Below are 144,179 nucleotides of genomic sequence, written 5' to 3'. Positions count from 1 at the left end.
GGAAGGCAGTTGCTACATGAGACAAATGCTTTGGAGAACATTTTGAGCTGCTCTACTGCTACAACAATCTGAGTTTACTAGGTGCTTTGAGACACACTTGCAAACTGAACAACCTGCAACAGTTCCATGAAATAGGCAAGACATAGCAAGCCAAAAATAGCAACTGATCTTTTGCTTGGAATCATATTAGGAAGACTTTAGCAAGCACATGGTGAGCTATAACAGAGATGGTTCAAGCTTTTCCTGCATTCTGCAGGACTCATGACCACAAAGACAAGGCTTGCCTTGTTTAAGCAAAAGATAGGAAAAGATACACTTACCAAGATTCTTGGTATGAATCAATGAGTGTAAAAACACAGTGAAATCACAGTAATATACAATTCCTGACAACATTCACCCAGATATTTCACCTAAAGAGCTGGGGAAAATTGAAGACATGAAAAAAGTGACTTCTGGAATCTTTGTGGTAGGTTTTCATACTTAAAAGGTAGACTTTCTCAAAGAGTTAGGTAATTATAGTCATGCCGTCTTAAAATCTGAACTTGAAGAAGATGATATCTACTGAAGAAATTATGGCATGATTTATCATTTGCACTGTGTAGGACACAGAAAGGAAAAGAAAAAGAATAAATAAATCTGCCCTGTTCATTCACAGAAATGTGGGCACCTTTCTCTGAGCATTACCTGAATGAATGGAAGCTTTTGTCCGCCATTCTTACTCAGGCACCAAAAATTGTCAGACATCTAAATCTTTGTTCTTAATAGGAAAACTTCTTTATATCTCATTTATAACAGGTCACTACATAGGAAGCCTAACTACTACCAGAAACAAAACTGCACTCTGCATGTCTGGATGGTGCCTTGCAGGGCCACAAAGTCCTTTTTGTTGGATCTACACTTGTCCATTATCCCAGTGGACATAACAGAACCTCAGTGCCAACGACACAGAAAAGACAGACTATTCAGTTTTCATTGGATTATGCTGAGCTACCCATCCTTCTTGAACAGCAGGCTTAGATTCATATCTTGATGTCATCATCTGAATTATGGGCACCATTTGAAAGAAAATTACTTCATTTAGTCAAAACTGGAGGTTGCCTGTGATTTGCTGAAGAGACAGGACAGTGAATGTCCATGGTATATCTAAGCAATTGTTTTGATCCTCAGACTGGAAACACAAATGAAGACTAAGTGATTTCCACTGTTTCCATAGGTTGGAAACATTCTGCTTACTGTCTTATCACTATTATAGAATGGAAATTGTGAAAAAATAGGATAAATATCAAGTTTGATGAGAGTCATTAAGACAGGTTAACATCAAAATAGTCATCCATCAAGTTGTCTCTTTGGTCTATATAAAGATTATCAAATACATGGTATTTCAATGTGCTAATCTCTGCTTAAGTAATGCCTTAGCAGCTGCACTGTATTCCTAGAAGAAGATCCTTATTTCCCAAGAGCTCAGGAAAGCATCCCAATCATGTGGGATGCTTCCATAGTCCTATGCTGCCATTGGACTCTTTTTCTCTTACATCTATTGAATCCATAGTCAAAGTGGAAAGTGTGTGAATGTTTGCTCTTAACAACTTGTGCAGGATTTTGTCTACAACACCTACAGAGAAGGTCAAAGGGAGATTGTTACATCTGACTCAGGAAGGAAAGACTGAATCAGCTATGCAAACAAAATAAATCTATATTATGGGGTAAAGAGATTGACCTTTAGACGTAGCAATGATAGCAGAATGGAACAGTCATAAAGCTGTTAACCAAATGATTTGGTCTCATAATCTTGAATCAAACTGAAAAACCTTTTTTAATCTTTTTTTTCTGTAATTCTTTATTGCAGCATTGTCTTTTGTGACCAAGTTTTAAATTAGGTATCTAAAAAACAAAAAATCCCACATTTGTTACATAACAAGTCCAGAGCTGGTTGGACATCTCCTGGACTTTATTTCTTAAATATAATAATTAGCAGAAGTTCCCATAATTAAAGATTTATAATCTTGGGCATTGTGATAAATTATTACAGGCTTGAAAATATGAACTTAGATGAAATGAAAAATTCACTATGCACAGCAACAAAAAAACTCTCAGGGTTTTCAGCAAAGTGGGACTTTAAAAGCCAAATTTATAACTCCTTTGATATATGGAGTTATATAGTACCAGTGATATATGGACTGAAGTACATTTTCAGTGCAAACACACCTGAATTTGTTCCACAGCACTAAAAGCACAGTGCAGTTTACCCTTGAATCTGATCCATAAGAGTCACTTTAGATCTGAAAACATCATGACAATGAACAAGGAGTAAATATTAGCCATTGTCCAGACACTTACTAGGAAACCTGCCTTGCTGTAAGGAGTCTGCAATACAAATAAACAAGATAGGGAATGACAGGAGGAGATAACATTGAGGAAGTGATTTGTCTAAAAGAACAATGGCTGACTGCAGTATAGCATCTGCTCCCCACCCTTCATGAGTTCAAGTCACAAGTGTTTTGCCCATTTTACAGACGTGTTCTGATACTTATTTTAGAAGGAATATCAAAACATAGTGTTATTTGCTTCTCAATGAGATTAAAACACTATCAAACATCTCTAGTCATTTCACATACCTAGTGAGAAAACTACTGTTTACAGACTCTTGTGCTCCAGACACCAGTGGACTGTCTTTATTCTCCCTCCTAATGAGTGATTAAATGATCAATGCAAAGAGGCATGTATCCTGTCACCTGGGAAACTTATGTTCTTAAATGATTGTTCATCTGGACACTATTAGTCAGAGTACCATGGGTCATGGAAACACTTGTGCTTCCCAAAATAAAAACAGAGTAGCCAGAGCATTGATCTAAGGCAGTTTGTGTCCTCTTTCTACCAAGGTACAGTGCAGGGTGCTTTCAGGAAAGATGCCAATCCTCTTATAATGGGTAATTATTTTAGACTATTCTGTCATTTACCACTGCTGAATCTCATCTTAATGGCAGCTTGAGATATGTGGTCTGCTACATAATAGGATATTATCTCAAAAGTTCATTCCTCTTTTTGCTTTCTCACTTGGCTTTGGGGAATAACAGATGCAGACAACTGACAGACAAACATTTTTACTTCCTTTTCTCTTTCTCCTCACCCAAAAGAACTGCTAGGAAGACACCCATTATCTGAGTTTGCAAACACACAATTGCCTCAGTCAACTGAGTAAGATAGAGAGGAAATGCTAGGGTAACGCAGCAGTCTGAAACATAAGCTGTCCTTACTCTGGCTGGCTACTTGGCAGAGATGAAAAGCTATCTGAGAGGGATATGAATGATATTTCAGTACCATGAGCTCACCAATCATTGTCACCTCTCTAGTGCAACTGGAAAGCTCCTTCTAGTGATTGAACTGGTAGGTCCAGTGCAATGGGACTAGTTTGGAATTACTGGCTCAAATCCAGGACAAATGTATTTAATCCTGAGCATATCTCCTCTTAGTCTCTTGACTTTGTAATGTCTTTAAGTAGGAAACTCCTGAGTAACTTTTCCAAGAAAGTCATGCACCATGCCCAACAAGTTTCCAGCTCAACACTAATTCAAAGACAAGCATTAGATACTAGTTGATTTGCTCTTCTGAGCATTTTCCGTCCTTAAGGGAATGTCAGAAAATATAATTGTTAAATGAATATTTTTTCCTAATACCCTAAATTTTCAAGGTGATTAGAGGTTCTAGACAATATTATGGATATATCTAGAGCAATGCCAGCAGCAATGCACAAAGAAGCATTTCATCCAAATCAGTAGAGACCTTTAACCAAACACTTGAGTCTTTTAACTATGAGGAATAAAGAGATAGAGGCATGATACTGGAGGTGAGAAGGCTACTGAAGTCGTTCTTGGAGATGATCTTTTATATTCTCCTAGAAAATAAAAGGCTTCAAGTGAGAGGAAACAAAAGACCTGAACAGCAGGAATATTTTGGGACTAGAGCCAGGAAAAAGAATCAGTAACAAAGACTGGTAATTTTGCATGAATTGCTGTTTTGTGTTGTTGAGCACCAGGACACAGCTGGTGTACTGGTGAACCTGAGGTTTTGTATTAACTGTATTGAAATGATAATGAAGTTTTTATTTTATGATTGCAGATGTTAGTGGATTATTGTTATTAAGCCTATTAGTGTAATAGTACAAATATGAGTTTCTTTTTCTTGCAGTCTTATTTGTTGTAGGTTAAATTAAATTTAGATAGGTATTAAGTATTTTAAAACAACATAAAAGTCAATTAAGGAGATAAAAACCCAGAAGATAAGGTAGAGTAGTTTGTTTCAAATTCTTGAGAATTTGGAGTGAACTTACTGCCTTCTGCTATTACACTCCAGGCATGTACTTAGCGATTCTGTATGGTGATCCCAGGTACAGTTCATGCAAGAAAGTTGTTTCATGAAACATTGAAAGAGCAATGGTCTGTTTTGCAAATTGTTTTCTCCCTGTGCCTCATTTGGAAAAAAAAAAAAAAAAAGAAAGAAAAAACCCAAAACAACTGGAACTGCAAAGTATCTAACTTCCTAGGACATCTAGATTTCTGCCTGTCTAATGTGGAGCATCTCAGAGCTGCTCCATTTTCAGAGAGCACAGTCTTCCTGTTCACATTTTCATGAATTAGTCTTTATCTGAGTATCACAGCTGAATACCCAACAAGCTAAGCAGGATTGTCAATATTAGCCTATTCCATAAGTAATACATTTTTCAGCTAATTCAGAATAGAATCATAGAACAATTAAAGTTGGAAAGGACTTCTAAGATCTTTGAGTTGAGCCATCAAAATACATCACTTATTATTCCATTTATTTATTAGCATAATAATATGTAACGCATTAGTCACCATGGGTATAATATAAAACACATCAAGTGGGTGTACCATAAATTTGACTCTCTGCTTTAGGTATGCATTACTTACATTAAGGCAATTCACTACCCTTGTGAGCTTGCAATCTCTGTGGTCATTAGAGAACAGTTAAGGATTTTCCCTGCAAGACCCAGTGGTCGCTCCTCCCTAGGCAACAGGACTTTTAAAGACAATACTTTCTGCCAAGTCACACTTACAAACATGAATCTTTGTTTTTCAATACACCTTTCCAGGCTGTTATAAGGGGCCTTTGGCAGCTAACCAACCAGGCAGTGACTGGTGGTAGGGCACCAGAAGGAAATCATGCTGCACAAGTGAGTGCTGCATTCTGAACATGATAATCTAATATATGAGTCCTCAACTGTGTTCAGAGCAAAGAAAATTGCTAAAGGATCATTCCACCCCCTTGTTTGGCTACAGGCATTTGACTGTGGATGATCTAGTATCTGCTGATGCCCCTGAAGCCTTACCTAGGGCACAACATCCAGAGAATGTGTAACTGTTACAATGAGCCTCTCTCTTTTCTCGTGTGTGTGTTTAGCCAGCTCAACCACAAAATCATGATAACTGATTTCTCCCAGAGAGTGCTATGGTTTACTTTTCCTCTGAGCTGTGACTAAGGCCTCTGCTTTCAAAAGGAGGAATAAACTGTTGGCTTTGAAGACTCTGGGAAAGTACTTTAAACTCTTGTCTGTCTATGTGTGTGCTTTGAGACATATAAACAAAATAAAACAGTCATTGAAAACCCAGTCCTTAGAAATCATAAAATAAGTATGTTTCACTTCCTTTTAACTATAGGAATTTATCAGATGTACTTTGTACTCATGAAGAAAATTCATAATGATAAATATGTTGAAAAACATCTGGTTAGACACAAGGTTTACAATTCTTAATATTCCTACTCTGTTATTAGCTGCTCTGAATTAGTTTTATTTGCATTGTCATGAAAATATGTTATCCCCTCCCAGGAAAAAAAAAAAAAAAGGAAAAGGTTGATTGAGAGGTGATAGCTGTAAGGTGCAGAGAAAGACTGGTGAGACTTTTGTTTATTTTCTTGTGAATCCATTTAGGAGCAGAGCCACTTATGAGAGTCTGAATGTGTGTGCTGTGCACATGTGTGCATGCATTTTATATATAATTGAGCATTTGTATAGATAGGCACACACAAAGGTTTATCCTTTCTTAAAAAAGCTGTAGCACAGTTTCCTACTTGAAGGCAGTCAGAATAAAGTGTAACCATTAATCTTCCAGCACAGCATAGGCAGTGACAGGGTAAGCTCCCACATTACAGTGCCAACAAGATTCCTGGACTGAGAAGACCTTTCCTTTTTTGTCCTCTTGGCTGAGCCTACCTATAGACATGCCAACAAGCCTTAAGAGTTATAGTGATTTCTGTTATGACACCTGACTCATCAAGGTACCAAACCACCTTCTTGATTTTGAGCATGGGAAACATTTCATTATTCAGGCACATTCTCAACTCCCATGGCTGAGCAGACATGGGATTAGTCAGAAAACATAACTGGCAGGACTTACTCTCTCATTTCACATAGACTAACAAATGGTGACAGCAAATAGTCACTGCTTTCCTGCCTTATATGTAAATTGTTGCATTTGAGTTAACAGGCAAATAAACATTTTCTGTAAATCCTGTACTCTCAGGTTTTTTTATACATTCATTTTAATTCAGGACAAATTTCCATATCCTGTATGTACATACAATTCCCATTGCTTTATACGAGACTGTATTTGCAAACATGGAATGGACATATTTTTCACCTCTTACTATCAGCAATGTTGAAGATGAAATTTGCAGTACTAAAGCTTATGGCTGTTTAGCAGGTGAAAGCCTAACAGTAAAGTGTTATAACCTTAGTGAGATCATTTTAAAATGCAAGTGGAAATGATCCTTTCCTTCAAACTACAGAAAGTTATATAAAGATTAGTGACTTCAAAAATGTGGACAACATTGATCTTCCCCTGAAGTATATGTCTGTCAAGGGTCATGGCTGAAAAGGATTATATCAATTTATTTTTTTCACACAACTTAGTACTGAGAAGCAAGGTGCTGCTCAAAATGGTTCAACAATGAAGAGTAGCTTAGAATCCCCACAGTGCAGAAAACAAAAGTAAAACAAAAATTGGGAGATGAACTCTAAGGTCATGTGAAGGGATTCTGTTCAGTATTTAAGGTGCTCTTGTATTTGTATCAATGGAGCCTTGTTGATTTAGTATGATTATACTGATATATAATGTAGTTGACAGTAGTTTGGAGCTAAAAGTGCCTTGTGATTTCATGCATATCAAAGTATTGAAGTAAAGCCAACAGAAGATTCACATAGCAAGCAGTTCTGCAGAATTAAGTTATGTTGGTTCATTTTGGAAGTCCAGAAGACATTCAGTGAAAATATAAGGACTGCTTTCTGAAGCTGATGTTACATGACTAGAAACAGCATGTATCAACTTTAATATCAAACCCACATGAATGTTCTCTATCACCATTTAAAATTATACTGAAAAGCTTAAAAATTAAGATCTTCCAAACAAGCCAAAGTAAAACCTCTACATTAAGTATATAGCTATTTCACTCTTTGGTTGTTTTGTTTATGGATGGTAGGACAAGAACATGAATATGACTAACTAGAAATAAGTGGATTTCTTATTAAAACACAGAACACAGAAAGTTCTGCAAGGAGCTAAACATGCCCAAACACATTCTTCACTTGGGCACATACCAACTAATAATTCAATTCAACAAGAAAATTATTTGTACAAGAAATTAACCTTCATGGAACAATCTCTGAAAGCAGAAATTCCAATTTCATACTATGGCAACATAAACCAAGGGACCACCCCTTTACAGGTATGGAGCCACCCCATACCTGTAATGACAGTGCTGCTCTACCTTTATCCTTAGCAATGACTTCTCTTCTGCACAGGGTTTATGTTTCAGGGGGTTTGCTTCTGGCAGAGTTCACTGCCTAGCTAGAAGTACTATCTTCCACGACAAGGATGATGCACATCAGACTGCATTTTGTTCACTACCTATTGCCCTCAAAAGACCTAATCAAAGTTTTCAGATTGATATTACATCTTTGTCCGATTTCTACTAATTACAGTAGAATAATTTGCTTTACTAGCAATGCAAAATTAATCTTATGTTTGAAAGAAGAAATATTACATATTCAAACAGATGCATAAGAATGTTCTATGTCATATACAGCTAACAAATTTATCAAACAAATATATGTTAATTGTCTTCTAAAAACTGCTTTAATCATAATTTTAAGCAAGTACAAAGCAGAAAATTAATGAACAGCAGCACCAACAACCATTAAGAACTGGGGAAAAATACTTTCATTATTATTTTTTCCTAAATTAGCATAAAAAATATAATCCAGCTTTAAAGAACAAGCCATAAAATACCCAGTGTATTGTGTTCTTCAAGACCCAGGATTCCTCAGAACAGCAGCCAGCTAAAAGAGACAGCACCCTGAGATGCCATAGAGATCTGTATTTACTTCTTCTCTTCCTGAATAGAAATTTCACACTGGATATGAGTTGCCCTCCTAGCAAGCCCATTTTACAAAAGAAATGCATTTTATGGAACGCATCTATTTTCTATCCTGATAATCTAGTATTTTCCAGTTTTAAAGCATTCCACTTACCTGTCTGCAGTTCAGCACAGTTTCTTATAAGAGATTCCATCACAGTGCCAAAAAACCAATCAAACATGTGGCCACATCAACATGGCACCAGACCAATAATCCTCAGGCCAAACTTCAGCCATCAGCTTAGCTGAAGTCACTGTGACATCTAACCTTTCAAAAAATCACCTTTCCTTGTTAAAATAGAGAGGGTAATATGCTACCCAATTCTCAACAACTTGACAATGACACTGCTTTGAAAATTTAATTCCCAGGATTTTGTATAAGTATCTTTATATCCCCAATTCTTTGGAAAATTTTAATTTATTTAGAAGTAATCTATAAATTTTCTTCTATTTCTTCCAGAGCTGATGATACCATAAGAGCTACTGGATATGTGTGAATTTTTACAGTTTTCTTTGAGCAGTTTCTGAAGGTTGAGTTTATTTTGTTGACAAGAGACTGAGCATGTGCAGATGTTAATGTTTTATATGAGTAGCAGCTTTAGAGTGTTAAGGCTAAATCCAGTTGTCTGAATGATATAGAGAAAGCAAAACAAAATTGCATTTTTTTAATTCACTGCAGGAAAATTGCTACTGACCTTGAGGAAACTGTAAGAAAAGTGAATTTGTGGGAAGTCATTTTTACTGAAGCACCACGTGTAATTCTGCTTACACTACTGCAGAACCCTCGGAGGAAGTCAACATGAACCAAAATTTAATACACAATCTGAGAACTATTAACATTTAATTTGGGATTATTTTGTATAGATTAATTTTGTAGCAACAGTAATGAGTGGTTTTTTTCAGATTGTGGCAGTGTTTATTCTTCACTGTACACTGACTGTAGGCTGATTGACAACTTCAAACTAAATACCAGTAGCCCAAAATAATGTACTCTCTCTCTCAGCTTGTGCTTGAATATTCAAAACTAAAGATATAGGAGTAAAATACAAGACAGAGAAGTGTAAAAAAATTCAAATTTTACTGAGATCCAAGGTGCTGAATGTTTGACATAGTCTCATCTCATTGAACTCTCTCTCCTTGGATAATTGCAATTGGACATTATCATGCCCACAGAAAGGTTTCAAATTTAAGATTCTAGGCTTGCAAATTTTGTTCAATAATAATTACCATAGAGTAGACCAATGAGGTACTATGCTTTTCTCACCCACTGTGGATTTACTGGATTAAATCATGCACATGCATTTTTAAGAGACTCTTAAATAAATAAATAAATAATCTGATTCTTTAAATCAGAGAACTCAGTGAGGCTGATCTCTTCAATGTGAGGTTTTTGACCAGAGCTGTATCATATGTGCATCATATGTGCATATGCCTCTCCGCATGTGCAATAGGCTGCAACCACAACCTTTAGTCCATGTTAGTACGTTAATATTAGGCAATATTGATACATGAAAAATGAGTTTAAGGCCCTATTATCTCCATTGCATAAGCAAACTATTTGCTTGTGCAACAGTTTACCATCTGGTTTTACAGCAATAATAAATTATTCATGTTCATTACTGCACTACTGCTATGGATAAAAAAGGAAAACCCACTTCAAAATGAAGACAGTCTGCAGTTACGTCTTAACAGCCATACACTTAGCACAGAATAATCTGTGATACTTACCACTTCTGTTGAGTAAAATGGAGGCTACTCAAAATGAAAGAAGAAATGTTCCCCCACCCTGTATCATGGCTAATCACCTGGACAAAAGGCTTATCAGACTTAAATTTAGTCATTCATGAACGTGGAGCATCAGTCAAAAGCTACAGCCTCCCCCACTGAAAATTAACAGATATTTTTGTACATATTCAGGCTGTTAAGTTTTGCAGAAGATTGCAGAAATAGTATCAAGTGACTTCAGAGATTCTGTAGACTCCATGGTCATGCAGCAAATATGGAATATTTGGTTCTTTCCAATCTTTAGTTAATATCTCCAGGAAATAAATGTCAGCCTGTAAAGAAAAGGTAGAAACCAGGAAATACAATGAGCGTGCCATGGATTCCTTCTATGAATTATTTTATCATGTTATGGAGACTCATAAGACATTGTGAGAACCATAAAAATAATTTCCATCAAACTATTTTTAGACTGCCATGAAGTATTGCACCTTTATGCTTTCATCACAAAGAAAAAAAATATTAAAATGCTGACCTGAAACAGATTTACTGGTTTCTTTGACATAGCAGTATGTGAGTAGAATAAGAATTGTTTTGCACAGTAAGAAAAATGCCAGACTACTTCATTCCCACTTCTGTATTTCATTTTAGATTTAGGGTGACTGAATATTCAGTACATAGAGAACATGAAAATTACAGGTCAGATTATCAATATATGTTGTCTGGCCACAGCCCAGCACAATTGAAAGTTACTCCAATTTACACTAATTTAAAAATATGTCCTAAAAGTAGAACTATCTAAAAGATTGATATCTCTGTGTCAGTGGCAGAGCAGAAAACAAATAAGAAGTGCAAAATGGATTGTGGTCAGACTTTTTCTGCCATGTAAAAATTTAGTGAACAAAAGCAAAATTTTCAGAATGGGGATTTTTTCCATATCTCAGAGCATCTTTAATATAGAATTAAATAAAATTTGGAAACCAGGCTAGAATTACAACAGAATAAAAGAGAAACTCATAAGAGGGAGGTGGCAGAACTGTTGATGCTGTGATAACTCCTCCCCTGGAGCCATGATGAGGGTCTAAAAACCAATCAAGCAAGAAGCTAAATGTTCAATGGCCTAGATAGCCCTATGGTAACCTTATGTAAACTAATTTTTCTCTCTATAGTGAGCACTGCTAGATTGTTTCTTTTCTTCACAGGTATGCCATGATTTGGGTGATAAAAATAGCAATAACCAAGCTAGAAAAATAGGAGACCAGGCAGGTTGATTTTCCTCAGGAAGAAATTGTGGGAAACAAAAAGATGTAAAAAAATAAGCAGTAATGTTACCATAGAAAATTCCAAACTAATAAAAAGTTAAGCATGAGTACATGAGTCCATAGTACAGAGTGTTTTATATTTACATTTGCAGGGATGCATTCCAACCCTTGCAGACACACCTAGTGTAATTTTAAATTTTATTTCAGGTCCTAATCTCAGCGGTAAAAGAGGCAGCCACCAGCCCAAAGGAGGCTGCAAAATATGCCCCAGAAGCAGACAAATACAAGGGCAGCTAGCTTGAGCTCTCATGATGATGATGTTAGCAGGTCCCAAATTAACCACCTTACAGCAAGATCAGTTGTTTGACCACAACAAACATATCTAAGCATGTGAAAAGGCCAGTACAGCTCAAAATCCACTAGGCTACAAAACAATCCTTCTCTCAACTAAGTACTGTTTTTACATTTTGCTCAGCTGTTGGGTTTTCATAATGGTATGTATGAGGAAAAAGGAAAAAAAAAAAAGGTCAACTTGAGGTAGAAAATTGTGAAGGATTAAAGACTTGATACTGTAGATTTTTAAGTTCAAAATATTTGCTTCTTTGGGTCTCTTTGAGTAGCAGTCCCTTGGTATGTGAGTTAGCATGTATCTTTGCCTTGTGCAGTCCTGTATTTCAGCATCCTCGGGGTAAGTGGTAGAACAATGGCAAGGCAAATGATCTGCAACTATCCCACAGGTTGTACCAGGCACAAGAATCCAAAGAAGAGTTTCAATGCTATATGGTATGACAATGCCAGAATTTCTGCATCTGTGCCGGTAGGATTTGAAAGAAAAGACAGCTGAAGAATGCATGCTCTCCTACACTGTTAACTTTGTTCTGAAAAACACTCAATTACCTTTTTTTCCAAAATTAGCAAAAACAACAACAGCCAAACAAACAAACTAAACAACAAACACCACAAAGGGATGAGATACAGAAAGAGAGCATGCATGTCTCAGGAATGATCAGTTTACAAACAGGAAGAACAAAGAACCAGTGTCTTACATATACAGCTTTAATAAGCAGACTCCAATTCTCATAGTTAATTTAGACTTGTCAGTGTACTTTAATTCTTCAATAGAAGTGTGCATCAGCTCTCTAGAAGCACACATCCTGATTCAGTGGGTTTGAAAATTAACACTAAAGCACTCAGCTAGCCTTCTTTTTCCTGTTTTTAAGAAATATTCAATCCTGCATCTCCCAGATATGTGACCAGCTATCTTGAAACGAACATAATTCTTAATTATTGCACTGACAGGTTGATATTTTTAATGAGTATGATATTTCATTTCCATTAGCCTGATGCACTGAGAGAGGCTATGTCTCATCTTTATGTCAGAGAACAAGGGTCATCATCCAATCACCAATACATCCCACACATAGTTAAATAAGTCCACATCAGATCTTTCTCCTATAATTATAATTCAAGGTAACTATGGTAACGATAGTTGGAAAATCTTGCCTTTTAAATGGCTTCTGTTGCACAGGTTTTTATATCTTCTTCCCCCTCCCCCTTCCTACACAATTTTCTTATTATAACAAGAAGATATGGGTAACTATTATGAGATCTATGGATTCCTGTCCTCAGCAATACTGAAGATCATGGCTTAATCAAGACTTGCTATTGCATTTAACCCAGTCAGTTTAGATAGCCTTCATATTTTATGTTCTCAAGAATACCACAATCCAAGATTCCTTCTCACTAATAGCTTTACTACGTCAATTAATATTCCCCTTTTTCACCAAATTCTAACATTACTGAGCTGAATCAGCTTCAAACAAGATGAAAGTCATGACATTTCATGAATGTTTGGCATCTCCATCTTAGAATTAAAATGCATAGAAATTTTCCTCCTTATAATTTATATAATTATGGGTGTTCATACTCTGTCTGAGCTAAGAAAAACTTAAAAGAAGGCTACTCAATTTCTGCAGAGTGTTGTTACTTACTAGCATTTATATCTACAGGGAAGACTGTGGTAAAAAGCTGCTGCACTCAAAGATCTGTGTTGCCTGTGAGCTCACTGGCTGCATCTCCCTTCTCAGCTGTTTTTCCATTTACTCACCTTTGATTTTTGGCAGATTCTGAGCACATTATTCATTATAACACTGATGATGTGATCATAGTATAGATGGCACTACTTGCTTTTTAGAACAAAACAGTATTTTGTTCTTCTGACTAGTTTAAGATGCATTATGATTCTTCCATCTATCAAATCACTTCATTTTAATCCTGAACAGGATGTCAAATTGTGCTTAAAAACTTTGGCTGTACACTACCTGTAGCCAAAAGTACAAAAATTCAAGGACTAAAAAAAATATTTATATTCTAATTATAATATGCAGTGCTATCAGTTATCAGTACAAGGTTATCAGTTGCTCAATTATTGGAAGAGTAAAGCTTAAAGACATAAAAATAAAAATAGAACTCCAGTATGCAAAGAGATATGGGGAAAAAAATAGGTACACAACCTGATCTATTGAATTATCTTCATATTTGGCATTTTTAAAGGCTTAAATCACAGTGATAAAATTCCAGTGGGTTAAAAAAATGAAATCTACAGACTAAATTCAGCTGTGATATAAATCTAGACTAATTCAACTGTAAGCAGTGGTGATGTTCCAGATTTACACCAGTGTAATTGAAACCAGAATCAGCATCATTTATTAAACTCTAGAGGCCATGTTCGTCTCTCAGTATGTTTATTTAAGTCTCATTAGCTACTGACAGGGAACTGTATACCTAATGGCATGCAATGGATAGCAGGCATAGAAGCAGCGAAGGCAAAGGGATTTTCAGGGCTCAAGAAAGTCAGTCTGCACCCCAGGAAAGGGACAGTTGACCCTCACGTTATCAATCACATTATTTACTGCCATGGTTTTGTTTGGAATAGAGATAAAGCTGGTATAGTGTGGTAATTTGGATTTAGTATGTTTATTTAGTTGCCAAGTAGTGTTTAGACTAAGTCAAGGACTTTTCAGCTTCTCATGCCCTGCCAGTGAGAAGGCTGGAGGGGCACAAGAATCTGGGAGGGGACACGGCCAGGACAGGTGACCCAAACTGTCCAGAGGGATATTCCATAGCATATGGCATCATGCACACAATATAAATGGGGGGAAAGCTGGCTGAGGGCTGCTGCTGCTTGGGAACTGGCAGGTCAGTGCACCACTGTGCATCACTAGTTTTGTATATTACTATTATTAGTAATTTTATCAACATTATTATCTTCTTCTTCTTCTGTCCCATTAAACTATCTTTATCTCAATCCACACATTTTCTCACATTTGCCCTTCCAGTTCTCTCCACCATCCCACTGGGAAGCACAGTGACTGAGTGGCTGTTCGGGAAATAATTGCCAGCAGAGCTTAAACCACAACATTTACAGAGCTACAGTAAAATAGCAATAGCCACAGACAGGGAGATTATAAAGTTACAATTGTTATATCTGCATGTCCAGGCCAGTTATGACATCAAAGTGTAGCTAAATAGTTCTTGTTTACTTTGATGGGACACTGCCAGTGAATGGTGCAGCCTTTTTCAGAGGACTTCAGTCTCTTCTACCTATACCTCTTTTATTCAGACCTGTGGACACATGTGTTTCAGTGCATGTTGAGAACAACCTCTGGGAACAGGACAAAAAGTATAATATAACAGTTGCTAGGTAGGCTCTGTACTTTTAGATCTTGCTGCTATAGTCATGGCTCTTAATAAAAGTTAAATAGAAATAATTTGAAATCTGCATTAGATACAGAAACAGCAATGGTAAAAAGTAGCCTTCCTTCTTTTTGGAGAGAACACAGAGAAATGTAAAATTAACAAGCCTATGTGGTTAAAGAAAGACTCAAATTTATAATGAAAAATAGTGCAGAGCAATTTCAGAGCTTTTTATTTTATGTACACAGAGACCTGAATACCTGTATTTGTGGTGTAGGTCTCCATACATTGAAAATAATTTCCTGAATTTTGTAATTATACAAATATTTTATAGCACAATCTGAACACAAAACTGGGGAGATAGAGAAGCCTTTTTCTTCTTCATACCCAAATACCCATGTTCTTCTTCAGCCTGAGATAATCTTGTCAGTCTGAGTTAACCTAAAGATCCCCAGATGCTGTTGCAGAAGATAGGTCAGTCTTGCTCTTTCTATTACACTAGCCAAAAGATCACTCTTCTCTGAAGATCTGGAAACCTCTGAGAACTAAGTTTTTCATTTGTTTTGTGTGAAGCTCAATATCTATTGTGTCTCAGCAATGCACTTTCCCTTCCTTGGCTTAGTACCAGCCATTCAGGAAGAATCCTAGTTTATTTTACTCCATGCATGACAAGCTGAGGGGTTTAGTATATATTTTTCTGAGCACATATAATTCCTTAGGCACAAAAATTAAATACAGTCACAGAAGCCAAAATTAAGTCTTGCAGATGTAAATACTTTGAGGTCATTTTACTTTGCTTTTTGCACAGGCATCAGAAATCAAAGCCCCAGATCTGCTATAAACTACTCATGTTGATGAAAGGTCTCAGAAATTACAAAATATACATACATATATATATATATATATATGTAGGCAGGTAGGTATGTATATATATATATATATATATATACACACACACACACACGCACACACACACATATTTTTAATCTTTCCTTTCTTCCACCGTCTCTAAAAATTACATTTCTGGGCAGTTAAGACTTATTAGCTAGTGGTGGCAGAGCTGCATTTTGAGTTGCCTTCTAGCAAGGCCTGATGAGCAGAGAAGAAAAAGACCAATAGGTCTGGGTCAGGAAAGCCTTTGGTTCATTCTAAGTCCTGAGCTCAATAGAAAATTCCTTTAATTTCAGTTTCTGCAACAGGTATAATTCATCTAAAATTATAATCTGGCCGAGCAATACAAATAATAGCTTTTAAAAATACAATTCCTCTAACAAACAGTTTGTCAGAAAAAAATCATTTTATAAGATATTCAAAATCAGCATCACATTTAATTCAAGATTCTTTCTCAATTTTTAAAAGCTGAAATAATATATAATAAGGAGAAAAACTATGGACCTCTGTACAACATGTAAAAGTGTCAAAGCTGCTTTTTCAGTTTTGAAATAACAGCATAATATCTTAGCATAAAGCTGGTGAGTCATCCACATTCTAAACATTTGGAAAGTCCAGATGCTCTTGGCAAATTTGTTTTTAATAACAGGAAAGATTTTGGGTTTTAAATCTTTTTAAACTGGAAATAGGAATGATTTCTTTTCCCCCAGGTTCTGAACCTAGTTCACTGAGTTGTTAATTTTTTTCCTGATGTATCCTAAGCACCTTCTACCAGCACTTGAACAGAAACTGAAGCCATGCTGAAGTCTGCCTACGAAATGCAATTTTTCACATTCACTTTGACAGGAATAACATCAGCATCCAGATTGAACTAGAAAAACATAATAATTTTTGTGTTCTTTAGACAGTATTCCCACTTAATAATAGGAAGTTCTGAAGACAAAAGTATGCCTGTGAATGGATGTTTTGGTGCTATCTGCAACACTCTTGTTTCAGCAATCACATTGATGACTTACCACACATCTTTCACATTGCCAAAAATGTAACTGGAATATTGCAGGACTCATAGGCTTTGGATTATACTTACCCAATTCTTGATTAGGCAATTTTTCCAATTAATAACAGAGATGTACAGATAATGGATGGTGAGAAATAAGATAAACTTTTTAACCTCGGTACCTACACTGTACTTCTGTTACATTCATCATTAATTATTTCTGCCTTCATTAATTAATTACTTGAGACAGAAACATAATGTCCAGTATTTCTGGTGCATAGGCTTCATGCAGAAGATAGGCATAGCCTCTCAGGGCTCTGCTCAAGGCCTGACATGATCAGCCCAAGGCTGCCATGAGTGACTCCAATTCTGCTGCATGGCATGACACTCTATCATGTTACATGGCTGGTGTGTGCCTAGCATTGCCAGAAAGACAAACTTATTTGGAATTTAAACATTTTACTATTGCATTTATGATGGAAAGTTTATTTTTTCTATGGTAAGGTATTTCTTAGATTATAAGAGAGTGGACTATAATCAAGGAAGGAGATACCTTCTCAGTGACATGGACACAGGACACAAGTTGTCTAGACTAAGGAGATATACAGGGTTGTAAATCAGGCATGTTTTTCACTCACTCATACCCAAGCCTTTATTAACATTAACTTTGAAAATGGATGCCTTTCAACCATAGGTTTGAGAGCTGCTTCAAATGGTATGTCAGGATTTACAGGCATTTTATACTTTTGGAGAACTAACAGGAAGAGTTTCTCCAAGCAATTTTGGGAAAAAGAGAATGCACAATTCTTTCAAATAACCTCTAGGTTTTCTCAGATTCTAACAACTATTTTGGTTAATGCTCCAGAACTTAACCATCTATTTATTAAAAAGTCAAGCTAATATTTTCTACTAATGGTAGATGAATTAACTACTTTCAGATGTTCATCACCATTCATCTTTTGCATTACCAAATTAGAAGAGAGCATCATTTTTATACATGGTCATTAGACTTAGCATCTTCAAATGCCAAAGCTGAAAATGAAACCTTATCTACCAGAATACACTGTACATGATATCAGTATCTCTCCTTTACCCTTAGGATACAGGTAGAGGGAATTGTTTTCCCTGTTAAGTATGAAGCACAGTAAAGGCTAAATTGGTTAATGGCTTGAGGTGACACATTTTTCAGATGTTCTGGATGACATCGTCACTGAAATTCTATTCTAGAGGTCAGAGTCCCTTTTTTCCTTATGGTAAATAGGCAGTGACTAACTGAAGAACAAGGATAACACTCAGGTTTGTTAGGTGTTCCACAACTACTTGGAAAATGTTTATATCTTTAAGTCAGTTTGATGGTGTCTGAAGCCAGTGATCAAGCAGAGGGTCTGGTAATGCAGAGTGCACTCTGGAAGAAGAGCATCACTGACTGGAACATAAGTGATCACTTGTAATTCTAGCAGAGGAACTGCAGTCATCATTCAGTCAATTATGTTTATTATTAACTGTGAAGAATGGGCTTTAGGCAGCAGAGTGGGAAATCACTGTGGCTGCAGTGGAAGTAAATGAAGATTTTTGTCAATGCAAGATAGGTTCTTAGCAGTTTCATTTAGATATTAATTTTTATCCTGAATAGAATAAATAATATTAAATTAATTCTGGCTTCCTATAAATATAGCTGCTATGCTGTGTTCTGTTCCTTTTCTTCATCAGCCATTTATTGCTCACAAACCCACTGGCAAAATAGGATTGATAAATGTAGTATAACAATTATGGAACAGTAAAATAGGAAAAAATTTCCTTAATTAAGAATAATTAAGTATTAATTTCCTTAATTAAGTATAATTATCTACTGTAAAGATAAGAAAACACAAGATGGTCTCTGCTTTGGTGACACTGTCAGCAATTTACTATAAGTTTTGGGAAGGTACCTTTGTTTTTTGCCTCTTTCTTAAGCCATATACTATTTACATCTAGTCCACACAAGTGCAATCCATGAGTGGGGGACTTCCAGATGACTCTAGAAGGTACAAGCAAACCAACAAAGACGATGCACATTTTCCTTGAGCCTCTGTCCTTAGGAAGCATGAAAGTCAACTTGTGCCTGTGCCTCATTCAGAATCATTTTTCTTTTATGCTCCACTGTACTCTGAACAATTTCAGTTATAATGTGATACATTTTCTCAAAGTCAAGGGGACATAAAACAGTAAGTGTGTTTCTTAACAGATAAATCCTTCCCACTATAATGTCATATTAACATTTTGGTTATCTACCCAAAGTTCAGGGACCTATTTAAATTGAAATTATCCACCTAACAACGTATTAATCACTGGAGAAGAGATACCAGGATCTAATATCATTCCAATTATTTCATGTTATAGCAGATTTATTGCAAAAAATATTTTAAGTGCAAAGGTTATGGTCTCAGTGAAAAATTCTGTATAAAAATTTTCCTATTTATGTTTTAAACATTACAAATAAATAAACATTATAAACCATATAATTCATTTATAGCAAAAATTATTTATAGCATTATAGCTTCACAATTACTAAGCTGCCATGTTGGCAGATATTCTATAGCTATATAAAACACACAAAGATATAAGAAATTATAAGATTTGACCTCAATATTTAGCAATTATTCATCAAAAAATCAAAGCTATTTCCACTTCAGGTTTGTGTAAAGAAATACTGCCCTAACCGGAGTCACAGAGTTTGCTATGGAGCACTTTAAGTATACCTTAAATTAGATGGCTTCTCTAAGTTGCACCCAAAATCATATGAGTTTTCACGCTGCCATGTGATTCTCTCACAAAAGAACAAAGATGGATGGTTATTTATACAAAACTTGGGAATTACTTTAGGACTACAGTCTCAGGACTTAACAAATCTCAGTCATTATACCAAGCACATGATCTGAATAAAAATATATCAGATGTTTCCTAAGCACGTGGTTGACAGGCACCATATGGGAAGTGGGCTTGCCCATGTTCCCATTAGTTTCCATGGGCGTTTTGTCCCTTGGTTTCAACTGCAGCAGGGGGAGAGCCTGCTTCAACAAGCATGAGGAGCACAGCACAGCTCGTGTCCTTGGGACACTTGTTGATGCGGCCCAGTTGTGTCTAAAGCTGGAGCCTAAGGTTTCTCAGCCCCTGCAGCTGCTGATGAAGGCCACTGAGAAGTAGTGGAGGTAAGCCATGACCGCCTCCGGCAGACACACCTCACGTCACCCACCACACAGGTTTTGCAGCATGATCTGCACTGTTCCATTTATGCAGCACAAAGCCAAGGTCTCCATCCCACTCCAACAATCTGTGCCACTGCTGGTCAGTCTAGTCTGTGGCTGCTGACCAGCCACTGGCATCACTGAGCAGAAGCAAATATGCTGACCTGTTTAATCGATGCATACCTATGAAATTCAACCAGGTCAAGTGTAAGCTCCTGCATGTGGGTTGGGGAAATCCCAGGCACAAATTACAGGCTGGGCAGAGAATGGATTGAGAGCAGCCCTGAAGTGAAGGATTTATGGATGTTGGTGCATCGATGAGAAGCTCAGCATGACCTATCAGTGTGCACTGGCAGCCCAGAAAGCCAACTGTGTCCTGGCCTGGCAATAAATGAAGTGTGACCAGTAGGTTAGGGAGGTGTTTTTCCTCCTATGAGTCCCTGCTTGGAATACTGCATCCAGCTCTGGCGCCTCCAACATAACAAAGATGTCAGCCTGTTGGAGCAAGTCCAGAGGAGGGACATGAAGATTATCAGAGGGCTGGAGAACCTCCTCTATGAAAACAGGTTGAAGAAATTGGGGTTCCAATCCCTGGAACAGGGGTTGTTCAGTCTGGAAAGCAAAAAGCTCCAAGATAACCTCATAGCACCATTACAGTACCTGAAGGGGACATACAAGAAGGCTAGAGAAGGAGATTTGACAAGAGCATGTAGCAACAAAACAAAGAGAAATGGCTTTACACTGAAAGGGGACAAGTTTAGATTAGATATTAAGAAGAAATTCTCAGCTGTGAGAGTGGTAAAATGCTGCAACATCTTGCACAGAGAAATTGTGCATGCCCCATCCCTGTAAGTGCTCAAGCCAAGTTGGGCTTTGAAAAATCTGGGCTTGTGGACAGCATTCCTGCTCATGACAGAGGGGTTGGAACTAAGTGATCCTTAAGGTCCCTTCCAATGCAAACCATCCTACAATTCTGTGCCTGGACACCTGCCTAGAGGGTCTGGCAGGCAGCTCTGTGAATGCCACTTTAGCTGTGGCTGCCCATTTATTATAGCTGAGGTTTTCCATACCATTGAGGCAGAAGCAATTTTTTTTTTCAGGATGTACCAATCTGCCAAGAGCCATGGATGCAAACTCTTGAAATGTGCCTTGAAATGCCAGCTTTCACTCCATCTATCAAAACTGTATATATAAACAAATTCGTGTTTGTTCAAGATGCATAGCTGCAGTATGCGGAACTTGCTCAATCTGCCAGAAAACATCTCAAAGCAATGAGAGCATATGTGACAAAATATGTTTGGCATGAAGAGCAAAATCAAAGATTAGAGACCCTGTAGCACCTACCCCTTTTTTCTCAAAGTAATTGTAAATCATTTTGCCTTGTTTTATAAATCCATTCAGGTATCAGAAATGTTTTTTCTTTCCAGAAACAATGCTGTTGAGCATATAGCTGTTGAGCATGTTTTTGCCTTCAGTATGATTTTTGAGAAATTGCTTTAAATATAAAGCCTAGATTAAAAAGATAGGCATTTGTACCAGCAGCTATTTCTTCTCTCCATCTTTTAAAGAATTGCCTGTTGAAAGTACATTGGGCCTCTATTTTGTTGCACCTTGAGTACTTAATCATAAAGGAAGCTAGGTTTTATTGGACAGCTTCATGGAGGAAATATGTTGGCACAACAGAGGTAGAAGCAGTACTAGGAGAGGGACATATTTTATAGAATTTTAAGAGAACTGAGACAGACACAGTGAATACAGATACTTCCACTGGCAGGTTCATTTACAGCTTTGCCAGCTCAGGTTGTAAAAAGCCCTTCTGAAGCTGAATTCCCTCAGTTTCTCATCTGCCCTTCTACTCTTCTTTCTTAATGTCATATGATTGTGATGTCCGGTGAGGGGACATTTGACCTACAGGCTGTTTCGACACATCTGACTGGGATGAGTCAAGGCACATGAGCCAGGCAGCAGCCACACCATTTTTCAACCTCATCTGAATTTTACTAGAATAAAGAAGCAAACTAGATGGAGCTTCTGCTCATCTTCAATTGTCTGCATGTCATGTGGCTTCAAGTCTGAAGCAGGAGAAGAGAAGCTTATATAAACCTTTCTGGGTTTGCATCCTTTCTTAAGGATGCTGAGGTAGGTACCACCGTGGCCCACAGGAGCTGATCTCTTCAGCACTGGATGATTCCTCAGGAGACTGACAGCAGTGCTTCTTGCCAGCACATTTTTCATTCACATGTGGTATCTTCACAACACACACATGTGCATCTCATGCTTCATTGGCTTAAATATTTTTTTTATCTTTTTTGCCATTTGGCACTAATGCACAATGTCTACCCTCTGAAGTCCCTGTAGGGCTGGACGAAACTCTCTAGCCGAATGGCAAACTCCGTGGGTAGCAGACAAGCATTTACAGCGCAAAGGAGGTTTCTAAAAGGCTGCCAGCAAAATAACACTGAGGCTTCTTCCTCTGCATGTGCTTAGATTTGCTTCCCACAAGGCAGTACAAGTAGTGGTGGAGTGGGCTGGATTAAGAATGAGCAACAGTGAGTCACTAATCATTGTCAATTCACTGATAATCACCAGAGCACCACTCCAAAATGACAACCTGGCATTGCCATTGATGTCTCGCTGTTGTTGAGGGGATCCTTCACAGGACTGCAAGCAGCTTTACTGAAAAAATCAGGTAGCTGCAAAGTAAGATTAAAAAAAAAAAAAGCGGCACTTTTCCTAGCCAAATACAATTCAATTATAATGAGTTCACTTTGTGCGCCATTGCTAAAGGAAAGAACAGTCTGCAATGTGACACATACTGTATCCATCCTATTTAGCACCCTAAGATTTCTGGTTAGTCTTCCATTCTGATTTTTTTTTGCTGTTGTTTATTCTGGTTTTACAGTAAGTGCATGATGAATATACCCCCAATTAAATGATCTTTAACTGTCCCACAAAAAAATTAGCTACTCTTTTAAAAACACTTTCCTGGGATCCTAGCCTTTATCCATTCCGAATTTAACATAAACTCCAGTCTCTCTGATGTCATCTACTAAACAGTGTCAGACTGGGGCAATGCTTTAGTGAGAAACTTCCAAGAAAAATATAAGTGCTGCAGTGACTCATTCTCTTCCCTCTGACTCAGTACGAGATTGCTCTCCTAAGATGCTCTCCTGGAGGTGTTATCTTTCAGATGAGATAAAAAAACTCAGATTCTGACCACACATAGAATTTTTTTTTAAACAGAGGGAGGAGATGTATGCTGCATTTTGCAATATATCCCCCATACCCAAAAGGAAAATAACTCAGAAAGTGTCTGGAGTGGATAGGAGACTCTCACCTCAGATGTTTGTTTCCACTCCCCCATTGGAGGGCTAGAGGACAGAGAGATAGCTCACATACTGCTTAATCTCCTTCAGCCAGAGGCAATTTTAAAAAACAACAGTAGTTGATTGTTAGCTATTCCAGCTTCCTTCGGGAGAGTCAGATAGGGAGAGAATTCACAAGTCCTCCCACAAAGGGAGACCGGGCAGGACGACCGCCAGTGCTTCTGAGTACTGATAATGTACTGATAATGGTGCAGAACAGTGATGTGAGAGATGTGGGGATGGGTGTCGCTCTGCAGCCTCTTAGGTGCATCCTAGAGGAGAGTTTCTACTGGCTTTGATTTCTTTGTGATAGTACATCACACCATTCACGTAATTTCTTTCCACAGGCAATCTGCGAGTGAGGAGTTGCATGATCATCTAAATCATAATAACTAAATAGATTTCATTTTTGCCCTCTCAACCCATATGCCATTTTTCCTTACCATTTATAATTTGCTTTTCACCCAAGCCCTCACAAAGTACCTTTGCTATAAACGTAAGTCTTCCAGACCAGACCTATTGGGCCAGATCACAACACACCAATGAGCTGCTGTTCAATGAAGCTTCCATTCCATGGCCCCTGATTATATCTTATTAAAAAAAAAAAAAAAAAAAAAAAAAAAGAAAAAAGCAAGCAAGCTTTTCTCCTCCACCATCCCAGAGAAACTGAATAAACTCCAGCCCTCAGAGTTATGGAAAAAAAAAACTCATGGTCATTTTAGAAGTCAACTGATAAACTGATACCTTTAATTGCTGTTAATAGGCTGAAAAAAAAAACAAAAACAAAAAAACACTCTGAAAATGGAATGAGCTACTCTAGCCAGCACAATAGGTGACGATGATGATAATGTCTTGACTTTTCAGTCCAGGTTTGCTAATCATTGTACATCCATGTGGGAAGAAAAGAAAGAAAAAACAGACCTCACAGGTGTCTACAGGTTCTAGCTCTTCCCAGAATTTTTCAGCTGGGGCAAGCATTACTATTTTCCTTTACTGCCCTAAAATTTTACCCAGGGCAGCAATGCAGGTGAAGAGCCTGGTTCATGGGTGCTGCAGCACTCTAGAAAATGGAACAATACTGATGAATCCCCTTTCCCATCAGTGCCTCAGGGATCAATCTCTGCCCTTCTGAAAAGCAGCCAGAATATCTATTCACCCTGCTGTGTGTGACTCCTCAAACAGGCAGAAGAGAAAGAACAAGCAGAGTTTGGCAGGGTAACCCTGCCATTTGCACCTCTCCCAGTTCAAACTTAGTAACTATGAATGCTGCATTTCTGCAATGAGTAATGACGAGTGTGCTGTACACGATGATTCATTTCTGGCCTGCCTGCAGCTTTGAAGTCTTTCATTAACTGTGTGATACACATTCACAGATTAGCTAAATGATCTAAGTATTATATAATTAATCAGCAGAGTGTAGTATACCCCATCTGACATTTAGTTGGGAGCATTGAGGTGCTTGTGTTTTATGGCTTTCTACAGGCAGCTCAAAGCAAATATTCACTAAGTGAATGAAATACCTTGCCTAATTAAAACAGGTCTGGTAGAACTCCTAACATATCACATTGCATCAGTCTGATGTCAAGCACAAGGCTAATGTGATGTAATGGTATGCCACAGAACACCTTAGGTACAAAATAATTAATTGTATCCAAGGCAAATAATAGGAATACTTTCAGATAAATACAGCTACACTGTGTGGGTAGGTAGAGCCCTTTTCCAGTTCTGCATTAAAGCAATCTACTAGCAGCTTCACTGGTCTCCAAGGAGCCTGGGGGAAAAGTGTTTCTCTCATCTGCCTCCAGTTTTTCTCAGCACAATTTTATGAATAATGGCCTTTTAGGTTTCATGAAAAAGATTGGTCCAGACTGGCTCAGAACGCAAATATGTTTATGTCCTTGCTTGTGGAATCTATTTTCTTTGAATAAAAAATATCTTTAAAATTAAAAATTTGCAAAATGTAAAGATTTACAGACTAGAAAGGTATACATAATTCTTTAACTATTGAAACAAGTATTTTGGGCTCTTCTGTACCTTCTGAGACTCTTCTGTGAATTTGACCCGTAATTTTGTTCCCATTAACATTCCCATAGTAATTTTTTTGTCATAGACATAAAAAATAATAATAATTCCTCTCCTACACTGGTTTTGTGAGGCATAACATGACCTCTAAAAATTACATAATCCTTAATATTCACTATTATATTAGATTCAGGCAGCTTTAAGAGAGTGAAAGAGAGACTGAGGAAGAGAGAACCATTAAGGATTTACTCTTCATGAGGAGCAAGTGGCAGTCAGGAATTAACTGTTCCCATAAGCCTCAAGCCACATCCCTCCTCCTGAGATTAGTTATTGAAATGACAGGAAGACCTTTAAATAGAATTAAGTTTCTAAGGGAAGCAAATTCCATCACAATATTTTGTTGCCTTCATTCTTAAGGGAGGCTTGTACTATATTCTACTAATTGCTACTTATCACAGTCTTTCAAGTAAGAGGCAAATAAAAACTGCAGCTGGACAGATGAACGAGGAAAGAGGACTTATCCCTGAGAACAGCTGGTCTGGAAGCAGGTGTTCCTCTTCTCATCTCAGGTCAAAGCCAGCTCATGGCAGAGCCACCAGAAGCAGCAATCAGCAGAGGTGTCAGAAAGGCCACGGGCTCAGAGCATGGAGACCCGGCTGCCTGCTGCAGCCAAGGGAGGCCTCAGAGCATGGGGTGAGAGCTGGGAGGATTGAGACAAGTCCTCTAAATTTTCCAACCTTGCCCTGTTCCTTCTTGCGGTGCAGACCCTGCTCTGATTGTCCTTCCATTATGCAGAAATTTCCAGTTTTGCCTCAAACTCAGAAGCTGTGACTCAGCTCTGGTCCAAACCTGGCATGCACAGAAGTAGCAATTTATACACATTGACTGAGGCCTCTCAGAAGGTACATTTTCTTCAATCCTTGCAGATCTAACACTAAGTAAAAGGACTGAGTTGACAAAATGCAAATATCTATAACGAAAACCTCCCTGTCTGAGCTTGTAGGCTAAATAGCCTTTAGAGCTAAGAGGGAGAAACAGGCACTCAGAGGGTATAATCTCTCTCATCTGAAATGAAATGGCTAAAATAGGGTAGTTCTTTCCATTGGCTGTGACAGGAGTAGCATAATTTGGTCAAAGGAAATATCTACAGAGTGGGTGTTTACAGTTAGGTGAGATGTCTCATACCTCCATCTAATAAAGAAAGATAGAAGAAAATCATTTATTTGAGTTGCAAAAATCATCCACACTTCCATTCCCTCCCCAGGTAAATGAGTACCCTATCATTTCAACTTTATGTGTTTCTTTAATGGTATTGCCCAGGTTAAAGCTTTCCACAAAAAATTTGCTGTCAGGAGAACAGTAACAAACACTGGAATGAACACAAAGCAACCAAAATCATCTCTGACACCTCACAAGCCATATAAAACCTTAACAAAAAGCTGTCATTTCGGTATGAAAGTAGTACCCTGTGTAAAGACAGAAAAGTAGATGCTAACAAGAATGAAAAGAAAAAACAAACAAACAAAGCAAAAAACATAGAAAAATTAACTACCTTGGCACAACAAAGTTACATTGCAAATTTGCAGTATCTTTTTTTAACTATTCATTCATGGGATATATTATTTTAAACATTAATCAAATTGTTTGATATGCTTATTTTATCATTTCTGTCTTCAGTTCTGCAAGGGCACAATTTGCCACATTAGAATAATACTTTTTTTGCTTAGTTTCATGATAGTATTCAGCTGTTGTTAAAAAGGTACATTTTGTATGGAAAAGTAGTGGGTGAAAATTAAATAGCAGGATTGCACTGAAGCATTGTTCATAATGAGTACTCTGGTCTCTCTCTGCGTTGTTTGTGTTGGTAGGACCTAGGACAGACAATCTGTCATTAAGAACAGGCACACTTTTACAATACTGCCCTTACTTGAAATGCCTTTTTTATTATGGTAATGCCTCAGGACAAACCAAGTTCTCCATTATTTGTACAGCACTTAGCTGCAAACAGTGCTCAGAGTATACAATCCAAGTAAACAATACAAAGGTGAGGAAAAGCATGAGGTATATAAGCAGAGCTAGCAGCAATAGCAACATCAGGTCAGGTGGTTTTGTGGTTTTTTTTTTTTTTTGTTTGTTTGGTCAGTTTGATTTTTTTGGGGGGGGGAAGGCGTTTGTTGGGTTTTTTGGGGGGTTTTGAATTTTTTGTTTCTTTGGTTTTGTTTGGGGGTTTTGTTTGTTTGTTTGTTTTTGGTGTTTTTTTCGTGGCAATGATAAACAAAATGAAAATTTGTTCAAGAACTGAAGAGACTAAGGAAATATGGCAGGTCAAGAAGGCAAAAGAAGGACTGAAAGGGTAATAGTGGGGAAGTTTGGATCATAACATCATTCAGCACAGGGCACAGCAGGACAAGGTCTTAGCAAGCCTTCATCTTCCTTCTTCAATTGCTCATACTGCACATTGCTGGTATCTAGAGTACTCTGCCTTCACATTTCCATCAGAGGCTTTACTGGCAGGGGACCCTAATGCCACTGATGGTGAAGGGAGAGATAGGCTTGAACTGTGTAACCTTTCCACATAGAATCGAGTGTCTTCTGCTTTAATTGTTTCTGAGCAGCTCCAGCAGGTTAAACATACCTATTTAACCAGGTGCCTGTTGACAGGTTCGAGTACTTTAGCAAGCATAAATTAGCATAGTTTTACTGACATTAACAAGATGGGACTGATTTACAGACATTAAGATGCCTCAGCCTTGTATCTAAGTAGCCAGTAACATTCCTGAACCTTGCTATAGAAAAAGAAGGCTTCTCTGCAGGAACTCCTTCAGACACCATTTGTCAGAAAAGAATTGTTTTGAATGTTAAAATGTCTAATTGTTTTTCAGAGATAAAGGGAAGACTGACAAAGCAAAGAGATGTACAGCAATTTTTATTGTTCTGTTGGTTCACTTTGTGTGTATGAAATATGTAGGTGACGGGTCACGATATCTTCATTGACATGTAAGTTTGAATTAAAGATATTTCAAATTTTATCTGAACATATGACTCTTTTATCATAATTTTTGTGAATGCTCTAAAAACAATAGCAATTTCTGTCCCTCCACTCATCCTCTCACTCTACATTTAGCACAAAGAAGTGCTGCAGCATGTCTCTGCCTGTGTGTGTATTCCAACAGATGAAGTGTAATAACGGGTCAGTTGCACAGCAAAATTACTGTTGCCAGGATAAATGTAATCAATGCTTTCATTCCCGTTGGATGGTGAGGCTCAAGGAGCAGATAGCCATCTATAGGCACAGCACAGGGGATCTTGTGCAAGCACCCCTGTGCTAACCTGCAGCAGCTGCCCAACGTGGACTAGGAAGCAATGTCTCTGGAAGGAGACAAACACTATCAGACAAGGATTCCCTTCTTGCATTTCACACAGCTATGTAGGTGTTTCATTCTGCATTATCATAAAAACCAAGGAAGAATAAGGCTTCCTGGATCTATGGCTAAGACTGTTAACTTATTGTTTCCACTTACACTAGTGGACAACATGCAAAGAGTGATCTTTATTCTTTCATAGCAGCAAAACCAAATATTCACAGAAGTCCCATACAGATATTACATTTCATAAACAATCATGGCAACTTATTAAAAAAAGACACTTCATCCATTACTGTTGGTACTGTTAACCAAATAAAAAACAACACGTGGAGACATTAGAGAGTAAAACCTCAAATACTCAAGGAGTTAGAAGGCAGAATCTTTGAGAGTGACCCTTGAGAGTGGATAGCAAAGAAAGAGGCTAGGTGAACATGAAGCATGTTTTTCTACTCACCCTCAGGAGTCTGGGTGGGTGTGTATGCCACTTAGTAGTTTGCAAATCCCAAAGATAAGCTAAAGCCAGGACATTTTAGGATCTATTGCTATTTGTCATTGTTATTTATTTGACAGTCACAGCAGTTTCCTATCTCTTTGTAAATTAGTAGTTAGCATCTGAAAAACTCTTGAACACTGTGTGATTCTGAAGAAACAGGAACGGGATTGTCATTGACAGACTGATTCCTCTTTATTCGTTCCTGGGAGCTCATGGGTTCCTGTGATTATGGATGTGAGAGGCGAGCATTAAAGTTACGGCAGCCATGGTGTGTGTCAGAGCCCACCTTGTGCCTCTGTACTGCCAGTTATCAGTCTAGCCCGCAATCATTTGGCTCTTTTATCACAGCAGACATGAGTTCCTCTCACTTTGGAGTCCATTCAAGTTATCTAAGGGTGCTCGATGCTACGGATGCACATGTGCTTCTTGATCTCACACTGCTCCGGTTTTATCTCGGGTACTTGGAGACACATTTCATATGTGAGCACAAAAAAGGATCAGAGCAGCCCTGCACACAAAATTCTGTGTTCACACATACCTCAAGCACATTGCTGCTCGGAGGTCTTGGCAGCCAGCAGGCTCCTTTCAGGCAGCCCCACTCAGGCAGCTGCCTTCGCTCCTGACATCTGCCATTCAGAGTTTGTCTTATCTCACTTGCGTGAGCTTGGCCAGTCACTGCAGAGTCTTAGCCAAGACTGCTGCTTGAGAAAAGGCATTCATGTTGATAGGATATTCATGCAGGAAGAAGTGAAATTCTTTTACCAGACCTTCATCATTAAACAAGTTCTATGCAAACATGACATTTCACCGCCTGTAACAAAGCAGATGCATAAGTATTTTATTTTGTGGTCAGTAGCCTAAAGTAGTGTTGGAAAGCTCATTCAGTTCACTGGATGGTTTTGCAAAATGCTCTCTTATTGATTTATTCACAAAAAGAAAAGGAGAGTTTCTTTTCAGCTTCCATCCCTATAACCCTTCCCACTTCTTCTGTAATGATAAACTTTTTATACATATATACAGTATATAATTTCTTGCTTTCTACATAATTATTATTGTATATTTGTACTTTCTAAGGGACATTTTTATGTTTTTTAAGACACTTCTGTTGTTGAGACTCCTGAACCACATAGAATTTATTGACAGAGATCTGTAAACAGTCAATCAATACTCACTTGACTGCATCTAGAATGCAATGTGTTTGTGATTTCTTGCTTCAGCCATTGCATTATTTGCAATTTTTACAGCCCATATTAGTCAAACACAACTGTGTACCCATACTTTTTGAAATTAAAGGGGAAACTGTATTTCAGACTGTCACTATTTATCTGATTGGGATAAACCATGGAAACTTTTTATGTCTATATATCAATATTCTCAGTAGACTGATAATGTTATACAGCAATAACAAACTAGCAGTAAAGGAGAAGATTGACAATTTATATCAGCCCACAACATTTTGCTGCATTAGAGGATCCTTGACTACACAATCCTGAGTGATATATTTTGAATAACCATTTTGTCCACCTGCTCATCACCTTATATTAAGGTGTTCATCGAGGGGAAAATAGGTTTCAGTGACCTGAAACATTATAAGGAGGGTTCTCAGCTATCACTTTGCTAATAGCAAAGGGGAAGTTTTTATCTTCCAGGTGATTCCAGGCTATCCTAGGCAGGAGCAGTGTGATTACAATTCAGACAATTCCATGGCATTATCAGCAATGATGTCTCTGTATCTAGAAGGCCTTCCCTATGTAATGAGAACTACCCCAATGAAGTGTCAATCCATGATCTTCCCTACCCTCCACATACATCTTGTCTGGAAAGCTGTTAGGGCTACTTGTACTCCATGTGAGAATCCCAAAAGTAGTTTTCTACTACCTCTTTCACTACTGAAAAATTCTAGCACCACATGGTGAGACCTTGATTATTTTCTACTCCAAGTGCTTGATGTTTGTGCACAAAATCCAGTGTAGAATACAGGATAAAGTTTCAGTAAGGCTAGTAAATATCTAAAATCTACTTTACTGCCAGCTTGCAGTGTCACAGATTGTCATTTAGTCATACTAAGGACTGGGAAACACCTTGTCGCCAACACTGAGCTTGATTTGTTAATTCATTTCATAACAGTGCCCATCTTTTGGAATAAAGCTGCACAGCATTTCAAACTGACAGAGCCAGAAAAGATCTCTCTGCTAATGAAGTAAAAAAACATGGTTTAGAAAGGAGCTTAGTCTGGATAAAGTTTAGGAAAGTTTTAATACTTCTATATCTGCCATCCTCCTTAATGTTTAACTTATCTTTTGACTTAATTACAAGTGGATCCATTAGCTACATATTTTAGCTCCCAGACTGACTGTCAGGGATTTTAGTTTTGGTTTGCAGACATTGAGGCAAAAGGTATATTCATAATTTTAGCTTTCAAAGTGTATTCTTTATCAGAAATATTGTTTGGTTGACTAATTTCAATACTGTCATAACACAAAACCATGAAAATAAGATTCCCAAGATTTCACTCCATTTCCCTGGATTTCTTCAGTAGGCTCTTAGTGGCCCAGAATCCAAGTCTGATTTGCACACATTGCAGTAGAATGAAGATACATTTAATTCCAATAAAATTGTACAAGACATGTTTCTAAATGCAGCACCCATCTGACATCCATCCTTGACATCCTTGACTATAAGTCTCATGTATGCACCCGGTACTAAAGCATTGGTGCACCACTGGTCTCACCTTGCAAGGAAAAGTGAGTGAGTCAGTTTGTAGACCTTCAGAGGCAGCTTTTGGACCATTCCTCATGAAAGCACACTAATTAATGCTATCTAATCTTCAAATGCTAAAAGAAAATTCTTCCAAATGCTCAGTGTCGGCTCTTTCCTTTTAGCTATACTTAAACATTATTTGTGGAATAAGACCCCAAAAGGTAGGTGACTATTCATTAGTCATGCTAGATCAGAACAGATGTTGAAATCCTGGCATATCATTCAATAACTGCAACATTAAAGATAGCACATTCCATATTTATAGAGAGGGACAATCACACAGATCTCTTTTCTAAAATGCTTTTAGGACAACTTTGTGTAAGCATCAGGTATTATGTCTTTAGTAATAGATAACCTGTGTAACAGGTAACCATATGAAACAAAATTAACTATTCTTTTCATCAGACCACCTCATGGAAAAACTTGACAAACCACATGTTGATTACACACCAATTTAGTTGTTGGCCAGTAGTGCATACTCTGTGTCAAGGACTTTTCAGTTTCCCATGCCCTGACAGTGAGCAGGTGCATAAGATGGCAGGAGAGAGCATGGTCAGGACAGCTGGCCTGAACTAGACAGGGAACATCACACTCAGCATCTAAACTGCAGGACATTGGCAGGAGGGGCCGATCACTGCTCAGGGACTGGCTGGGTATCAGTCAGCAGGCAGTGACAAATTGTACTGTACATCGTTTGTTTTTCCTGGGTTTTATTCCTCTCTTTTTTGTTATCTCCATTTTAATTACTAGTATTACTAGTATTAATATTATTATTCTTTTTGTTATTATCCTTATTATCAGTATTTTATGTAATTTTTAAGCTGTTCTTAACTCACAGATTTTACCTTTTCCCAGTTCTCTTCCCCATCCCACTGTGAGGCAGGGGAGCGAGCAAATAGCTGTGTAGTACTTAGTTTCCAGCTGGAGTTAAGCCATGACACTACATTTTATTAATTTGATTATAAGAAATACATACTTTTGCTGCAAAAATAATTTCTTTCATGATATCTGCCATCTCCAAAAGCACAGGGCTATTTAAATCATCTAATCATCTTGTCATACTTTTCAAACTGAAGCATTAGTATCTTGATCAAGGGTTTGAATGCAGCTGAGACCTTCAGCCTTGATTTAATCTGACTCCCTGCTGGTACTGAATGGAAACACATAAATCTTATTAGGCTTAGAGTGATTTCCTTCAATCATGAATTTAATAAAGCAGGTTGTTTCTTTTAGCGTGCCAAAAACTGTAAAGGTCCAAAAGCTAAGTATCATTCTATTAAGTAAACAGAAATTTAGTATGAAGGGGTATGTATAAAAGTCTGCTTTGCAACACCAAGGCCAGAACTTGAGGCATCATTTGCAAAACTCTGAACCTACTATGAAGTTAACTTCTTGAAGGGAAATACTTATGTATTGGCAATTAAATCTTGTTATCATATCTGGAAAGATGCTAATTTTTTTATTGACTGTGCAAAGTTAGGCTAATGTTAAAATATAATCTTACCTACACAATTGTGTGCACCATTAGAACAGGCACACAAACGTTTCATACTCATCTGTAATGTAAGTAGCAGGACAAGTTGTGCATTCAGTGAACCCAGTTCACTCTGGTATAGTGTTGGACAGGTTTTCCCTTAACTCTTGGCCCCTGATATCAATGACCTTAGGAGGTCATGTAAAGGCACAAAATGCTGGCTTGACTGGAGCTGAATTTCTTAATGGAAAACAAAAGCCAACAAACACAGAAGTGAGGAGATAGAGAAATTATACTTAATATCTTTTTCCCTTTAACCTCAACAGACAGTTGCCATTCGTGTATTTGTGACAACTATATCAGGTGACAAGAGATTGATTCCTTTCTGCTGCTTGGTCTGTTACTATAAATGGTTCTGTATCTGAACTTTTAACTGGAACAGTTAAAGTTAACCTAAAAATCCTTACAATTAATTATTAGAGGATTAATTTAAATCTCAGGTGAACTTCATAAGCCCCACTGAAATCGGATGTATGTGTCCCAGAGGAAAGCTGTATCCTTAGCTAAGTACTGCTTTTATTTTCCAGAAGAGCAGACCTACTGACAGCCAGAAGGAACAAATTCTTCACAGTTCATGACCTCAGAAAAAATGTCTGATAGATTTACCATTACAACTTCTGACCTATTTGAATGGATGCTTTAGCAGAAGTTTTATCAAATCTGACATAAATGCCCTGAGCAGTTTTCTTTATCAGGAGCTGCTGGAGCCACTGTGGATCTAAGTGGGTGAATCCTACAATGTCTAGTCAGATTACAAGATTGCTTTCATATTCTGGCTGCATCAAAAGGGGCATGGCCAGCAGGTCTAGGAAGGTGATTATGACTCTCCATTGTGCTCTTCTGAGACTGCACCTGAACTATTGCAACCAGCTCTGGGGTGCTAAACACAGGAAAGCAGTGGACCTGCTGGCTTCAGAAGAATGATCAGAGAGATGGAGCACCTTTCCTATGAGTAAAGTGAGATAGAGTTTGGGTTGCATAGCATGGAGATGAGGAGATTCCAGGGAGACCTCATTGCAGCCTGCCAATACTTAAAGGGGCACATAAGAAGAATGGGTGCAGACATTTTAGTACAGTCTGTAGCAATAGGACAAGGGATAATGATTTTAAACTAAAGGAAGCTTGATGCAGACTAGATATCAGGAAGAAATTTTCTTTTATGAGGGAGGTGAAACACTGGAACAGGTTGCCCAGAGAGGTAGATCTATCCTAAACTTTTTCTCCCCATCAAATATCTTAGAAGATGTATTTATTAGCAAATGTGTAAAAACAGGACTGCATAAATGTGAGAACACATACTCGTGAGTGCTGAAAGCTTGAATTCAATATAAAGTGCATTAGACACATTTAAAATGACCACATACATTGCATTAGAACATGATTTTTAAAAATTTGCATACAGTTAGGTTTATATAAAAGTATGACTCCATTGTTGAAACAGAGGTACTATGCTATTGATCACTAGTTACTGTCATCAGTTGTTTGTTATTTTTAATGGCATTTTCAGTGAAGAGAAGGGGCACATATTGCAGAAGCTATCCATGAGGTGGGTAGGACCTGATGAAAAACATTAGCTAAAAAAATCAGTAGAACTCTTTAAAAGCCAAAATATTTTTGAAAAATTTTTTTTGGAAGGGTCATAATTTTTCTTTGCTTTCTATGCTTACAAAATAAAAGAATTTCATAGTAGACTAAAGTGAGGAAGAAAGGGTTAAAAATCTTAAATGGCCCACAACCAAATGATATTTTATTTTATATTAAGATTTTTTTTTTTTTGACTGATATGAAAATGAAGCAGCATGGGATTTCCTTTCATTTTGCAGAAATCCTCCCTTATCATACAAAATTTATTTTGCCTTGAATTAGCTTCATTTTTTCAATGTTGAGGGTTCAATGACTATATTTATTTATAACAGTGAGCCATATCACATTAGCATTACAAGACAACTCTAACTGAGTAGTAAATTTAATATCTTTGAGAGTATAAAGATTAAGGAACTACATAGTCTTCATTCTCTTTTCTACTGTTTTCCTTGGACTACAGAGATTTGCTTTTTGTTTTATTTGCTGTTTTATAATATAAGTGAGAAATAAGTACCTCAGACACTTCTTCAGAACCTTATCTGTTTTAAAATATATATGTATTAGTTTTCATAACGTGCTAAGCCTACTGCCATCAGTCAGAAACAGTTGAATGCTGTTCCAAAGTGCCCACAATCTAACAGCCAAGAAGACGGAGAGAAGGATGGGAAAAAGGAATTTCCTTTTTAGTATGTCCACTAATTTTCCTTTAAAGAAGGAATTTTCCTTCTTTAAAAGGAAAATTAGTGGACATACTAAAAGTGAAAATATAAACTGCATCATATAAACTTCCTCACTTTACATATGAATGTCAGAACATCTAGTTTCAGTGAAAAGGTATCAATGAACACAAACATCAAACACCTAAGATGTTACGAAGGCAAAACTGCCCTCAAGTTGGAACAAAGGAAAAAAAAGAATAATCTCACTATTCTGCTGTGGGGATTATGCAAGTTATACTGTTAGACAGCTACAGCCAGATTCAGGCCCACAGCTCCTCTGGCAGAATTTGACAGACTGAGGGAAAGGAAGTAGCAAGTGAGTTAAATGGGAGCAGTGCTTGTGAGCCTGAGCAGATACAATGCCTCAGTGATTCACACGTACTCCATATGCACACACACACATAGAGCATGTAAATCCCAGGCCAGATCCAACTGCAGCAGCCATGTGCATGCCATCAGCCACCACACCATTTTATTCCCAAGGCATTTCACAAACTGTGCCCATCAGATCTGTGTGGGTAGTGCATGTGGAGGAGGTTCTTTTTCTTCCTAGCTATTGGTATGGCAACAGCAACAGTTAGTTATATCTTGGTTGCATTCACAAAATGATAAAAATTCTTTGGCTGGATCACAAACAGGCAAAAAATGTGACAAATGTTATAAAGTTTTTATCAAATAATTTTAAATTGGATAATAACCTACTGCATTATGGCAGGGAACTAGTTTTTTTCCCCCAAATGTTTTTAACTTCTTGCTGAATAGTGTCACCCCTGTGACATAAAAAGACATGCCAACCATTTACTGTCTTAGAGTGTCTATTGATAGAAAATGTTTACATCATACAGATAGTTTCCTTCTAAGATTCACAGAAAAACAAAATTAGATAACTTTTCCACTTTGAACTTAGGCACCACTTGGAAACCATGAAAGAGAGTATCCAAGCAGAGTGAAACCAGAGTTTCAGCTTCCTCCCCTCCTCATGCAATGCTAATGAATCGAAGCAAATCCAAACGTTCCAATGTTATAAGAAACTGAGCATTTTTTATGCCAGAAGTAGAATAAAAATCCTCACAGAATCATAGCAGATATATGATTTAGGAATAAGGTCTCATAAAGAACTCTGTTCTACATCTTGCTTTCTGAAGATTCAGTTTTCTGAAACACGCCTGCTGAACAAGTCTCTTGAACAGCCCAGTCTGAGACAACAATTTGAAACACATGACTGTCATCAGCCCTGATGGAACTGAAACAAAACATCTGTGAACTCTGTGGAAGATTGGGTCCAGGTACAAATTCTATCACTGAGAAACAGCTATGCTAATTATTGCCTAGCCAAGCACTGATAACCACAGTGCTGTAAAGTGCAAAGCTTATGCAAGGCTACCTTCCCTTGACCGTCAGGGCATTTATTTATTTCCATTTATAACACTTTGGGAAAGATGAATCTTCTCCAGTGATTACATCCTAGATCTTGGGATATATCCAAGATGCATGAGCATGTATATGTGTATAAGACATTTAATCTTAGTCTCACAAGCTGTTCCAAAAATCCTTTCTTAATAGCATGTTCTATCTGCAAGGAATCGTCTTGCTTTCTGATTCATTCTGTGAAACACAGATTGACTAATCAAACTGTAGATTTTTATTATATTATTGAGGAAGCAGTCCCTTGTTATTTATGCCTAATAACACCCTTTTTAGATGATGCAGTAAAGTCTACCCTCAGAATGAATCAGGAAATAATGAGGAAAATAACACATAGCTTCTGCAATGAAAATTCTTGTTCTGAAACAAGCTGTTTATGGCATTATATATCTTTTTAACCGTATGACCTTCAGAAACAAACACAAATTTATTTTCTTCTCCAAAAACATCCAGCACTCCACATCACTGGGTGAATTCGAGGTTTACTGATACTGTTTCTAGTACCACTTCTGCCCTGGAAAGCATATTTTTTAAATGTTATTTCCTAGAGAAAATGGTGCTTATCTGCTACCACCAAGTCAAAATCATAAAGGATGACATAATTAGTTGGATTCACAAATTTTGCCAATTAATCTTCCCAATATGTAAGATGGATATATTATTTTTAGAGAAACACTTTTTAGCATATCTAGTTATTCAGAACATCATGGACTAAAACTCAAGTGAAAAATAATCTCATATTTCTGAGAGCCAGATAATGAACCTAGATAGCAGTGATCATGACAAGTAAAATCCATGTTTAAAGAATCCTTTATTTCCTGCAGATTTCTTGATCATCTCTAGCTATAATAGTAATTCAGCTAGCCATCTGCAATGTTCCTCAGATGTGGTTTACAATTTTTTGTTGAGTGGATCATTGCTTTTTATAGATGTTAGAGGGTGGTTGTGAAGAGCTTGTAGTGAGCAAAAGTTATTTCCTAAGCAAAGCAGAAATCAAGAGAGAGGTCATACCTCAGATATTTTTCAGATTGTTAGAGCCTTGACTACACATGCTAACAAATACAAGTTCATAAAACAAGAAAAAGAAATCAGGCTAATGGGCAACAATCATGCAGGATGGCATTAGTTTGGTAGCAAAAAGGATTGATGAGGTCTTTACATCTTTCTCACATGGCAAGATTGTCCCCAGTTCTCACAGACATTACTGACAGACTTGAGGTAGGTTTCTGAAGTGATTCAAAACATGATATTTTCTGAAGAGCTTGTCTGTGTAACCCACACAGAGGAAAATCTAAAACAGCTTCCCATGTGTAACGTGGCTTGTAAGGGTAGTCTGAAGGGCACAAACTCTGAGGTACATTACATCTGATAATGGCATTGTTTTCTCCTGAGCTATTTCAAAGCAGCTTGGGAGATCACTCAGGTAACTGTAACTGACATTCATATGTTTATGAAGTATTCCTTCCTTATTCCTGTAGACTGATTGGTCTCTTGCAGAACTGGTTGGGAAACAAAATTTTGTTCCATAGAAAATTAGTTTCTACTTCAAGGTAGGATGAAAAATTGGAGTATCAAAAAAAACCCCCAAAAAACCCAAAAAAAAATCCCCCAAAAACCTAGGATGAAAACTATAAGAAGTTTCAAAATGAAAATGTCAAAGTGAAAAGTTACCAGACCTCTGATTGGAATAAAGTTTCCTGAGCAACCTAACAACTTGGCCTGTTTTTTTGTTTGTTTAATTCAAGTAACTATTTGGCATAGAAAAGTATCTTTGTTTCAAACTATCACTTTGAAACATGGAGGGCTTTGTTTTCATTACCCGAATTGTAATATTAAAAATATGCATTGAAATTGACATTTTCTCACAAAAAGTTCCTATTTCAGCAAAGCCACATTTTCCAAGAGGAAAATTTTTCAACCTGCTTTACTTGCTTGCCAGGAAATATGAAGCTGTCTAAAACCAGCATCTTACTAAAATTTTTCCAACAGGAAAGCTGCTGCACTTTTTCAGTTGAAACTTTTAAAATGTTCTGTTGATGAAGAGAATTTTGCCATGAAACAGAACAGTGCTTATTATAGCACCAACGCACAGAAGTTAGCTAGCACACTTCATGGCTATCACATGTTCAATTACAGTGGCAAATTCTAAGCATGGGTCAAACACAAATAAAGCCAAGCATTTAAATTTCTGCTTCTTTAAATTTTCCAGATGTAGGAGTTTTCCATTTGCTTCACCTCAGTCAATTGAGTTCAGTGTGGTGGGATAATTAATTCCCTCAAGTGTTCTGCAAATATTTTAGCCCAGATACATCTTTACCTCTTTGTGAAAGTGGATATACTTTTTAACAAAGGTATAAGAATAAAGTGATCTAAATCCAACTGACAGATTAGAATCAATACAAAATATTACAAAAAGTTGTAAAAAAGTAGAACATAAATAACATGCTTTAGAAATGTTTGTTACATTTTGTAGTAAATTAAAATGTTTGTTAACTACAAAATGCAATGCTGCATAAGCAAGATACAGTCTTATTTGCAATAATTTTATGGGCACTATTATGTAATCAAGCACAACCTGATGCTTTCATATACCTCAGTGTTTTGGTATCCACACTGAAAAGTTTTACAGATGTCAGTTTTCCATAAAGTGATGAAGATCTATTCTCAAAAAATAGGTCTATTTAAGGATCTGAAAGTAGTTACCTCAAAATTACAAACAGCATCATTCTTCCAATTTTAAAGTTTTGTTTGTTCTCAGTACTTTAGCTCCATATAAGTGACTGACCAATATTATCACAAAGAACTTAATTTTAAAAACTAGACTAATATTGGAAAATTTAAACTCTGAATTGAGCATTCCAGTAGTTACTTAGATACACTGAAATCCTTTTTTAGCCTCCTTTGTATCAAGGTTTATAATTCCACCGCTACTCAAAACCATGTGAATATCTTAATATGCACATGCACACATTTGCAAAAAAATTCTGCCAGTATGAATTCCATCCAGAACTTAAGACACCAGTATAGGAAAGAAATACATATTTCAAAATAAAGCTTTGACATTTCTTGACAGAAGCTCATGTGTCTTCTACATTGAAAAACTGCCTTTGTGCTGTGTTAACATACAAGGTTAAAGAAGGGCTTCTCACAGTCATTTAACATATTTTCTGCAGTCAGAGAACAATTACATGGGCAATTCAGTAATATATTCCTGGGAACACTATGTGTGTTGAAGCCTTGGAAGAGATCTTAAAATAAGAATCCTATGCAGCATAGAATATGAGGAATCCTTTTTGTCTCCAGGATACTGATATTTCTCACTCTGAACCGATTCTTCCCTCACAGTTGCCTTAATTCTTCCTCTCATGAAGTCATTAGGTAAACCTTTACAGCATGAATAGAGGAAGAGGGATCTTTGTCAGCAATAATAAGCACAAACCCTTAATTTTAATTGTGCAGAAAAAACCATAGAAACAGAAGGAATGAAGCAACATTAGTCTAGGTAATATCAAGGTCATCTGGTTCCAAAAGCTTTCATTTTCTGCTTCCATAGTATTAAAAACTTCATGAGGAAAAGGGTGGAAGAGCAGTAGCAATGGAATACGGCATATGGGGGATGTTGACTACTTTCTCAACTTGTCTAGAATTACTTAAAGAATTATAATATATTCAATAGCACTATAGCTGGGGCAAGTTCTACAAACAGGTAAAGGAGTAAGTTGTTCACAGTAGTAGAGCCAGGGCAACAAATGGGTATTAAAAATCATAGAAATCCAGATCTGCAGGTCTTGCTAAGAATGAAGTATCAGAAGATGCTTTCACCTGTGGCTGCAATCACGAAAGTATGGGACAACCTGGGGTTAGGAACAGAAATGTAGGTGGCACCATTTCCAGACAGAAGATAACACTGGCAAAATTGATACGTTATTTAACTTGCATTAAAAAAAGGTGCACCAACTTCAAAGCTCTCCTCTGGCAGCTTGGAAGACCTGTCCAAGTCTGATGCTTCCAGGGGATGCAATTCAGATATTTCCACATTCCTGAAGAACTTTGAGCTATTTGTGATTGTGGTTTACACACGAACAGGCTCTTAAATCTCCTTTTTGATCTTCCTCAGTCTGGGATCACCTTGGGAATAACGTGTCTCTGGCTGCCCAAGACTACAGCCAGAGATTCATGAGGACCACTCCACCAACCCAGAATAGGATGAATCCATAAGGGTGGAGCTCAGATTTCCTCATAATCCAAATCTCCAATTAAGATAGTTCTCTTAGGCTGAATCATGGATATGAGTGCTGTAGGAGCTGTCTATTCCCGATTTAGTATTTCTGGCTGTAAGGAGAAGGGAGTAGGAGTCTGTAACAACAGGGATTAGATTGTACTAAAACCAGATTCCTCATTGTCTTGCACTGCTTGAAAACCTTGGGGTGACTGGACATGAGCCCAGGGACCTGACCTTTAAGCAAGATTGAATATCATATAATTACTGCTCTGTGTAAGTCCACTGCTTCTCCTCTCACAGCTTTTTCACAAACTTGGCTGACTAAGGATCTACTTTGAGATATAACATACATTAAAAATATTGTATTGTACCTTACACAGATGTTGATTTACTCACTTTGACTAACTCATGTTCATATTATCAATTTGCAGGTCTCAAGCTATCTTCTAGTTGGACTGCTTTTTAGGAATCACACATTTACAGTTGGAGTATAAACTAGTTTGCAATTGCTAACTAATGATTATATATATATATGTATGTATGTATATATATATATATATATATATATATATATATATATATATATATATGAAAGTAATGGTACAAAATAAATTGTTCTGATTTTGCTACCTCTGGCCATACAACTATGTGCAACTCTGAGTATATCAAGACAGAGCCTTCCCCCAGTGGACAAGAATTAAAAATATCTACTCAAAAAAAAGCATGCAAGTAACTCCAAAACATTCAGAAAAACATTTGGAAATTAACAAGTCAGAAAAGTAAGATCAATTTAAATTGCTATCCCTGCCTAAAAAAAAATTCTTTGAAATGTCTTTAAGTTTTTAAATTATTTATTTACTATCCAAAGATAATGTAGAGAAAAAAAAAAGAAATAGCAATATATGAAATTATTATTATGAGTTATACAACATTAAAACTCAGTGCATTGTCACCTCGTTGAGTTAAGATACGGAATATCTTCTCCAAGAACAATAGCAAAGGACCAAATAAAGTACTTGTGGTTCAGGTCTCATCACCAAGACTATTAATTGAGACTCATATCTTAACTATTAATTAAGGACATGTATAACTCATAAGTCCCTAACTCATCGGAGGAGCCTACATTCCGAAGAACTGGCCCCTTGTTAAATTACTGAACAGCCTTAGGAAGCCATTGCCTTAGTTTATGAGTCCAGGTTGGAGCATAAGAAGCAAACAGGCAATGAAAATTTTTGGAGCCAGTCAGACTTAATGAGTGCTGTCATGTCAGCTTTTATTGCAAGCCCTTGGTGAGGCCAGCACCATTAAGGACAGAAGGTGGTGTAAGGCAGTGGGCAGTGCTGGAAGGAGTCTGTCCCTTCTTTGAGAATCCATCCTTTATCTCCTACTGTTATGGGCTGTTTGTAGCCTCAACTGGATTCAGAAATTTTTTTGGAGGCTTTTACTGTAATTCACAATTGAATTACTTTCACAAGCATAAAAAAAACCAAAAACAAAAGCAAAAACACCCAAAAAACTCCATAAAACTCCTCTACCAAGAATCTAAAGTGATTTCAGTATTAAAGACTACTTTGTTGAGCCACAGCAACATCCTGCTCATGTGATCTGAACTGGGTGGCATCTGCTCTTTTCTGCATTGTCTACAGATGAAGAAGCACTTGTCTAGCACCCAGATCAGTGTATTAATCAAGTGTGTTAGTGACAGCACTACTAACATCAAGCATGCAAAATTTATTAATTGCTTCTCTCAAAAAAAAAACCTAACTATTTTTTAAATTATGTATGTGCAACATACTTCTTTCATCTATCACTTTCTTAGCCTTCAGGGTGAAACTCTGCATTGTTTTCAAGTGTCTCTTTGAAAGGAGAAGGTTAGGAAGATATTGGTTTTCTGTTTTAAGAAAATTTGAAAATTCCAGTCATTGGTTTTCAAGAATTTTGCGGCTGAGAAAAAGACATGCAATGTCACTCAGACCCATGATGAAATATTAATACTTGCTATTGCTTTTGTAACAACAGAAATTAGGAGCTGATGTCTCTTCTTATTCTTCAGTTCTATCACCCCAATGAGCTGAGTAGGAACAGGATTAGCATCCCTCACTACTCCCATATTTCTCCTTAGTATAATAAAAAGTTATGCAAGCTAGGAATTGTCTAGCAGTCCACCAAGTGTAATGACTGATATTTCTGATCCCTGCTAGGCTACAGGACTTTTCCCAAACTGTTTCTGGTTTAATTACAGCATATTTAAAAACAAAAACCAAACAAAAACAAAAACCCAAAACAAAACAAAAACCAAAAGAAAAACCAAAAGAAAACAACAAAACAAAACAAAAACAAAACAACCCCAAAAACCAAAATAAAACAAAAACAAACACAAAACAAAAACAAAACTCAAAAACAAATAAGCCGTCTCATAAACTATTTTCTATTTAAGCTTTAGTGATGAAGAATCCACCTAGGTAAATAATTCTGATACCTAAATATCTTTTCTCAAAACAAAACAAAACAAAACAAAAAACACAAAAACCCACAAACCCTAAAACCGACATGCTCATTAATTCAGAACTGAACACATTTTACATCAAACACAGACAAAGTGCCTACTGAAAACTGCCTTGCTAACACATTTATTATCCTCCCAATAACTCTTCCTTTCCCTTGTTCTCAGTTTCCGATATTTCTCTTGACTTCCGGACACATGAAATGGATGCATTATTCCAGTAGAAGTTGCTTGCACGAGCACTGAGGTGATAAGAGTCTCCATAGCTCCATAGCAATGGGGTTTATTTCTTTCATTTATTTCTACTGTTAAGAGCCACACCAGTATTTTTAGCTGCACTGTCACAATGGCAGCTCATCTTCAATGCCTATAATTCCATGTAAACACAGCCCACTCTGCCTCTTTACCATCCCTCCCCTTCCTCCACCCAGGTTATCAAAGCAATCTCCAGGATGATTCTAATAATTTCTTACTTTACTTGATCTTTAAACATAGTATGATTCTGTTGCATATTATCTTTAATTAATTTGAATTTCAAGTGTAGGTCTTCAATTACAAAATCAAGATAACAATATCATTCATGTCATGAAAAATTTCATATACACAAAAAAAAGCATCTCTAAATAGCAAGTTTTATTTTGCCTAAACAGTTGTTGCATGGATGGCTAATCAAACTTATCACTTTTCATATGAAATTGCATATTTGACCTTATTTTGCACTTAAAGCAAAGTACATGGTGAAATTCTTTAGCATAGCTCTCCATAATGACTTTGTAAATTTCTAAGACAGAAGCCATAAAGCGTCTTAACAAAAGTAATTACTAGCACAGTTCTCTTCAGTTTGGGTAGCAGCTGTTCTTCAAATTGAAAAGGAAAAGAAAGATCACATCAGGTATTTTGGAAGTTGAATGACATAACATATATTAGCAGAGCACCTCTATTGCACTGTAAAAACTTGTGTTTAAGCCAGCATTAACCTACTACCTATTTTAGTTGACAGTAGTCACCTCAATAGTATAGCATGGGGCTCAACATGGGACGCATGATAAGGTAATTAGATTATTCTGAGCGCTGTGCTTCTGTGATAGGTTTTAAAAGAATGGGAACAAATACCTGATGAGGCAAATAAATAAAACGCATTCTGTGGCAATGGACAAGACAATCAAATACAAGGTGTTATGGATCAGCTGTAATGAGAAGAAGAAGAAACAATGGCTTTCTTCATCTCAGCAGGCAAAGCATTTGGGCGGAGGAGGTTCTACAGATTACAGGCAGAATAGAAATGGTCAATGGTCAGAATAGAAATGCTATCAATGCTATCTGCTATTTCCCCCGTGAAAGTAAAATGGACAAGAATAGTTGTCAGGTCATCAGGTACTGACATGAGGGTAGCTTAAGGAAGAAACTAATTCCATACCAGAATGGGCAAATTTCAAGACTGTAGAGTATTACTGGAGATCCAGTGAAGAGACAGGTGGCTCACATTATTGAAGAGGACTCAGTTAACAAACAAGGAACAATTGCATTTCTGTTTTGTTGCATTTTTTACATATGGCTTTCAGTGGGTTTTAAAACTAAACAGAGGTTAGCATGTGTGAACCCAAAGATCTCTATGTAGAGACATCTCTAAGGAATGTCAGCTAATGAATTTAAAGGCTTGGCTTAATTGAAATATGGATGTCATATGTCTCTAATAACCAGCCATCTAGCTAATCATGAAAACTCTACACAGGCAGAACAGTGGTTTTTATGCATTTGCACCTACAAGGAATGAGATACTAATCCTATTTTGAGTACATACACTATTCTAATAACTAACCATAAATATATATGATTTTCACCTAGAGCTAGAATAAATTGGAAGTACGTTTTTGATAACAGGGGTATCACAGATGAGGAAATATAAATGGTTGGCACAAGTTAGCCTTTCTCTAAAATAGAACATGATTTGATCCTACTGTTGAACCAGTCTTTCTGGTACTTCCAATAATGCCTCTCTCAACAGCATTGGTAGTGCCAGGGAAGGCCCATGGATAATATGAAACACAAGGATAATATGAAACAGTTTCTGCTTGTATATCTTAATTATCTGATATAAGATGGGGTAGAGGTAGCAAATATAATCAGCAGTTCTTAGGCAAGGACAGTAATGCAGCAGCAACAGGATTTCATTATTCCTTTGGCTGGCAACCAGTATCAGCCAAGTTAGCAGCAAATAAACCAAACCTGATTTGATTGAATCAGTGTCCCTCTTCAGTTGTATGATGGTTTTGTTAAACTTCACTGTTGACCATTTAACATCTAACTGCTCACCATCAACCCAATCCAATAGGTGAATTTTTTTGTTCCTCTGGATTAATTCTTTAGGCACAAGTGGTCCTATTCCCTTTTAGCATACTTCCAATGAACTCAGCTACCAACTGCACTTGAGGAATTTATGTTCACATGTTTAAAGATTGTATATACTTCTCAGTAGTTAAGATGCTGACTATTGCAACAATAATAATTAAAAAAACAGTAAGGGGAATTACAGCTTCATATGAAACTCCTGTTCTCATGCCTGTCTTGTCCATGGACAATGCTGCTGATGTTAACAGAAAAAAATAAACAAGGAAGTGAAGATGAGAATAAGAGGAAGAGAATGTTGGGTAGGAATAAGATAAGTATTGAACTGCTTCATAAACACAAGGGCCATATGGTGCAGACATAAACAGTGTGAGCTTTCTTTACCAACATTATGCAGTCTGTAACTGCCCTTTCAGATAATTCTTCTCTGCCAAATGTTTTTCTTGTCTTTAATACTGCAGACTCTACAGACATGCATGCTTGTATACACCAAAGCTAGATTAAGCAGATAAACTTTCCTAAACTACATCCAATTTCTGCTGAGTACCGGTAACAGCTGTATTGCTTAAAAAAAACAACCAAACAAAATGTTGCCACTTTAAAAAAAAAAAAACCAACCAAAAACATTAACTTTTACTGAACTTAATGTTTAATGTCTATTGAAGATATATATTTTTTTGCATAGGTTTCAATTATAATATAACCATTGCCAGACCTGATGTTTGCCATGGATTGCAACTGCAGGGACACATTAAGATTTTTATCTGGTTTTACTATACCTATGGGTTTGAAAATGCATGCCTAGCTATTTGGCAGCCTATTTTTGATCTCTAGATTTTTGTGGCTAATTTGCTTTAATGGCTTTTGAAGACCCAAGGATTGCAGGAGAGTACTTTCAGAAGCAAATTACATGCCATCTCAGTCACTATGCTGATAAATATATAGATGATGATATTGAACTATCAAGTGTTCTTAATGTAGCAAGCACCTGGTTTTAATTCCATCATCTAATACATCATTTTGTCATTAGCCCATCTTTGACAACTCATTTTAGCAGTATGTACATTGATACTTCGCAAAATTAATGTAATAATCTTAAAATGTTTTGGCTTTTTCTCTTTCTATTGGCCTGCTTGCAATTTTTTCCAAGAGTTTTGCAGCAGTGCAGACTTCTGCAAGAAGATTTTCTTTTTCAAATGCCACCTGCTACATAAATCAGCCTATTTCTATTTCAGTCAATGAGTGTCATACCTGTTTGCACAGTATAATAGCCTGCTGCAAAAAATGCCCTTTTAGGACTGTTGAGAAATGTCTTATGCTTCTTTTACTGTGCTGGTAAGAATGAGAAGACAGCTCTACAGTGGCACTCCATGTTATTACTGTCTCTCTACAGACAGATTGAATAGATAGATGTCTTCATCCAAGTCTGATAGCTGTATGGTTGAACACATCGTGACCACTGGATAACGAGTCAACACTTTCCCTGCAAGCAAGTAAATTTTGGGGATCTAGTGAGGCTTTGTATAGTTTGAACCCTCACAAATCTAAGCCATTGAAAAAGTAAAGTTTTGCTAGACAGGTTCAGTACTTACACACACCCTGACTGCTTCTATTCATCCTTCTGAGAGCAACCAACAAACTTATCAGTGACTGCAATGAGGATAAGAACAATCTGGAAATACCATTAGGATTTACACAACAGTGTCTGTGACATTTTGTCCTGTTGCCTTACTTTCATTTCAGCTGCTGCTCCATTTTGTTTCTAAATCAACAGCATATTGTTTGAAGGATTACTATATCATCTGTTTCCAGGAAACTTTCTGAATTTTACATTACTTTTTATTCCTGCAATGTACCCAATGGGGAGCTGAAGCTGAGTAGCCCCTTCCCTCTCACAGGATATTATGTTAACTACCAAAATGCATGTCCCTGCATGGTACTTTTTCCAGGAAACTTAAGTTCATTAATAATTTGAGGACCCTGTTCAGGTCATACAGGTCTATTTCTATATTCTTTATTTTAATTTATTCTATTTAGTATAGATATATGAGCCTACACTGCATTTCAAATGCCAAACTTCTGATATTACTCTTTGTGTCCATTTTTTCAAAGGTACTTTATTTTCAGATTGTGAAATATTTGTAAGTGGAGGCAGCTGTACCATGCATACTGAATGCTAAGTACATCCAAACCATAGTTAACCTAAAGGCCAGGGATGCTCTAAAGATGTTATCAAGGTTCAAGATACTAAGAATATTCAGGGACAGTTGTGCACAGTTTATGTTCTGCAATTGCTACTTTAAGACATCTTTGATTCCTTTCATTCCCTTTTCCCCTCAAAAAATGCAGAGCCAAATCCCATTAATGACCCAATGAAATTACAGTAAGATGTAAACATTATTCTCATTTCCAACATATAGAACTTTACTTACTATTTCAGTCATTCCTTTTCCTTTTTGATTAAACTCACCAATTTTTCAGCAAAACACAAATTGTAGTTTAAGTCTCTGTTCACCTACACAACCATTTCTAGAAACTGTACATAGAAACTACCTCACAAAACACTGAGAACTGATAATAACATAAATCCACTTACCCTAACATTCATTATATGCTCATATCCTGTAACCATGCAACCAAATAAGTGTTGTCAGTTTCTAACCACAGTTCCTCATTTATGTTTTCAGCTTTTTTTAGAAGGCAGGAAAGGTGCGGTCAAAACTGATCAAACAGCATTTTGCAGAAAAGAGTTCACACATCTGCAAAATGAATTCTCAGTCAATGCATGTTTTCTCTATTCTTTCTAGCACAAGTGCTCAAGAATAAAAAGGCCATTAAAGTCACCGAAGCCTTAGTAACTTGAGTGTTTTTTTGCTTATGAGCTTGCACTGTGGTCTTATTTTACACCCAGCTGCCTCTCCATTCCTGCATGCTACCTTGAAGAGGCCACAAACTGTACACTTTATGTCTGAGGGTAGGCATTACAGAACTTATTGCAGTCAAGAAATTATACTAATTTCTATACGACTTACTGTGTACTGTTGTAGGCAAAGACATATGAACATTCAAAGGTGACTCAAACTCACAATTCTGTATTAGCTCAAGTCTCATTGCTTTCTTCATGGCCTTTATTATGATAGGTAAATCACGCCAGAAAATAGGAGTGTTCCCCTTGGGCATTGAGCAATGACACATCTTATGTCAGTCAAACATAACTGCTATAAATATATTTTCCATAGTCTCTTTAATCTAGAACAGCTTTCTGACTGCTCTTTTCTCTCAAGTCCAAACAAAATCGTGTGATCTCTTCAAGTAATGCACATAGTAACTGAAATTCCCATTGCTATCACATGTCTTAGGATGTATTCCTAAGAGTAGGGAAACATGCAAACAACCATATATTACAGGAAAATGTGTCCTGTTATATCTTTTAAATTATTATCTTAGGTATTAGTTTTTATCAACTCTAGCTTTATTTTATTTGGCAATATAAAGCAGTGTAAACCCAGATTAATCAACCAGTTTTGCACTGTTGAAGAGTAGTGGTCAGGCTGGCTTTGTACATTAATTTCTATACCTTACTTTTGTCAGGGTCACACAATTGTAATACACTTACAGAAACGTGGTTTAACTTACTGTTGAAAGTGACAAAAACATATTCATCCAGCTGAAAAGAAACTAGAACTGCATCTCTTCTTAGGCTGATTCCTGCCCTGTCATTGTACTCTGAATGTTGCTGTCTGATGTTTCAGGGAAGCATGAAAAAAGAAAAGCTGAGCTGCTGAGTTTGCATGCTACATGCAGTCAGAGAGGATTTTCTCCCCACAAAACATTCGACTTAAGAAACAGATGCAAGATATCTCTCAGCAGTGTCAAACAAAAGCCCAAACAACTAATTAATGAACCTAGAGATGAAAGCTAACATGCAAATAAACCAAGTACATGGAATTAATGACAGACAAGCTAGATTTGTCTGCTCTGTGAATGATGCCCCAGCTTTCACCCTGCCTTTCCCTCTACCCCTTTCAGATACATATCAACAAGTGGAAGGGATGGTGGTTGTCTTCAGGGCATTAGCTATACTAGTTATTTTGTCCAGTGGAAAGACTGGCTAAACAACCCTCTTTGTTTGGGTGCCCAGATTTCTGTGACTCCTGTGCAAGATGGTTAATTTATTGCCCATTTTTTCCTAGTACAGAATATCCAGGCTTCACTCAGCCTTCTTTCTCCTGCTTTTCTCAGGTCTCCTGGCTGACACAATTGATATTCAAATGTTAGGCTTCTGTTAGGACTGTAAACAGATTTGATGCTGGTGATGGGTCCTAAGGTCCAATCTGGAGCCCAGAGCAGGAGCACCCCTGGGAAAGCAGTGTATCCTGGCATCCCTCCCTGCATGGCAGCATGCAGAGCTCAGCCCCAGGCAGAAGCAGGTACACACCTACCCCTGCCCTGAGCCTGCCAGTGGCATGCAAGCTCAGAAACCATTTTATAACTCATTCCATCTTCAATTGCTGCATGTGGGCATAAAAGATACAATGGAAAAACTTACTCATGAGAAGCTATCAAGTAATTTTTTCCCTCCACCACCAGTCATTGCTGTGGCGAACAAAATGAACTGATAATAGTAACTCACCTTTACTCCTTGCTTTTGATATCAAGACTCCGTATGAATACTTTCAATTTGGAACAGTATTTATGACTTGCTTGTGATTCACTGCAAACCTGTGCCAGTTTACACTGGAATAGGTGTCCTGACTTCAGGGATGATTTTTGCAGTTTGCATTTATGCTTAGATTTATTTTACTTCAATTACATTGATGCCTACCTATTCTTTGCATCTAGATATAAGCAGATTATTGCGTAGACTCTGTTTACAAAACAAATATATTCACAATGATAATCTAGGTCATCAATTTTAATCCAACTAATTTCTGGAAAGAGCTTTTGATTGAACTACTTTTATGTCTATGAAACAGAAAAACAGTCTGTAAGAACTGAACAGAAAATCCACTGTCTCCTTTGACAAATTATTCTAATAGTCCATCAAGCTTTCTTAACAGATATCTCTGTATCTTGGATTAATTTTGCCCTCTTAGGGAAAAGTAGTTAGTCCAGTCCAGTAGAACACAGAATGTGGACGATGGCCGTAGCAATTGGTGTGCCTTCTGAAAGGAGGGTGGTAGGAGGCTGTGGTTGCATAATATGGGTGTTTCTCAGTTGTATAATCTGGGTGTTACTCAGTAACTTGAAACTGCACCATATTCAACCAGCTTCCTTTTAGTAAGTAGGTAACATCTCCCAGCATCATCTGTATATAAGAAGTGGTTATATGTGATGTGACATAGGCATCCCTAGTGCTGCAGATGACAATAGGGTTAGCCAATACTGTATGCACACAATGGAAGCAAGAAGAGCTCTGACTGAGTAGCTATGGGAAGATAGAAAATGGATTTATATATGCCTATGCCTTCTAACATGCTTTCAATGTCAAATGCCCTTGAAATAGGCATTCATGATACAGCTCCATGCTCTCATCTCCGTGGCAGTCAGAACCACATAAATCTACACTGATTTAGCAACATGCAAACTTTATCACCATGACACATGCACCGCCTCTCAAATTGCTGACTGTGAAGGTATCCTGAACTTTATGCTCCCATGAACTCACAGGGTGCTGATATCACTGAGAAGTGAAAAAGTGCTGATTTAATTATCTCTCCTGTGATTTTATTAGAAGAAAAATGGGGAAGCACCTCAAGTGAAACCTGTCTGCAGTCATATCACAAGTTACTTCAGTTGTGCAGTTCCTGCATGTCCATCCACGGGGCAGCAATAGCCAACAGCAGCCAACTCACTTGTTGTAAGATCCTTAAGACAGGATCTGACCTTGATTTGGAAACCTAAACACACAAGGAGGACATTGCTTATCTTCACAATTCCAAAAAATGGTACCTTAAAATTGTTTTCTCTCAGCCTTCTTTCTGCCTTTCCCTAGGCCCTAAAGCAAATACAAACGCAAATTTATTAATTTATTGAAAACAGGAAAATCAAACCTAAGAACTATACACACAAGCAACTTTTGATTTCATTTAAATCACCAGAATATATTTCACTGGAAAGAAAACACAATACTAACAACTAGAACAAGACTGCAGATTAAATCCATTTCAAATGTTGGTGTCCTTACTGTTTGCACCCTTGTGCATTGTCCACACATAGCATGACATTATGCAGATTATTTATTGGGCTATGATTTAATTAGAAGCATCCTTAAGGTAACTGGAGTCAGAAATCTGATATAAAGAACCCACAGCTTTTAAGCATCATTAACAATACCAGACTATATCCATATTGTTCAAAAGTCACTGACAAACTCCTACCACATATAAACAAGTTGCTATGAACTTCTGACTTCAACACAATCTGCAAAAAATCAACCTTGTTTAAAACCTAGAGGAAGCAGCATGCAGTGTAAACAAAGATGATGTTTGAATATCAATATTTAATGAAAATGTAAAACCTGCCAAGCCAGGTCTCAGATCAATGTATTTTTTTCTCCCAGCTAAAACGTAGTTGCTGTTCAAGTTCTGAGTCACAAGTCTCTGATCTCAACCTTGTTCATTTTGGTTTCATGAACAAACAGAAAAAAATTGCTTTTGCCTTCCTCTATCAGAAAAGAGAAAAGACAGACTAGAATTGGTACTGCCTAGTGGCTTTAAACACAAATATTGAAATTAATGTTTAGTACATAACACATTCCAAAAGGAAATAAAAGTGGAGAATGACACTGAAGAGCCAGATAACTGAAGAGATGGACATTCTGACAGGGTAAAACACAATACATGCAATAAATAATAAGTGTAATAGAACTGTAAAAGTTCAAGTGACCCTTTGTGTCCCTACACTCAGCTTTGGTTTCTTTCCTAATTTATTTTATCTTTCTGCCCCTTTCAACTTTTCTTTCTTTAATGCTGTTTCCTCTGTCACTCATTGTCAGCCAAACATCTTTCTTTGCTTTCAAGGCATATCTGAAATTCAATACTTCACTGCAGCCTTACTATCTCACCCAGGTTTTGTTCACACCTTCTTCTTCCTGAACTTCTTCCATCATCTGTACTGCCTAAAGTTTACCTTTGGAAGACCTCCATGTTTGGAACTATGCTTAGGGTTTTTTTGGTTGTTTTTTTTTTTTTTTTTTTTTTTGCAAAGCATGGAAGAAAAAACCAATTACTTAACCTTCTGGGTACTTGAGGCTTTTTGTGGAAGCATTATGCTACTCACATCATCTTCCTGAGATAAGTTGCTGTGCCAGTAAAGGAGGAAGGGAAGTCAACTGGTGCACATTTTTGCAGGTAAAATATTAATTCATCAGACCAGCTAGTGACCTTTTTTTCCCACTTCTCCATTGTTTTCCAACATCTATTTCAGGATGAGCAAATTGACAGCAGCTACCCTGTGGTCTCACAAAAATCTTTGCACAGGCTATAAAAGAGACATTATTTGCTTCTGCCACAGCCTTGTCTGTCTTCTACAACCATGTAAGGGAAACCAAGATTGTCTCTTTCTCATCTTCCTTCCTCCTACCCATATTAAGTATTTTTGCAACACAGCTGAGATAATACCTACAATATGTTGCCAGAAATTAAATGCTGCTTTAGTACCCCCCAAAACGTGCTTAGAACTTTTCTGTTTTCAATCATTGCACTAAATCTAGTCAGAAAAAAAAAGTACAAAGAATAAGTGAAACAATAACACCATACATGGTAGTGGGAACTTAGCAACAAATTAAACTTGGAAAAAAGGCAACTGCAGTACTTTGAACTTGGTGGAGTAGCAATACAAAAGGTCAGTGACAAATAATTTCTATGTAGACTAAATCTCCATTTTTAGGAATGTTATCCTAAACTTGAAAGAGAAATGCCAGTTGAACTGAAATGAGAATTTCCCCAAGAATCTCTTTTAACAAGCTAGAAAAAATTCCAATCAAGCTATTAAATTTTACACTCTGATAATGTTATGACAAAATATAGTGTGAAAGATACACAAATAACATAAAGAAAATGAAAACTTAAAATAGATTAATATATTAATATTAAAAGATAATAAATATTCAGAAAAAGTAAGATAAAAACTAAAGCAAACATAGCAAATCAGATAGGCAAGGTATTACCAAAATAGCCAAGAGCTTTCACTAAGGTTTGTGTCCTTATTATCTTATATTAAAATATATTTTTATGTCATATAAGATACAATAGAAGGCACTATGCAGTTTTCCAGTTCTGCTTGATAACACATTTCTTTAATCTCTGATTCTTAAAAAGAAATTTTCTACTTTGCAGTACAACGCATATTGAAAAGAAACCTGGGTTAACAGTGCAAAGCACCATGTGTGAGGATTTACAGATCAAAATATGATTTATGTCACAGGGAATACAAAGATTTTAATAGAGTTATTTATGGGTTAAAACTGTGCAAGTGTGTTCTGACACAACTGAAATCCACAGGACTATATATGTATACAGTCTGGTTCATTATCTACCTTAAAGTTAGGAAGAGCAGTTTGTTTACTAACTTTTAATTTAAAAAATACATATAATTGTGGATGTGACACTCAACAGCAACATACAATCATTTTCATTCTGCTATAAAAGAAGATTTGCGTTACATCATTGATGATGACTAATGGCAATTTTCAAATTGTAGCCTCCTGCCTGGATAAAGATTATGATCAGGTTTTCTTCAGGGCCCACCACATGACACCCCTTGCATTCCTTCCAAGCCTCCTATGGTTCTTACCATCATCCCTGCTCATAAGGAGAAGTTAAATGTGTTACTACACTCTGTTAGCTGCAAGGGCTCTAAACCATGTTCAAAACCCAAAATCTTGACTGATTTGTCTACTCAGTAAAGCTGGGAGCTATAGTACAGCACAGCACAGCAGCCCTTTAGCATTTTAAGCAGTGTTGATTAGGTCTGCTCTAAGTAGATAACAGTGTTGAAAATTCTGGCAGCTTTGTTTACCCCATGGCTCTAAATGCTGCCAGCACCTGAGGACCAATACAATTGTTAGCAGCACTGGGACCAGTTTGCAGCATTTCCTTGTGCTGAGGAGAGCTAGATCTCTGGCAGTATTTGAGCCACATCCCTCAAGCAACCTCTGCTACCACATTGGAGGAGAGTTAATAGTGCCTGCAATCCTTTCATTTAAATTGGACTGTCTTCTCCGGTTCATTTTGGCTTTCCATGAAACCCTGATTGCTTATTTATATAAACACAAGGAAAACAACCAACCTATCCCAAATAATAGTAATATTCCATAATACTTAAAAAAAAATTTAAATCCTCTTGTCATTGCAAGAACAGAGCAGAAGAAAGTCGCTTCTGGGAAACACAGGACAAAGAAAATCTCATATCCTTTGTGAGAAGAATGAATGAACTGAAAAAATGAAGCAGCCCAAGTAGAAAGAGCCTTCCTTATCAGCCTGGGATGAGAATCACAACATGTGCTCAGGCACCCATCAGTTGTGTTGGCATCCTGGATGTGGCCTCACCTAGATGAACACTAGTATTTCCACAGAATTACTTTTCTTTCTTAATTTTCATCAGAAGAGGCTACAAGAACCAAATATCTCAGGGGCTGATATTTCACCAGGAAGTAAAAGGCTGAAATCTTCTAAAAAAGGAAACCAGAGTCGTGCGTCGTATCTAACAGGCGAGAGGTTTAACCATCAGGTTAGCAGTTAACGGAGATTCATCATCACAGCTGGGGTTTAAAGCAGGTTTTATTCAGTTGCATTCTTTGAATACATGCAGTGGGCTAGGCTAGATGATTTGGAAATCAATTTCTAATTTATGTATTCCAGTGACCCTTTCAGTCCTGTGAGCTTTTCAGTATCTCTGAGCACACTCAGGTCAGACCTACTCCCACTTGCAGAATTCTGCTGATAAGAGCAGGCAACACAGGTGACAGGCAATGGCAAGTTTGAATTTCCATATTTTGGAATTAAGTACCTGCTTTTGCAGCCCATAAATAGCACTTCAGCATTGATCCACTTTCCAAACTCCACCAGAACAAGGTTAGCCCCTGGGGAGGACATTCACATCTTACAGAATGAAGATAGACTCTGCTAGAGTAAACCTTAGTATGGTTAGTATGGTTTTTAAATAGCTACTAGATGCAATGTAAATGGCTACTAGACCTTAGCTGGAGGTCACCAGAGGGGTCAAATGAACAATCAGTGAAGACACACATAAATATATGCTTTTCTGGATCTAGGCTCAGGTAACACAAAGAAAGTGATCTAGTTAAGATAATAATTGCATAAGATGCTCATTACTACAAGCCCATTTCAAGTCTGTCATGCTACATACTATTTAATACGTCTATAAGATAACTGTCATGTAACGGGTTCTTAAATTGAAAGTTTCTAAGTTATGGTCTACATGTCCTGCTTAAGCTGCTACCAGTGTCTTTAACAGTAGCAAACTGCTTATTGACAGCTTAAATCAACTGTGCAAAACCTACCCTGCCAGTAGAGCCAAGAGCACAAACAAATAGAGGCTGAAAACCTTTCACATGGGTGACTGCTTTGGATCACAGGCAGGAGGGTATGTTCAATCTGACATTCCAAAACCTGTTTAAAAGGGGTTCTGACTGCAAGTGCTGAAGATCATGGTATCTTTTTATCCACTGCATAGAGAAGACAGTCTACTCAAAGCAAGTGTTTTTAAGCATGATCACCAATGAGATTGCCACAAAACTTCAAAGCACCAGGAAATTAAAGTAATTTAATCAATGCGTATATACCTAATTAGAACATATATGCATCAAATCACCCTGCATATTAAGACTATTTTAAAAAAGAATTTACTCTTCCAGAAAAGGCCATTAGTAGACTAAAGGTATCTCAGACTGACAAGATGGATGAGTCCTGACCCTATCTATTTTGTCAGCCATGAAAGCCTGTGCAGTATGGCTAACAAGGTTTCAGGCTGTCCTTACCTAACCTAAAAATTCCATTTAAAACTGGTTTAATTTTCTTTTCACCTCACTATTGGCCATTTTCAATGATCTTAGCCTTTGTGTTCACTTAATTCTGTCTGAAAGTTGTAAATAAGAGTATGTACTAACCCTTCAATCTGTTATTTCAGTCAAACATTCATTTCAAATTCTGTCTCAATTTCTTCTTCAGGATAGAAATTTTAGGTCTTTTCTTTATCACCAATACAGAAATACATCACAAATATTCAACTTTCAGTTGTTCTAATCTAAAAGTAAGTGTTACTACATAGGTGGACAAAATGTTGAAGAAAAATACATTCATCTTTACAATAATTTTTTTATCAATATGAAAAAGTTATTATTTCATTATTACATGTCCCATCTTACATCTCAAACTATTTTTCCCATAATTTCATGTTCAAAAGAACAATAAATTTGCTTTGCCATTATATGAGAAGACTATGTAGTCTTGGTCTATTAACCCTAACTTCCTGAAGGCTATGTTTGTGCTTAAGTATTTACATATTTGAATTGTCATAGTTTCCCTAATTTTCTTTAGGCCATTTCTTAATGCACTTAAGCTATTAACTTGCTTCTTCTTGGGAGTGGCTCACAAATAACCACAGAGGAGCAGGTCCTTGGCAGAGAAAATACCACGAGAGCATAATCTGTGTTGTTTTCCACTATAGCATCCAATAAAGTGCCCAGTTGTGAACACTCTCATGTAACTGAGGAGATGCAGTTAGTGACCCCCATTTTGAGACTCCACCATCTGAGTGGAGTCCAAGTGCTACTTTCCCAGATAAGGACATAGACCAACTATAACATTTCCTCTAAGAGCCAAAACTCAGATATGTCTACATAAGATCCAGTTCCAACTACCATAAGCTTAAACATACATTTCTCAGGGAAAAAACAAACAAACAAACAAAACAACAACAACAACAACAACAACAAAACCAGAAAATAATTATGGGGAATTGCCCTTCTGCATGACTGTTACAAGCTCACAATTTTACCTGCTCAAAGGAGAAAACAAACAGCCAAAGATTTCTATATAAGTATCAGGCCTACATACAGGAATTCTAAGCCTATACTCCTGAAGACCCAGCAGTCAGCAACAAGACAGAAACATTTCCTCTTCCTTCAAACTGCTCTAGTAGAAAATTTCTGCTTAAATAGGCTGAAAAAAAAAATTGAAAAAGTGTTTGTATTTACATTCACTCCTTCTGTTCTAAGCCTTTCATTCTGTTTGTCAGAGAGGACCCATCAGATGATCACAAAGCCCTCCTCCACAAATCAGTTGACCAAGTAGTCTTTACAGTTCTACTTTATGCTATAGAAACTAACTCATTCCCATATAACAACAAGGTTTCAGTTAGCTACACCAACCATACAGATAATTCCACTGAAATTTTACTTCACTGAAATAATTGAAGCACCAAAGGAAAACAAGTACAACCATACAACCCTAATGGACAAAAGAGATTTTCAGTCTGCAACCCAGTTGTGTACAATTTGCAGTATTAGTGACACAAATCATCACAGATATATGCTTTTATAGTTGTACTTGAAAATTAGATGCAGAAGAAAAAGAAACCAAAAACTAAGGATGTACATGACTAGTGGAGATACGAACATAAAACTGAGATCCAAAAGGGAATTTCATAAACCCAGTGATAGAAGAAGCAAAATATATGGTACAATGAGAGTTCTCACAAAGGACTGCTCATCCAATTTAACTGCTCTATTGTACCTTGTAGAGGAACTGTCAATCAACCTTTCCATAAAAATTGTAAGTAGGGTAAAAGAAGACATAGCTTCCTTACAATAGCGAAGAATGTGCAGATACAAGCTGCTTGCTCTTTCCCAGGAAAATTGATCTTAAGATTGCTATGAAAGAATCACAATGCAGAATTTGGGAAGTGGCAAGCAACCAAGAACACGTTGTAGCCCGCTTTGCTGTGTAATCCTTCTGTCTAGATGAATAGGAATAACTAACATCAGAATAGGCTTTAAAAAGTAGGTTGGGAAATGCAAAGTTATCCTATTAAAGAATTAGTGATGCAGAACTCAGAATGAGGCATATTATCCTCCAGCTAAAAAGTACTATGTTTTTTCCTGCCATGCTATCAATAAAAAAGTCCAATTTTATGAAGTTATTTGTGAAGTTATTTTTAGCACATTGTGGTGAGAAATATATTTCATTGCTACTGAAATATTGTTTCCATGGAAATTTTCTCACTCAGTGTCTCTTTTATTTACCCTTACACAGAAGAACAATTCCATTAACATATAGTTGTATAGTTACAATCAGTTCAGTAATCTTACTGAATTCCTTAGTAGTTCTACAGATAGGGAAGAAGAGAAGAAAAACAAAAAGAGAGGAAGGGAGAAAGGGTGGGACAAAAAGGAGAAAGACAGGAGGATAAGAAGAAGGGAGAAAGAAGGGAGAAAGAGAAGGAGGAGAAAAGGTTGCTTTTAGACTGGTTAAATTTCAATATCCTTCTTCCATCTCTACAAATGAAAAGGAAAAACAAAAAAGAGCACAGGTGTGGTTACAAGTAAACAGTCTTCTCTGTCTCAGTGGTCTATTGCCATGCCTGATGAATTACTCAGCTGGAAATAAAAATACAAGAAAGCAGATAGTAGCTTGAAGAAAACATTAAACCACACTAAATAAGAAATAAGATCACAAGACCTAAGGAAATGCAGAAATTGAAAATGAGACCTGAAAGATGGAAAAGTCATGGAATTTTCCTGTCACAGATAAGGCATATCAAGCAGAACTCTTATGTAAAGCCTTGGACTCTTTCCTCTTTAATGTGGTTCTATTTACTGAAACTATAAAATCCAGGTCAACAAGTTCATATAGGATTCATATGCGGTACTTGAAACTATGGATTTCAAGTACCTGCTGTGCACTGAAGTGCTGTAGAGAAAAGAATGATAGTAGCAGCATGGTTCAACTGCCTCTGTAGGATTTGTTTTTCATGTCCTTTCCAAAAACTGGGAGAAGAAAACTCCTTAGCACAGCCAGTCCTGTACAGTAAGCATCCTAAGGATGCATGGGCACCAGCCTAGAAGGAGGGCTGAGTTTGTGACTTGCTAGCTGGGCAAGATTTGTGCCTCTTTGGTTGTGGTGGGTTGATCCCAGCTGGATGACAAGTGCCCACCAAGTCACTCTATCACTTCCTTTCCTCAGCAAGGCAGGATAAGGGCAAAACAAATTAAGCAGAAAAAACCTCACAGGCCAGAAGAAGGCAGTTTATCATAGAATATTCTGAGTTGGAATGATTCCAAAGGATAACTGAGTCCAACTTTTAAGTAAATGGTCCATACAGGGATCAAATCAACAACCTTAATGTTATTAGCACCATGCCCTAAACAACTGAGCTAATCTCAGGGTTGATAAAGAAAAAGTAAAGGTCATGAATAGTAATGAGGGAAAAGAAAATATTTCTTTTCTACTTCCCATCAACAGGAGATGTCCAGTCACTTTCTGGGAAGTAAAAGTGGTTCTTCCAAAAGACCATACCTCATAATAAATGCCTCCATCCCCTTTTTCTTAGCTTTCATTGCTGCGCAGATGCCACATGTTATGGAATATCCCTTTGGTCAGCTGTCCTGGTTGTGTCCCCTCCCAAGAACTGGCCCCTTCTCTGCCTACTGGTGAGGGGAGAATGTTGGAGACACAGCTTTGGTGCTGTGCCATCACCACTCAGCAGTAGCCAAAACACTGGCATGTTATCAACACCTTTCCAGCACCAAGAGGCACCACGGCACCAGGGGAGCTGCCAGCAGGAAAAGTAAATCCATCCCAGGCTGACCCCATGCAACATTAAATCCTGTCCTCTCGTACCTACGGGTCAGCCAGACTGAGTGCAACTGAAACACTGCGGGCAAGGGTAGCAACACTTTTAATGCCTTAAAACACAGGAATGTTGCATAAAGAAAACAAATGTATCAGGCCAAGGATACATAAGCACAGGTTGAAATTGCTGCATTTCACCAGTTGCAAGTTCTTAAAGTGTGTTAAAGTGTTTCAGTAGTTCAGACGTCCTTTCCGTATTTATTTTTTCTCCTGCGTCCACCCATTACACAAGATATTTAATTTAAAAAGTCTAAAAGAGTCCTCAACAAGACCTATTAGAACTCTGGCAATTCAGAAAAAATACCAAGGAAGTTAGATTTTGTTTTCCAAATTTGCAAGAAAATGAAACAAGAAGTTAAATGAATCAAAGACAATATATCACAAGACAAATAACTTGCAACGCACTATTTAAATCAAATGTAGTATTTCACAGGTAAACAGTAACTATCCTAAACTGCATGGAATAAAAGGACAAAAATCTCATCAGTGACACTTTTTTCCCTCCCCCTATTTTAAATATATGATGAAAAGTGACAGAGCCATTGTTTGTGTAGAAACAATGATATGTGCTTGTTAGCTAAGCATGTAATAAAGAGGTTATGGTTTCCCAGCAAGCTGACAGAAATTTAGGTGTCTGAAAAATACATTGCAAGTTGTAGCTATGAGTTTTCATTTCAGTTTCTTCTTTCTTTTCTTTGCCCATGATAACTGAACATATGGAGATTAAGTGTGGGAGTGACATTGTAGATGCCTAATTAATTGCCCTAGAAAATAAAAAATGTTTCTGCATTACCCACAGAGGCAATTTGTCTAAAGTAGTGCCTTATATTATCAAAATTTGGATGTAATATGCAGCCTTTGATGTAAAAACTAAGCAAAAGGCAGAAAAACTAAGAGCCCATCCTAGCCATTAGCAAACATTTCAAGTTGGAGTAGGTAAACTGTGCTGATGTGTATGTGTTCTGGTTACTTCTTGTTGGCTACTGAAGAACTATGAATATGAACAGGTACAAGTAAAATAGCAATGAATTTATAAATAGCCAAATGTTATGGTCAGATAGACATATAGGTGAGTCTTCCTTCTCAACTTTAGCAGAGAATGCTTTCAGGAGAGGTAAGGGTGAAACAGAGCTAAGGGTGGTTTGTTACCCTCATATAGCTCAGTATACAAGGGATTTACTTTCAAGATTTAGGTTTTTATGCTTTTTCAGTTCTTGCCTTATTCTTTCCCTAGCATTTGTTTCCCCATAACATAAACAATCTGGCAGATCATTTTTAGTAAACAATTCCCAGAAAGCTCTTCAGTGCAATGTCACCTACATGATGGGGTTTGTTGGGGTTTTTTCTGAAAAGGAACTGATGGATGTTGCCACTGTACAAGCCCCCTCTCCTAAAGGGAATACTCTAAAGATTTTCAAGCTGCTAGGATAGAAAAAGGTTTTTCATGGACAAAGCTCTGACAACATACAAGGAGACAGTGTCTCTGAAAAACCTCAGAAATATGCAGTGGTCTCTGTCAGATAGGCTGTGATGCTGATGTGACACAGTGCTCCAAACCATTATACTAGTGGTACTGACTACAGATTTGATAAGCAGACATTGCACTACAGATAGGACACTTAAATGACTATGTAAGTTAGTAGAGAGATATTACAACACTGAGTAGTAAAAGACCACATAATTTATTCTATAAGAGAGGTACAATTAAAGGAAGACAACCATCCATCATCAAAAATGGAAACTTGAATTATTGTCCCATAAAGCATCTCATCATTATCCTGCAGAGGCATAGCCCTCATATGTTTATATAGGCTATGAGAGACAACTCATATTTGATTCAAGTCTTCAGAGACATTATTTTTTCTTATGTGTTTTCCATTTCCAAAGGGCAATGCCTAACAAATCAAATGTTTTGGACCTTGCAAACCTGTCATCAAACATCCAAAGTTCAGGAGAACACTTAAGTGGGCATTAAATAAAAGGATAAGAGAATGTGATAAGAGAGTGTTTCACCAAGAAACTGGCAGCAATTCAGTGGACTAAAAAAAAAGACTGTATCACAGAGACCTTTTGCGGGTAAAGCAAATTGTTTAATTGCAAAGTTACACTATCATTAAATAGGGAGTAGCAATTATATCAAACTATACTAATAAAATACAACACTGTTATTAACTTGTAAAATTAAATTTAATGAGTCAACAATATAAAAAACAAAGTGTAAAAACAATAACTAATATCACTTTGTAGATTAGATTTTATCTGTAAAAATTAGGATTGTAAATTTTATTAAGGACATTTGAATTTTTTATATTAGAGAACAATCTGATATTAATGGTGGATGCATATTTCCTTTCATTATATCTTCTCTTTGTCAAAGCAATATTAAACCCATTGTTAGGGTAAATATTAACTATGTAGAACAGCAAAGATCAGAGGAGAAAATAATAAAATGTGGTTATTTTTCTCACAGCATTTATTTGGACTGTAAGAAGCTTTACTCTGCCATACTCATTCTGGCAAATATTGCTTTATTTATTTACCACCTAAACTGGTACTATGTAGCATTTAGATAATTTGCTTTTTTAAAATCTCTTTCACTGAGAATCCATTAGAAGGCTCTTGCCTTTTTAACCACACTAAAAGGTAAGCATATTTGCTTACCAATGTACATAAACATTATTTAAGCTCATCTCAATTCTCATGAAACTTTGATATGTCTTCCACAATTTTCACAAATATTACCTTTTGCTCATTCATGCATTTCATTTTGACAACATAAAGCTCCTCCTTCATCAGGGACATCTGATTATATTTTAATTTTTTTTTTTTGCTTTGTAATCTGATTTATGCATAACAGATATCATAGTATAAGAACACTGTAGAATAATGAAAGTACAAAACACTAAAAATTATTTCTCCTAAGACATTTAATAAACAACAAATATGACAACTATTCTTTAATTATTGGACTAATTAAACAGATCCTCCAGTCATCAGATGAATGTACACAATTTAGAAATAACAATAGAAAAGTAAGCCAAAAGTAGAAAACAGTCAGTCTCTATCACAAAGAAAGAAGCAATACATAACCAGCGTGCAGAAGAAACCTCATGACTCATGTTTAAAAACAAATTGTCGTCATCATCATCATAATAATACCCCAAAACTTGTGCCAGTAAGGCCAAGTGGAAACATACCTTACCATACAGATTATGGTATACAAATATTTGTCTTAAACACTAATAAATTATTTTTGATATATAATTTAGATACACTTGGATGCGTCACACCTCTTATTTCACTGATGGCTCAAAATACAAACTAAAGTAATTGGAACACAGGTGAATGCATTTTATATGATTAATTATTTGTACTTTTTGTTCAGTTAGTTTTTAATTCCTGTAGACTGATAAAGTTACTCTAAAAGCAGCCCTGAAAAATAGGAGATGGCTGTATTGCACCAGTCCACTAATGAATATCTAAGATACAATGACTCAGGAGCTGCTTGAGATCCATTACCTCTCTAATTTCCACTTACTCTTAAAAATTAATAAATGTCTTTCCAAATCTTTATACTCCAATAGGTCAACATATTCAAAGTGCTAGCTGAGTAAGGGTGTGTGGAACCAGGACTTCATTATTTAATTTTCTTCCTTCCTCCCTCCTTCCTACCACTTCATTAAAGAGGTGAGCACTCAGAAAAGTTGTTCATCCTTTCTACCCAGTGGGCCACAGGTAAAAAGTGGGGAAGCTGAACAACAAAATAAGTTGGACTTGCTTGGTGATTTCTATTTTTAAAAACACTTGCTGATCCTTGTAACCCTGATGAAAATGATACACACCATGAGGCTTCAGATCACCATGCTTCTTTGTTGTATTTCAGGCCTGCAATAAAATTGAAATATATTAAGAGGAAAAAAACCAACAAACAATCCTTTTTCTGGTAAGGATGAGGTAAGGTATATGAGTGCACTACTTTAAATTTTCAAAGGACAGGTTGTAGTTTTGGAAATTACTTTTAAATATTGTATATGGAAGATAATGTCTATACTGAGAGATACAGAAACTCCCTGACACAGCACAAGTAATATAATTTTGTGAGTTCCTTTAGGCAGTTTATGTCCTAAACCTGTAAAGGCATGCACAAGTTCAAGTAATCTACATGCCTATTCTGTTTGGAGCTTGCAAAAGAATGACAAGAAAAAAGTCTGATCTAATAAAAGTATAAGATTCGTATTATTTTTAGTTGATATTTATTTAATTAATTTTATTTATTTATTTTATATGATTTATAATTGTTTTTTCTCACATAGCTGTATTTACTTTTGTCAACCATAAACCCAAAAATATAAGATTACATTCCAATGTGGAGAACACATCACAGGGGAAAAGAGAAATGTTGTAGTAAACTATTTAAAAACTACTCCTCAGCCTCAAAACAAAAATTTTTGAGGGGAGACAAAAAATTATGTGATTTTTATCTGTCTCAGTCAACAATGGGAAATTCCACACTCTAAAAGTACTGCAGTATGGGGTAAGAGTATTGTTATAGCTACATCTCTGAATTTCCTGGCATTATGGGTTTAAGAGAGGTGCTTTATCTTAGCTTTACTTGCCTGCCAATTTAATGTTTCATGGAGTTTTTAATCTAATTCAGAAAAGAGGAACAGATCAGAGGAAAAGAGAAAAAAGCCAAACAAACCTTATCTGTACAACACTATCTTTTTTTCTGGCTACAGAGGTCTTAATTTACTCTTGCTGATTTCATTTCTTGTGGTTGAATTCCATCGTTTACCATAAGAGTTCTGGTTTCTTTTGTAAAACAAATAAATAAACAAATGATACAAAAAACAAACAAAAAAACCCAGCAACATTTTGTATGGTTCCCATCTAAAATCATCAGATCCCCTTTTTTTCTAAGATGGCTATTTTTGTTTGTCTTCACAGCAAAACTCAAATGGATAAGGATATATGCATGAGGAAATAAACAGCAATAAAGAAAGGAACAATTTTGGCTTAGGTAGCAAGGTGGATTTTCTAATACTGACAGAACTTATGGTCATTTTACTGTTGTCTTACAATTTTTAAATTTTTGTTTTGCTAATTATAATACTGTTCCAGAGTTTTAGCCAGACATCTTTTCAAATTAGAGTTTCCTTCTAAAGCAAGATCTCTATATGTATATGTATGTTTTTATACTTATTTATACATACCACATCTTTGAGAGGTATTCTTGAGCCTTTTCCAAGTGCTTATATTTCCCTGTAATTTGACAGAGCATCATGAACTTCATCAGAACCACATGAAGGTGGGAGATAGATAAACATATAGTATTTACAAAGATCAAAGCTTTTGACATTTTCAAAACAGGTTGTGATAGTTCTGGCACTTTGACCCTGCAACTTGTATTCTTAAGAAACTCCATGAACCACATCTGTTAATGGACCCACAATCATTTTCTTCCTAAGGCCAGCTGGTCTTGCAACATTTTTAAAGGCCACTACTTATGCTGTCAAGGACATCTCATACAATTACTCCTAACTAGTTTCACAGAGCAGCTGTGGGCTCTTTCTGCTGTCCTGGTGGACAATTCTGCGTGAAGACTTCATAAAAAAGGCACTGCCAGGGCTTGGGGGCTTGAACATGAAAGACACAGAGAAGTGGTTGAACAGTGAAACGGCCCGGTTGTTTTTAACATCAAGCTGAGTGAAGCACAATAAATAAACAAATTTAGCTATTACTGTAGATCTAATATTGAATAGATATAAAAGCCTTTTACATGTGATATTATTTTAAAATATATTTTAGTAATCCAAGATATTTTTACTAAAATAGACATCAGCTTTAGTAATAACTAAGCATGTGCAGCTCTCACTGAATCCAGCATGTCACGAACAAAATATTTTTCTATCTTTTAATGCACTTCTCTTGTAAAACAAACTGCCTTTACTTCTGCCTAACATGTTGTAGCCTGAAGACAACCCACAGCAGTACTGTTACTAGAAGTACCCATAACATGGTATATTCAAGCTCCAATAGCTCAAGACAAGGCTGCCATATTATCCTATTGACAAAAGGGAACTTAGAGGAAAACTCTATTGATCTTTTCTACTGGTAAATAATAGAAATATGGTTTGCGCTATAAAATCTTAGTTAATTTTCTTCATTTTTATGAGTTGACAAGCAACATTTTGAATTATTTTTAAAAGTTTGTTTCTAATTACCTTAATATATATGATTCTATTATCAACTGATAATAGAAACAACACTCAAGGCAAGACTTTCTTCTTTTGACTGCCCATAGTTTCCATTTAAAAACTGCAAGCATACTTGATTTTATATATACACAAATATAAGCATTTTTTAAATACTTTTGCTATAATTTATACTGCTATGGAGAATTATTTGTTTTGAAGCTTTCAGACTAGATACTTTATCTCTACTCCTTTTCATAGATCTCCAAATTTTGACCTTGATAATTGTCAGATCTGTACTTGTAATCTGCAAAAGATTATTCCTGAATAAGTCTTGCAAGCTGAGCCCAGAGGTTTAAACTATTAAAAATGAATGTGAAGTAGGTCATTAGTAATATTCTTCAAAAGCAATTTTAGGTAGGTGGGATGATTTCCTTAGTATCTTGAAACCAGACAAGATGATTTAGAGCTGTATGTGATCAACAAAGTAAACAAATAATAGTTTTTGTCTAAGTTCTGGTAGTTATTTATTATTTGAATTATTAATTTTTGACTAAGGTAGTACAAATAAGGTAGTGCATATTTTCTGAAAGAAATGCAGAATGGGAACTGTTACCTCTAATGACTCTTAAATATTTCAAACTCATCTTGAAAAATTGCCAAGGAGGAGAAATGCTAATGTTTGCTGAAGTAACCCAGCACTGATGAGATCAGGGAGGGTCTACATTTATTCTTTGTAAGACAAATTTTTGTGAGTCAGAAGTGTGAGTCAGATTGGCCAGTGATGTTGATGAGAAAGAGATAGTTTGGTTACTCCTTTTACTTCTTATCTTGGGGAGAGGAGGAAAAAAATTAAGTCCCTTTTTACAATTTACAAACAAGATATTCAGTCAGCGTGAACTGGAATAGGTCACAAAAAGGAGTGAAATCAATGAAGCCTCACAAACTATTTTCAGCTGAAAAGAGGCTTTCAAAGATAAGGCCACACCTTCATCAGATGAGTTAGAAGGCTTAAAAAGTATTATATCTAAACCCACCCAGAGTATCATCAGCCTAATGAATTAACATTTTTATTTCAATCCAGAACTGTACATACCACAATCCCCCAAAAAGACTTCTGTAGTTTGGTAAGTACAATGGACACTCCTATCATTTTGAGTCTTGGGGTGATAGGTGAGCTGCAAGAGCAATGTTTGTCCATACCAAGGACAGGTATTGTGAGTTGATGCTTAAAAGCATTTCCTGGGAAATGAAAACAGTAGCTTATTTTTAACAAATCCTTCTAGCCAACTGGACAAAACTGCTTCCAGTTTCTGCAAGGACAGCCTTGCTTGAAACTTTGGCCATCCTTTATGAATTCAAGAATGGATTTACCATGGGGGAGAAAGTATTAACTCCAAACTGGGGAAGTACTACATAGGAAAAGACACTTCTGTGGAGGTGTCTGGATGCATTTTTAGTAGTTATTTACTGAGTGATAACATACATCCATTCACAGAGAGGCCGCCATGGTAATACTATGTCATCACCATCACCATCTGTGTTCTAATTATTTATGCTTATCATGAAAATCTTCATGAATGTTTCTTTTTTTTCCCCGTGTTCTTTATAGATGTGTTATCCTACCAAGCTCTATTTCCCCCTTCTCTCTCATGCCTGCTTGAATTTCTTTAACTGATCAAATTTTTCATCAATTCCAGGATTTATGCTTTGTTGTTTTGTTGGTTTTTGGGTTGGTTTATATTTGTTTGTTTGTTTGTTTTTAAATTTTCATGTAGACATCCTGCCCTTGCTCAGGATGTCCTTTCCACTCTTTCATCAGCTTTAGGACTGCTGAGCTGCAGAGGTGCTTGAAAAGAACAGGTAAAGCAGAAACAGCTAATATATGAAGTCCAGTGTATCTTTTTCTGATATATTTAATATACAATATACATGAAAACCGATTTGTGTAATAACTGTTACTCCTTGCAATTCTTTGTTTATTCTTTTAATCTTTAACCCTCCAGACCCTGCAGTATAACAGTAGAACATAAAACATAAATTAATGAAAAAAAAAAAACAAAAACCAAATGATCCAAAATTGTTGAGAAAGAAATTGAATAGAGAAAATAAAATCAACTATTTGAAATTATCATATGCATTATCAAAAGGAAGCGCATTATGCACCAATCCTGAGTTCCCAGAACAGTCAAGAGGAAGAATTTTGAGCTGATAAAAATGCAAATGTTTACAGATAGGCCTCTTTCCTAAGGGTGGGGTGGAGGATTTCAGGATGAAATGGAAATACTGTTTTGTTACACAAGGTTATTGCTAGGCTGCATGGGTGAATGATAGAGCAATTTGGTCATTGTGCCATCTAAGGATGAGTGAGTGGTCTATTGTTTTCCTATCTAGGTGGCTGTTTAGTGTTTTAGGCAACAGATTGATCTTTTAGAGTGCCTCAAACAATCACAAGATGTAGCCTCCATGGCCTGTTAGGAACGAGCTCAGGGCATGCCAGGAGCATGGAAAACAGGAGTCTTCTCATGGTGGACTGAAGAGATTAATCAAAAGTAGTACTGAATTAAGAATGTTAACTGGGAGATGTGTACCTGTACAGAAACATTTGGTTCTGCAAAACCTGTGGAAGCTTAAGACACTCATATTTCCTTGCTCACACAAATATTCCCCTAATTTCTCATTATTTGTCTGCGCTCTCCACTTCCATCCAATCTAATAAACTGACTGAGTTTGAACAGGATCAGCATTAGCAAAACAGTCAACAGTTTTGATAAAGTTAAGATCTATACACGAACTATGAAAAGCCTGTTTTCTCTCTTCTCAGAACAAGCTCATAATGGTATTTTGCCAAAAGTCCCCTAGTTAATACAGGATGGTGAGGTGGGCATTTAGATCTGATCACCTTAATAATTTTTGACCGAATATTGTAATGATCCAAATACTCTAATTCTTACCCTTTAGTTAAAAGTCTCATAGTAAGTAGATTAGATATAGGCAATCTACTTATATTTGCTGTGACACATTTTCTGTGTCTATTAAAATGTTTGATGCTTGTGTTGTTAGCATGTTGGTGATGGAATAAGCTGAAGTACTGGCACTGATTCATCAAATCTGGCCTTTCCAAATGGTCTGCAAACCACTGTGAATTTTCTTTAAATGGTACTGTTTCTTCAAAAGTTAAATGAAAGATTTCCAGAAATATTCCTTTCTGCATCTTGGTTTTGCTTGCTTTATACTATTGGTGACCTACATTATAGGGAATGCTTTCTGTTAGTCAATTATATGTCCTAATCTTTAGAAACAGCAGGAGCACCTTTTTTTTTTCACAAAAAGAAAATAAAATTTAAAAAATCATGAAGCATGTTGGATACTGAGTATTAATTTGGAAAAATTTTAAGTCCTCAGGGAGAAGATTCTGTGGAGATATAAGAAATTTCTCCTTATTTCCAGTCAATGTGTTGCATGTTTTTATGCTATCCCTGTGTATCAATGAAGAGGAACATTAAGTGACTATTGTGTGCCTTGAAAAATGTATCCACTTAGAGAATTCTATTATAAAAGATAATGATGATATTTACCCCTCCCACCTTTGCTTCCTTCCTGTGAAGAAAATAGGATATTATTCCCATTTCATAGAAAAAATACTGAAGCATAACCTACCTGCCTCCCCTCAAGACAAACGGAAGCAGGTACAGACATGTACCCAAACTGTATTACTTTAAACACATAATCTCCTTCTTAGCTGTACCAAAGCTAATTTTATCTGCCCAAGAGCCAGGAGATATGACAGAAATGTGCAGAACACATCTGCCAGTCTTACAAAGCTGTATTGAGAAATGCAATTTCCAAGTGCCTGGGGAAGGAAACCTCAATGAGCTACAGCCATAAGTGCAGAGGAGGATGCTGAACTGCAAACAGAATGCAAGAGAATTTGTTTCATATATGTTCAGATAGATTTATATTCTCCTTCTGGGAAGAAATTCAAGAAATCTCCTGAACAGAGAAGAGGAATCCAAGCAGTCTGCAGGATTGCTTACCTCATTATTTTGATTTTTCAATTGACCTCTAGATATGGAGAGGTAAGGTTGTATTTTTAGCAACATTCAAAATGGGCAGGAGCCATTTACTGCTCACAGTCCCTTTTGATCGCTTCTCTTGAGCAATGAGAAAAATGTAACAGACATTCAGGTAAGAAAGAGACAATGAACCTCAGGCAAGCCATAATAATAGCGTAGTTCGAATGATTTATTTATTTGCCAGTCCTTGTGGGCTGCTTTATGCTGACTTCATCCTGTTGCTTTAACCCTCTAGGCTCTGCATCATCTCGGATCTGCGACTGTAGAGCTGCATAAGCTTCTCCATTCATTTCCTTTGCAGCACTAGGATTTGAACGATAACGAAGGTAAATCAGGGTATTTATGGCAGGCTCAAAGAACCTGACAGCCTGGGATGCAGCTGGCCAGTCACTCGAGCAAGATGTCCAACAGAGAAGAGTGGAGGATGTCAAAACACAGCTCAAACCCACACACAAATAGGTTATAGAATGATATAGTTTATGGATGAGTATTTTTCGTTGGGGGGAGGGGGCGGTGGGAGGTCTACTGCACTGGAAGAGAACTGAAATCAGGGTTTTCTTTTCCAGTGTAATTCCCAGCCCTGTTATTCCCTTCCAGCGTCTCCCCGGACAGCTCACTCGGGCTCAAACCTTGATAACCCCATTTGTTTTTCTTTCTCCAATCAAAGAGCCTTCGGCTAGAGACCGAGAAGCGCTGAACACCTGCGGCCCCCACACGTTCCCCGTTCTCCTGAGGGAGCTGCCAGGGTTCCCCGAGAGGCGGACACGCCTGACGGGAGGCTGGATCCGGAGCTCCCTAATGCCCACCGTCGGCAGCGAGCGACACGCTGGTTCCTGCCTCTCCGGACCCGCCAGCGGCCCCACGCAACAGGAACCTCCTGCTGCAGCGCACCCCGGCAGACACAGCGGAGCCTCGCCCAGGCTCCACCGTGCTTCCCGCGCCCGCTGCTCAGCAGCCGCCAGCGGCTCCACCGGCTGCTCTCGGGAGGGGGAGGCCGTGGGGCGACACCGCGCCTGCCCCGGCGGGCCCGGCACTGCGCGGCGCCCCCGCGCCCCCGGGGGCAGGGCAGGACCGCGCCCCGGGCGCCCGGCGGTCCCTTAGGGCGCCTCCCCCGACGGCACCGCCCCCGGGACGGCTCCGGCACCGGGCACGGCCCCCGCCCACCGGGGCAATAGACGCGCCCCGGTCCGGACGGTGGCCGCCCCCCCTCGTGGGACCGCGGCCTCTCCCGCCGTCGGGGGATCTCCGCCCCTGCGCGGCAGGCCGCGTCCCCGCTGGCGGCGGCCCGCGACCCGCGGGCGGAGGGACGCGACGCGACACCTCGCCCCGCCCCCGCCCCGCCCCGCGGGAGCCGCTCGTGGCAAAGTCACCGACCCCCGAAGCCCGCCGGGCTCCATCAAACGCCGCGGCCCCGCCCGCCGACGTCATGGAAACAAGCGCGTCAGCCTCCCGCCCGCCAGTGGCGGCGGCGGCGGCGGGCGGGCAGCGGCGCGGGGCTCCGCCTCCGCGGGCGCCGTGCCTACCGGGGCCCCGCCTCCGCCTCCCCCATTGAAGAGTCCGCACGTCGAGACCCCCCTTTCCTCGGCCGAGAGAGGCGCCCCGTCACGTGGCCCGCACTCCGCAGGCGGCGAGGGAGGCGGCGAGGACCGGTGGCCGCGGCGCCGGGAGAGGAGGGGGCGACGGGCGCGGGCGAGTGAGTGACCGCGGCGGGCAGGCGGGCGGAGGCGGGAGGCGGGCGGATCGCTGCGCTCCGCCCCGCCCTGCCCGGTGGCGCCCGGCTCCTGTAGCGGTTGCTCTGCGGCGCAGGGGCTCGGCGGCGCGCTCGGCGCTGCCCGGTGCGTGCGGGGGAAAGGAGGCGGGCGGGCCCCGGGGAGCGGCGGCGGCGGCGACGGCGGGAGCGCCCGCGAGGAGGGCGAATCGCTGATTCCTGCCGGTGAGGCGACGGGGGCGGGGCGGACGGTCCGCGCCCCCCCCTTCCTTCCCTCCCTCCCTCCTTCCTTCTCCTCCCCCAGCTCTCCCCGCGCCGGTGCCCCCTCCCTCCCTCCTTCCCTCCCCAATTCGGTCGCCGCTTCACCCCCCCGCCCCCTCTCCCGCCCTCCTCGCGCGGCCGCAGGGCGGGGGCGGCGCGGCGGGGCCGGCCGGCCGTGGGCAGGGCGGGGAGCGCGGGGACCTTGTGCGCTCGGCGAGCGAACGAGCGGGCGGCGTCAGGTTTACGGGCGCCTCGTCCTGGCCCCCGACCGGCGGCCGTGTTGGCCCCACGGCGCAGAGGTAAGCGCGGCGGCGGCTCGGGGCGGTTCTCCTCCCGGCTGGCCGACCGGGGCGGGCAACGGCGTGGTGGCAGGTGCAGCGTTGCTCCGCTCCCGCCGCGGGGCTGCGAGCCGTGGCCGGACTCCCTCGGTGGGGCGGCGCAGCCGGAGGGGCTTGATGCTGGGCTCCTGGGCTTTCGCCGGTTCTCCCCGCAGGTAACCGGAGCATGCACCTGGCCGCCACCCTGCAGCCGGGGCACGGCGTGACCTTGAGGGCAGCGAGTGCGGGTCCGAGCCGCCGCGGGAGCGCACCGCCACACCGTCGGGGACCCCGCGGCTGGACACGGCCGGCACGCCACGGCCCTGCAGGCTCCTGGCGGGCGGGCGCGCTCACGTCGTGGATTAAGGTGGTGCTCGGCCCCGCCGCCCGCCGGGTTAAGTAGCCGGGATTAGCCCGCTGCGGCAGCACGACACCGACATCCCGGGCACTTCGCCGCCCCGCGGGGGCTGGGAGCCCAGCACCCGCGCGGCCTCGCCCGCCCGCTGCGCCCCCAGGGCGGTGTTTTTGGCCACGGCTGAATCTTGCCCAGCTTTCCGTCGGAGCTGACGGGCTGGTTTGATTTATCGATGCCTAGCCGGGCTGCTCATCGACCGGCGCGGACGAGGAAGGGATGCGGCGCTACTTCGGGTGCCGGGAGAGCGAAGCCCTCGCGGGCGTTTGGCCGCGGGTGAGCCTGTCACCGCGCGGGGCCGCTTGGCGGTGGGAAGCGCCTCTAACGGCGGTGTCATCCTCGTCCCGGCGGTGCGTGTAACCTTTGGCTGCTGCACCACGTGAGTTTGGGAGCGGGCCGGAGCCTCCGCCGGGGATGGCTGGCCGGTGCCGAGCGCGGGAGGCAACGCTCGCCGTGGGAAGGAGTGGGGTGGGTGTCCACGCCGCCGTCTGCCCTGGCTTCCTGCCGAGCCCCATGGTCAGTCGTTAGAGGCTGAAGTCGGAAGGACTTAGGATTTCGAGAGGAAGATCTCATGAAAAGCGGTCTGTTGTCCCCGGGAGTGTTTTCTTTAGAGGGGCCGTGCGAATCGTGTTCGCCAGGGGCAGGAAGGGGCTCAGCCTGAGCACGGGGAAGCGTTTAGGAACGGAGAGATGTGGTTGAGTCTGTCCCAGGGCTCGCAGCCTGAGGGGCAGTGTATTAGTTCAGCTGTAATAGGCGGCTATGTAGTGCTGTGCACGATCCATACTCCACAAATTCTTTTTTACGTTTGACTTTTTAAAGGAGCTGATGACGAGAGACATGAACAGAAACAAAATTTTGTTTTTTTTTTTCCTTGTCATTTTAAGATCCACATTACAGAAACCCTTAAGTACTTGTTATATATGGCATTCATACATTTATAACTTCAGTTGTTGAGGCTTTCTTCTCAAGGTCTGTTCAGAAGGAACTAGTGACAGTACCTTATGCTGTGTCTGAAACCGACATTCTGAGAATGTTTGCTGGTATCTCGTCTCATAGTGCTTGAGAGGTGACTGGCTAGGTGATTATTCAAATCATGGCCCTTCTTAGAAGTCAAGTTCCAAGCCCACTGTACTTGTGAAATATCTTCATCATTAGTGGCTGGCAATCTTGACTTCCTGGGGAATGAAGTGAGCGTGCATTTGGAAAACTACCAAAACTACTGCCTGTAGGAAAGCTGCTGCATCTCTATAACATTCCTGGGTCCTAATGAATTTGGGTTAAAACAATGTATTTTGGTACTTGGAAAGGTGTTGGTTAGATAACGTGCCAATTCCTTGGTTCATGATACTGTGTGTTCAGAAGGTGGTAGCTGTAGCTATAGCCAGGGCCATTTTTTTTTTTTCAGCTGTTTGTTGGCACTTTTCAAGGATTTCTTCCAAACACCACAAATTGTGAATTCCAATAGAAGTAAACTTGTGTATCTTTAAACCATTGGCTCTTCTGGCAGGAATAGCTTCCAATGTACTAGGGCTTTAATACTTATGGCATAATGAATGGAAACTCTTGGTGTCAGTGGAAAAAGTGGTCACTGAATTCAGTGAGAAAAAAAACTCATACACTTCCATGTGAAATTTTCGGTCTGGAAGAGCATCATTGTGTGGTTCGGTTTATTGCTGCTCCTACTGATGATTATGGTAACTGACCCAGGCTGAGTTAGCTGAAGGAAATGTGAATCCTGTCTTGTGTACAGATACTTGCAGGTTTTCCCAATCAATGTTACCATGTCAGTGCTAAATCGCAACATTATTAATTCTATCCACTCAAAGAAAAACGCATGGAAAGCCATGTGGATCATTCAAATTATGCAAGTCAAAACTAATTTTAAAGGGAATTGTGGATGTACTATTTGTAAGCACACATACTGTTACTTTTGCATATGAAGCAAATGGTTTCGGGAATTTAAAGCAGAAAACAAGACTTCTGTCACATTAGCATTGAGTAAACTGTACCGGTTTCTTACACAAAGTTGCATTACATACAGATAATGGCACAAGGAAAGGGTCCCCATTCATGTAACACATATTCGGCTAATAATCTGGGGGTAATACTGCAAATTGAAATCCACTGTAGTCTAAAGGAAGAGTCTCTTTTAGAAAGTCACTCTTTTGTGGACCACAAAATATAGAGAATTTCTGTCAGCTGTTAAAATTGCAAACATCTAAATTGTTTTGTAGAAAGCTTCAAAGGAAATTCAGAGACTTGAAAGTGTCCTGTAGCAAAGGCACAAAGGGCTAGTAATTACTTCTATTATCTTTATTTTTATCTGTTTGAATTTATTTGGAAAGAAGAAAGTGATAAATGGGAGGTAATAATGAGATTACACTAGGAAGGAAGAGACATAGGCTGGATCTGCTAAAATCACCTCAAAAACACATGCTTTGGAAGAATAACTTCACCAACATTTATGATTTTAGAGCTGGGAACTTACTATTAATTGACAAGTTCAAAATGAATTTGGCAAAACAGCAACATGCCATAGCAAGAAATTCTCCCTTGACATGAGGGTAGACAAGATAACCTAAAGTATCTTCTAACTCGAATTTCTTCCATTAAGGTAGACTAAATATTAATGGCGTTCTTTACCACTGAAATGTGACCTCACTAATGTCTTTCAGTGTTTGAACTCTTTATTTTTATATGTTTTCTTCTGGTTTTAAAGAGAAAAGAATACTAGTATAAAAAGGGATTCACATTTTATTTAAAGGTGAAGTCAGGTTTCAGTTAGCAACATTTAATGCAGAATAGTGAACAGCTATGATTAGTCTTGTGCATTTAAAAGTAAATATCTTTTGAGAAATAAGGAAGACTACTTGAATCTATAGATCTGTGTTCTAGAAATGCACTCTTTATTACAAAAGGGTCAATAAAATTGCAGTAAGAGCCTTAAATCTGTATTATCTACTTGAATTAAGTAGCAATAATAAGACTTGTTAAAAGTTGCAGTTCAGGAGATAAGGATCTTTCTCTATAGAGTATTTTAATTAAAAAGTAGATAACATCTAGGAGTTGCAGAATTGTGTCTAAAAAGCTAGGATTTGCTCTGCCTACTGGCTTTCTAGAGTGTGCAAGTCTCCAGCAGATTTCTTGGCTTTTTCATTCAAAACGGTTACATTTTCTCTGAAGACATTTTTATTTCTTGCAAAATTTAACAGGTCGAAGGACAAGGGAGGCAGGAAAGATGAGGTGATACTGTTGCTGGTTCGAAAGAAAAAGTGAACCTATGATACTTTATGTTGAGGATGGGTATGTCTCAGGAGCATTAAGATTTACTAATTTGTTCAAAATAGCTTGCCTTTATAAAGATGGGATTCCTCCTCTTTTCAATACCTAATGTTAGTGTTCTCCTAACTTAGGTGCAGTTAGCTGGAAAGACCATGTTCATTAATTTAATAGCAGAGTGATAAAAAGTAAGATTTTTTTGTTCATGAAGCCCTCCAAACCTCTCTTAATGGATGTGAAAAATAAAAATGTGTTCAGCAGTTTCACACAGAAGATGTAAGCAATGATATTGAGCTGTATAGAATGCAGATTTCCAGGAGGTGATATGTACAATGAAATCAACAGGCAAAATATTAGACTAACCCACCTTGGAACAGTTGCGCCTACTCAGACAGAATGTAATTTCTACACAGACACATGGTATTGTCCAGTTTGTCTTTTATTTTGAAATTATTAGGCTTTCAAATACAGTTAATGAAAATGAATTTCTAGTTTTCATGACAGATTTCACTCAATATGAGCAGTATCTTTGAAGGAGCTGTCTGTTCAAGCTATTGGTACTCCAGTAGATGTTATGAAAATTATTTCTGCTGCCACTTATAAATCTTGCTCTGACAGATGACAGCAGGAGGTGTTATTAGTTTAATTTTGGTGAATTGCAAAGTAGGTATGAGGCTTTCTCAATTGGTATTTCAAAGGTCTCGTGGGAGAAGAAATGTAAGGAAAATGTAGGAGGCATTTAATAAATAAATCAGAAATAGCTTTGAAAATAAATATAACTTATTTTTTTGTCCAGTAAGAGATAATATGTAATTGCTGTTACAGAGTAGACAAATAACATTTGCCTTGACTTTGAAGGGGAATGGACTGAAAAAGAGAATATATTCCTCCTTTCTGGTGCTTGCAACTGCACTGTGCAGTTAGAGTGCATAGATCCATTTTGAGGATGACATTTGGTAAACTAGTGCTGGTCATTAAGTCTGGCTGGTTCTGCCACTTACAGCATGACTGGTCTCAGCACTAGCAGTAGGTAGCCCTGGCTTTTTGCTGGCTATAATCTGATGCTGCTTTGTAGATGAGAGTTAGGTAGTTTTCTGCATGGCTTCCTATTTGCAGTGGACTTCAGTGCTTTGCATGTCTCATTTTTCTTAATATTGTTTATGAGCTGGATGTTGCCTTAATTCCCAGTGAGCACAGGAAACACCATGTTCTTAAAACACACTTCTGAGAGCCTATCACTTGTAATCTGCTACCCTCACTTGTGCCCTTATATTCACAGAAAGATAAGGTAGCAGCAGGGAAAACAACACTATTGGTTTCTCACCACTTGGTGTACAGTGTCTGGTCCTGTACAGAGGAGGCCCAGGATGTACCATGCTCGGCACAGTTGATAGAAGTAAACCCCAACTCAAGGCAGGAAAGATGATTCAGCCTGCTCTGCTTTAAGCAACTATCTAACTCCTGGGACACGCCCCAAGGGTTATACTGCTGTGCTCTTTTCCTGCTTATGTTGTCATTAAAACTTAAACTTTCATATTAATTTAAAGCTTTTTGAATCAAAGATGAACTTAATCACCTTTACATGACATACACCAGTGAAAGAAACACAAGTGTTCTTCAGTGAAGTGTTACAGATGTGTCCTAATGTAGAACTTTTTCTGCACTTGTTATTTGACCAGTGACTGGTGACTTATCTGCATGGCTCTTTCAGGATTGCCCCTGTGTATCTGCAAATACAAGGAGCTGTTGCTTGTGGTGTGTATTTTGGCTTCTGTCTAGATTTTAAATAGAACAACTGGTGATTCCATATGGTGCTAGGAGGAAGATCATTAGCTGTGTTTGGTGGAGTTTTTCCACTGTAGAAAGAAACAACCATAGTGCTATGGTCTTTATTGAAATAAGGAACTTAAGCCACTAGCAATAAAGAAGTCTTGCAGCTACAGCACACTTTTTAAAAAGATTGTTGCAGAGTGTTCTAAAAAGTTGAAGGTGGTCACTGTGACTCTCCAAAAGCTTGGAAAATATTTGGTTTTGTATGGAAGGTATTTCAAGACATAGAAGTCTTTTAAGTACCTATCAAAAGATGTGTTAGTCACTTCTGTTAATATGTTTGATGCTTTTTTTAATATTCCAAAGTTTTACCAGACTCTTATGATGGCCTTCTGAAGCTGCTGGTTGGTCAGCATAATCCAAGAGGCTGAGGACAGAGAGAGCATAATTTGTAATTGCCTATTTGGCTTGTCACTGTGAGTGCAAAGTTTCATGGGCAGGCTGAGGTGACCTCATGGCTACTTGCATTTCTGTCTTAGGCTAACTGCACTAATTCCCCCCTCTTTTGTGCCATCTCTGCCACTTTGAATCTACTCAGTGCACCACTAGATGGTTTGTTACACAATCTTTGTGCACAAGCTAGTCTCTCCAAGGTGAGAAGCGAGGCTCACATGAGGAAAGCAACATGAATCTTTGGATTGGTGGTTGGGAATGTTCCTCCTTGTGCAGTAGTCATGTGAAACCATTCCCTGGAGAGTATTAACCTTTCCACATGGGAGAACTTGAAGTTATTGTTTTGACAGTAGATGGGAGAGTGGTTTGAGTGCCAGTTTTTAACTAAAGATGTTCCATAAAAGTATATTTGGGTTTAAAAAACACAGGAATTATGTGCCTAGGTGGTTTCTGATACAGTGGAGTAAAAGAAATTTTGCTTAGTTGAGCATCCAGACTTACTTTCTAATGTTTTTACATAGAGAAGACTGAGTTGATAGTAACAATAAATGGGTAGTTGATAGTAAAGGGATGAGTTGATAGTAGCAATAAATGGGTGACAGGTATGGTTAGCCCTTACTTAAACTGTTTAAGAAAGGGTGGTATTTTTTAATCTCTTCTGGTTATTTAGATGGAGCAGATAGTAGATCAGGATCTTAATATGCATATTGAAAAGGAGTTTTTTTATTTCCATCCAGATGCTACTGCTATCATCATTGATATTGCACATCACATTGCTTTATGCTGCTTGGATCTGCCAGTTTTTCTTCACTTGGGAATGAAACTGGTGCAGAACTTCATGAAGCCTATGGAACATAATGCAAATCAATACTTAAATTAGGGCAGTGTCTACCAGCCTCACTCAGTTGAGGTTGTATGAAACATGAAATGATTTAAACCGGCTGTCAGGGTCTGTGCCAGATGGCTTTCAAATATGCATAGTTGAGACTGACAGCTGGAGAGAGTAGGGAAGGTGATTTACCACTGCTAGCACAACTGCTTTACTTCTGCTTTATTAATAACGTAAATCATTAGTTTGTTCACCTACTTCTGCTCTGAAATCTGTGTAGTTAACATTGACAGTGATTTTTCTTATTCTGCAATGAGCTTGCTTTGCATAGTGAAACATCTTGACATCTTCAGAGTCTGCTTTCAGATGCATTTTGATAATAGGTAGATCTTGTTGTGGTGATCGCAGATCTAAGGATTTGTTCCTAAATTGCAGCTCTATTTCTTGAGTGAGTTAAAAGAGATTTGGGAATAAAGGTCTAAATTCTCTAGGATTTGAGAAAGGTGTGGTTTCTTTCTCTGGATTTGTGTGTAGTTGTGTTGTTTACTGGTAGTGGAGGCACTAACTTAGTTGAGTTATCCTTTATGTAGAGTTACTCTGCAATGCATAACAGGTTATGGGAACCTTTTGAAAGAACTTTGGTACAAGCAGACACATCCAAAATTAGATGCCAGCATATAAAGCAGTATTACATGCTAAGTAACATGTGAATGAATATTTTGTGTATGGCTTCTTTTTTTCTTGTTGATCCTGGTATTGCTGGGCACTGGACAGCAGCTCCTCAAACCATATTAGCAATATGGTTTAGAAAAAGTTGTCTTGATTGTGAGAAGTCTGACACCCTAAAGCTGTGTTGTGCTATGTTCTAACACAAGAAATTGGTTTACCAGATGGAAAAATACAAGGGATGTATGCTTGTAAAGTTTCCAAAAACTTTATATGTTTTTGGAAGATAGTTGTAACGTTCTTGACAGATGAACCTCTCCTTACAAAACTGCAACACCTGCAACACTGAATTTGCATAGGTTCAAAGCTTTATATTTATCTTCTATTAATAATCAAATCTAAGGCTACAGAAATTCTTATGGAGGATAAGGTTGTATATGTAACGCTGGGCAAAATGCTTTGAACTGGACAAAGTTAATACATGTTACTTTGAGGCAGCAATTTTAAATTTTAGGGATTATAAAACAGGCGAATTTCAAGCTCCTCATGGGGAGTGCTCAAGGCCCCTCCTGATCATTACTGAGCTGACAAAGTAAAAACACTTCTGATGGGCTTTCCCCTTCACTGTCACAGTTGGCAGTAGCTGAAAATGGTGACATGGTTTTAGGGCTACTGCATGGCCTAGATTCCTGCAGTGAGGGTGAACAGGAGAGCTGAGGTTGGTTGGCACCTGTACCTATAATCTACCATGGGGATGAGGATGCCTGTAGGAAAGGTCTTGGTCACCCTGCAGGATGGGGAGCCTGAGCCAGTTGCAAGGCTCTCCTGTGCTGGCAAGGACTGGCCCATGATGGCCACTATGAGCAAGAGTGTGACCAGTGAGTTTTGCCTTTAGCCATGCTTGTGAGGCAACATCCAAAATTGGTGCCTTGTTTTGCACCTCTCCTGAGGGTTGATGGTGGTATGTGGAGAGAAGTAGAGTGATGTGGATTTGTTTGACCTGGAAGGGGGAAGGCTAAAGAGGGACCCTGGTGATGGTCTGTAGTGGGGCCTTGCAGGAAAGGTGCAGCTAGGCTGGTCTTCTTCCCAGGATGAGTGTGGGGGTGTGGAGAAGGGCTTCCATGATTGACTTGAGCTGGTGAAGCCTGTGCTGGCTGGAAGGGACAGTCCCTGTCACTGTGACCTTCAGGAGGAACCGCTGGTATTGCTGCTGTCTTACTTGTCACCGCTTCTCATCTAGGGCTGTCCCCTGACCTTGAGGTCAGGTGAGCGGCAGTGCTGGCGCAGGGCTGTACCTTCTGGCAGGAGCACAGGCTTGGGTATTCCTAAACTAACTGTGAAGCCACATCCTTCCTCCTGCTCTGACATGGTAGTGCAGCTGCTTGATATGTGAGTTCAGCCCAGCCGACTGTGCTTAACTTTGGCAGAGCAATCCTGGCCACTTACATAAGCGTCTTAAAAAACTGAAACAAGTCACTCTGGGTTGCTTCTGTTGCTGAAGCGACGCAAGCACATCTAAGATACTTGTGACTATTTTAGATCGTGTCCTAGGTGGCTAAATTTAATATTTTTATATATATGTTTTAATTTATCCATTGCCTAATTACAAAAAGTGTCTGAAGTGCCTACCTTAGAGGTAGGTGTTCAGTTTGGTAAGGTGAATCTTGCATGTGATGGAAGGAATGTAAAGTTTTAACCCACAAAATGCACACAGGCTTCAGAACTTGAGATGGACCCTTCAAGTGGTGAAAACAGGTGATGGGGAAGAGCACAATTTCAACACTGACTTTTAAAAAAAGCTCTTGCATCTGCTGCATGCTATTACCAATTATTGAAGTACTAAATCGTGGGGAGTGATTTATGCTAGAATTAGTAGTTGTTCAGTTCTGTACTAAATGCAACAGTTTCAGGTTAAAAACTGAGATAACAGCAAGCATCTGTAGATCCTTAAAGGCAGCTGTAGTAATGCTAAAGTATGAAATTCTGGGGGATTTGCTGTAGAAACTTCACCAAGAGGAAGGATGCTCATGTTTCAAGGGGCTTTTCAGCCCTTTCCTCCACACCCTACTTACTTTATATAAATGGATCATGTATCTTAACTTGCTGATTAGAATCCTAATGTCAACCTCTCAAATATGAAGTGTGTTATGAACATAGTTGGGAGCTTAGCAAGGCTCTAGTTGCCGGATGAATTAGAATTTGTGGTATATTTCCTGCGAGTATGGTTTCATATTTGCTTCACCCAAGCAGGTTCAGTGTAGTTCTGTGCCTTGTTTCGAGTTGGCACTGGCATTGGATTATCTGTGTGGTGAGTCTAGTTAGATAACCATTCTGCTGGAAAAAAAAGTCATTTTTTACTATCTATATAAGACTTAATGTATCTGTAGGAACTTCACTGTTGTCACAAGAGACTACAATAACTTGGGTAAGTAAGGAATGATCAGAGTGGTTGGTATGCATCCTGACACTTGAACGTCACTATGTTTGTGATGGAAGAAGCATGGCTTTCCTTGCTGTAGTTGATCTGCATAAAATGTATTGAGTAACGTAGCTGGAGTCCTGGGAACCACCCAGGCACAGCACACAAACAGAACACTGAAGGAGCTCTGAATTTCAACAGCAAAACTGTGAGGTGGCTTTGTTGCATGATAGAGGTAAAACTTTTTAGTCAGCTATAAAATATCATGTAAGCTCTGTAAGATGGGGACCAGTTCAGCCCACTCTGATTTACTAATTTTGTGAATCTGCCATGTGAAAATGAAGCTGAGAAGTGAACACTTTCTTGTAGATGAGGAGAAGAAACAGCCATCAAATTTGCTGAAGGGTGGTTCTTCTATTTTTAAAACCTGAAACAAGTGAAGGCTAAATTATGTAGCTACAGGCACATTCTTCTTCGGTAGGTAGTAATCAAAATCTAATGATTAAAGCTGTCAAAGCTTTTTAAAGTTCATATGAAGTTTAAGATGATGGAAATTTATCTTTGGGAGGAGGAGTATTTTGCTGTTCTTGCAGAGGAAACTTTAAGACAAAAGCATTTATTGCATTTTTTTATATTAGCTTAGCCTCATACCAACAAGTTAAGAAATGTAAATTTTATTTAAGAAAAAAAAAATCCTGTCAATTTTGTAGACTAAAAAACGTGGATGTCTATTTGTGGAGTTTTTGCCACAAAGGTATGTTGTCTCATACCTCATACCAAGGTATGTTGGCCTAGAGTTTTGGGTTTACCTCCATGAGATGATGGCAACAAGCTATCAATCTGTCTGCACAAAGCCTATTTCTGTTTCTAAAAGTGTTTCCACAGCCGCCACTGTGTCAACACCATTCAGTCATAATTGTCAACTCAAAAGCAGGCTGATCAATGGAAATGCTAAATAAAGCAGCAGGGCTCTTGCCTCAGAGGCTGTGCAAAACCAGATTTGCCAAGAGGTGTGTGCATCTGAATATCAGCAGAAAGGTTCAGTTTGTTACCTTCTAGTCCAACACTGCTATGTGCCTTCAGGGCTCCTTTGCTTGAGCCTGTCTTGAATTCTGAGTCTTTCTTTCGGCTTGTCTTCCAAGTGAAGTTTGTTTTCTAAGAAATGGACAACCAAAACAGTTTAGATTTTCAGAAACTGAGAAACAGTGGAATCCATAGGAATAAAAACTTGAATTACAGCTAAATTACAGTTTTGGTTGTTGAGTTTTTTGGATTTTTTTTTTCCTTTAATGCATTAGAAGCATCAGACCTTACGGTACTTGTTAAAACTTGTTAGCGTTGCTCCTGCCGTTCATCAGGTATAAGACTTGTAAGATGTGACAGCTGGTTGAGGATCAGAAACAAAACACCAACTCTACTGCCCATTGACATACATGTCTATGAAAGACCAAGGAAGTTCTTGGCATGCTTTAAATGAAGTGCATTAGATTTGCAGGCATAGCTCTTTTAGTACTTTCTTACAAGGTATCTTTTTCACAGCTGATAAGTAAAATGATGTCTGTACTCCCTCTGCTGGCTCTGCATAAGTAGCTTTCATGAGCTTAAATAGCTGAGTAGCACCTCCTACAAATATGCCTATATGTAATTCTGAATTAAGGAAAGTTTAATGAATAGAAGAGGGATTTTCCTGAAAAATGGGTCAACAAATAGTTGCTGAAAGCCAATCAGGTGTCTCAGATGCTATCTCCTGCTATAATGGTAAACACCGGTGTTGTATATACCTTTGTAATTGTAGTCTGATCTGTTTTTGTGTATCAACAATTGGATGGGGCTAGTCATTAAAATACTTGTACATCTAGTTATACATCTAAGCTCCACTTTTATAGGTATTCTGTTCTATATGTACATGAAGAGCTATGATTAGAAGCCTCACATGGAGAAATAAGTTATCTACTTCCGTAAATTAGAATGCCACATACCTTTATTTGCTTGTTCTGAGACTACTTGTTTCTTTCTATGTGAAGAGATATTCAATACAAAAATTCTCAGCCAAAATTGAAGAAATTTGGGCTTGAATGAAGTCTTGGTATATATACATGTGTTAGGAACATAATCAAAACAATTGCACTTGAAAGTCAATAGACCTCTATACATGCCAATGTAGTTCATTCTGTTATCTTGTTTTCTGATATTATTATTCTACTATACTAATGCTCTGGTTATTTGTAGTTTGTGGAATTCAGTGACAGCTTCATAGAACCAAGAGTCTAACCCATCCTAATATACTGGTCAGTAACCGGATAAGTGGAATAATAACTTAAACTGCCTTTTTACTGCCAGTTCAAAACATCTCTGAACAAGAACCTTTGAGCCTTGTGATGTGGAGTCTGACTTCTGGTTGTGAAGTCTGAGGAGATTTTCTGGGTTATTGACCCTACAAGATGCGTTTCTAGATTTTTGTCCAGACACTTTACTCGTATAATTCATAACTGTCAAATATTCCAGAACAGTAAAACTACTGTGCAAACTCAATTAAGAATTCAGTGCAGCCACTGTAGTTCTTCCTGTTGAATTTCTCCTTGGGTGTACCTGTGGCTGTGTACAGATGTCTTCAGGCACTGCTGTACTGAGAAAGGGCTTTAAGTAAACCAAAAATTGTGGACCGCCATAATCTAGGCCATTAAATTTAGCTTGGCAATGACTGCCTTCAACCCTGGTCTTGTCAAACAAGAACAATGGAGGATTCTCCATGGACAGGAAAATGCATCAATTTTTTAGGAACGCCTAATAGTACATTTCAGAAATCTCCAAATTAAAGAGTCAGAGAATCGTGATCTTAAAATATCTTAAAATAATACATTGACTTGGTTTAGGCTTCCTGTGGGCAATTTTGTCATGATGCAATTGTTTAAATACTTGAAAATATTTGCTCTGTGAAAAATACTTTGTGACAGCTGATGGCTTATTTTAATAATAATTGCTCAACAACAAGGCAAAGTTTTAGTAACTACCTACTTTTTCAGTTTTAAGAAAGAAAGCTGTCTTGAAAGCTGTTTAGCTTAATTATGTGCCTGAAGCATCACATCAAACTAGATTGTGACTTTGATAGACAACTGTGTAATTGCCTAAAATTGTTTGTTCTTTTACACTTGGTTTGATTCTGGATTCTGACTGTATACTCTTTGATCACATTGCTGACTTCCTTTATTAGATAACTGCTTAAACGCCAACAAAATTAGTTATTCCACCAGCCCCCCCCCCCCAAAAAAAAAAAAAACCCAAACAAACCAGCCTCTACCCTAATTTCATGCTGTATTGGTTAGAGCAGAAGATTTCAAAGGCAATGGATACATGTGCAAAAATCTTGACTCCTGTCTCAGGGGTCTGACACACAAAGTAGCAACTTGCTATTAGTAATGTAGAGCAAGCTACTAGATACTGGTAATAAATCTGAGTGCAACTTACAAAACTACATATAAACGTTCAGTATAATGGATGTTTTTTGTCTGAAGGTGAACTGGGAACATTTTTTATAAGCTGTGCTGCTTATAATGTGTGAATAAACATGGAAATTTAGGAGTCTATTGGTATGCATTTTTGTCTCTCTTAAAACATCTCCTTGAGAAAATGAGGAAATGGAAAACAAATGTTGTAAAATAATGGAATTGAAATCAAACTAAAAAGTTAACAGGTTAGAGACCATGTTAGGACTGGGCTATCAATCTGCTTGTCATGGTGTACAGATTTGAATTAGTGCTTAACTTAAACGACCCAAATTTATAACAAATTTGAAATGAGGTGTATGGTTGGTTTTCACTGTGTAGGACTTTTCGTTAAGTTTCACTTCATCTTCCTTACCAGTGTTTTCCTTACCTCAGGTCTGAAAGTGTGAATAACAAGTCTGCTACTTGCTACTAGCAGAATTACACACTTGCACCAGTTTTTTCTGACTTGTCTACATTGGGTAGGATATTTTTTTAAGGCTGCAAAAACAATACTTATAGAGGTTTTCAGATGGCTTCTTTCTATATTTTCCTTGAAAAACTAAAAATAAATCATCCTTAATGGGACTGAATAGCAGGTTTTTGGAGAACAGTCCTAGCACAGCTGCTTCCTAGTATACTGCTTTCTCCTCTTCAAAGCTACATGTCCTTCAAGCTTAAGGGTCTATTGAAAGTGTTGAGAAACTAGCTGATGGCATCCTTTGAGGAAAACAGGGATACAGGAGTTTGCCTGGGAAAGTGGACTAATTGGACCAGAGAAGGAATCTCCCAAAATAACCTTCAGAAAATCTGAGTCCCTAACTGTGGGAGTTTGGGTAATTTGTGCTATATTTTGCTTCATGGTGCTGCATCATTTTTTGTTTGTGTCATGATACTTGATCTTCTCAGTCACTTCACTGGGGAAACAGGCTTTCACTGCGTATTACTAGCCTCAGGCTAGAGGAAGCTCTTGTCTTTCTTACTCTGCTTTATCTGCATATGCTGCATAAGAGAAGTTTGAGTTGCATGGTTTAGATTAAAAATATAGTTGGCTTCTGACTTAACAAGGTCTGTGAGCCTCTACTCAGAGGTGTGTGAGCTTCTACTCAGAGAAAGTATCTCATGCTGAGCTGAGGTGTTATACAGTCAGACATGCAATGACACTGGTCCTTTGAGGAAGTCTGTTGGAAGCAGTGAGCTGAACATACAAATCTTGGTTATTTAAGGAATTTGTGCCATCAGCAGTTATAACATGCACAAATTCAGCAGGATGCTTGAAGTTTGTCACTTGAGTGGAGAAGCTGATGCTGCCTTTCCCCATTCCCTTTCTTCAGAGACACTGTATGCTTTTGGTATTACTAGAAACAACATGATTGCTAAAGTTGCACACTGTTGCAATGTGTCACTGTAAAACAAACACTTGTGGGAAGTAGCTTTGTGTAGAAGGGACAAAATATGTCTGACTTTGCCAAGACAGAATGATGACCTGTAGTCTTCGTGGGTGGGTAGGCTCTTGGCCCTGAGGGTCTGCTGCAGCTGACCCTAAATGCATTAGGGTCTCAATCCAGATACCATCTTTTGGAAGGACAAATACTAAGCTTGTTAAACTAGCAATTGCTACTGAGGATTCAGAGCTACCTTATCAGAAGAGTGACACCTTGCTGTGTGTGCTAAAGGTAGTTATGCTGCAGGCATCTGTGTGCCTGCTGGTTTGCCACTTCTGCTAGCCTTGTGTTTTGATAGGGCAGGGGAGTGAAGGGAATCTCGTAGCTGATCCTCAGCACAGAGTAGGTTCAGCTGGTTGTGACAACCTTTTCAAGGCATGGCCTTTCCCTACCTAGAGGAGTTGTGCCAGAACTAAATTAGACACCTGGTTCACCTCATAACTTGAATGATTGCTGATTAGACTGTAAGCAGAGCTGTCTGCAAAGTGCTAGTGAAGACTTAAAGCCTTTGGCTTATGGGAATGGGAGAAGGGATTTCCTTTACTGTGTGGCATAGGACTTATAAATATTATCATGGAGCATGGTTTTATTTGTGTTTTTCCTGAGTTCTTTCTTTTTTCTAATTAATTAATTGAGCACTGATGTCTTTGTAATGTCAGAAACCTAAAGAGTTATGCACAGTGATGTACATCACAATTGAAGATTTCAGAAATGAAGATGTGATTATTAATTGTACATAGCCAGTTTGTCTAGCAATTTTATATAGCCTACCAAAACTGAGAAATTAATTAAATTTATGAAATCTGCTTGAGCCATTGTCTGACAGTCATGTGCATTTTGTCGTTCAGTCCTAACAAATATTGTCTGCCCTTCACTGAAAAGTTATGTGCCATGCTATGGTTTAATGGCAACTCAGTTGTCTTGTATCCTGGGTTTGCTCCACCCACTGCAACTTGAAATAACAGAGGGAAGAGGAACCTTTCCTTGAAGGGAGATTTAATGTTATCTTAAAGGTGGCAGCCATATAGTTCCGTGATAAAGAGGCTTCTAGCATTAGCTGAGTGTAATTAGCTGAATGTAAAATAAATGAACCCCTCCTGGTGACTTGTGGGAAAATTTGTTCAGACAGTAGAAATGCTGCTATTTAAATTTTCCCACTGAGGTGGGGGAGGTCCTTTTTGGATGACAGCATTCTGCACCACACAGCTACAAGTAGCCCACTCACAGGTGTAGAACCATGACTATCATCACAGCTAGTGGGAGGGTGCAGGCTTGGAACCACGGCATGGTACTTTCTTGCTTCTCGGATCCTGGAGGGGGGCAGATTTCATGACTAGGAAAATATTTGGTTTTTTAAAGATCATAGAAGTACATGGAGAAAGCGAAAAAAAGAAAAAGCATTAGTAAAGGAAGAAGTGCTAAAACAGTTTGGAATGCTGTTTATCCCATGAGAAATAGACTTAGAACAGGACCCAGAATGAAATACCTTCCCTCAGAGGTTGCGGTGCTGTTAGGAAGAGTAGAGAAGCACACAAGAAGTGTGTGTTCTGGGCCCAAGGTTGCCTCTGTGCCTGTTGCAACAGCAGAGCTCCCATACTCTGTTACTTCATTAATGCAGTTGGCAGAGCCGATGGCTTTTCCCACTGCAAAATGATAAGAGTGGCAGGTGTAAGTTGCAGTGTTGTTAGTGTCTAATAATGAGAGCTGCTTCAGGACCTCTGTGAGTGGGAGTGTTACAACATGTCACCATAGCACAGCCATACCTTTGGTCACCTGAGGATGTGAGAGACTTGCTGCTTTGTTGAGAGTTACAAAGTGCTGTGATGGAAATCTCAGCTGTGTGCATTCTGTCTACTAGCACTGCTTATATATTCCCTGTCTATGTTAAAGAAACCAACTCCTGAAAGAAGTGTTAACTATTGGATGGTGGACATGGGATTGTTATGTGTGTACTGATCACAGAGCAGTATTCTACAGAGAGGTGCCAATAGCTATATTGCAGTAATGCTTCAATGTGTGTAAAACAATACCAGACCAGCAACCAACCCTGTATAAATGAGAAATGTTGGAGTAGCTAGAAGTGTGTGACAGTGCAGAGAGCATGACTACTTAGCCTTTAAGTGGGTGTCAGACATTAGAGAGATGGAAAAGTATTACCATGAAAAAAGACTAGTTTTGAAACTAGGGATGTCCCTGAAGGATAAAGCAATGTGTTGTCTTACAAAATCATAAAATATATCAGATAATATCATGAGGTGAAGCATACGGAAGATGCTTGTTACACTGTACCGGAAAGAGGAGGCCCAGTAGAGTGGATTAGTGAGCTAAGCTCTCAAACCTTAACAAAAAGAGCTAAAGGGATAACCAGTATAATCATAATAAAGAATTTTGCAAGAGATTTCACTCCTGTGTTTCTGCAAAACTGTACACTGGATTCTCACATTCAAATATTGAGGTAAAAAAACCCGTACCAAACAAAAGAAAACACAAACCAAAAGGACCCCTGAACCCCTTGACATAACCAGCAGGAGCAGCAAAGTTGTGAAGTATTTCTTAAAGTGCTGCTCAATTGTGGACTAGTTATGATATTTGAATTTAAAAAGCCTCTGTCTCCTTAGGAAGAGAAGATGGCAAACATAATTGCAGTTTTTGAAAAGGATTTTCTCAGAATTACTCTTTTAGCCAGTTTATTTAGTGTATTTCTGGCAGGCAGGAATTAATGACATTCAGGGAAAGAGTGCCATAGTTTTCAAACTATAGGTTTCTGAAGAAGTCAGTCTCTTTGAGGATAAGGGTATACTGTGGTCTGGTATTTCCAAAAGGCTTGTGAAAAATCCGAAGTTGAAGGTTCTCAAACTGGATTGTTACAGGCCAAGAAGGAAGCTTCTTAAACTTTGACCACAAGAGGACAAAACACGTATCCAATTTAGCATCATAGTGTGGGCTCATTGAGATGGGTGACCAGACCTGAAGTTTTTGTTTTATTTTTCTTACATTCCAATCCCTTGCTTGGTTAGAATGGTAATTTTGCGGATCATAAATGGATCCTTTACTGCATTAATATCATGATTTTATATATTACCTGTTATGGTTCAATGAGCATATAGACTATTTTGTGGTGCTGTTTGTACTTAGCAGTAAGCTAGTCCAAAGTAGCAAAAAAAGCCTTAAAACTTTGCCAAAGTTAATTTTATTGCTCTAATAGAAAGGAATTGGTTATATACAGAGTGTCTTTATGGAAGTAATTCGGCTCAATCTCATAGGCATAAATATTTCCTAGTAATTTTAAGACTAATTTTAAATTTCTTTGAAGTTTTCTGAATACAAGAAAAATCAAGTAAGAATGGACTTTTGCCTTTTGCCTGAAGGCTTGTAAATCTAAAGAGCTTTTTGCATCTCTTTGATGTCATGAAGTATGATCACAGTCAAATGCCTACTGCTCTGCATAAATGGATATTAGCATAAAATAATACTTTCTGAAAGAAAAAATGGCAAGTATTCAAATCAGGATGAAATGGTAAATATAAGTTCTGTGAAAAAAAAGGTGAAAAGAAGTCAGCTGCTGGTTTGCTGACATTTTGAGAACTGACCAGCTGGATGCATTGCGCTGAGCTCTAAATGCAACAAGTATCTGAAATCCATGAATCCAGCTCCATATCTGTTGGATGAAATTTGGTACCATCTCACTTTACTTTTACTTGAAATTTAGTTGCATATAGTGATGTCATATGCCTCATTTAACACACACCTGTCAGGGTTTGTGACCAGAACACATTTTGCACTTTGGGAATGCCAGTTAACTCTGTAGTCTTATGAGGTGTAATTTTAGTGAGTTGGTTGCCATACTACCACCCTATAATTTTTTATAAAAGTTCATCTTTGTCTTGTAATTTTTGTCAATATGGTTTTGACAAATGTTGATGAGAAAAGTGTGGTAAGTTGTGGATGAACCTAGTAATGTGAATATTTGTTAATGGATGACTTTACTACATTAAAAAAAAAAACCACTTTTAGGTTTATATATTTAGCTATTAATATGACAGATCTGTTAAAAGAACTTAGTTTACAGCATAATTATCCTAAAGTGTGCAGGATAAAGAGACTTAAAATCCTCAGTCATCTTTTTTAGAACTCCGTGGATCTGAAGGAAAGGACAATATTGATGGGCTTTGGGCGAACTTTTTTTTTCTTGCATTTTAAACACCAGCAGGGTTGCCTTCAGCCATCAGCTGCCTTAGTCAAAATTTTGGCAGCTTCACTCACCTCAAATTAGATGAGGAAACTGACACACAGAGTAAATGCATTTTAGGTGCTTAAGCTCACTCAAAATGATTCTGGATGGGACAGAATCCCATCTAGATGTTAAAACTTTTTTTTTCCACTGGGATGATAGCCTTAAACTGGAGTAACCTTGTATTGCAAACAGTCCTCTTGAATGTAGCCTTTAGTTTATAGGGTCATCACGGAGCAGAAAGTAGATGAGCTTAGGAAAAAGTAGTACAGAGAAGGAAGCTTCAGGGCCTCCGGGCAGAGAAGAGAGAAGCTGCCTGAGTGTTGATCATAGCTGTGGATTGCAGAAAAGTGTTTAAAGTGGTTACAAACTTGACACTTTTGCATGGTTTTGTCTTTTAAGATTTTGTCATCTTGTGGACAAGCCAGCAATGTGATATGAAATAAGTGACTGTGAAAGCCTGTATTTCAAACATATGGAACACTTGTTGCTTTCTTTAATGATGATCACATTGGTATTGTCCTCTGGGATTTTCCAGTATGTCTCAAAGTCTGATGCTTCTTGAAATTGGTCATAGGCTTTTCTGGAGTCCTTCATATTGCCATCAGACTGTCTATTTTTGGATCAGTAATATCTATTTGGTTACCTCAGAAAGCTAATCATTAGTTTAAACACTTGATAAAATAGTTTCCTACTCAGACTATTCTATCCAGCACTTTCTGATCTTGTTTCTTAATCCAGGTGTCACTTCAGCTAGAACTGAGTTGTTTAGTGAGTGGGGAGAGGCCATGGCTTGGACAAGGCAGGGCAATGCAGGCATGTGCAGATGGTTGATGGCATAATAAAATGTCTGCTTGCTTGCTGAGCTTCTGGTAGAGGCTGTGGACCAAACTGCTTTGTAGGAGAAGCTTTTGTCCATGCCATAATAGCTCGCCTTCAAGACATGCAATTTTTCCTTGCTACTACCAAACCAGGAGGAAAATTATGCAGAACCTGTGTAATTTGTACTATTACCAAACCAACTTCAGACTGTAGTCCCAATTTGTTTGCTATAATTTCAATACGAAATAAATTTGGGATCTTAAAGGAAAGAAACCACCAATGGGTGACATGATTTGTACAAGTGTCAATCACAATAGGCAGCAGAAATCCCTTAGATTAAGTGCTGTACATCACAGAATAATTTGGTTTGAAAGGACCTTTAAATGCCATCTTGTCTAATCTCCCTGCAATGAGCAGGGACAGTACCAGTGTACTGTAAAGTGTTTAGATCCAATGCAGAATCTAGGCCAGTTTTTATTTCAGATAGGTAAGTACATCTGCTTCCCGGGAGATTAGGCTTCAGAATTAAATCAGATTTCTCTTTGAAAACTAAACAAAAGTTGTGACCTTTGAATTTACAGTTTATAGCACATAAGCTGTAATAACTGAAACTTGTCATTGCAACACTGTTGGCATATTTAAGGCTGAAGGTGGTATGCTAAAAACTTCGTTTGTGCCCTTTTCCTCTTAGTTCTTCAGTCTACTCGTACATGTCTTTTCATAAACCAGGCTGTCTGGAGATGTTTGTTCTAAAACAATTGAAAGGCACTGAAATGATTTAACTCCTATTTGTTCAGTTAGGCACATTTTAACTTACAGAATAGAGACTTGTAAATGCACACTGTTCTGTATTAATGTTTTGCTTCATCAGCATTCATTCATGTTCCTTGTGAAACAGCTGGTGAGTTTCTGTAGCCTGTCAAGTAGGTGGGAGAATCTGTCTTTTAGAGTAAGAAGTTTGACCCTTCAGAGCACAAGACCTCAGTCAATTTCAGTTTGATTTCCAGGTTACTTTCTCAGTTACAGTTACTCTTCATTATAATAATATTCCATTATAATGATATTGCAGACCTTCCTTTCTTTCTTCCCCACATCCCTGCAATGTTACGTGATGGCTTGAAACTGTGGCTCACACCCAAACTGTAGTATGCAAAAGCATATTATATTTTTTTTAATATCTTTGAAGCTGTAGGCAGGTTAAAAGGCATGACAACTGAAACATATGGGGAGAGTTTTTATCACAACAGCTTCTTGATAGGCAGATCTGTCTGGTATTCATTGAACAAATTAGATTAAACAAAGTCTTTCCTGAGATAATCACTTTGCAAGCCCTTTCCTATATTACAGGGCCCAGTTTTAGTTTGTTGCTGAAGGTCAAATGCTACCAGTTAATGCCCAATATCCGAATGCATACTGTTCAAGCAGATGTATAAATTAAATTGAACTATTCATAATTGCTGAAGTTTTGACTCTTGAGGTATGAGTGCACTTAAGTGTTTTAATATTGATTAAGAAAATTGTATTTCCTTGTAAGTTAGTGAAGCAAGTATTAAATGTAAATGTAATCATAGGAAAAGCTTGGATAGAGGTCTAAGGTATGCTACGTTCTGTGCATCTGGGCAATAGTAATTGTGCCACCACAGGAACACTTCAAAAAACATGTTGCAGTTTCTAATTTGGTCAGTGCAGAATGTTCTGGTAGCACTAAATAGAAAAGTAATCTGTAGTCTCTTCATGCTTTGGTAAGCATCTCTACACGAAGACTTCTGTTTAGAGCTTTTCCTTTCTCCAGTCCAACTACAGAAACTTATGATGTTGTTGAGCTTCCAACACTGGCAAAGTGGTCTAATCTTTGTTTAATGGATTATGGGCTTGAATTAGTGTCTTTGTCTGGTAACAAAACACAGTCCCTTAGCAATAAATAGTGATTTGATTTGGGTAAGGAAGTTATTCCTCATAAGCATGTACAATGATATGATGTATCAGTGAGGTTACTACAACCAAAGAGCAGCAAGGAGGGATTTACATAAGTATCTGAATCCTCCCTATGAGAGTATGTGCTGCTATTGAAATGTGCCTCTGCAGTTCAAGTTTTTTAGTCACTTGAGTGTGGCAGAGAATAGCTTTTAAGTTATTCTTAGTCTCACTGATATAAAGGGATGAACCAGGTGTTGGTGATAAAGTATTATCCAAAATCTGATGTGTCTAATGAAAGACAGACATTTTAATCATTTTGTATGCAGCTTGTTTAAGCTGGACACTAACACAAAACTTCAACTGAATTAAACTTTAAATAGGCTGGAACTTCACTGGTGTATAAATGTGTTTCAGCTTGATAACTGTTTCTTGAATTTAAAATTTGAGGTATTAACAGATTGGAAGTTTGAGATGAGTTGCTTTAAACTATAGTGCTTCAGAGCTCATGCTATTTAGTTATTTCAAATGACTGATGTAACACTTGAGAACTAAAACACTGGTGAAAACAAAATATTTCATTAGTTGAGAAGATAAATACTGTTAAATGATCTTTGTAGCTTTAAAATGGCACTTTCTTTAATGCTACTAAATTGCAGTCATAATAGTTTCATTATGGATCGCCACTAATATTACAAAAACAGACTCTTGGAACTTGCTGTAACAGTAACTGAATGTTGCAAGGTTTTGCATCAAAACTGCATTAAGGATATTTCTTAAAGAATTTTTTTTTTTGATTCCTACAGAAAAATCTGTGTTAGGCTATGTCCATCCTGTACCTGTATGACAAGAAGCTCTCTCTGTTAAAATGTCTACTGAAGCAGATCCTGGTCTGATTTTGTGTAAAAATTGATAATGTTTAATTAAATTTTTGTGATCTGGAGCAACACTGCACTTGTTCAGTATTCAGAATTTGAAATCTTCACACTGTTCCTTTCAATTTTCCAGAGTTCTTTGATTACATAAGTCACCAAATAATTTGTATCACTACTAGACCTGATCTGTAGAATTGCACTGTTTTTGTAGTTAATGAATGCTTATTGAATTTCCCTGTGAACCCTATGAGTTGATTGGTATGTTGGGATGGCATTTAGAGCATATGTGGACCCCCTTCAGTATAAACTTATTAATGATTAATCTCATTACTATTTATTAGTAAAAATTGATATGGATGCATAGAGAGATTAGAACTGGAGTACAAAGCACACTGAGTTATGACTCGGCAGAGTTACCACTCTTAAGTTTAGTTGCATATAAAAGCAAGTTTGGCCCACTCTATGGATATATATGGAGATTGAAAGTATTAAAACTTTTTGATAACAAGTGAACAGTGACTAGAGCTGTAGTTTTTCCTATCCCTTCACTCTTGGATTTGGATGTATTTGGGCATCGAGTACAGGGCTCCTGCCAGAGGCTTGAACAGAGCTTTTCTTAATTAAAATTGAATCAAGTTTGTTGTAATTGGTTGTAGGGCCTTCTGCTTGGTCTATTTTTGCCTAATTAGCAGCTGCAGCATCTTCTCCATAGCTATACAAACTCATTTGCCTGATCTGCTTCTTGTTATACTGTCATAGCTTATGATCAGATGCCAGCTGATAATTCCTCCTAGGCTACCAGCTGGACAACAACATCCAGCTTTTGGGCATTAGATAACAATTTGGCCTGTCTTCTTTAAAGAAAACTCTTTCATACATGGTTTGCGTGAAATTCTTCACTTGCAGGATATTCTAACAGAACTCACTAGAGTCTTAATCAAAACTGTATCCTAGCATGCAGGTTAACATCATCATCTTGGACTCTTCAATTGTTGCAACATTTTCTTGCAAGTAACAGAGAAAACAATGAAGATTTAAAATTAAATCTTAAAATTAATTTTAAAATTTTAGTTAATAAAATTTAAGAACTTTTTTGGTATTATAGAATGTTGGAAATTTTATGCATGTGAATATTGATTGATTTATGCTTTTTGTCACTTTCTGGAAAACAGCCATGGACAGTGGTTTCCTTAGAATCTCCTGTGACAGGAAGAGAAGAGCAGTTGCAGTTCTAGATGTTGTAGTTCTGCCAGAGATGAGCCTGTCACTTGTGGTCAGGTGACAGCAGTTCAGGGGTTTACAGTGTCAGTGGCTGTTCAGGGCAAAGTACTCTGTCATGGTGCTTTAAATGGTAGGTTTAGTGTAGCTACATCTGATTATTTCCAAAGTAGAAATCTGAGTCTTTCCTGGAACCAAGACTTTACATTTCTGGTAATTGGGTTCTTATACCTTTACTTCAACATGAACTCAGCAGTTCAGCCAAACAGTACTTTAAGCTGGCAGGGAAGTATTTAGAAATCTTTTGTTTGCTGATGCATTGCCTTCCTATTTTTGCCTTTGCTAGGCATATGACACCTGAGGGTCTTCTTGACCTGGAAGTGTCCAAGTTATTGTTCATCTGTGCCTGGCAGTCATGTTTTGTAGGGGAATATGTTGTTACACATGCTCATTGCACTTCATTATGCCAATAAAGCTGATTTACATGATCAGAAGTCTGGTTTTGGCACATAGCAAATCTTTACACAGGCATGAGGAGTTTATGTGTGCACTGCACCATTGTGTAGCAACATGTGTACGTGCAAAGTATGTCATCTGAGCAGGGATTATGTATAGAATGCCTGTGCAAGTTCAGAGTCCTGTGGCTAGATGATAATTTCTCAGCTACAATACATAGATCATCAGATGGAAGAACTGCTCTCAGTTTGGTCATCCCTTCTGCAGAAAGGTGATATTGTGCAATTTTCCCCTCTCTTCAAAGATTTTAATGGAGATATTGTGCAAGGCTTGAGTTGTGATGAAGTGAGCTGGAGCAGGGCTAAAACTGTATGGATGTAAAATTTATTAAGAGCTAGGTCTGCCTGAAGATATAATCCTACTTAGAATACGAAAGTACTTCATGTGTGGGCTAGCTTAGTCTTGTAGTTTTTTCTTGAGTTTTGCACAAATGGGAACAAAAAACTGCTTGCTCTTCCAAACTCTGAGGTGAGGGCATCATTGGAAAGTGGGGATTTTTAACCTGAGCATGTTCTTTCCCCATGTGACATCACTTGTAGATGTTTCCATTTCCCTGGAAACAGATTTAATTTTAGGTATTTTTAAAGGTTGCTGCTTGATGATGAACATTTGAAGGAAAATGCCAGTGTTAAAGGCAACAGTTGTTACAAAGTTAATGATTTAAGGAAATCCAATAATGCAAGGTTGTTTTGGGATGGGAAACATCCATTTTCTTCCTTGTCACTCCTGCCTGCGGAATGCGAACTAAAAATATTATAGGAAATTAAAAAAATAAATTTCTTCTGTAACCTTAGTGCAAAGAGTAAAGATTGTCTTACAATGCATTTCAGTATAGCTGTTATGTAACTGAATGTGTATTTATTCTCTCCCTAGACTGTACATACCTTTTGGCTTTGGGGAACAGAACGCACCATGGGACGACCTCAGAGATATCTCTCCAGACGGGCTCTCTTGCTTGGGTGATGTGTCTGCTCTCCTGACTGTCTTCATACCCAGAGGATTTATTTTCCTTTTGGAAATATTTTAAGTTGAAATTTTGTTCCTTGCTGGAAACTGTCTACGCTAAAGACTGCATGCATCATGGGTGACATGGCAAACAACTCAGTTGCATATAGCAGCGTAAAAAATGCTGTAAAAGAAGCTAATCATGGAGATTTTGGAGTTACTCTTGCAGAGCTCCGTTCTCTTATGGAACTTCGAGCTGCAGATGCACTGCATAAAATACAGGAATGCTATGGTGATGTACATGGCATCTGTACAAAGTTGAAAACTTCACCAAATGAAGGTAAGTAAATTTTAGCACTTATTGAAGAAGCTCCATTTAGGAAAAGTCTTAGTCAGCAAACTGCTTTTTTTAATAGAACAAAGTTTGTAAAAGCATTTTAGTTACCATACAAAATATTGCTTCTTGTGCCTTTAAGACAGAAGTATGCCATGGTAATAAGAAAGCAAGTTTTTTTCAGTTGGTCTAGCTGCATGTGAGATGTTGTATTAATGAAGTTGCACTTGGAACAAAGTTCATTGAGGTAGGCATCCACATATGAAACAGTAATGCAACATAGCAGTGCTCAACTCACTGTGAAAGCATCAGTTTTCTGAATAGTTCATATGACCTAGAGTTCACAATTCAGATCATGCTGTTGTAGAGCACTGGGTTTTAATATTCTAATGCAAGGCTTATTAATGCTTCTGTGTGGCTACCTAGTTCTTGGATTTGCTAATGCAGCAATTTTAAAAACTGATTACATGTTTTCTGTTGGTGTTATGTTGGATTCGTAATAGCAGGATCTAGTTTTTAAATCTGCAGTATTTCTGTAGATTTAATGTGAGCTATGCAAAATAACTATCAATATAACTTGAAGCATTGATTATGTACTCTTAGAGGAAGGTTTGCAAAGTGATTATACAATCTTATTCCCTAGAAGTAAGCATCTCTTATGGAGTCTTTACCATGTTGGACTTAGTAGCATTCTGTAATATGTGGCTACAACATGCTTTTGCTATCTAGAGTTATTACTCCAAGATAGAATGTACAAATGTGAAGAAATAAGTAAATAAATTTATTTAGTTTCCTTCTTGAGAACCTTCCAGAAGTTCTCCTTAAGACCTGACTTTTTCTTACTGCTTTCTTCCAAAGTAAATGAAAACTATTAAGTGTATTTGTGAAAGATTGAAATCATCCTTCATAAGGTACTGTTGTATCTACATACTGTAGTATACTAGCAGTAAACTGTACTTAAGTAAAAATATGTAGAAACATTAACTGAAACTTATTGTGAAGTCCTGCTGTTGAGAGCAATTGAGAATTACCAAAATTCAGATTTTGGCAAATTGTAGTGTCTCTGCACTGAAGAACTCACATAGATTTTAGCAGATGTGGTGTCATGTTGGTAGCAGTAAAGTACCTGCTGTCTTAATCCTGGAGAGCCGTTGCTTTCTGTTCTTCAGAAATGCTATGGAAAGATTTGTCTTCTTGGACCAAGAACAGCCTACTAATGCCGTAAGGTACCTCTGGGTACATCTGCATTCAGCATGTTTTGGCTTGATCTGCTTTTGAAGCCAGATTTCCAAACTCCTAAAATTATCAGTAGATGAACAGGGTTCCTCTTACCTGAAAGTAGCCAGCTGACATGGCTGAACTACCAGTGAATGAGAGTAGACCAATTTCAGGATGAAAAAGTTTGTAAAACTTGAGCAGTACAAACTTCTGTTCCTTGGTAGTTGTAAAGTACAGTGCATGTGTGTGAAGCACTGTAGTGTATAGGCAGTGTAACACTGCTCAGGAGCAATTGGCTCTTGTTACCCTGTTGACCTGTTGCATAGTATTGAAAGGCAGTTTTCCTTTCTCCATGAAAGGAAAAGTTTCTACAGTTGGGAATTGAAGCGAGAGTAGAATTCTGTTGTACAGTGATCTGCAAGGCTAAAGGTCCATTATTACTGCAATCTAGGTGGACATACAATTTTACATAGCACCAAATACTTCGTATACTGCAGGATTCACTTTGTCTCTTAATATAACAAACATGCAGGTTACTAAGCATGTCACATGTCAGTGAACTAAAACTCAAGGGTTGGATGCCCTTTCCTGCATATTGATTGTGCTGTACTGAGGGCTGTGTGATCAAGGCCTTTAACTTTCAAAAGGATTTGACATTTAGATGTACACCACAATCAGTTACATACAGTCGCTGACTTAATAAAAAGGTGTCATCCTTTAAGTGTGAGAGAAGCTCATAAATACACCAAAGACTCAACAGCTGAACATGTTAGCAGGCTCAGAAAAGGTTAATTGAGTTAGAACAGAACGTCCAACAGAGGTGTCATTTTGGCTCTAAACCACAACATGAAATTTTAGAGAATCAGCCTCTCTGTCAGGTAACCTGCTGTAAACTTTCTGGAGGTAGTACTGGAGAGCTCTTGTAAAGGTAGAACTAGGTGTCTGCTTTTATCGAATTATAACCATAAGTTTAGAGAGGGCGACAATACTAATGGAAAAAAGTCTAGGGAAGACCTTACAGAAAACTGTTATGCATTAGGCTAATACTAGCTCCCTAAAATCTCGTGTGTGCACGTGCAAGGCCCTATGACACCTTTTCCTAATCAGATGCTTTTTTATGACATGACACTCTTACCGCTATGTAATTACCGGGGGCTTCACAGGAAAAGTACAGGTAGTTCTGACATGGTGCACAGTGGATGAGTTCAGCTTGTTCTATTTCTTGCTGTGAAGTTGTTGACCATGTGAGACAACGTCTATTTTCAGGCAAAATTTGGATCAAACTTATCTGATTTGAAATGAGAAATGGGAACAATCCTTCACCAGTATTACTTTAAAAAATGACACTGAGCAGACTTTACTGATTACATGTATGCAAATGTGCAAAATTAATGTTTGATGTATCTATTAACTAGTACCTTGGCTAATATTTTTCAAACTTAACCCCAAATAGCATAAATTGCCCTAGTTAAGACACATAATTAAGACTATAATAGCAGTAGTTTTGATCTCATGATTGTAGATTGTGAACTGTGAAATTGCCAGCTGTCTGGTAAATGTAGCAAGTTCAGTAATGGTGCATGGTGTATTATAGTGTATACTAAAAATACAAATGGTTTTTCTTTGCTAGGCTTATTTACTAATCTTCACTAAGTGGTTCTGATAGTAGCTTGATTTTATATAGTCTCATTTGGAAACACTTTTCATTTTTCAGAGACCTTTGTTGTATACTTCTGATGTTCTGCACTGTGGTACCTTGGAAAGGGAGGAAGAGTGATGTTGCTAACATTATGTAAATAAATTTCCAAACTCTGCCATATTAAAGGAATGGAGAAGTAGTATCTTTTGCAAAATAGCAATACAGCCCGGCCTTTTGGAATGACCATGCTATCCTGAGTTTCTGTAGATCCTGTAATGTATAGTTTGATTTTGAAAATAGTCTTGCAGTGCTCTTTGAGTTGAGAGTAAAAGTAAGCACCTTAAAGCTTGAACTGCAAGAAGTGTAAGGTTATGGCTAATGAGTATAATTTCTCCTTTCTATTAAACCTTCAAAGACATGAATTCAAGGTGAATTGAAGATTGTTAGAATAAATGTAGTTTGTCATGTACACAGAGGATGTTTAATTTCTCTTTTGAAGAGATCTGCATATAGTTTGCTTTTCAGTTAAGTGATTCCATAGCAGTTGTTAGTATTTAAAATTGAGATTTGCAGCTCAGTAACCTTTGCAAATTTCTTGAAATGTGTGATGATTCTTGGAAATATCTGTTAGAGGTGTTAAATACCCCCTTATTATGAAAGCCAGCTGCAGTGTCTGCTGTTCTTATTTATTACCTAGCATGTTTGCAATGCTTTTATCACTAAGCAGTTGGGTTAGCTACTAAAAAAAATTGCTACTAAGAAAATAATTGTCTTTAAGCTGGGGCTAATCATAACCTTGGGGTCAATATGATTAAAGTATCTAGACCTTTGCTCTGAACATGCCTTGAAGTTTGGCAATTTTGATTTGAAGAATAAGCTTAATTCTGAATAGTGGGTTAGTCAGCTGGAAATTTTTAGAGGAGTAGCCAGGAGATGTGCTCACAGAAGACACTGACGGCATGAGTTTGCACTGAAAATACTTGTTATTCCTTTATTCTTATTCCTTTAAGATCTTGGCAAGCTGTAGCCAAGCTGTAGCTGTAGCTTTTCATGTAGGCCCCTCACTCTTGTCTGCTGGTGTTTGTTAAGGATAGTACAAGAATTGAGACAGAAGAGGACTCACATATGCCATATAAGAAAGAAGATAGGTACAAAACTGAGGTGACAGACCTGGCATAGTGCTAAACATGGGCTCTCTCTGTGTGAGAGTAGATAGAAAGTGAAGCTTCAGATGAACAAATTACTACCACCACTCCAGGTGGAAGCAGCATCATAAAGTGGTTGCATCTGTCCCTATGATGTCTGCAGAGAGCTTCAAAACTTTTAATAGTATTTTATATAATTATGATGATGGAAAGATAATAATTATAATACTTACATTTTTAATTATAATAAACATCTCATTATAAATGTTACATTACTTTTAGGATCCTAGGATGTTGTGTCTGAATACAGAATCCCTACACTGGGAACCAGAGCTGCCTTCACGGGCTGTGGTCTTGCTAAAGCTTTATGGTGCTACTCAGTCTCAGTAGTAGTAACTCTACTAATGATCTTGTCTTGCAAACTTGTTTACTTTGAACGAAGGTATGTGTGTTATTATTACTCTGTTCCTATGTCATATTAAGTGACATATTAAGCAGGTAGACCATCAACTTTATTTTGGCAAGGTGAGAATTGTAAAATATAGCTGGCTTTCTATAGTGATTCTGATTTAAGGGTATTACTTACATAGTTATGTTTGAGATGTGGCTTTTTTTGGATTTGTTACTGAAATATGGAGTGGGACTTGATTCCATGAGTGGGAAACTTCAGTCACTTCTAATGTGAGGGTGAAGTGTGTGTAAGTGTCACTAACTTTGTCTTATTGTTAAATAGGTTTAAGTGGAAATCCAGCAGATATAGAAAGGAGAGAAGCAGTTTTTGGGAAGAACTTTATACCTCCTAAAAAGCCAAAAACATTTCTTCAGTTAGTATGGGAAGCACTACAGGATGTTACACTAATTATATTAGAAATTGCAGCCGTAGTATCCTTGGGCCTTTCTTTTTACCAGCCTCCAGGAGGGAATGAATCATGTAAGTAAACTTCTTGAAAAGTAGGTATCTACTATTATTATACTACTGACTTTCCTGGTTCAGCATGCCTATACTGTAAATCTGATAGGAGACAGTAAGTCAGTGGAAAAGCAGCTTATTGTTCCTTATTGAGAGCACATTACTAAAACTCTAGCTTGCCTTAAAAGGGCAACATGAGATTTCCTTGGTCATGATCTGGTATGATTCTGACCAAAGGTAAATTACAAGCAGCAGGAACAAGGACTTGTTTGAAATCCAGTCTCTGTGCAAGTGAGGTTTTTTTAGCTTTGCCTCAAATATTTAAGCAATTTATAATTTGCAGTCATGGGCTTTCTCTGGGGAGTCAGCAAGTCTTAAAGTTTCCTTGATTTGTGATATGACACGGGCAACTTAATAATTTAAGAAATGAAGCTATAGTTATACTTCTAAACCGAAAATAAAGGGATTGGGACTTTATTTAATTCAATTTTTTCAGTGATATCTGGTTTGTAAAGACAAATGTGAAGTGGTATATGTTGACAAAGTAGAATGTTGTTTACCAGTCTGATATTCTTATGCCATCATTTAACAAAATTAGGATGGGAAACTATATCAACTTCTCTTGTGTTCAGCTAACAGTGTGGTTTAACTTCCTCAAGTTGCTCTAGCTTTCAGGTTCTTTAGCTTCTTTGTGCGTTACTCTTAGGGAAATAAAGGTGAAATTGCACAGCAGATTAGCATGGAAAATGTTTAGCAACTCTAAGTTTTTTGTTTGCCAAAACTTTTCATTGTTGAAATATCTTTGTGAAATTTCTTAAATCTAAAACCTGTTTTCTGCAGTATGTGGATCAGTAAATGTTGGTGAAGAAGAGGAGGAATCTGAAGCAGGTTGGATTGAAGGAGCAGCAATCCTCCTGTCTGTAGTTTGTGTGGTATTAGTAACAGCTTTCAATGACTGGAGTAAAGAGAAACAATTTCGGGGATTGCAGAGCCGTATTGAACAAGAACAGAAATTCACAGTCATCAGAGGTGGCCAAGTCATCCAAATACCAGTAGCTGACATAATTGTTGGAGATATTGCACAAGTGAAATATGGTAAACAAATTTTTAAAGTTGAACTTTCTTTTATTTTTAAAAAAGGAATGGCAGTCAACAAACCCATTGATCTCTTTTAGGTGACCTTTTACCGGCTGATGGTGTACTCATTCAAGGAAATGACCTCAAAATTGATGAAAGCTCGCTGACTGGAGAATCTGATCATGTCAAGAAATCTCTGGACAGAGATCCTATGCTGCTGTCAGGTGTGTAGCATTTGGCAATTTTTGAATTAAATAGTTTGTTTCTGCAGTAAGCTGGTTATTTAAAATTTTGTGGTTAAAACTAGCAAATTGATTTTTTTGTCTAGGTTGACTCCTAGAACTATCCCAAACCAGTCCAAAAAGTACAGAACTTTGTTGGAGTGATCAGACATACAAAAGTGACAAACATTTTGTATAGTTGCTTATGAGTTTACTTTCCAGATAACTTTAGCAGCTAAAGCTTTAGGGGAGCACAGAGGTACATATACACAGCTCAGAGTTTCAACAGAGTCAAGTTTAAAAGCTTATTTCCTCAAAGTACTTGTGTACCCTGCCATATAACTGCTCACATCTCAGTGGAAATCCTGGTTCAATCTTTCAGGCACACATGTGATGGAAGGCTCTGGAAGAATGGTGGTTACTGCTGTAGGTGTGAACTCTCAGACTGGAATCATCTTTACCTTACTTGGGGCTGGTGGAGATGAAGAAGAGAAGGAGAAGGAAAAAGAAAAGAAGGAAAAGAAAAGTAGGAATATTAATCTTAAATACCTTGGTATGGGAGCGGGGATGGTGGTGAACTTTTGAATATTACTGGATAAAAACATTTTCTAGTCATCCAAAGCCAGAAAGCTTTTTTAAAAAATCATACCTTCTGTAGGTTTCACAGGAAAAACAATTTAGGTCCAGTGACCTGAGAGTGCACTACTACTGCTAATTCTTGTCACATGGAATTTAGTTAAACTTCAGATCTCATTGTTCAGTCAGAGTTTGGAAAGTTTGCAATTCCTAATTAGCCATACATAATGTATGTATAAATGTATAAATAATTAACATCTCATCTTGTGTAACTTCAAGGTACATTGATGTCTAATAGCAAATACTTGTTTATGTAAAACAAGTTGTTATGAAGTTCAACCTAGTAAGTATCTAGTTCTGCATTTGACAGATAGAAAATGCCCCTTGTAGGGAGTTCTTCTATAACACTTGAAGGAGAGAAGCTTAAGTCTTTCATACTGCTGAGCTTGTGGATAACTTAAACATATATGACTGATTATGAGAAAAAATGTGCAGACATTTTCTGTGATATTTTGAGTGGCATTTCTGCCACTCCTTTTCTTCAGAGCTGAAATTTTGAATGCTCAGCGATATACACAACACAAATTCCTTGTAACTTAGTTTTTGGAAGGATGAGGGGCTTGTAACTGAGCATATTTTGGAGCCCTTCTGTAAAGAATTAAATGGGCTGTCTTCCTTATTATAAGGTCACTTATCTAACCTTAGCCTTTATCTTGAGAATCAAAGCTTAGAAATGTTATGCAGTAATGTTTTGATAGTACTGCTCACAAGACATGTTCAGGACTGAGCTTCATGGATAGTTTTTCATAAACCATTATGCAGTCTTCTGGATGGGGCTAAGTCTAGGGCTTCTTGGCACTAGAACAAAAAATTAAATTATAAACCAAAGTTACTATTTTTTTAGCAGAGGGATACAAGACAATAATGAAAAGTCACACAGAAATGTGTTTAATATTCTCAGAGACTTTTAAACTCAACAGGCAATTGCTAAAGTGTGTGCTCTGTGCAGGAATTGAGATTGAAGTTTTTTTGTCTTGCCCTAACCCACAAATACTTTACAATTCTAACCCTTCTTGAAACTTGAAAAAAAAGTAGCGAGTTTCTTTACAAGTAAAAAAAAAAAAAACTGTTACAAGAAGAATTGAACGTTCCAAGTTAGTTTCAAGCTCCAGCATGACAGCGAAAAGTAAAAGCTGACCTGCAACACTTGCAGTCGTTAGTGTGAAACAGTTGCCGTCGTGTGCTCTTCCCCTACAGAGGAAGGAGAATTAAACAAATAACAGTACCAGTTGCTACAGGAGATACGCCGTGGATTATAGTTTTTATTAATATTCTGCCAGTGTTTATCATTCTAAAAGCAGAAGTCTCTTTGACAAGTAGTGTTTAGGTGTCTCTATGGACACAAGCACTGTGGGGTTTTTTGTCTCCCAAGATAGATATGTTCCTCTTTCCCTTAAGTTAGGTGCCTAATAAGATTCTCCTTCACAAAACTCAGGTTAAACTAAATTAACTTCCCTGTGAATGTTAAGGAGATTAAAGGGACTATATTTAGCTGGCTTTGCATGGCATGGTTCAGAGTGAAAGCAAATGTATGTACAAGGAGTTACAAGTAACTCAAATGTAGAACTTCGTTCTTGAAAGAGGAAGTGGGGAAGTGGGGGAGAACAAATACAAAATCAGGAAACAATGATAAGTTCTTAAGAAGTCTGAGGTGGCATCTTCTGGAGAAAGTGAATATGGTGGGGTTTTTTTTCTGTTCAGCTGTTGTGAGAACACTAGGAGGAATCTTATGTATAGAAATCAGACTGTGTCTACAGTAATAGTGTAGTGGAGGTATTAAATGTTATGCCAGACAGGATGCTTGACAACTTGATTTTCTTCTACCTGTGTACTCTTGTAAATTTCAGTCTACATAACCTAAGACCAAAGACTTGGTGAATTAGCAGTAATACTGAAAATGTTTGGGTTTTGTTCTAAGTTTCTCAATTTTATGCTTTTATTTTAGGTTATCACAAACAGTAATTATAACCCTTGCTTCCTCTACTTAGAAATAAAGTTTGTCACTTTCTAAGCCCCCCAAAACACATGATGTGTTAGTCTTCCAACCTTTAATATTTCACTTCTTAAATTCTTTTATTTCACTGTCCTTCTTTATTGAGCTGTCCTTCTTTGTTGAGCTCCATTTCTGATCACAAGTAGGAGTGTTATTTTATTATGAACTTCAGCTATTCTCACAGTGATGTATGGTATATTGCCTACAGATTTTTGCTTATGTTTGTGTAAATAGTAATCCAGTGCCATACCTCCACTAAACTTTGCTATGGATTTATGAATATTTTATACCACAGTAGCTTCTGCAATATTGTACAAAAGCACTGCTTCTCAAAGTGAGACTCTTCAGTTTATTTACAGAGGTAGCCAGATACTGGTGGCAAGTATTGGAAGAACACAGCAAGATGGAGGCCACCAGAATCACTTAATTGTCACAAATATCTTTCCTAGAAAAACATGTCAGGGTCTTTTGTGAAGCTTTCCTCACAAGCCAAGTGTCAGTATCAGTAATTCGTGCAAACTTAACCATGGTAGACTGCAGCAGTCTTGTATTGGAAAAGTGAAGTCCAAAAAGAGCCATGAGTTGTTTCTGTGAGCTGACTTACATATTTTACTTTTTTTTTTTTTTAATGCAGTTTCCTGTTTTAGCAGAGTAATGTAGTTACTATATAAAAACATTAAAAAAAGAATGAATTATGCACAAACCAGCTTAAAACACAACTTTTTCCCCTCTCTGACAGGTAAAAAGCAAGATGGAGCTGTTGAAAACCGTAACAAAGGTAAATGTAGGTTCTCTGATTCTTTCTTGCAAATCTGTTTTCTAAGAGTGTAGATGAATACAGACTTCCCTATAAAAATGCTTATTGAATGCTTATATCCAAAGTGCTTATGTAAAGATGGCATAAGTGAATCTGCCCAAAACAAATGCTTCACTGAACGTGGTATTCTATCACCTATACTCAATACATTTATTTAAACATTCATGTATATTATGTCTTCTCTGGATACAAAATAATACTCAGTGCTATTATATTTAGTGGAGCTGCATATTAAGATTTTTAGGTATCCTTGATTTGGGAAAATCACCAATGGCTAAACTTTTTTTCATCCTAACTTCTAGCTAAAGCTCAGGATGGTGCAGCCATGGAAATGCAGCCACTGAAGAGTGAGGATGGTGGAGATGGAGATGAGAAAGACAAGAAAAAAGCAAACTTGCCAAAGAAGGAAAAGTCAGTTCTCCAAGGCAAACTCACAAAGCTCGCAGTTCAGATTGGCAAAGCAGGTACAATCTCTCAGTACTCTCCTTATGTTGATGTCATGTTTAAAAATGTTGGACCATGCATAGTTTGTGAGGAGATAAAATAATCAAACCACTCAAGGCTGGCTACTTAAGTGCAAAATTCTAATGCATGTAAGTATGCTGCTGTGCCTGAGTATGCTGATGGCCTCTCAGACTATGTTATGTGGATGGCTTTTATTTTTCCTTAGTTAAATAGAGTCAGGCTTTCAAGTGCTAGCTTCTAGGAGGGTACATTCCAGCTTCATAACATTGGACAAATGCTACAAAAGGTCTTTTTAGGATAGATATAGCATTTAGCAATGTACTAAGTGAACTGTAAGCCTGGAAAATGTGGTACAGTCAACGAGATTATCGCTATGCTTTCAGAGGCTTAGAATTTTCCACTTAACATATACTGTGCTGATACATAACATTTTTATTGACTTCCTACTTTTTTATCAGCTAATATTCAGCTGCCTTGTCAAAATATTTGGTAGACTGTTGCTGCTTGAGAGTAGGCTAAAACAACAGTGAAGTTAAGTATAAAATTTAGGCTATATTATCTGGTGCATAGTTGTTTAATTCAAATATTTCAGGATTTATCTTGGTCCATGTAAAATTGTTGAAAGGTTCAGGCTGGAAGGAATTTCAAGAACACTTGTAGCCCAGCCCACAGCTCAAGAAGGGCTGACTTCAGCATTTTCATGATTAGACAGTTACAGCCTGAAATGGAGCAATGAAACTCTTAGCTGTAACACTTGGCAATTGTGTATGGTGATGTTAATTTTTCAGTGAGATTAAAAAATTCCATTTTATGTGCACTGTAAACTACTGTCCTCATCAAAGATTTTTATTTCCCAATATCTTCCAAGAAGTGTTGTTTTCCTTCATGTACCTTTTGACCCATTGTAGTTCCCCACACAGCCTTAATACTCATCTACTTCATGCATGGATTTTCCTGTCCTCCTGCTTTGAAACTGCACCGAAGCACTCTACTGAATCAGTCAGCATAACATTGGTGAAGACCTCCTGAATTTTTTCACTTCTTGTTCTGCTTAGTCAATTTACTTTACATATTGGTCTGTCCTGTTACTAATTAGCTCCATGCTTTTCAATTAAATTGGAGAAAAAAAGATTTCTAGGAATTTCTAGGTGAAATGCATGAGGAAATACTTGCATTGGAAGCTGGAACACCTCTGAGAACTTCCTCCATGTTTTGACTTGCCTGTTTGAAACCTTAGTTCTAATCTAGCTTGTATAAGGGCAGAAGTATTTGCATGTATCTACAGTCTGGATTGCCAAATATTTGAGATACTTTCTTAAAACTGTTTATTCTCTTTTTAACAAGGTTTGTTGATGTCTGCAATCACAGTCATTATCCTTGTGTTATATTTTGTAATTGATACCTTCTGGGTTCAGAAGAGACCTTGGCTTGCTGAATGTACCCCAATTTATATTCAGTATTTTGTGAAGTTCTTCATTATTGGAGTTACAGTCTTGGTGGTGGCGGTACCAGAAGGTCTTCCACTTGCAGTCACTATATCTCTGGCTTACTCTGTTAAGGTAAGTAGATAGAGGGCAAATAGACTTTTTCAAGGTAGGTGGCCATATTCATCAGCTGTTAAATGCAAATGCTGCATATATATATATATTACATATATATTACATATATATGTATATATATTATATATATTACATATATATATGTATGTATATATTATATATATGTTAGACTGGGAAGAAGCTTTTCTTGTTTTCTGAACTGCATAAGAATTCTTCTGCACTACTTTTCTTCATTTTTTAATGAATACACACTGACGAGCAGTGAGCATTGCCAGCCTGTTGCCACCAGAACAAGATGAATGGGTTCAGTATTGCATATAGTATTGCATATGGAGTATGCCATATGCATTGTAGCATTTGCTTAAAAAACAGATGTCTTACAGTTTGTAGTTGAACTTTGTGTAAACTTGTACCTAGCTGATGCATTAAACAACTGCTATGAAAGCTTCCAGATTAATTTTTTTTTGAAGACTGAATAGTTTGTTTTCTGCTTACTAAGCAGCATGTTTTTTAACTTAAGCTCTGTGTTTTCTTAATTTTCTTACTGCATCAGCATGCTGAGACTGATTACTTATCTAAAATCTAATTGTAAAGATGGTAGGTGCTTAGGCTGTGTTCTAAATTCATAACTTACAGCACTTACTAGTAGTGGCCTTATTGTATAATTTGCAATTCAGCTTCCTCTTAGAGGTGAAAATACTATACAAGTCTGTTAGGGAAATAATTTAAAGTGATATTTAACCTATGTTACTCATGTAATCCTCACTATTTTAGTTGAAACATTAAGTTCCCACTTTGTATTTGATTATAAGTCTGAATCTAAGATCTTTGAAATCTGTATTATCTGATCTTCAGATAGATCTAATAAGTTACATTATAGACTTTTCTCATAAGCAGAAATACTTTTTAAACATTGTATCTGGTAAAGCTCAAACTTCACCTGTTCTCAATTTCTAAATATGGTTATAAGCTTCTCAGTTTCTAAATATTATTATATTGTTTGCTGCTAAGAGATGAATAGTATTAATAGTCAGTGTGACATGCAGGTAGAGGAGATTAAGACTGTATTTATGTATCTTGTTCAAAATGAGGTTTACTGTGACATAATGGACTTGGAGGAATCTATACAGAAAGTGACAGCTGCAAGTTCTTCCTCTGAAATATGCCAGTTGACTTAATTGACTGTTTTCTGAAAGTGTTGTGTAAGACTAGATCCCATAAATGATTATTTCTGAAGTAAAGTAATGGTTATGGATTGCTGTTAACTGCTTTTATTTCCTTAGAAAATGATGAAAGATAATAACTTGGTGAGACATCTGGATGCATGTGAAACTATGGGCAATGCAACAGCTATTTGCTCAGATAAAACTGGAACATTGACTATGAACAGAATGACAGTGGTCCAAGCCTACATCAATGAAAAACATTATAAAAAAATTCCAGAACCAGAAGCTATTCCAGAGAAAACTATGGCTTATCTTGTGACAGGAATTTCTGTTAATTGTGCTTACACTTCCAAAATACTGGTAAGTGGATTTTTTCATTCCATCAAGATAACAGAGTAACTTCCTCAAAAGATGCAAATTGTCTGATGGCCACAGGAAATTTTGGTGTAAATATGTGGTACAGTGCATGGTAAGGTATTTTGTACCTGCTGTAAATTGCTCAGCCATTCATTTGAAACTGAATGGGAAAAATAGCTTATTTCAGTTTGAACTGATCATTCAAAGATAAAATTCCAAGATAATTTCCTTTCAAGTTCAGTTATTTGTTTTTATAAGTGGGACTGTTTACCCCACTTAAAGAGTGTTTTGCCTGGATTTGAGTGCTACTGAAATTTGTGTTAAAATTAACTCAAATTCATATTTAAGAATAATGCATTAAATAAAATATAATGAAAAATATAACTACTGGTAAGGATTTTAATGGATTTTTATTCCAGATACTGCTGTGTAAGTTTGTAAACTTTAGAATTGTAACGTATTTGCCAAAATCTTGTTTGAAATTTACAAAATGTTTTTAAATGAAAGACTAATGGACTGTTACACAGCTTCCTTGCTGTAGTTATTCCAACATGTTGTTTAACTTACATTCTTCAGGCAATAAAAATAAGTAGCATTTAGTAATTGAAGTAGCATTTCAAGGTTTTGTAGAAGCCTCCACTTTGGATGCTTTGTACACAAATAACAGTGAAAACTCGGTTCAAAAGCTACTTATCAGCCAATAAAAATGATACATCTGCAAGACTTTCCACAATAGCAGTACTTGAGGCAGCACATAAAGTTGACAGCACTGATTTCTCTGAAACAATATGGAAATTCTACAATGAGTTACAGCAAGAGTTTCACAGTCTGTTTTCTAAAGCTCTTTCTAAATCAAGAACAACGTAGCTGTATGTAAGCTGACCAAGTCCCTTATTACTACAATTTTAACTGAATTACATCCACTGCAGTAGAGTTAAGCTGCTTTACAGAACCAGAGGGCTGAAAGGGACCTCTTGAGAGAACCTCTGATCAATGTGGAATCAACTCCTCCTGATCAATGTGGAGTCAGGCAGAGCACATTGCTCAGGACACTCACTCAGGATTGAAGAATCTCAGAGGGTGGAGACTTTGCAACCTTTTGGGCAGCTTGATCATGTATTGTATCACCCTCAGAGTAAAAGACGTTTCCTTATCTTAGAATGGAGTTTCAAAATCTTCAGTTTCTATCCATTGCCTGTTGTCCTCTCACTGGGTAGCAGTAGGAAGGTCTGGCTAGACAGTCCTTACCATTGTTCCAACCACCTGCCTTATTCAGGCATTCAATGTAGAACAAAAAGTTTCTCTCCCAGAGCATTGTCTTCTCCCAACTGAACAGTTCCAGCCCTTTCAGCTCATCCTCATATGTCAGGTGCTTGAGTCTCCTTATTATCTTTGTGTGCCGTGGATGCACTTACAGCTGGATGTTGATATCTCTCATACTGGGGCACCCAGAATTGGATGTCTTAAACTGCATATTAAAGTGAGTATTTTCTAAGTGTGAGTATTCAGTACAGTCAAATTCAAAATCTTGCAGCTATAAACAATGAAAATGGACCACTGACTTATGATTAATGTAGTTCAGTTCTAGCCACCTGAGATATGTCAGATTAAGTGCTCATCCCTTTTTTGCTGCACAAAACACTGTAGTGTTACATGTATAGAAGCTAAAATATTTTGAGAAAAATACTCCTTATAGGATTAATATGTGCATATCACACATGTTGAGATAAGAAACTTTTTCTGGTATTAAAGGATTGGAAACTTGTTTCTGAATTCTTTCCAGTTAAATAGGCCATGGCCTCGAAAACAGAACTTGTAGTGAGACTTAAGAAGCTTAAAGACTTAGTTTTTTCAGAAGAAGGCTAACAGGTGATGTGGTCATAGTCTAAGTCATTGACGAATTATTACAGGAGAGAATGCTTTAATTCAGCAGAAATAATGCCATTTATCTTGCTGAAGTCAGTATATGTGAACTTATCTGTACTTCTAAAATCCAAAACAATTGTTCAGGGTCTACACTCAATTGATCAGATAAATATTTAAAGTAATAGAAAATTTCTTTTATAAAGGTCATGTTGGGACTGATACAAACTTAATGGGTGTTTTCTGAAGGATTGAAAGATCCTAAATAGGTACAGAATGTACTTTTAAAAAGCAGCAGTATAACTTTGGATTATGACTCATAGGAATTTATTAAGTAATTACTGAAAAAGAAAACTTCCCCATCCCAGAACTAAGTTTGTCCTTCCTTGTTTTCTAAGTGCTGTGCTTCAGTGGTTTATAAGTCAACCTAATCAGTGATGGTTCCTGTTCTTGCAGCCTCCTGAAAAAGAAGGTGGCCTACCACGTCATGTTGGAAATAAAACTGAATGTGCCTTGCTGGGATTGCTCTTGGATTTAAAACGTGATTATCAGGACGTAAGAAATGAGATACCAGAAGAGGATTTGTATAAAGTGTACACCTTCAACTCTGTTAGAAAATCGATGAGTACTGTGTTGAAAAACTCTGATGGCAGTTTCCGGATATTCAGTAAAGGTGCCTCTGAGATAGTTCTTAAAAAGTAAGAACAACTCTTACTGTGATTCAGCACTTTAACTTTCACTAAATGTTGTGATAGGTGGAGAGACTAACATGCTAAACAACATTGTGACATAGTCTGTGAAATTTTTGTTTCTCTAATCACAGTTAAGTGCAGCAGTCCTATACCCTTGTGTTTCCTTAAGGTGTTTGACTTTCTACAGTAAGATGGGCCATTAGCACTTTAGTTATTTTACTTCAAACACCCCAACCCTACCCCTCAAAACAAAAAACCAAAATGAGATGGTCTCATGCTTTAGTTAAGCTATTTTACTTTTAGGTGTGATTGAACAAAATGCTCACCTGCCTTATAGTAAAGTCCCATCAGTTGATATGCGTAAATTCCAGGAAGGGCTTGTACCTTTGAAAAGTGATTACTTTTAGCATATTACTGCTTAGACTTTGCAACTTTATGTTGAAGTTGATAATTTTAACAGGAGGTTGAACTTGAATGTTCTAGCAACTTGAGGGGTTTTAATGTGACAAAGCAATTGCTTCCTTATCCATCTGCCCACCTATAAAGGATTTATTAGGATAAGATTAGACTTAGAGAGAGATTAGGTACCACTGGGACAAACCTTTATAGATGTGAAGACAGCTGTGGTAACTCTTAACTAGGTGTGGAGAGGCGTCAAACATGTATGCATCATGTTCTCTGGGAACAGCATTTGGTAGCCAGGCCCACTTTGGTTCTGAGGTCAAACTCTTTCTAGTCTGAGGAGCACATAACTGATTATATTAATGAGTTAAATTTGCATTTTTGCTTGTTAATAGCTCCCCAATGCATTGCCTAGGAAAGTACTAATGTACTAAAGAAAAAATACTAACTCTTCCTTCTCTTCAATTTTTGTGCTCAGAGCAAAATGTCAGTCTTTAAAGGACTCTTGTTCCTCTTAATATGGAACTTAAAATTTGTACTTGTTTTTGCATAGCTAGATTTTAAGCCAAACCTTATCAATGAATAGGTCTGCCTATATTCACCTTACTTCCACCTTTTGAAGCTTTTTGTAGCTTATAATATTGGACAAATGAACTGTAGAAGTTGCTAGAACTCAGCCATCCCAGACTCACGTAGTTGACTTAGTAACTGAAATAATAAAATAAATAATAAGGGCATTTGGCAAAGAACAAGAAAACCTAGACTGATTTGGATATTATAGGAATAGTGTCTAAGTGGGAAACTACTTCAGAGTATGGACTGAATAGGACAAGGATTTAGCCATCATAAGCTCCTTCCTATGCAGTACTTGTAATCTGTTTTGTCAGTTGTGCTGCTCCTTCTCTATTATAGCATATGTAACTACACTTGAATACTGAAACTTAAACATGAACATTTATAAGACACAAATGAGTCATTAATGAGTGTAGAAGAAATGCAGAAATGCTTTCAGGTAGAGCACTTTCTTTTTTCTTTCCTTATCACTAAGTCAAATATTTGAAGTGAGTTCCAGTGCAGTTTTGCATAGAATTTATTTATGTGTATTTAGTCATTTTGGAATGTTTGAATTTGTCACCAGCCTTATGATTGCAGCTAATTCTAGATATCCTTAGTGACTGATGACATTTGAATAGATAAGTAAAATCAGAAAAGTCACATAGACTTTGAATTTCTGTTATGATATGAATTTTGAAGCTCTAAGGGACTGCTTCATTTTTATTTTCTGTATTAGGTACAAACTTTTAGGGAATTCCCTAAATCCTGTACACTTGAGTGTAACATTTCTCATATTTGCGGGTCTGCAAGGTCTGATCTTGATATTTAATGAAAGTATTGAATTCCTTTTTTTTTCAGGTGCTGTAGTAGTACTAATTTGTAAAACTAATGGATAATAGCGTTACTTTATGGCAAAACTTTGCAAAGAACATAGGAGAAAAATTTAATTTCTTGTTCAAAATCATTGGTAGTGTTATATTCATGGCATCAATATTAATGAAATATATATACTCTCCATGAAAGCAGTGGCATTTTTGGCATGAAGAAACATAACTAGGAGAGCATGTATTGAAATGCTAGAGTGCATAGTGGTGAATCTAGTCTCCTATACAAACATTTAAAAATCAGTTTCAATGTTTGTTTTTAATTTAATATTTCACATTGCCTCACATACCAGATGCTCTCTGAATTCTCTGCACTTAGACTGGGGGGAAGGGGAAGGGCTGCAAACTTTTTTGTTCTTAAGGGTAGCAGTTTGCTTATAGTGCTGTAAGTTTAGTGCTTGCAGCTGCTCAAGCAGCGCATGCATGTTCTGAAAGTGTACTTATTTCTGAGACTGTATTGCTGTTAACAAGATGGGATTATTTTGGTGAGCTTGAAACTGGATTGCCTGACTCAACCAGTGCAGACAACAGTCTGTTTACATACAGTGGAGAAATGGATATTTCTGGGAGGTGACTGATGTTTGTATGTGAAATTTGTTGGGCATTACTTTCATCCTAGGATGATAGGCTCAGTTTAACATTCTACAGAAAGTATGTTTTTCAACTGAAGGAGTAAAGTGCATTTGGAGAAGATTACCTTAAAGATACCCTACTGGCTTTTTGTGCTTTTGTGTTTGAGTCTAGCAAAAACACAGCTTATAGAAACTTATTGCAGTTGACTGATAAGCTCAGTGAGCTGAATTTCTAGTTAAAATTTGATAACTCTTCAAACTTTTCTTTCCAGGTGCTTCAAAATACTGAGTGCTAATGGAGAACCAAAGGTATTTAGACCTAGGGACCGCGATGATATTGTGAAAACTGTAATTGAGCCAATGGCTTCTGAAGGTCTCAGAACCATCTGCCTGGCATTCAGAGACTTCCCAGCAGGGGAGCCTGAGCCAGAATGGGACAACGAAAATGATATTGTTACTGGGCTGACATGCATTGCTGTTGTTGGGATTGAAGATCCTGTGAGACCTGAGGTAGGGTCACCAGCAAAGCTGCAGTGATTTTATTTCATGGGATTCATGTTTTTCATCATGTGGAGTACAAGGAACTGAACTGCAATTGTATGCCTTAAGCATAGTTAATAAATGAAAATCTAATTTCTTGAAGGGGAAGTTAATGGAGCTATAAAAGCAGATTAAAACTACTTAATGTCACTTATGCTGTATTGCTGAAGCTCTGTACAAACTAATAACTTAAGATACTTACTGTGCAGGATCTCAGTAAATGAAACAACTTGTTATTTTTTTTACCACTTGGAGTATTAGGACTTTTGGTTTGGATAAGATTAGCCATTGTTCTTGTTACCCACTTCTCATGGGGGGTGGAGAGAGGTGAGCTTGTCACCTGAGAACTGAGTGCAAGGAGTATGGCTTGTCTTGAGGTGTAAGGTTTTTCAATAGGGAAACCTTTTATACCATATGCACGTGGAAATTTGGGCTGATCTGCACTATTGTCACTTTACAGTAAAAGTTATTGATGAAGTAGTGGAGTATGAGCTGTGGTTTATTTCACATAATCATAAATAAAATGCCAGTACTCAGTACAGACTAATATGCCATGAGGATTTTTGTGGTCTTTTGAATACTGCAGTATTTGAAAAATTGCAGGAGGGAGGAGAACAGACATAGCAGTGGCACAAAGCCTTTTACCAGAATCGCAGCTTGTGTGGCTGTTACGAGAAGAATTGTGGTACTCTACTTCATTTTTTTTTTGTAAATGTTCCATAACTACAGTCTTCATTTTAAAATAACAGGTATCCTGTACTGAGCCATAAACATTCCTTTCACTCACATGTCTACATTTATTTAACTAATGTACCGTCTCTCAGCCTGTGGGGTTTTTTCCCTTCTTTACAGGTACCTGATGCAATAAAAAAGTGTCAGCGTGCAGGCATAACTGTACGTATGGTCACTGGTGATAACATTAACACTGCTCGTGCTATTGCATTGAAATGTGGTATTCTGAATCCCGGTGAAGACTTCCTGTGTTTAGAGGGCAAAGACTTTAACAGGAGAATACGCAATGAAAAAGGCGAGGTAAGAATACTGACTCTCTCATCAAGTAGATCAACAGATAGTCTAAGTCTCCTATGTGTGTAAAATATAACCAATGCTCTTCCTGCAGATAGAGCAAGAGCGAATAGATAAAATTTGGCCAAAGCTTCGTGTTCTTGCAAGATCTTCTCCCACTGACAAACACACTCTAGTAAAAGGTGGGTAAAAATTCTCTGAGCTTCGAAGTAAAGTTGGATTTTTTTCCTGTGCTTCTTCTCTTTCAGGTTAAGTCTTTTCTGTGTTGTTATTCAGAACTGTAACACTTGTATGTAATTTTATTTTAGGTATAATTGACAGCACTGTCTTTGACCAGAGGCAAGTTGTAGCAGTAACTGGTGATGGTACCAATGATGGTCCAGCTTTGAAGAAAGCAGATGTTGGATTTGCTATGGTAGGATTTTTATTTTACATCCTCATTATTTTATCAATGACTTATCAAATCACTTCAGATTAAAGAACCTTGTTTCATGAACAGGGAGATGATAATGAAAGAGACTGCCAGTTGATGTTCAAAATTACTTTGGAGGCCATATCTTGTACATCTGGAGTACAATTGAAGCAATAACATTTTATGATAGTGTAGGATCTGCACTTGTCTGGATGATTTGTTAGATTACATGGCTTTCTCAGCTGCCTTTTCACATGGCTGCCAGTGTCTTGGCTTTTAAGTGCTTAGCCTGCATAGACTCGTGCCTTAAGTATGTGGGTTTCAGCTTTCTTTCAAGACACAGAGTAAGACAGATTCCTCAAGCTTCCTTTTGCCACAGGATTCCTTCTCAGTATTAAATGTAAGAGGTACTCTTTGGTCATGGCAGGTCACTGTAGTCTTAAAGCTTGAAAAAAAATTGAAAGGAATGAAAAAATGAAGACCATTCTCTTCCTATACCACATGCAGAAAAAGAAGCACTGACTCAGATTGTACTCTTGAGAGAAGAAATGGGAAAGATATTTCACATCATTCTCAAGGAGCTTTTTTCAAAAACATAACTTAAAAATTTGACGGCTACATATGAAATGTTCTCTAGGCTGTAACAGTCTTGTAACAAGTATCTTTGTATAGCTGCTGTAGTTACTACTGTCAGGGGCAGATTTGTTTATCTGTTTTAAATGTTTCCTGCAGTTGCTGTCTGTGTTCATCTGTGTAAGGAACTATCTTCTCTGCTTACCTAAATAGCACTTAAAATACACCATATGATATCTAAAGGTACCTTTTACGGTGTACATATAGCTGTGCAGGTGACTCATTTCCTTGACAAAATAATATATCAAGAATAGGGATCATTAAATCTGCTATTGAGCTAGTGGATTTTGAATGCTAAAAGAAAAATTAAGATTTTTTTTTTTTTTAAGTAGGTGTCTTCAGGCATCATTACGCAGTACACAGCTGTTTGGGTACTGTAGGAGACTAGAGGTGCTTAAAATTTAAGAATGTCATGTTGCAATGCATATGCAATGGCATTACATAGTCTACTGTTCAATGCCAATGCCCTTCTGCAGAAGGTTTTTGGTAGTGTTTACCATCCTACTGTGCTGCTGGAATCCATACAACAATATAATTAGGGCAGAGCTTGAACTGTAGCACTGCACCATCTGGTGGCCTTCAGCTTGAACAGGTTTCAGTGACATTTCTTTGGGAGAACTTACATTGTCTTTACTGTCAACTCTCAAATTTACATCAAGGTCTTTATTTTAAAGAGAGCATTACTTTGTTTTCATTTTCCTAAGACTTTCAAGTAGAACTTGTTTCAATACACCTCTGTATGCTTACATTAAAGGAGTCCTTCAGATGTTGTGCATCCAAATGACGTAAGAGCTGTTGTCATAAAAAGTCAATGCATCCTGTTATATTTCATGTTTTTCTTTTTCTATCAGGGTATTGCTGGAACAGATGTAGCTAAAGAAGCTTCTGATATTATCCTTACAGACGACAACTTCACCAGTATTGTTAAAGCAGTTATGTGGGGACGAAATGTCTATGACAGCATCTCCAAATTTCTTCAGTTCCAACTTACTGTCAATGTAGTAGCAGTAATTGTTGCTTTTACAGGAGCCTGCATAACACAAGTACGTACCAGTGGGGAATTGTTTCAGCTAATAAAGGTTGAAAGAGTCATGATTGATGAATTCTTGAGTTCAAATTTTCACTTAAACAGTAGTCCAAAAATCATAATGCTCTTCAAAACATGCTGATATTGTCTGATAGGTGCCTTTAATAGCTGTAGTTTCTGCACTTCTATTGGAGGGTTTATGTATCTATTTTTATAGGATTCTCCACTTAAAGCCGTGCAGATGCTGTGGGTAAATCTCATAATGGACACATTAGCTTCTCTTGCCCTGGCAACAGAACCACCCACTGAAGCTCTTCTGCTGCGGAAGCCTTATGGTAGAAACAAACCTTTGATTTCTCGTACAATGATGAAGAACATTTTGGGTCATGCATTCTACCAGCTTGTAGTGGTCTTCACGCTCCTGTTTGCTGGTAAGAATACTGAGACTTTACCAAGTTATTCTGAATGTTGTAGAGAGGTGTTTTTTAAAGCTTTTTTTTTTGCTGTGTGTGTAGAGACACTAATCAAGCTGTTAATAAATGTCTTTTATATACAGGTGAGAAAATTTTTGATATTGATAGTGGAAGAAATGCACCTCTGCATGCTCCTCCTTCAGAGCATTATACTATAGTATTTAATACATTTGTGATGATGCAGCTTTTTAATGAAATTAATGCCCGAAAGATTCATGGTGAAAGAAATGTTTTTGAAGGAATCTTTAACAACGCTATCTTCTGCTCTATTGTGCTGGGGACATTTGTTGTGCAGGTAAGCAGATTATTGGAGGGTGGGGAGAAAATGCGTTTAGTGCACTGATGTACTTGCTTACCTTGGAAATGCCAATCAACTAGTGCCTAAGATCCAATTTCTGCAATGTTGAAAACCTCCAGGGTCAAGCACACAATAAGCAAGTTGTAAGTGCAGCTTGATGGAATTTTCAAACCTATTTGAAGCTGGTAATGCTGGAATATTGTATTTGTAGTTAACTTTTGAATTTCCTACATCTTCAATTTTATATTAGTGTTCTAAACTCTTGGCAAAATATGAAGAAATTGTATGTGTCATCTGTTCATTCACCTCTTCCTTGCCCCTAAATCTTTCCTATAAAATGTTTCTTATAATATCTACCTGTGTATCTGAACGAGAATCCATTTAAACAATTATAGAAAAAAAGCAACTTCTTTTATGTTCTTAATGAGATTAGGACATGAATAAGCTTTAGAAATTTAAATATCAGTTTTTACCTTACTGGTGCAGGAACCAGTGATACCTACTGGTATATATTGTAGAAGTACTGTTTTAAGTGAAAAAAACCCCAGATGTCTAGGGGCCTTCTGTTCCAAGACATAGGGAAACTCATAAAAGCTAGTTAGTTAACTCACTACATATTAACAAAGGAAATGAAATGATCTTCAGTTGATTGTATTCACATGCTGGTGTTGAGAAACACCAACTTAAACATGAATCTAAAAAAAAATAGTTTGCAAGAAATATTTTCACCCTCTAAATAGCCTTCACTTTAGTTAGTCATAAGAAATAACAAACAAATCAATATGCTATTTAATTTCAGAATCCATTTTCATTTTGCATTAAGTTATTTGGGACATATAACCTACATATTAAGCTTCTCCTTAGAGTTGATAATACATCAAATTGATTGAAGTTACATCAGTTTAAGCATTGGAAACGTATGCACTGCTGCTTTGCATTAAGTCAGGGAACTTTCTCAGGTTTAGACTTTTAGAGATGACACTTCTTCAGAAACTGCTCTTATTTTTGGGGTTACGAATGCAGCAGATTGACTGTTGTTGTGCAACTAAGCCAAACATTGAGAAGTTACTCCTGACTGCCACTGTGTTCCCTTTATAAATTTGGCAGACTGAATGCTTTCCCACCTCCTGATTTGTTATCTCAGTATTTAATTTGGAGTTAATAACAGAAGATTCTCTTTGCTTTTTCAGCTGTCAGGTGTCCTACTTAATGGTCAAGACTGTCTCCTTTTCATAGCTGCCCTGCTGCTTTGAATTGTTGATTCTCCAGGGCAGACTTTCATGCATATAATTCCTATGCAGAGGGATACCTTGCTCATTAGGGCCTGTACAGCTTGTTGTAATAGCTAAGGCAGTAGGATCTCATTTAATTTTAGCTTTTGAGAACTCTTTCCCCTTCCCCTAAGATTTACTACATGTGGTGATTTAAAGTCTGATATTTAACACTGATGTGATAAATAGTAATATCCTGTAGAATTACTTCTGAGATATTTCATGTCTTATGAATCTATGAATTTATGAATCTTGGATCTAGTTCCAAGATGGGTGTTCATAGCAAAAGTAATCACTATATATTTGTAGGATCAAATACATGCTGTAATTGTGAAATAAAGGGAAAAACGTGGCAAGCAAAATTGAGGAGTCAGCAAATTTTCATGAGTGTGACATCTGAAGAATGAATGGGTAGTTCTTGGAATGCTGAAAAGCAGAAGAATGGCATAGGTTTGGAAACTGGCTCGAACTGCTGAGACAGTGAAAAAATATGCTTAACAAGATGGGAAGTCCCATGTTCACTTGCAGAGCTGTCGGTTGTGATCTTAAAGCATTAGGGAATTTTCTAGTAACAGGTCACTGATACAAGTTTAATCATGTTTTCCTTCACAGATAATTATTGTGCAGTTTGGTGGAAAGCCTTTCAGTTGCTCAGAACTCTCAATTGAACAGTGGCTGTGGTCCATTTTCCTGGGCATGGGCACACTACTTTGGGGCCAGGTAAACTAGGATTTTTCAAAATGCCGAATTTCTACTTGCAACAGTATACTTTAAATGGAAAAAGCAAACACACTGTCTTTAGAATTCAGATATTTCAGGTGGACTGTATGAATATATGAAGACTAACAGTAAATATTAATTACAATTTACTTGTTCAATAGATATAGAAAGTCTTTAGTTGAATATTCCTTCCTCAGAGTGGGTCAACTATTAACATTTTGTGACTAGATCCTGTGGCTGGTTTGTTTAGCAATTTTTAACTGGAAGCTGCTGTAGTTGCCTTTTAAATATTAAATTATCTTCAGCCAAATATGAGCACTAGAAAATGTGGTAAAAATACAAAATGCAATGAACATGCTAATGTTAAAATATATTTAACTTGGTGCTTAATGATTTTCTTGAAAAATCAAAATTGCTAAATTAGGCAGTATTTTCTTGATTTAAAAATTTCCTGGAGTAGCTAGAAATGCAGCAAACTCAAACCAACTTTCTCTTTAATCTTTACTTGCATAATTGTGGCATAATTGAAAAGTCTTCCCACCTAGTAGTAAGCCATTACATTTGGACTTTTATTTCCTTTCCCCTCCCCCCTGAGTGTCATTACTATTGCATGCACAACAGTGCTTGTAAGCAGCAAGCTTATTTACGTGAAACTTTAGAGCTACAGAGTTTTCTATTATTTAATGACATAGTTGTCTAAACTTTTCATACCACATGAAGAGTTTTCCATTACAGTTTCTTTCCTTCCACTAAGTAAAAGACACTTCGTGTTGCACCATAAAATTGGTAGGATGAATTTTAGTTGTAAATACATACATAGACATATGTTCTAAAAGTGACTAAGCTTTTTAACAAGATTCTTTGGAAAATTAATTATTTAAAAAAATCAAATAGAGTCACTCTGAGGTGATTCCTAGAAGAGAATCGAGATGGCTTGAAATACCTTTGACCCAAAGTATCTTGCAAGGGCAAAGCTTCTCTACTGCCATTCATGCTGCTCTAGCATCTCATTAAAGTCAAAGAGCTTTAATTTTCTTAGAATAATAGAAACTGAAGTGTGAGTTGGGAGCATTCATAGTAGCAGTTTCAGCATAAAGGGCTGCTTATGTTGCTTTTGGAGCAGATTTTTTTCCTCTGCAGCTGCAGAAATGATCTTCTAGGTTTGTGATGATCAAGGAACGCAATCTTGGAATTGATCTGAATCTGCTAGATATAATGTACCAAAAATGACTCCCTTAACCATATGTAGTTTTTCTTTAAGATATATAGATTGCTATACACCAAGTAGCAAAGTAACAGTTTGAGATAGATACAATTCCAGAAACATTATTCACCTTGCAAATGGATTGATATCTCCCAGGTCACAAATGAGTGAATGTCTCTCCTGTATTTCTTGAATTAATTGTGGTTACTTTAGGTGATGGAGGTCCCACTTGAGGTGACACGTCATGCTCATCAAACTGATGAAACTCTAAAAGCTCTAGATACAAGAACAATCTACAGGATTAATGGCTTTTGTAGCTTCAGTACTGCTCCTTCCTGGCATTGTCATGTAATGTTAATGTGGAATTCTTTGTCTCTGGCAAGGCTGTTTTGTAGTCCAAGTTTAATTTTGCACCTTGGTTGAGGTACTAAGTATATTCACAGCTTTGTAGCTATTCAGCTGGAGTGATTGTTTTACACTGATGCACTCATCCTATCTATGTAATCTAGTTTTTACTTTGCTAATTGTATGCAGGATATCTGTTAAGCCTTAAGACTGGTATTACTCTTTTTTTTGTTAAGAAAGAATAATCCTGATTTATGTATTTCATCCACTGTTAGTTGATTTCAACAATTCCAACCAGCCGACTGAAATTCCTTAAAGAAGCTGGTCATGGAACACAAAAGGAAGAGATTCCTGAAGAAGAGCTAGCAGAAGATGTAGAGGAGATTGATCATGCTGAGAGAGAATTGCGTCGTGGTCAGATTTTGTGGTTTAGGGGCTTAAACAGGATACAAACTCAGGTATGGTCTTAAAAAAGGTAGGATGCAATGGGTGTTATGAGGGAGATTTCTCCATTTTTTACTAAGGTGGCTGTTCTAACTGGTGTGATTGAGACTGTCAAAAGGGGGGTATGGATGGATGTGTAATCTCTCAGGGTCCTCTGTTTTCTTCAGCTTTAAATGCAACTCTTGCCTGTGTATCTGCTCTGTTTTTAAAAAGTGCCTTTTTTTCTTTACTTTTTGTGTGTTATAGATGGGATGGTCCTTTCTCTTGTTCTCTCTCTCTCTTGCTGAGCAAGCTGTCACAATCTCTGATTCCTTGCAGATGGATGTAGTGAATGCTTTCCAGAGTGGAAGTACCATTCAGGGGGCTCTAAGGCGGCAACCCTCCATCGCCAGCCAGCACCATGATGTAACAAATATTTCTACCCCTACACATGTAGTGTTTTCCTCTACTACTGCTTCTACTACTGTGGGGTGTGAGTGTGTGTTCCTAAAGTGCATGAAATTAACATTTCCTAATTCACATACCTAACGTTTCTCATTTTCTCCTTAGTACTTAAAATCATCGTTCAGGCTTTTATAGAGCTCTTCCACAAAGTGGAGTCCTCAAGACTTTTTTTTCTTAGAGGGCTGAGAACAGGTGGAACAGTTTCAACAAAAGACTTTAATGTGAAAGCTGTGAGCCTGCACATCCTGTGCCTTCATCCATTCGTGTACAGAGGGATTTTTAAGACAAAAAGGGAAAACTGTTGTAAATTTTCGAGTATATGCCTCTTAGGATGACTTCCATTGAATAAATGAATATACTGTATAATCATGGACCCAGGTCAACAAAAATAGATCTCTTGTACTGCAGCACAAACAATGCTTAAGTAAGCAAGCTGATTTGGAAGCAAATGGTATTTGAAGATATGAATATTGTTAGAACATGGAGCACTAAATGCATTTTCTTTGTAGCCTGTAAGGAACTTTATGAATCTCTGTTTTCATTGGACCTTATTTACTGAATAACAACTTTTTCAACATCAGGATTCAGGAGGCGAAACAAGGCTTCTAAAATGCATACAAGTCAGAAGAAATATGAATTAGCTATATAAAAAGGAAAAAAAATTAAGCATTAAATGGCAAAACTTTAATTCAAATCTGAAGGATTCTTTTTCTCTCTAGGTTCTTCTGGGAGCAGTTCATAAGCCATCAGTGAAAGTGAAGTTTGTCTCATCTCAATTCTACTGTCTCTATCTTGTGCTCTAAGCGGCATTTCAGTTTCAGCCTTCCTCTCTGTAGAGGCTGGAGATTTATTTACTCTTGGATGTAGGCCTAAACTCTGGAGCCAGAAGATGCTTAGTAGCTGTAGTTGAATACTGATAGCCAGTATCTTTGTTCAGTTTTCCATCTTAATACATGTTTAACTTTCTTCTCTAACTTCCTAGAGACAGGTTAAATTACTGGTTTTTTAAAATAACTCTGAGAGGGCTTCTTCTCCCCCTTCCCCTCCCTGCTTAAACTTTCAGATTGCCAGATGGATGAAGACCCTTAATTTCAGGAGCTGTCTTAAGTGAAATGGTGAAATCTTCAGACTTTTTTTTTTTCTAATTAATTATTTTTGGGCTTGGCCAGAGTTCACGTGTGAGCTTGCACAAGTATTTACCTCTGTATTTATTCTCCAGTGGCAAGACAGGTATTTCCCTACCTAGCAGTAGTGCTGAGAAGCTCAACTCACAAATTTGCATGCCTCAAGAACACAAAATGAAAAGTAGATTTAACACTTAAAGATGCACAGGATTGCATCTCCTAGTTAAAATGCTAATTAGTAACCTGTATCCCTAACTACACTCCAGAACATTAATTAGACATTCAGAATTCTCTAGAGAGCAATGTCATTCCATGCTGCTATTTGAGCAGAATCTACTGGGCACTGCAGCATCTCATTGCATCAAATGACCAATGCAGATACAGAGCTACCATAGCAGAGAACTAGTTTTTTATCCTCACCATTGCAGCCTTCTGCTACACCCTCCAGAAGAACAGCTTCTGAGAACTCATGTAGATTAACAGGAAGCAGATGTGTTATTGTCTCTTTTTTAGAGCTGCTTGTTGGAAAATAGTTCCTATGAAGTAAGGTTGCAACTCTTAAGCAGCCATCTGGTTAAGAGGATTTGGAGTGCCAACTGCATTCCTTGCTATTCTGGTACTAATATGAGGAAGGCCTGATGACAGTATGAATTACACTTAACAAATTGTCTTGTTTGCACTTCACTTACATGAATTATTTATAGTTATGCCTCTAGTTTAATTATCTTGAGTTGTTGAAAATAGAGCCTTCAAAACACTGTATTTTCCCTTTTAAAGTGCTGAAAGTTTGATTTCTGCCTTTGTGGCTGGACTCTGAGGGTCCCAGGCTTGCTGTAGTTGTAGTATCTAGTCCACTTGCATAGCATGCATTCTGCATGGGAACCAAGCCTTTATTGTGGGTATGCACATATTCTGTGATAATTACAGCTGTCTTCTTAAGCTATAATTGTTTTTCATTGCTGCTGATGTTCTAAATTCTCATGTGTAAGCAATGAACAAACAGTGCCATGAGACATTCATATTTCATTTTGACACATAAATGGCACAGTGGGATACAACATGCCAAATAAAGTCATTGCAAACTTTCATTCTGGTATTGTCACTGCTAATTTTCTTGGTAAGTGTAAATCCAGTTTCGGCAGCTGGCTGGACTTATTTAAACCTCGTATAATGCATCATCTCCTTGACATTCTGCTCAATTCTTTTCATGCAAAGAGCAGTAAAGTACTAGCTGCTGTTGTAATCTTTTCTACAGCACATTTGCTCTCTTTTCTGTCCTCCCCTTACTGGTAATTATGTCCTTCCCCTTGATCATGTGCCCCATCCCTGTTTCCCCTTATTCCCTGTGCCTTCTTCCCTTGCCTCCATGGTTAATTGGGCCCAGCATGTACCTCCAGTATAAAAATGGGGACATGATCATTTTGGAGTAAAATTCTTCATGCAAGTGGTCTGAGGGAGCAGAGGTGGGGAAACTATGCTATTTCTAGATTTCAAAGTACACAGTCGAGACATGAGACTTTATCATGTGCAGTGGTTCCATTTATAACCAATTTGATTTAACATATTGCTTTTGGGGAGCCCTACTCTGTTTACAGCAAACTTCCCTGGTGTATCTTAGCTGTTTTCTAGTGTCTGCTCTTGATCTGCTTGACCTTCCAGCTTCATTCCTTCACCTGGGAGTCACTTTATTTTTTTCTCTTGAGGAACTCTGGAAGCTGTAGTCATGATGTGTTTCTCAGCTTGAAACAAGTCATCTTGGATGTGCTAAAAAAAGCTTTAAATTTGACTTGCTGTTTGTAACAGCAAGTTCTTGTTTACTACAGAGTTGCTCTGCTGCTTACTATTTAACACTATTTCACACTGCTTTGCTGGAGACTTGCTCAGGGTTAGGATGTTGAGAATTGTATAAAGAGTCAACAGGAGGGGGAAACTGTTTTGGGAAAAGTGTTGTATAAATGAGTCAATGACTTCTGCCTCACCTTACTTGTTTTATCAGTTCAAGAATGAATCCTCAATTTCCCTAGTTGATCAGGGAAACACGAGGCATGGGAGAAAGGGGGGGTGTGGGCAGCTGGTTTCATCATTCAAATAATAGTTTGGGAAGCTTAAATTCAAGTCAGCCTGGACATGCACAGTTTGCAAAATAAAGCTGTACTTTCTTTTGTATCTAATTTAACTATGAAAGGTTTATTTATGAAATCTGTTAGCATAGCTTTCTGATTCAGAAAATATTAAACAAGAAAAAGACACAAAACAGTCCTCAGCCTGGGAACTGCGTCCGTGAATTCAATGTAAATTGAAGACTTGTGCAAAGGCTGATCATCCTGCGTTTCTCATACTTGGCGCTACTTAAGTAGTCTCTTCAAAGTTACAACCTGTCCTGGCTACTAAGCTGTACAATACAGTATTCAATTTCCTAGTTCTGGTCTTAAGTTTCCAAAGCACTGTTCACTAAGGAGCTTTCTCTAGAGTGGTAAATGGCTATATACTCGAATATTTACAGCCGTTACAGCGGTATCCTTTTTTGCATGACTTTGTAAATGTTCGTTCATTGTGACATTGGCTTACACTTGCTTGGCTTTTTCATAGTCAGTTGACATCCTAATTCCTAGCATGAGAATTAGTGACCCCTTTATCCCCTAACTTATTTTCAGTCTCTCCTTCCCTCCCTCCAATCTCACCCAAATATTCAATAAAACACTCATTGAGATTTATTTAATTTTTGAATAAGTAAATATTTGTCGGCCTCACTTCTGAAAAATGCTTAGCCCGTGTTAAATAATTAAACAATTCTAGTGCCATGTCTGAATTTTAGGGCCCTTCTGCTTTTTGCAGTACTTCCACAATTTTTATTCCTACTGTGTAGACTGGCAGTGCTCTACTGAAATGCTCTTCATTTTTTACAGTTTATTGCAAGTTCCACTGCATCATACAAATTTGATTCACTCATGTCTAGCTGTTTGTGGATTCAAACTCATAAGAACCATGCCGTTCTCAGGAAATATGCAGCATTTTAACAATATTGTTATTTTGTTTACAGATCCGAGTGGTGAATGCATTTCGTAGCTCCTTGTACGAGGGGCTGGAGAAACCTGAGACACGAAGTTCAATTCACAATTTTATGACGCATCCTGAGTTTAGAATAGAAGACTCCGAGCCTCATATTCCCCTAATTGATGATACTGATGCTGAAGATGATGCTCCAACAAAACGCAACTCTAGTCCCCCTCCCTCTCCCAATAGAAATAACAATGCGGTTGACAGTGGAATTCACCTTACAACAGACAAGAACAAGTCTGCTACCTCTTCATCCCCAGGGAGCCCACTACATAGTTTGGAAACATCACTCTGATTGTAAGCTGAATGTTAACACACTAGCTGCATTGTAAAGAAGTTGAAACTGGGTCTCTTCACACATTATGATGGACAAGATGATATTCTTGTCTTGGACTTCAACAGAAGAAACACTTGTACGAATGTAGATTTATTTTTTTAAAAAAAAAGCTTTCTGCCAGACTGGAGGGTGCTTTTCTGGGGGTGGGAGTAATAATGAACTCTGACAGATAAACAGTAACTCAGCATAAGTGACCTGTGGATCATCTGTTGTACTAAGAATGGTCCTGAAGAGTGTGTTAGCAGAGCTTTAGTTTATCATGATCCTTTTCTGAGGGGAAAGCTGGGAAGGGCAAGGAGGCCCTGGATCATTGAATTGATACTTTAATTTCTGCTGTTGGCTGTTAATAATTTGGATTATTTATGTTTATAAATGATACAGATCTGTTTACAAGGTTTGTAGATACTTTTTTGTTCCTGTTCATAGATGGGAAGCTTCCTTATAAATGATGCAGAGAAGACGAAAAACAAAAAAAAACCAAAAAAACTAGTCCTTCAAATACTGCTGTATTTTCAGGAAAAGGGTGTTTCTATTGAAACTGTACTAAATTTTGCCTGCAATTTACCTTGTTAAATATTGTAGATAAATTGCTACTACTAATAGCCAAATAGATAACACTAATGCTTTGTAAAAACATGAGCAGTGGTGTTCTAATGAAGTTATGGCCTCTGTCCTAATTAGTTTCTTAAATACATTTACTACTTAATGGTTTTGAAACAACTGTTTAATTTTTAAAAATTTTGAGAAACTTAATGAATAACTTTTGTTCAGAACTTAGTAGGATTGTTTAATGCAGGACATCAATACGTGATGGAACTTGCTTGAAATATTTCTGTTATCTCGGGCAAAATGGATTAAATCAAAATACATCAGAATCTTAGTCCTTTGTTTTTGTCTAATCATGTTAGTTTAGTGCTGTCTTGGTGAACTGTGAGTGGAACTGTGATTTTTTTCTAATCTATAGAATCCTTCATGCAGCATGAGGGCTGTTGGCATTTTGAAAGGTTGTTAGTGGGTAGCATACATGTTCTCCTTTTTGTTTTTGAAACTTGTTTGTAAACATGAATAAATCTGCCCTTTTGTTAAAATAAAATTGCAGCAATGGTTTCTTACAGATTTTTTTCTCTCAGCTCCTTCACTGCAAATACAGAAGGTACTCTTTTGTGTTACTGGTTACCTTTAAACTGCAATTTCAAGATGGTAACAGCCCCACTTCAAATAGCTCTTTGGGTAAATGGAATCATGATGGCTGCCTCCAGAATGAATGTAAGTTAAGGTACTCAAAAGTCTTCACTGAGCCAAAACGATAGTCCTGGGGAATTAATAGGTCTGCCTGAAATTCTGAGACTTACTGTGAGTACCATGTAATAAATGTATTTCTGACTGCTTAAGTGAGGGAGACTGAGAACTGACATATAAAGCACAGGTGAAATGCACCAGAACTGATCGACTAGAGATTGACTGAAGAAGTTATGGTCTGCCTCTACTGTATTGTTCAGACAGCGGATGATGAAACAGTACTTGGTCTGGCACTTCCTCATTTTTTCTCGGTCCAATACTACTTATAAGAACAACAGAAGACATGAATTGTAAGGTTTTCTTTTTCCAGCTCTGTGTTCTTAAAAATAGCAAATTAATTTTTTTGTCAAATAATCCAGAATTATGGACTTTTTTTTTAAGTGGTCCCTACAAAGGACTGCAAGAATTAAGCTGGTAATGAGGAAGGAGATAATAGTGGAGCTATCTGCAGAAATGAGCACATTGGGAAGCTCAAGCACATCTTTCCCTTGTGTTGGGGTACATGCATGCTTGGGGTTGTCCTTTAGTGGATATTGTTCAACCTGTGGCACTGTATCCTACTGTCAACCACTCCTGAATTCCATCTTTTCTATTGTACTTCAGTAAATACACTGAATTCTAGGCAAGGGGGTTGAGGGTGGGGGGGGGGGGGGGTTGCACTTGACACTTTGTATAGTAATTTCTCCCACATGTTTCTAGCACTTTTCTTACATCATAGTTCTTATCTAGAGTGCTTGGTAGGGGCGGTCAGTTTTTATGTAAGCTATTTTCTCTTTACTAGGGAAGTCAGATAAGCACTGGCTTAAAGGGAGTTTTCTTTATCTGTGAATTACACTGCCATGTGGAAAAGTATCTTCATTTAACTTCATTAATGAGTAATGATTTGACTTCATTTCAAAACAGACTTTAATTTTACCCTCTTCTCTAGGTGTGATCATGACTGCATGTTAATCTTTTTTGGAATAAAATCTACACTTAAACCTTTTGTGGGGGGTGGGAGGGTGAATGTAGGCTTTGTACATCGCTGGTCCCTCTTGATTCTGTTAACATCAGTGTGCTGTTCTTACAGGAAACATCCTTACAGAAATAAGGAAAAGTTGTTTAAGAGGGGGGTATGCTTTCTTTGTGATCTCAAGAAATCATAACATTGCGTAGATTATGAAATGGTTTTCACTAGGCTCATGAGGCCTTCATTGCCTTTCCGGTTGTAAGGTTTACTTGTCTTCTTGTAACTGAAATAAATAAAAGTGCTGTTCATCTCAGTCTGTATGGGGACTGAAATTCTTGAATGTCAGTACAGTAGTGATTTAAACCTGAAATGCATGCCAGTTATATAAAACAGCTCTTGCTACAATTTTACGCTCATTTGCTTTCAAGAGGTCATGATATATAGTGTACATGGTTGAGCAATAGTGCCTTGGAACAGAAACTCAGTTCTAGACTGGGTGGCTTAAAATGGGTTTGGAGTGGTTTCCTGGGTGGGATGTCTACTATAGCTGTGTATATGTTAGAACACCTCATCTAGGCTCTGAAGGAAGGCTGAAAATGGTAATTAATATTAGAGGACTCTTTTTTTTTTTTTTCTTTTTTCTATATTGGCCTTAACAGGAAGAGGAAAATGCTGCATCATGGAGTAGTCTGGAGAGAATAATGGAAACAAGTGGGTAAATGCAGGGGTCAATAGCAAGTACAAGCAGTCAAAAAATATGAAATAACATACTTGAAGGCTTTCTTAGAATAACAGCAAATTTTGCAATGTGTTTTGAAGGAAGTAAGCGAGAAAATGTACTATTCATGGAAGGATAACTTGTGTATACTGAGTATTGGAAAGTGATTCCAAAGGTCTGATGTGTTCTATTTTTACTGCCAGTAGTTCTAGCCTCTGCAGAGCTCTAGAATGATCCAGATCATAATAAGCATTACATAAATTAAAGTAGGATATCTTAATGTCTGTACTACTTTTCTGATGCAAATACTTGGTTTAAAGGGTTGCTGCTTTTTTTCCACCTGCACCCCCTCCCCCAGCAGTGCATTTCTTCTGATCTTGCAGATTTCAAGCCCTCACTGAAGTACCTTAACTCTGTGGGATGAGCCCGGCCAGCATGAAGGGTCTAGCTCCAATTTATCTCCAGACTGATTAGGCCTGCTTATTCCAGGACCATGTAATGAGAAATTTTGGGCCAGAATAAAGAGCCTTATAGCTGTTCTTGCCAGTCTTCTCCCCTGAACTGTATACAGAAATACCTAACTACCTTCCTCAGGAGGCTGCAGCATCCATCAAGGAGATATGACTTAGTTTCTAAAACAGAAGCCTCCTACAGGCACTATTTGTCCTTTGTGCTCAAAGATGAGGGTTTGCTAAGAAAATGATGGGATGGTCTTAGACAACTGAAACTACACATGTAAAAGGTAGCACACTGTATAGTGACCCTTTGCTACTGTTAGGTATACACCTGACTTAGAGTTTTCTATAAAATCCATACAATTAACTGTTTGAAAAGGGTTCTTTGACTTGCTCCAGACAGAAGCTGGTGGGAATTTAAATTTGGAAAAAAAAACTAACAGGAGTATTTCTGGGAATTAATAGCTTTTGGTGGATGTGTACATGCTGGAGTACTGGAACATCATCTCACATTCCGATGTACTAACAAGTGTCAATCCAAACCTGAAACAGCAGTTGCTCACTAAAATGGAAGTATGTATTCTGGATCCCTTTGAGTCCTTGCAAATGTAGCAGTATCTTAACTATTCTGAACATCTTCATTGGCTTTCCTAGGCTGCCTCTCTTGCAGGGAGAATTATGCTGAAAGACTGTAAGTATGATCATACAGAAAACTTCTCTATGTCTTCCTCCTTGGCAAAGGCACAGTCTTGCATTCACTGTACAGTAACTGCTCAGGCACAAAATGAATACTGGCTTTTCCTGTTTTAAAGCTCTCAGTCTCTTGTAGAGAATTAGGGTGTACAGTTCAAATGCTCTGTGTGAAAAGGCTCCCAAAGCTTTTGATTTAAGATTCAATAAAAAGCACAAAGCCACTCTACAAATAAACCCTAGAACATATGTTTGTTATCATTGAAAATTTCAGTATTACAAATACAGGACTTGACTTGACTATCTCAGTTTTCCACAAGTTGGTTGCTCTGATGGCTGCTAGGTATAAAGCCTCTTCAGTTATGACCTAAGGGTGTTGCAAGATCTGAAGGTAAGCCTGTATTTGGCAGATATTCGTGTGGAAATACATAGCTTATTTTGAATACTGTGCTGGCAGTTACTGCATAGTGTTTTGTGCTATGTATTTTAGGAGAGAATCTACAAAATGAACAATTTACAAAAATCAGATCTATGCAATAGGACCGTATAAGGATATGTGAGTCTGGCACAGAATGCTTGAAATAGGAAATTATTCAAAATGATATTTTGGTAGAAACCAGGATTTTGTTTTGGACAACACTGCTTTAGAGATGGGAAGATTTCTCTTTAATCACTTGCCATGTAATGGCCGTTAATATTCTGATCAGTGCAACAGTTTAATTTATTAAGGACAATAATTCAAAAAGCATTCTAATAAACAAGTGTTTTTAAATAAAAAGAAAACTTTGAAGAAGGTACCTTTTTTGTCATATTTTAATTTCCCCAAAAGATGAGTCATTCTTAGCTTCTTCTTGCCAAATCAACTAGGCTCTGTTCTAATAAATCTAGCAGTATATAGACATGAATTACAACTTGATAACTCTTTCCTGTCTTCCCCCTTCCAGTCTGCCAAGGATGATTATAGGGAATCAGTGAAGGACAGAGGGGTAAGATATGCAGTTGTGGATTTGTCTCTTTTATCATATTTCTATCTTGCCTTTTTATCTTCTTTTCTGCTTTCTTCTTCAAGATCTCACCCACTTTCAGTAAATTTTGGGAGTACTTCTTATATGGTAGCATCTTTTGGTGCTGTAGCCCAGAGCAACTCATAGGAGAGCTCTTTCAACAAGATCTATGGAAAGAACTGGCTTTGGAAAAAGAAAGAATGAAAGAGACAGTTTTTTTCTCCAATTAGAAAAACAATAGCATGAGGTCCATTACGAAATTTTTCAACCCAAAAAAATTTGCAGGCCAAATATCACCAGAATGGCTTGGCTTATTAGCCCATAAAGATTCAGAACATAGTTCAATTGATGCCATTATAAGAAGTTAGTTTCTGCTTTTCCCAGCCAGTCAAAAGTGACAGTACTTTTGAAACTGCCTGAACACAAGAAAACACCCAGCGGTTAGGGAGTCTTCATCCTTGGAGACACTCAGAATTCAGCTAGACACAACCCTGAACAACCTGCTGTAGCTGATGCTGCTTTTAGCAGGGGTTTGGAGTATAACCTGCAAAGGTCCTTGCCAACCTCAGAATTTCTGATCCTGAAATTCTTGAGCTGGAGGTATAATTCTATTTGGTTTCTTCATTATCCTCATGGCTATATCTATACATATATCTATACATAGATGGAATTCAACAAAGACATCAGTCACTGGAACGATCAAACCTAAAGCAAATCAAGGAAGCAACTGTTTTCTTTCACTTATCTTAAACTGACCTGACCAAAAGGCTTGCTGATATTTGCCTGCTGTAATCCTTACTGTGATAGCAGAGTTTGGATCACTTCTGCTCTAGTAAAACTTTTTGAATGATGACTGGCTGTTCATAGGAAAGCCCACAGATTTTAACATAACCTCTAGAAAGCTGCAGACCTGTGGAAATCAGCTTCTCTTCAAGGAGAGGATTTCTCAATTTGTTATTTGCCTCTTTCAGGTGTAGAAAGAAAAAAATAACAGCCGTTTCTAAGGGAAATTAAATTCCAGCTTATTTGAAGATTTGTGTGGTTTCATTGCCCTGCTCTCTACTTAGGACTCTCTTGAAAGAACCTGGTCCTTTTTCTCAAAGCTACTATTTTTTTTTCTGGTTTCAAGCGTTTAAGATCACATTTTGAAAAAAGAAGGTTCTCTTTTAAGCATATAAAGTTAATGAAATTTATATTATTCTAATAGATCAAGACAAAGAGCACTGAAAAGACCATAATTTAGATGGAATTGAGAAGCTAACTTTTCTCCTTACCTTAGTTCATGGAGTGGTGGTGTTACAGGCTTTTATCTAATTGAGCAAAGTATAGGTGAAATTAAATGAAATGCCATTATCAGTTCTGATCTTGCATACAAATGCTCCCTTCTTCTGTCTGGAGTTTCAGAAATATTTTGCTACACTTAAAGAACTTAGTGTTATATCAGAGTTGGATTCTCTTTATATTGGTGGTCATATAATTGTCTATAAAATTTTCATGCTAATGTAGGAAGACATTATGAAACTGCCATTCTGATCTTAAAAAAGTTGCAATACGAAAAAGTTTCCAAGAGTCTATGCATAACCTGCATAGTAAAACTACCTGCCTGGCTGATCAAGTGTTATAGGAATGAGATTATTCAACCCAAAATTTGACATTCTAACTATTGAAAAAATAGCTGAGTTTCTGCAAAACAGAAACATGGTCTTTTTTTTTTAGAAATAATACATTCCTTTTGAAACTAAACCATATTTAAAACAAGTATGTTTAGAGGAGGAGTACCTACAACACTAACTTCCAATATGCTGTATAATGGCTTTATACCTTAAAGGTGCAGGAATCTTTAGAATTTTCATCTGTGGAGTCAATATATTGAAGCATGTTTCATTTCAAAAGTCTTAATGATTCAATAAAAGATAACTCTATAGCAGGAGGTTAAAAGTATTCTGAACTACCATTTTAAAGCCTTTGTGATGCCCAGCCAATTTTATAGGCATGTCAGTACTTGAATACAGTAATTATAACTTTAAATCTCACTGACTTCAGTTTTTTTTCAAAAGGGCCATAAAAAGTCTAAGTCTGAATATCAACTAAGTGATCGTCAGCTTGATGCCAATCTACAAAATCAGCATTTTACATATTTGAATGAAGAATTGCTACAGGCTTTTTGATCACTGGATGAGGAGTATGAGCTGATAAAATACCACTTGAGAATATGATTTTCCATTGGTTTTCTTCATTACTGTTCCCAAAGACAATCAGCACAACCAATAGACCCCCCTCAGTATTTATTTTCAAAGGTCATGCTTCATCTCTGACAATCATTGTCAAAAAGACTGAAATACTGGGACACACTCATCCATACTATCATATACCAAATTTGGAACATCACTCTTGGAATCAATCCAAGTCCAACAGTTAAGCCATAGATAGCTATTTCCAAACTGACTGCATCTGAGATATTGCCAAAAAAACGCAGAAATAATCCTGTGGCTTTCTTGCCTTGCTTTAGTCTTGCAAGTCTTGATGATTTTCTTGTAACTCAGAAATCAGGCCTCAGTGGAAACTTAATGGAAAAATTTATTTATGTACTAAGCACCCTAATAAAATTATACAGCTCAAGTGGTTTACTTTTATGTTATGAAATGGAAGGGTTTAGCCATTTCTAAGAAGGAAATTTGTCATTTTTCTGTTCATGCCTGTTGGTCTACTATCTCCAAGCTTTTGAACAAGCTTTGCCACCTGTCAATGAGGATCTAGTGTTGGGGACCTCTTTTGCTATCCCAGCAGTTCAAATTATAAGTATCTGTACATTCAGCCTTGTTGGCTTTCCATAAGCTGTAGCTTTTATAAGCAAATTGTTCTGCCTCATTGCAGGGATGTGACTGGGTTGAAACTGAGCCTTTCACAGAGTGGGGATGTAGCATGTGATGCTATACAGGTTACTGCTCCTCTCTTCCTGCAATGTTCCCTCTGTTGTGCATTTCAACAACTTCTGTGACAGTGTGGTCAACCACACTGGAGCCATTTCTGGGTAAACTGCTGCTGCAGGCTCGTGATGTGGGATGGGGTTCTCTGCACAGCAAAAAATGCAGCAGAGAAGAATATAAAGTTGAAAAGGTTGTGGTTTAAAGCAGATTTATCCAGCTTGAGGCACTAAATATGCCCTCTACTTATGCTAGAGTATTTCAGTCACCTTTACTTTTGTTTTTGTTGAGAGAAGAACCAATGATGATCTGTGCTGTGAACTGAATACCAAAATTTAACAACCACTGTGGATCACTGTAGGATTTCACATAAGTGATGATAGGTTTGAGGGAGTGTAACAAAACTAGAACACAAACTGTTCTTGGTAAACTGGTGCAAGAAACTTAATCTAGTGTTTTTTTATTTAGAATACCAAAATGAAACTTGGATAGTATAATTAAATGGTGTGTCACCATGTGTAAAATGTGCTTATCTGCAAGTGTTCATATATATTTAGTGAAGACAAAGTTTCATGATCATATTGAATACTAATGCAGGAATACTTCCTTGCAGCAGGAGTGATCTTAGAGGCAGCTTTTGTAACAATCGTGTAAGACCCTTTTCTGGAAACAGCTGGGGAACTGAAAAGGCAGTGTCTGTTTCATGGATGCAAGAATAAGCTGCTTATACTACTGACAGGCTATGTTCTTCAAAATATAAACCTAGTTAAAGATTAACTCTCTTAAACTAGAGTGAAAATAGCCAGACAACAATTTTTAAGTAAGAATTAGGAGGAAAAAAGTAAAGAGCGCACAGAGTAAGCTAGAGCTCTCATCTCCAACAGGCTTCCTTCTGATAATTTTAGCCTGAATTTAGTATTTTATCTCATTCAGAAAGACTGTGTGGTGTGGAAATACTTCTTAGTTTGCAGCCTTACAGCATATTGATGGAAAACTGCCTGGCTTTTCTCTACCATGCTCCTTGGCAATTCCTGCTACTGCATCTGCAAAAGTTGTGGCACCCAGGTTTTCCTTGTAACTTTGAAAGGGAAGTGCAGCAATGTGCTGCATATCTTGTCTCCTATGTGGCCCTATTGGCTCCTCCTGCAGCTAGGACCAGTCTCCATAGTACCTGTACTGTTAATTGCAACTGGATTCTGATGGAGATTCTGCATATAGTGTGTCCATATGCTGCAGGCTTGCAATTAGTAATGTGCAAGATGATAAAAACAGTTAATGTTCTGTAATACAACAGAATGCTACAGGAAACCTGAGGGATTTTTCTGAAAACTTGTTCTACTGAGAAAACTAGGGGCATTCTTCCTGCCTTCGTTTTGTGATACTAAGCAGATTCCTCCTTCTGCTTCACTCCACTCTATAGTACATGGCTTGCTCAGCCACTCAGGAATTTACCTTCTCTGAAACAGAACCTGTCATTATTCTCAGAGCAGCATAAAATTTCACAATATTAGAGCCACTGCAAGAAGGGGTTGAAACAAGCTGACATACATACAGTTTTGTATGAATACAGCCCTCCTGCAAGAGAGATAATGGAATCTTAAAAAAGAATGCATGGAATGGGTAAGGTATTTGCAGTTCGGACTTTCTACCTCCCAAATGACCTACTATATGTGCATGCCTCACGAGTGGAATAGGGTCTATTGATTAGATTTTTACCATTTTATAAGCATGATTTGATAAGATGTAACAATGCCACTCATTTTGGAATCAGACAAGTGTCTAGCTGTCTCATCTATAGTGTCAGCTTTTGTACTTGATACAAGCACACAAGCAGAATAATGTATTTAATAGTAAAACAAGAGAGTCTGAAACTACTAACACTCCATTTTTCTCTCTGCATCAGGCACACAAGTAATAGTCAAGAGAAAATCTATATGGTAGCAGCAGGAAGCATCTGTGGCAGGGCAGTCCGTCATGTTGTGGGTTTGCCAACTGTCATGCTGGAAAGTTCTTCCTGCCCAAGCAGCCAGTGCTGCAACAGAAAAAAAAAGGAAGCAAAAAAAAAAAAGAGTTCAGATGCAGGCTTTCCTTGTCCAGACACAAGTCCCCACCCTACTCTGGTAAAGTAGTGATGAACACAGATGTAATTTTTAATGTTATCTCTTGTATCTTCTCTGCAGCTATCCTGGAATAAAGCAGCTGCCACTGCTGCCTGACTCCTGTGCCACTGGAGGTTAGGTAGCTAACCTAAGAGAACCAAAGTCTCTTAGTTCTTTTCAACATACTAAGAGAAGTCTGGTTCAACCCTGGTAAAACAAACTGGTGACTCGATCCTTAGATAGATGCCACAAAGTGGCAGCAGAGGAGAGAGCATTTAGACACTTCTAAATCAGTGCCCAAGTAATTTCTGGACTGCTCATGAGATACAGAGTCAAGGATCATTTAAGAGGATGCATGGGTGGTGTGGAGCTGGGAGATTGGCATTACAACATTGCCAAACAAATGCATAGAGCACAGCCCTGTGCTCAGCACCTGGAATCTCTGGTGGGTCAGACCTCACCCCTCAGAAAGCAATTAGCAGAAGAAATTAACATCACTGATGTTATAGCTGCAGTTGTTCAAGAGTCATTAGGTTCCTTATTTTTCAATAATTGTGGCATATTGTTTTTCCTCACTTGTTTTTGTAATTACAATTGTTATCATTTGTCTTACTTTGTACCTGGCAGTTGCAAACATTGGTTTCAAGCACTTATTTTAGCTTTACTGCTATTTGAAGACTGCTGTTGAAACATGCACTCTAAAGAAACTCATTTTATGGAGGATTATAGAAAAATCACAAACAGGATTAATGTCTAACTCACAATTCTTATTTCAGTACTCTAAGAAATTACTAGTGTGTTTCCAGGGAATACTTACTCCTGAAAATAAATAAAATTCAGAGTTATAAGAGTTGGTTTTTTTTAAAGGCCACTTGATAAAATTACCTATAAACGTGCATAATATAGTTCCACTTGGGCAGTTACATTTTTTCCTGGAAATTTAGGCAAGCTCTGATATCAAGAGCTCATTTTTCTAGTTAGATTTCTCATTTTAAATTCTTTGTTCATGTTTATTCTATTCCCTAGATCATTCTCCTTTAGGTGAAATGATGCCTTCTAGTACATACCAAAAGAGATACTTCACCAAACTAGGCATCTCCATACAATTCACCAGTTTTCATTGTTCACCTTTGCAGCTAACATCCACGTTATAGCAGATAAATGATCCTAAGTACTAAGTGAAGATGCCCTAAATCATTCTATATATCATTTTCTGAAGCATGAATAAATTTGCTATGTTGTACTAAATCCTTCCAAAACTGATCTAGCTCTCATGAATTCAGTAAGACACAGGAATAGTTTTTGATTTTTAAGTGAACATTACCAAACAATTTGCTAAAGTAACTTGATTCCAACACATGGAATCATGTATTGATTCCATGATTCGCAACATGACAGAATTTCAGGTATTGTATGGCAAAGAGACAGCATACTACATATCTATTTAGAAAAAAATAACTGCTTTACTTATTTTTAGAAAAGCTGGATGAAAGTGCATTGAAATAAAAATGTATTTACCGACATACCCATGTTACTGGCAACACACGAAACCTTACTGGTATTGATCATCCATTAAAACATTAGGGGGGAAAAAAGGAAGATGTTCTTTAAATTTGGAATTGCATATGGGTATCCATCCACATAGCAATGCTACTGATATAAAACACCATAATAGCATTATCCCAGAAAATTTCATAGTAAAACCTGTTCAATTATCCAAAAAACAATTAGTGACTGCAAACTTTCTGAGATTCAAATAATGCACACATATTATAGAGAGCAAGAGTTATAGTCTGGCATTTAAGGTAACACTAAAATACTTAAATGCAGCTCAACACATGCTGCATATTACTCTGTCAGTGTTTTTATTGTGCAGTTTGTGTACTAAGGGAGGAACATTAAGGGATTTAATCCCCATAGTCATTAAGAAGATATGTATCTTTTACACAAAAGTATCTAATTAAGAGGAAAAAACAAAAAAGGACCTTTGGATAACACACCCACTTTTATACAAATTTTAATGACTTTAGGTTCTTTGACAGAGTTAATTGTCTCTCTCAGCTTCTAATCCAGATGGTTGTTTGTTTTAAAGTGCTGGTCTTGAATTATGCAGTTTTCTTTCACACGTGTTTCCCTTCAGGCATCAGTAATAAGAGATAAATTCTCTTATTTATCCTTCTGTAAAAATACATTCCCTACAGTGAAAAAAGAAAAATCTCAAAACATCTATCTACTTCAATACTCATCATTTTTGTGGCTCTCCTCTGGACCTGCTCCAACAGGTCCATATCCTCCTTATGTAGGGTATCCTAGAGTTGGACACAGAACTCCAGGAGGGATCTCATGAGAGCAAAGCAGAGGGAGAGAGTCACCCCACTCAATCCAGTAGTCATGTTACCTTTGATGCAGCCCAGGATACATTTGGCTTTCTGTGCTGGAAGTACACATTGCTGGGTGATGTCCAGCTTCTCATTCATTGATACTCCCAGTACCTTCTCCACTGCTTTCCATCCATTCATTCCCTCAGTGTATATTGATACTGGGCATTGCCTCAAGCCAGGTGCAGAACAATTTTAAACTTCATGATGTTTGTACATGCCAATTTCTCACACCTATTTAGGTCCTCTGGATGGCATCCCTTCCCCTGATTCAACTGAACCACTCAGCTTGGTGACACCCATAAACTTCCTGAAGGTGCACTCAATCCCACTATCTATGTCATTAATATATTATATACTATAGGCCCCAAAACAGACCCCTGGGAGGATACCACTCAGCTCTCTTTAGTTGCAGTCATACAATTCCTTGCCATTTAACAGCCCATCCACCAAATCCAAAACAATTTAGAGGCAAAAGCATTGGAAGGGACAGTACTAAAGGCTTTACAGAAGTGACATCACTTACCTTTCCTTT

At 37.8% G+C, this 144,179-nt stretch overlaps 1 protein-coding gene across 14 annotated transcripts; it reads left to right on the top strand.

Moving 5' to 3' along the window:
- Window positions 1–73,321: 73,321 nt before the first annotated feature.
- Window positions 73,322–133,689, top strand: ATP2B1 (ATPase plasma membrane Ca2+ transporting 1). Of its 14 annotated transcripts, none has more exons than XM_085570205.1 (22): window positions 73,322–73,399; window positions 99,197–99,608; window positions 104,338–104,535; window positions 105,355–105,609; window positions 105,690–105,815; window positions 106,195–106,338; window positions 109,181–109,219; window positions 109,561–109,722; window positions 111,068–111,282; window positions 112,566–112,808; window positions 115,125–115,366; window positions 118,046–118,283; window positions 119,166–119,345; window positions 119,434–119,521; window positions 119,648–119,754; window positions 121,236–121,427; window positions 121,629–121,842; window positions 121,968–122,179; window positions 124,066–124,173; window positions 125,998–126,180; window positions 126,413–126,571; window positions 130,775–133,689. In XM_085570205.1, the coding sequence occupies exons 2-22, from the start codon at window positions 99,404–99,406 to the stop codon at window positions 131,084–131,086; spliced, it is 3,822 nt and encodes a 1,273-aa protein (XP_085426331.1). In that variant the 5' UTR covers window positions 73,322–73,399; window positions 99,197–99,403; the 3' UTR covers window positions 131,087–133,689. The 14 variants fall into 14 exon arrangements, with proteins under 14 accessions (XP_085426331.1, XP_085426334.1, XP_085426340.1 ...); XM_085570208.1 differs by having other exon boundaries at window positions 73,322–73,541; XM_085570204.1 differs by lacking the exon at window positions 73,322–73,399 and adding an exon at window positions 73,499–73,639.
- Window positions 133,690–144,179: the final 10,490 nt, after the last annotated feature.

The sequence above is a fragment of the Lonchura striata genome, chromosome 1A (assembly GCF_050655825.1).
Source record: "Lonchura striata isolate lonStrDom1 chromosome 1A, ASM5065582v1, whole genome shotgun sequence".
NCBI lineage: Eukaryota > Metazoa > Chordata > Aves > Passeriformes > Estrildidae > Lonchura > Lonchura striata.
This window is presented reverse-complemented; position numbering and strand designations above follow the sequence as displayed.

Bases quoted from the DNA above. Each gene is read 5' to 3' on its own strand.
- ATP2B1 (XM_085570205.1), top strand. From the start codon at position 99,404: ATGGGTGACATGGCAAACAACTCAGTTGCATATAGCAGCGTAAAAAAT. The intron at 104,536-105,354 runs GTAAGTAAACTT...TGTTTTCTGCAG, and splicing joins TCCAGGAGGGAATGAATCAT to TATGTGGATCAGTAAATGTT. The intron at 111,283-112,565 runs GTAAGTAGATAG...TTATTTCCTTAG, and splicing joins CTCTGGCTTACTCTGTTAAG to AAAATGATGAAAGATAATAA.